The sequence below is a fragment of the Meriones unguiculatus genome, chromosome 10, assembly GCF_030254825.1.
Source record: "Meriones unguiculatus strain TT.TT164.6M chromosome 10, Bangor_MerUng_6.1, whole genome shotgun sequence".
Lineage (NCBI taxonomy): Eukaryota > Metazoa > Chordata > Mammalia > Rodentia > Muridae > Meriones > Meriones unguiculatus.
In genome coordinates, this window is record NC_083358.1 from 74,538,756 (window position 1) to 74,682,934 (window position 144,179).

The 144,179-nt window shown below is 43.3% G+C and overlaps 1 protein-coding gene across 3 annotated transcripts; it reads right to left on the reverse strand.

The window, feature by feature from the left end:
- Nucleotides 1-35,308: 35,308 nt before the first annotated feature.
- Papss1 (3'-phosphoadenosine 5'-phosphosulfate synthase 1) lies at nucleotides 35,309-117,509 on the reverse strand. Of its 3 annotated transcripts, none has more exons than XM_060392679.1 (12): nucleotides 117,333-117,509; nucleotides 104,642-104,756; nucleotides 102,737-102,972; nucleotides 102,035-102,173; nucleotides 100,134-100,252; nucleotides 85,855-85,968; nucleotides 83,561-83,672; nucleotides 81,405-81,610; nucleotides 79,842-79,977; nucleotides 67,995-68,263; nucleotides 61,031-61,260; nucleotides 35,309-35,887 (listed from the first exon to the last, which is right to left on the reverse strand). In XM_060392679.1, exons 1-12 carry the CDS (start codon nucleotides 117,390-117,392, stop codon nucleotides 35,785-35,787), a joined length of 1,839 nt encoding a protein of 612 aa, XP_060248662.1. In that variant the 5' UTR covers nucleotides 117,393-117,509; the 3' UTR covers nucleotides 35,309-35,784. The 3 variants fall into 3 exon arrangements, with proteins under 3 accessions (XP_060248662.1, XP_021519567.1, XP_060248663.1); XM_021663892.2 differs by lacking the exon at nucleotides 35,309-35,887 and adding an exon at nucleotides 47,632-48,379 and having other exon boundaries at nucleotides 117,333-117,503; XM_060392680.1 differs by lacking the exons at nucleotides 35,309-35,887; nucleotides 117,333-117,509 and adding exons at nucleotides 47,632-48,379; nucleotides 117,094-117,117.
- Between the last annotated feature and the right edge of the window lie 26,670 nt (nucleotides 117,510-144,179).

Genomic DNA, 144,179 nt, shown 5'->3' on the forward strand with positions numbered 1-144,179 from the left:
ACCATAATGCACAGTGCAGACCTCTACACTATAATCTCTCATCTTCCTCCTCCTCAGTCACTATTACTGAATTTTCCTGAAGGCTGGGCTACCACTTGATCCTACTATCTCACTAGGTGATATATCAGTATGAGAAATTAAATTGGCATGTCAAAGAGGTTATCGTACTCTATGCTCAATGTAGCACTACAACTCAAGTGACTGCTGAATGAAGAGATGTGCCACGTACAAACAACGGAATATTATTCAGCCCCAGGGATGAACTCCTAGCACTCAAACCAAATGGTTGAATTGGTGAATAATATGTAAACGAATATAAACAGAAACATAAAAGTAAAGAAAACCTCATTAACATGGAATTTCACAAAAGGGATCTCATAGAAGTTGAATGAGAATAGTGGTCACCAGAGATTAGGGAGAGTAGGAAGGAGAGGGATACGAAAAGGTTAGCCAGTAGCTACTAATTTACAATTACAGAGGAGAAATTTATTCCGGGATAATGTTGTATAAACTACAGACAATGTTGATTTATTACGTTTCAAAAGTGCTGGAAGAGGGCTGGAGAGATGGCTCCATGGTTAAGATTATTGGCTGTTCTTCCAGAGGACCTGGTTCAAGTCCCACATCCACCTGGTGGCTCATGACCATCAGCAGCTCCATTCCCAGGGAATCCAATGCCTTTTTCTGGCCTTTGTGGGCACTGCATACACAAGATGCACATACATACATACATACAGGCAAAGCACCAATACTCATAGAAAATAAGATTTTTAAATTATTTTTAAAGCTTTTTTAAATTATTATTATTATTTACAATTTATTCACTTTGTATCCTCATTGCACCCTCCTCCCTCATCTTCTCCCAGTCCTGCCCTGCCTCCTTCTTCCCCCCTATGCCCTTCCTCTAGTCCACTGATAGGGGAGGTCCCCCTCCCTTACTATCTGACCCTAGCCTATCAGTTCTCATCAGGACTGCCTGGATCCTCTTTCTCTGTGGTATGGCTAGGACACCCTGCCAGGGGAAAGTGATCAAAGAGCAGGCAATGCAGTTCGTGTCAGAAACTGCCCCTGCAGTCCTTACTAGGGAACCCACGTGGAGATTGAGCTGCTCATGGGCTACATCTGAGCAGGGGGTCTAAGTCCTCTCCATGCATGGACCTTGGTTGATTCATCAGTCTCTGCAGGCCCCCCCAGGCCCAGAGTTTTTGGCTTTGTTGGTCTCCTTGTGGAGCTCCCATCCTCTCGGTGTCTTTCTATCTCTCCCTTCTTCCATAAAATTACCTGCACTCTGCCCAAACTTTTGCTGTGAGTCTCGGCATCTGTTTTGATCCCCTGCTGGATGGAGTCTTTTAGAGGTCATCTATGGCATGTTCCTGTTCTGTTCCCTCTCTTCTACTGCTTCCGGTGTCTATCCCGTTTACCCTTCTAAATGAAAATTAAGCATCTTCCCTAGGATACTCCTTGTTGTTTAGCTTCTTCAGGTCTGCATATTTTAGTATGTTTATCCTATATTATATGGCTAACATCTGCTTATAAGTGAGTATATACCATGAATGTCTTTCTGTTCCTAGGTTACCTCACTCAAGATGATCTCTTCTAGTTCCAACCATTTGCCTGCAAATTTCATGATTTTCTTCTTTTTAATAGTTGAGTAGTATTTCATTGTGTAAACGTACTACAATTTCTGCATCCATTCCTTGGTTGAGGGATATTTAAGTTGTTTCCAAATTCTGGCTATTATGAATAAAACTGCTATGAATATAGTTGAGCAAATGTCTTTACTGTATGGTAAAACATCTTTCGAGTATATGCCCAAGAGTGATATAAACTGGGTTTTGAGGTAGTACTATTTCCAAGTTTCTGAGAAAGCACCAGATTGATTTCAACTTCATATGGAAAAAATAAATGGAATAGCTGAAACAGGTCTGTACAATTAAAAAAGAAAACTTCTTTTTTAAATCCTGTTACTATACATCTGTTGGATTTTTTAATTTATCCACCTATTTGTTTACTTATTTATTTAAAAAGAAGTTTCTCCATCCCTGGTCTCAAGCTGTACTATAGAGCAACAGGAATTTAAAAAAAAAAAAAAAGCATCGTACTGGCATAGAAACAGACTGGTGGATCAATGAAATCGAATAGAAGACCCAGAAATAAATCCACACACCTAAGGACACCTGATTTTTTACAAAGATGCCAAAACTATACAATGGAAAAAAAGACAGCATCTTCAACAAATCGTGCTGGTCTAAATGGATGTCTACATGTAGAAAATGAAAATAGATCCATATTTATCACCCTGCACCAAACTCAAGTCCAAGTGGATCAAACACCTCAACATAAAACCAGACACACTAAATCTATTAGAAGAAAAAGTGGGGAAGAGTCTTGAACTCATTGGCACAGGAGACAACTCGCTGAACAGAACACCAACAGCACAGGATCTAACATCAACAATCAATAAATGGGACCTCATGAAACTGAAAAGATTCTGTAAAGCAAAGGACACTGTCAACAGAACAAAACGACTGCCTACAGATTGGGAAAAGATCTTCACCAACCCTATATCTGACAGAGGGCTAATATCCCAGATTGAGAAAAGATCTTCATCAACCCTATATCTGACAGAGGGCTAATATCCAGAATATATAAAAAACTCAATAAATAAATACCAACAAACCAAGTAATTCTCAATAGAGGAATATCTAATGTCAGAGAAACACTTAAAGAAAAAAATACTCAATATCCTCAGTAATCAGGGAAATGTAAATCAAAATGACTCTGAGATTCCATCTTTCACCCATCAGAATGGCTAAGATCAAAAACTCAAGTGACAACACATGCTGGAGAGGTTGTGGAGAAAGGGGAATTCTCCTCTACTGCTGGTGGGAGTGTAAACTTGTACAACCACTTTGGAGATTAAAAAATGTTTTAATGTTTTTGCCACAGAAATATGATAAATATCAGAAAAAATATGTACACTGACTGAATATTATACTATATAAGCACATATCAAAACATCACACAAATATGAGTAATACAATTTAATCATAATTTTTTATTTTGTATTTTTATTTTTTATTTAAGGTAGAGCTAATCTATCACTATTTTCATCCCCTCTTCTGTTCTTTTTATTTATACAAAGATTGCCTTGTCCCATAATATGATAAAATAAAGAACCCCCCCCCCAATACTCAGCTTCCACACACCCTTCATAGGATGCAAGTATGAACAGGGCATAGTTCATTGGCCCAACATACTTGAATCTTAATGGTCCTTCCAATAAAAATCTCCAGTTCAATATTCCCTATTGCTGATTCAATGTGAAGTTAAATTGACAACACAGATTTCAGATCCTTTCTTAAGACCTTCTAGCACATCCATTATTAATAGCTAATTCCTCATATTGGTTAGTAATTATTATTAACTATTAAAAGTAGCTATTAACTAATATAAAAAATAAAAATTTAATGTAAAAAAATAAAAGTAGCTGTTAATCCTGATACTGTTGGGTTTTTTAATTTATCTACCTATTTCTTTATTTATATGCATGGGGGGGACCTGTACGGCACATGGGTTTCCACAAGGACAACTTGCTAAAATGGCTCCTCTTCTTCTTTCACGAGGGCCCAGGGATCAAGCATAGGTCAAGCAGCTTTCCAGCAGGCATCTCTCCCTGCTGAGGCACAGCACTCATCCCCATCCTGCTGTGTTAACACATTACAGTAATATTAACTAGCCCCGGAACATGTCTCTCCTCCAATGCATTGACATCTGAATTTCGTTGATACTATGTGGAACTTTCTATTTAAACTTGAGCTCAGAAATACCTGAAAGAATCCTGGGTACAAAGTGTAGAATGTCCAGCAGACTGGGGGGCTAATGGAATCTTAGTAGCAATAACATTTTGTCAATTTCTACTTAAAAAAAAAAAAAAGCTAAATTTTGTCAGGTGACTACTCCTTCACAAAAGGCCTTCACAATTTACTACCTTTGTATCCCAAAGATACCTGAATTTTTCTGAGAAATTTCTTCTCGAAATTAAAATTTGAAAGTTGGCTTTAAGTTTGCACAGTCCTCACAAGGCCTCGTTTTCTGGGCAATGTCTTCCTTTGTATTAAAAGCTATGTTTCCTGATCAATACCACAGGCCTCTCTGTTGCACACATTTTCAATTAAGTGCAAGCAGCGTGGACGGGAGGGTCCTCAGCAAATAGCAGATGATCACCAAATGAAAAGCCAGGGCTTCGTTCACACTAAGATTGCAGACATAATCTTTTTCTTTTTAAATGGAAAGTTCCATTGGAAACTCAAAGTTCTCTTTGCCAAATTGAGAGGGACAAAACAAGTTCAAAGAGAATTTCCAACGTTTGCAAAGGTTATTATGAACAATGGGAGTTTTTCAAATTATTTCTAGAATATTGTTGGCACTGCCCCTTGAAACAAGTTAAAAGGCAAAATGAGCTGAAATGTGAACCTTGTAACCAGTGTGCTCAGGCCGAGATCCCAGCAGATACAGTCTTGAGCCATAATTCTGTTGCCTTCCTCCCGCCTTTCAAGTCTGATGAATTTTCCTTTAACTCCCTTCCAGTGTGGGGCTCCACAGAGTGCTTGGAAATTGAGTCAACTAGGGTAGGCAGTTTCCTAGGGACCTTCAAGAAGAAACTGACAGATGAGCCCAATTTCTGGTTGTTTTCTTCTTCCAACACGCACTCAAAGAAAAAGCACCATTTTCAAGAGATTTTTTTTTTTAACTCTGAATTTTCTGTTCACATATACGATGACTAAATTTAACTCCAGACTCAAAACGTGGTGGACAATTAAGCCAGTCACTACTGTTATGGGAAACATACTACTACTATTTAAGCTGTCTATACGTACACCGAACTGGAGGCAAAGGGCCAGAGAAGATACATTGAGATGATTCCTTTTCTTCTCCCTTTTTTTTTTTTTTGTTTGTTTGTTTGAGCAACAACAAAGAAAACTCCATTCATGAGTACTGTGTCTACATTGCTCCCACTGGGGTAACACTCAGTGGACTCAGTAAGATGTATATGCGTGGGCCAGTGACTACAAAAGGCACCTGCAAGGCAGTTCAGGGGAGAAATCGCCCTCGTGAGGAAGCAGGTTCCCAGGTGACTCACCTCCTAAACCAAGAGTAAAGCTAACCATCAGGTTCCATAGTCTTGTTGTCTCACTGGCGCTCTCTTAAAGGTTAGGGAGGAACAGTGAAAATTTATTTCAAGAGCTACAGTAGGCATTGTGCTGCTAAAAGGACATAGAAGCAAGAGCTGTGATCTACAGGAAGCTGAGGAGGGAGCAAAATGGCTTCCTATGAAGGCCTTTTCTTTTCTTTTCTTTTACTTTTTATTGATTATTTGTGAATTTCACATGCACCCCAAACCCACTCAGCTCCCTGACCCTTCAGATCTACCTTCTGCCCTTGCAACCTCCCCAATAATCATCATCATCATCATCATCATCATCATCATCATCATCATCTTGGAAGTCAGTGTCACAGTATGTTACAAAGTATATCCTCTTGACCACACAATGTTACTCGCAAATGTTCATTGTATTGAGTCATTGATCTGGGCCTCTGGCTTCTGCTATGCTATCAATACCAGATCCTCACTGGGACTCCTCTTGGATATCCTGTTGTTGAGCAGGGTCATCAAGATCCTGAAGCTTTGGATCTGCAGGACAGGTCCCTTCCCACGCTCCAGCAGGACATAGATGGGGTAGACAGATGTTGGGGTGGGCCAACTCATCCCTGGATCTGAACCTGGGTGGTAGCTAAATTGGTCACCCTGTCAGCTCTCCTGAAACCACGCCATCAGAGCAAGCGCCCAGCAGTGCCCTGCCTACCTCACCCAATGCAGCAGCCAGGAAGGGGTTGGCCAGCTCCTCCTCTCTCACTGCTTACCCATACCCACATCCCATACCATCAGAGCTCTACTGTGCTACCCAGGCAAGTGATGGGCGCTGCTCTCCCGACTTGCAGCTGGTGAGGAAGAGAGCCAGCTCCCCCACTCTCACGAGCCGAGGGACAGCTCTTCTGCCTGCCCCACAGAGAGGCCTTTTCTAAGCCACCTTTACTTTCTAATACAGTGTTCAGCTCCACCAAATACTAAATAACTATCATTTATTGGGCACCATGCTAATGTTTGTCTTTTTTTTTTTTTTGTACTTTCTGTTACAGATGAGTGTTCTAGTGTTATTCTGTTGCTGTGGTAAAACACTTTCATCAAAAGAAACTTGGGAAAGAGTTTATTTGGCTTACACTTCCAAGTCTCAATCCTTCATTAAGAGACATTAGAGCAGGAACCATGGAGGAACACTGCTTGATGAGTTACAGGCCCCCCCCCCCCGTGATTAGCTGGCTTTTTACATAGCCCAATACACCGGCCTAGGGATGCTGCTACCACAGTGGGCTGGGTCGTCTTGTGTCAAAGAAGAAGGAAGAGGAGGAGGAGAGAATCCCTCATGGTTCATAGCAAAGCTGATAAAAACAATCACACAGTAAAGACTTTCTTCAGGTGGTTCCAAGTTTCACCAAGGTGACATTTCTAACTAAGACAATGAGGAGCACAGAAACCAATCTGTAGAGAAGTCAGCAACTTGCCAAGTTTTCTTGGTTGGTAGGTTGCAAAGTTAAAGTTTGGACCGTGATTTTTCTGGTTCCAAAGACACTTCTAATTACACTTATGTTGGACATGTAAAGGGATAGAAATCTAACATGACCTTGAAACACTGTACTTCATTTTAGTATGTACTTATAAAACCTTGATAGTCCATCATGAAAAAACTATTAATTAGAAAGAATATTTTTATTTATTATTTATTATAATTTATGTAGCCCCACTGTAGCCCCCCTCCCTCATCCTCTCCCTCGTCCCCTCCCAATCCCACCCTCCCTTCCTCTTCTCTTCCCATGCCCCTCCCCTAGTCCACTGGTAGGGGAGATCCTCCTCCCCTTCTATCTGACCCTAGCCTATCAGGTCTCATCAGGACTGGTTGCATTGTCTTCTCCTGTGGCCTGGCAAGGCTGCACTCCCTCCCCCAAGAGGGAAGTGATCAGAGAATCTGCCACTGAGTTCATGCCAGAGACAACCCCTGCTCCCCTTACTAGGGAACCTTGAAGACTGAATCTATGGGCTACATTTGAGCAGGGGTTTTAGGTCTTCTCCTTTCATGGTCCTTGATTGGGGTATCAGTCTCTGTAGGTCCCCCAGGTCCCAGTTTTGTTTTGTTTTGGTTTGGTTTGGTTTTTGGTTTTTGTTGTTGTTTTGTTTTGTTTTTTGGTTCTGTTGGTCTCCTTTTGAAGCACCTGTCCTCTCCTGGTCTTTCTATCTCCCCCTTCTTTCAAACAATTCCATGCCCTCTGCCCAAAGTTTGGCTATAAGTCTCAGCTTCTGCTTTGATACCTCAATCAGTAGAGTCTTTCAGACACTGTCTGTGGTGGGTTCCTGTCGTGTTCCCTGCCTTCTCCTGCTTCCGGTGTCTATCACATTTGCCCTTTTGAATGAGGACTGAGAATCTTCCCTAGGGTCTTCCTTGTTGTTTAGCTTCTTTAGGGCTATAGATTTTAGTGTGTTTATCCTATATTATATGGCTAATATCCACTTATAAGTGAGTATATATTATGTATGTCTTTCTGCTTCTGGGTTACCTCACTCAAGATGATCTTTTCTAGTTCCCACCATTTGCCTGCAAATTTCATGATTTCCTTGTTTTTAATAGCTGATTAGTATTCCATTGTGTAAATGTGCCACAATTTCTGTATCTGTTCTTTGGTTGAGGGACATCTAAGTTGTTTCCAGATTCTGGCTATTATGAATAGAGCTGCTATTTTTAAAGTTATCATGTGTATGTGGTGTGTGTGTGTGTGTGTGTGTGTGTGTGTGTGTGTGTGTGTGCACCGTCTCATCCTACAGCTTGTGTGAGTTCTTAGAGGAAAATTGTGGGGGTTGGTTCTCTCTTTCCACTTTGTTTATAAGGCAAACTCTCTCCTGTTGTACCTGCCATGCCACATGCTCCAAGCCAGCTGGCAAGTAAGTTTCCCCAATTCTCATACCTCTGCCTTTCATCCATCAGAACGATTGTGGGGTTAGAGCCTTGGAGCACAGCATCTTTTTTAAGTGGGTTCCAGGGACCAAACTCTGGACATCAGGCTTGCTCAGAAAGCACATTTACCCACTGATCCAGCAAAGTGCACTTTTTTTAATGTTTGAAATACTCAGAGTAAAATGGATAACATTAATAAGACATGAGTTATGAGTTCTAGTTTGACTGGCAGATGATTGTAACTCCTGGTCCAGCTATCAAATAATCTTCAAGGGTGTTTCTAACCATTAAGGAAAGAGATTCCACTCCAAGGGCAGCTTCAGGGCAGTGGGCAAACTGTTCCCTTTCAAGAAAGAAAAGAAACTTCTTTCATAGTGATGCCTGGGATTTCTCTGTGTATTAAAGGGAAATACAGCTATAAAAAAATAATAAGTTTTTAGCACATACTTGCTGGTATAAGAAAGTTTATATGTAGAGTGAAAAAACAAGACAAAAGAGTGAAATGGAGCTGTAGGACAGGAGTTCACATTCTTTGGGTCCACTAGAATTGCTGGGAAAACAGGTTGAAGATGTACGGCTTGGCTTGCTTACTGTGTTATGCTGACCATACACTTTGGCAAGCAGTGGGGCACCAAAACTTCCAAATAGTTCCTAGGTGCCTTTGCTGTTAATAACCCCAGCACCATACTTTTGAAAAATCAGGGAAAATGGAGGCAGAATGGGATACTAGATTCAGCTTGCCTGTAGGCGTAGCCTGAGCATCAGTTCCTCTGGGTGGTAGTCTGTCTTTCGTCCTGCTGAAATTGCACCATCAGCTCACCCAGGACTCCAAATTGCTGACAGCCCATAATAGACTTCCTTGGAATTGTCAGCCTCCATCATCATATGAGCCTGCTGGTTCTGTTTCTCTCAGGAATCTTAACCAATTTACATCAACATGAGGAGAAATGGACAGAGACATTATAGTTGAAAGGAGACGCGATGTTGAATTAACATGAGAATGAGGCAAAGTTCATATTCAAGACTAAATAGCAAAGTTTTATCTTCATGCACAGTTGGTATTTTCTTTTTACCCTTACTGTTTTTAAAGAAAATATTAAAATCTCTGAGAGTCCTAGCAGCCATATCCTATTTCTGCTACCCAAACCATCCACCCTGCACCCTGATTTCAGCATCTCCTTAAGATTTGGGGAACACGTTATCTGGACTTTAATTAGCCAATCGCCATAAGGGCTATGTGGCATTCCTTCACTGGCTTCACAGTGATTTCTCCACAAAAGTTCTAACATGATATTACATCTCCAAGCAAAACTTTTAATAATTTCTCTTACCTTGTGTTAATTCAGAAGCATGCCACACCCACAGAACAGCGAAATGTGGTCATTGTAAGTGACAGCTTAATAACTTAATAACTTAAAAGAAGAGTGTCAGAGTATACCTTAGGCCTCTGTAAACTGAGAACCACATCTTCATCCCAATAATAGCTTTTAGAGTACAAGCCAGAGCTCACAGACACGTAAGCTCCCCATCTTCAAGCCATCATGAACTTCTGGTACTTTGCTACAAATGTCTGTGGGATGAGTGAAATCTAAACTCAGGAAAATACGGCTTTTCCTGAAGTCTCTCAGTCGCTGGGACCTCGGGTCTCAACAGCAGCTATTCAAGAGTAGCTAAGTCAAATTTTAAATCATTTGAAAAGTACTATTTCCTTGTCTCAAAACACTTCACGCTTCACTGGGAGTTAAAAGGAGATAGAAGATGGCTCATTTAGCCAAGAATGGAAAGAGAGAGAGAGAGAGAGAAAGCACTCTGAAGCTTGGATTACTCTGACCATGAGTGTGGTTTGGTTGTACTGTGTTTATGCTTAGAAAGATGTGGCATCCCGTTTTTATTTCTCAAAGGGCTTTAAATGCTTATTAAAAAATGCTCTTTGAAATCAAATAGCTCTTTAAGGCTGTGTTTTGATGATTTGGCTGTAAATGAATGAAAAGCATATGGATTAAGTCACACATGGTTTTAAAGAATTACAGGCAAAAAGTGTCTAACAAGACACATTGAGAGTTTACCAAATTCAAATGCTTGAAAGAAACGTCATGGGCTAGAGAAAAACAAACTGGACTTTTAATTGAAACAAATGTAAAGACTTGTATGTGAAGACTTTGGTCATCAAGTCAGGCATATTCAGTTACCATTCTGGTCCAATATTTCCACCATACACTGTTCTGCATTAAGCTGACTCCCCAAATGTTCACAACAATTAGTATTTTGAAATAGAGTGTTTCAAGTAAGACAAATAACACTTTGCCCTCTAAGCAGGGCTGAGATACAAACACCCAAATGGCTATTGTTTTGTCAAGAATTATGTCATTTATGTGTGGAAACACTGCTGTTTCAGAATACTCTCAAATCACTAGTTGTGTTTCTTTGAGATTTCCCTTTCTGGCCTTACTCTAGAACAATGCTTTCCTGTGCAGAGTGAAGGGTGGTAAAAGAGGGATCTACTTGGTTTTGTGTTTAGAAGAACCAAGGAAACAGAAAAAAAGTTTGAAGCTAGAGGTTGGAGGAGAAAGGTTTCATCATGAGAGAAGGAAGTCATGCAATTAAAGGGGGCAGGGGGAGGCCAAGCTGAGACGGGGACCTGAAAGACACAGGAATTGAAAGGCAGAGCCCAGTACCAAAGCAGTCAAGGGAATCCACTGAGAGCATGCTGAACATGACCTTGTATCACAACTTCCAGGCCCATCAACTCCCAGGTGACATACCTGGGGGTGGGGGGAGGGCGTGTATGGAGTGCTTTTAAGATTTCTGTTTTATTCTTCCCCTTATTTTTCAAAGTTTTTTTTTCCCCCAGATCTTGTCTGGGTTACAGTTTTTCAAAGACCCAGATTTTATGCTTGATCCTGACTACTGGATTTTTGCTATGTTCTTGCTTGCCTTTCATGCTATTGTGGAGATTAATATTTATTTATTTATTTATCTTTATTTTTTATTTTTTTAATTAAATTTTTATTTTTTTAATATTAGTTACAGTTTATTAACTTTGTATCCCAGCTGTATGCTGCTCCCTCATTCCCTCCCTCATCTTCTCCCTACCCTTTCAGAGGAGGACCTCCTCCCCTTTCATCTGACCCTAGTTTATCATGTATCTTCAGGATTGGCTGCAAAGTCCTCCTTTGTGGCCTAGCAGGGCTGCTGCTCTCTCGGGGCCGGGGGAGGTCAAAGAGCCAGCCATTGAGTTCATGTCAGAAATAGTCCCTGTTCCCCTTACTAGGAAACCCACTTGGATACTGCATACTAAAATCTGTACACCTAAAGAAGATAAACAAGAAAGAGGACCCAGGGTAAGATGATCAATCCTCACTTAGAAAGACAAATGGGATGGACATTGGATGTAGGAGAAAACAAGTAACAGGACAGGAGCCTACCACAGAGGGCCTCTGAAAGACTCTGCCTAGCAGTGTATCAAAGCAGCTACTGAGACTCATAACCAAACCTTGGACAGAGTGCAGGGAATCATATGAAAGAAGGGAGAGTTAGTAAGACCTGGAGAGTACAGGAGCACCACAAGGACCAAATATATCTGGGCACAGGGATCTTTTATGAGACTGTATCTCCAACCAAGGACCATGTATGGATATAACCTAGAACCCCTGCTCGGATGTAGCCCATGGTAGCTCAGTATCCAAGTGAGATTAATATTTATATTAACTTGATGAGATCTAGAATCAATCACTCATGAAACAAGCCTTGGGCAAACCTATGACAGATTATCTAGGGGATGGTAGACCCTGGGCATGCCTGAGAACTTTCCAAATTAATTTAATGAAAATAGGAATGCCCACCCTAGATGTGGGCGACACACACAGACACACACACAACTTGCAGTCACCACTACATTTATCTGACCTTGGCTCAGGTGTAAGAAAGTCCAAAGGGAAAGCTTTTGCTTTTTCCCTTTCTGTTCTGGTGCCTTGCTGGTGAGTTGTGTTTGTCACCACTGTTGCTGTCATCCTTCCATGTTATCAGAACCCACTCTTCGGTCTTCAGATATGGTCTGAAGACCCAGCCGTTCTCCAGGAGTTCCCCAGGACTTCAGCACCAGGCTGGAACTGCTGGAGCATGCAGCTTCAAACATTGGTGCAGTGGGTAAAACTTGTTGGATGATGTCTGGATTTTTCCAGCTTATGGGTTAGAAATGCTTAGTGAAGTTTTGATTTTCTTTTTCTTTTTTTTTTATTTCAGTTTATTTACTTTATGTCCCAAGGGTGCCCCCTCTCTCCTCCCAGTTGCTTCTCCCCTCCTTCCCCCTTCCTCTCTCCCTTTCCCCCCAGAAAAGTGGAGCCCCCCCCCCCCATATCAAACTTCCCTAGCACATCAAGTCACATCAGGACTGAGAATATCCTCATCCCCTGAGGGCCAGGCAAGGCAGCTCTACTGGGGAGAAGTTATCCAAAAGTAGACAATAGAGTCCATGTTAGAACCCCCCTCTTCAGCAGGCACCCCATATGAAGACCAAACAGCCCATTAGCTATATGTGTTCAGGGGACCTAGGTCCAGATCATGCATGCTCCTTAGCTGATGTCTCAGTCTTTGAAAGCCCCCATTGGTCTGGGTTAGTTGTCTCTGTTGGTCTTCTTGTGAGGTTCCTGCCCCTCCAGGTCCTTCCATCTTTCCCCCAGCACTTTCACAAGACCCCCGGAGCTCCGCCTCATGCTTGGCTGCAAGTCCCAGCATCTGTCTTGATGATCCGATGATATACTGCTCCCTGGAGCTCCTAGATGACAGTTAAGTTAGGCTCCCGTCTGCAAGAATAGCAGAGCATCAATAATAGTGTCAGGGGCTGGCTCTCTACTGTGGGGTGGGTCTCAGGTTGGGCCAATTATTGGTTGGACATTCCCTCAATCTTTGTTCCCTCTTTATCACTGCACTTATTGTAGGAAGGGTAAATTTTAGGTCAAAGGTTTTGTCAGTGGACTGTTGTTCCCCTCCTTCCACTCATTCTTCCTGGCTAGGATGTGGTCACTTCAGTCTTTATGTCTCCCCTCCTACCCCCCACCCACCCCACCCCGTTAGGAGTCTCAGCTAGAGTCACACCCATGTCCTCCCAGGAGCCTACCCTGTGGCAGGCCTCCAGCTTGACAAAGAGATGCCCCTTTCTCGGTTTCCCTTGTTCCCAGCCCTCTCACCTCCCACCTCTATTCTCCCCACAGAAATTTTGATTTTCACTTTTGAGGTTTTTTTTTTTTTTTAACTTTTGAGGTTTTTTAAAAGACAAAAGCTGGAAGTGTTTTCATATGTATAAGAACCTGATAAGCTATGGTCAGATGGAAGGGGAGGAGGACTTCCCTATCAGTGGACTTAGAGAGGGACAGGAAGGAGATGAAGGAGGGAGGGTAGGATTGGGAGGGAATGAGGGAGGAGGCTACAGCTGGGATACAAAGTAAATAACCTGTAATTAATATAAAAAATAAAAATTAAAAAATTATTTAAAAAAGAACCTTTTTATCCCACCCCTGTGTGGGTAAGTCTCTTCTTGCCCATTATTCAATTGGATGTAATATTATTGTTTTATTCTTTTGTTTCCCAAGTGCACACATTCACAAATACACACACTGTAGACAAACTAAAAGCACATTAGAATTTTTATTATTTAAATTCTGATACATTTACACACTACCTCGAAGACAGGGACTGTGGCTATGAGCTTACATATAGTAATTAAAATAATTGTTTTCTTTGGGGGTGGATTTTTAAACTTTTATTTATTTTTTTTAAATTTCAGTTTATTTACATCTCAAGCTCCTGCCCTCTCCTCTCCTCCCAGTCCCTACCCTTTTCCCTTCTTCCCCCTTCCCCTCTCCCTTTCCCCCCAGAAAAGGGGAACCCCTTCCCCCTATCTTAACCCTCCCCAACACATCACACTGAGCATATCCTCATCCCCAGGGCCAGGCAAGGCATCCCTGCCAGGGGGAAGTGATCCAAAAGCAAGCAACAAAGTATTGCTAAAGGAGCAAATAAAAGCACACAGATATACAGCCTGTGTTAGAAATGTCAGCTGTAGAGCACATATTAGAAATGTCAACTGTGTAACGTACATTACAGGTGTCTGCACTGTCTCGTACATGTTGCAGATACTGTCACAAACTTTCCACTTTTTCCTGACTTTGAGAGTATTTTTCATGACAGCATTTTTTAATGCAGTCAAGACTGACCAATCTACTCCTTTAATGCATCAGGATTTTTAAGTATCGGGGACCCCATTCCTATTAGGATCTATAAAGGAATCTATTTTGATTTTCATATTCATACTTCTGATCAACTCCAAGCTCATTCTTGTATGTGGTTTGATGAACCGCTATAACATTTTTTTCAAAGAATTTACCCAGTTGTTCTAGTATCATTTTGTTATAGCTTTGTCCAGAAATTTCAGATACAAGCTTTATTCAGTGGTAAAATTTCTACACCTTCCTGGGTTTCAGTTGATTGTTCTGTTCTATTCTGTTCTATTCTGTTGGCCTGAGTATTCATGCCCCAATACCACCTAATTTTAATTAGCAAAAGGCTTACTTATCAAAACCCTTCTTAATACAAAACCGGTTTCGACCTCTCTAAATCCACCATTAGGTATTATACTTCAATTCCAATGCTTTCTTGTCTATTCTTCTGTCTTATTCCATATGGCCTTTATAGGCAACTTGACCTGCAGATAAATGTATGTTCATATATTTGCTGGGCTCCCTGGTATCGACAGTGTATTGACATGCACAGGGTCCTGCTTAGATGCTTAGATACATGAAACAAAATAAATGTTTTCCACTGTGTCTTTTAGGAGAACAGGTGATTCTCATGGGTTTGGAACATTTCTTACTTAACCTTGAGCAACTTATCAATATTTTCTGCCATTACAAATTAATTTTCTCTTCTATTGTAGTTCTTGAATGAAGTCACTTGCTTATTTGAAAATACTCATATGAGCCATTTGGTTTTGTGGAATTATTTCAATGCATGAGTTAGCTTTACCACTGACTCTAACTACCTTCCATGAAGAGCTGTTTGTCCTCTTCAGTTCTTTTATTTCTGTTTTCTTTTCCCTAAATCACACTGCCCAATACTTTAAAACCAAATAATATAGGAGATGGTATACTGACTCATGTTTTAGGTCCACATGGAAATTTTATTTGGGTATTTTAATAAATACTTATTATGTTAACTTTTAGTCCTATTTTTCCATAATGTTTTTATTAGACTGAAACTCTGTTAGTGGCTATTTTTTTAAGCTCAGCATTCATGAAAATACATTTTTTTCTTTTGAGGCTTTTTATAGATTAAGATTAATAAACTTTCTAATACGAGGTCATCCTTAAATTTTGATAATAATCACACTTGACCTAGCTTGTTATGTTTTGATGTGATAAAGTCAACTCAACCAAAGACCATGCACAGAAAGGAGCTAGACTTCCTGCTTAGATGTAGCCCATAGACAGCTCAGTCTCCATGTGTGTTCCCTAGTAAGGGGAGATGAGACAGTCTCTGACGAAAACACAGTTGCCTGCTCCTTGATCACTTCTCCCTGTTGGGGTGACCTCGCTAGCCCACAGAGGAAGAGGATCCAGGCAGTCCTGATGGGACCTGATAGGGGAAAAGGACTGTTCCAATCAGTGCACCAGGGGAGAGGGATAGGGAAAGAAGAAGGAGGGAGGGTGCTACAACCTGGGTGCAAAGTGAATAAATTGTGAAGAAGAAGAAGGACAAGGAGGAGAGAAGGAAAAATAGTTTATTGTAATTTTGCATCACTATTCCAGCGTGATGTACTTCCACAGTCTTTGTCAGGCTTAGCTGGCAAAACTTGACTCACGACTTTGAAAGATTTTGGAGCCGGGCATGGTAATACACACCTCTAATCCCAGCACTGGGAGAGGCAGAAACAGGTGTATCTCTGTGGATTCGAGGCCAGACTGATCTAAAAATAAATAAATAAATAAAATTGGACAATTAGCCTTATTTTCCTGATTTTCCATATCCCAATTTTAAGTTTTTTTGTTACATTTTTTCTTGTGAGTGATTCTAGGCCTTTTTTTTTTCTTTTTTTTTTTTTCTTTTCTTGTGTGCTCTTTCCCTGTGACACTATTTCCTCTAATAATAATGGCCTACTGGAACATCCAAATATTTCACTGAGACAAGTTTAGCAAATTTGATTTTAAGGTTATTTGTATGAATATATGCAAATTTGTTTTTTATTATATGAAGGTTTTCCTGTAACCAGTTATTTTCTCCCTATAATTTCTCATTTTGCATGCTATACTTTTTCTTCACTAACTTAGCAATTGGCTTCTGCATTTCAATAAATTTTCTAAGGAATTGGAATTACTATTTATTAATTTTACACACTGTTTCTTTGTTCTTTACTCATTAAATTCTCCTTGGAATTTACTCTGCCCTTCCACATGCTTTCTTTTTAGTTGGTTTTGTTGTCTGTTTCTGGATATGTTTAGTTAGGAATTATTTTATTTTTAGTCTTTTATTTGCACTTATTAAGACTTTAGAATCTATTCCTTTCTCCCTCTAGTCACTGAGTTAAACATTGCTCACAGATGTGGTTATGAAGGGTTCATTACTGTTTTCCAGAAATTCTATAACTTCTATTTGTATTTCCCTTTTCACACAAGATTTAACCTCATAAAATATTTTTTAATATCAGCATGTGAGAGGATTTTTTTGAGATTTAATTCATTTCAAGGTCACAGTTGTAACACGTTATGATCTGGGAATATTATATGTTTTTACTATATGAAATGCATCAATATATTCTGGATGTTCTAAAATATAATTTACTTTTATGAATGCAACATGCAAGTGTGAAAAAGAAATTCTCTCTTACCAGTGTGTAATATTCTATGTGTATTCAATCATTTGTGGCAGTTTTACCTTTTTCTTTGTCCTATTTATCTGTTTTATGTTTTAAGTGAAATTAAAATTTTTCATTGGCTGTGTGTTTCAGCATATTCTTCATCTTACATTTTCTAATTTCTATCTTGTAACACTAACAGTAGTGCTGTTTGACATGAAGACGCTCATAACTATTGTGTGTTGGTTGTAAGTTGTAGATCTGCTTTTCTTTTTCCTTGATTACTACAAAATCTGCTTTCTCTGGCAAGAGATTCAGGTCAAGCTGGTGTAAATTTGCTCCTCAATTTTTATCCTTTTCAGTTCTATTGCCTTAGCTACATCTGTCACAGTCAGCCTAAAGTTAAGGCCATTCCATGAGCCTCTTTTGTGTTTCAAAGGTAAGATAAGCTTACACCCATGCTTGACAATGTTAACCTACTCTGTCTTTTTATTTATCGCATAATTCCTTCTTCTCTTTCTCTTTCTCACCCTGTTTCATTCTTTCTCTTCCTCTCCTTTTTTCCATTCTTTCTAATACACACACTCACACACACGCATACACCCACCTATATATCTTTCGTTTGCTTTCCCCTCAGTATGCCATCAGCTTTGTTTAGTCTTGGGTTTTGCTTTGTTTGCCTTTGTTTGATATATAGAAAACTATAACCAAGTTTTCTAAATGTTATAAGTCAGTCCTCTTGCCGACATTTCTTTTTTATTTCTCAGTTAAGAGGGGCCCATGTAGATAAAGCTGCATTTCTTTTTTGAAAGGCCTATTGATGTTTATTTAGGTGTATGTGTGCATGTGTAAGAGGATGTTGTGTAGGTATCTGTCAAGTGCAGACGCCTACACTGGGTGATGGGACCTCAGCCCAGGTCCTCAGGAAGAAAGTAGTGAGCTCGTGTAACCACTGAGCCACCTCCCTAGCCTGACATTCCTTAAATGTCATTCGTGCCTAGTGAAATTAAATTCAGTATGACAAATCATTCTAACCAATTATTTGGAGGAAATGTTTACCACTTAAAATATTTGTGTTTGTGTTTCCTTTTTGTTTTTCGATATAGCACCTTCCTTAGAAAGTTCATGTCATACTACTGTTAGACAGTAGGCCTTCCAGTTTATCATCAGCCTGTTCTGTCAAAATAGTAGCGTCTAATTTCTTGAATGGATAGCTTCTTTGATTGTGGGTCTTTTTTTATTCCTCTATGAATATTAATTCCATCTTTTATCACCTCCTTTTCCCTCTCTACTATAGAGAAATATCTTTTTGTTTTCTATTTGTCTTCTTTTTCTCAGAAGCAAGGCTTTCATCTCCAGTTCTACTCACATTTGAAGTCTCAGGTCAATATTTAGCCCTCTGTATAAGCTTGGGTCTTGTTTTGCTTTTTGTTTGTCTGTTTTGGTTGGTTGTTGGTCATTTGTGATATCTTTAATCCAACCTGCACCGTGTCCTTCGGGCTATACTCTGGTAGCTAGGGCACCCACAAGCAGCAGACAGTAATAAATTGATTTCTGATAGAGTACCAAGGCAATGGCAGATTTTTGTGTTTCTGTCTGTGTCTTTCTTATAAAGTATTTAGTGTTCAGCTCCTGGAATCCCCCCTTTTTGATCTTATGAAATACTAACCACCTTCTCAAATCTCCATCTCTATACTCCATCATCACATTGCTTCCCCTTCTTAATACCTCACCCAAAATAATGATTAAATACCAATGTAATATGTTTTGGAGAAAACAAAATATAATCAAATTATATTTCTTATTGGGATTTTTTTCCTATAAGCTTTTTCAGAACAATATATGCATTCTAGCATCCGAGGGAACGTCTTCCTTTATTCTCTCTTTGGTTTTAGTGATAATAGCAGGAGGATAGAGGGAATGTCAGCCTCTGGAAAATGTTGATAGGACACATGTTGTGCTTCAGCTGTGAATCTAAGGCTGGCCACTTTCAGAAATCAGCCTGTAGCAAATGTGGCTCCCCTGTCAAGCACAAGAGAAGGTAAAGCTGGAGTTTGAAAGCCAAGACAAAACACTACCAGAACTGGACAAATGAGACATAAAAAGTTGTCTATCTCAGACTGAGACATAGATTCCCCAAGGAGTAACATCTAAGCCCAGGAGATCAGCTGAACAGGGTCCAGTTATCAAATCAATGTTTGGTTTCAAAATGAAGACCCCCCAAAAAAATTAAAATTTTAGGAGACTGCTATGCTTCAAAGAGTTTACAATTCATATTAAGAAATTGTGTTTTGTACATAGTATTTAGTCAGCTGCGACAGCGTACTATAAACTAAGTGAGCACATCTATAGTGGGAACTGATTAATTTCTCACAGTTCTGGGGGTGGTAACATTTGAGCTCGTGTTCAGTAGATCTCCCTGAGAGGCCTGCTTTGGGGGGGGAGAGGGAGAGGAGGTGCAAAGGAGGCCTTGATCTAGAGAAGGGAGGTAGGGGAAGGTCTGAGCTGGGTGGAGGGAGAGAAAACTGTGGTCAGGATATGATGTACGAGAGAACAAAGCTTCTCCTTTTTTTAATACCTATCTCTAGTTTTCATAACAATATCAATTTAGAGTCCACATAACCTTCAACGTGTTTCTTTGGATTTTTGGCATGTCTATGTGTTCAAACACCCCTTGATAGCTTATGATGGTAGTATCAATAAATCTGAAAGCATTTAAAGTACTCTTCACAGCCCCTAGTCAATGCCAAGATAGCTGTCCATCACTCCCACCTCTGAAAAGACATTTCCTGAAGAAGCACACAGGGCTTAGCTTGAAAGCTACAGTGGAATCTATACCGGGCTGGTCCTGGGGTTGTGTTGAGCCTTGTGTTTCCCCATTCCTTCTGAATGGTGGTATCTTAAAGCAGTATAACTTCCAAAGCAGAATAAAATAAACAGCTGCGGCATTATTATATTTTTCTCAACTATGCAAGAAGAACTATGCTAAAAAAACCTCCATGCTTTCATGACGTTGAGGCAAGATTTCAAGTTTAAGATCACCCTGGGCTACAGAGCAAGCTCAAGTCTAGCCTATGCTGGCTAGCAAAATTCTGTCTCAAAAGAAAAAAAAAATGGGTTCACAGCTTTTAAAGAATTTGTTTTATTTCTAAAATGTGAAAAAAAAATCTGACTAAAAAAAAAAAAACAACCTATGGAAACAAATGAGCATCAAATAAAAGAGAGGGAAAACAAAGAGGTGGAATAGGAAAATGAAAATAAGACACCGCCTCCAGTGTATTGCAGTGTAAGGACAGAGAAAATGTTATTTATTGTTGATCAAAGTCTTTTGCTGAAAATTCTCTTTTGTAAGCCTATTGTTCTGAGTCAGGCATGCTTCCTGATGAGATGGGAAGGACAGGGCTTTGGATGTAGCATGAGTCCTGGCTTGGTCTCAACAAGGTCAGCACGGCAACAAGATCAAACAAAAGTCTGATGGGATCATAATATAGAAGATAAAAAGAAGTTAGGGCAGCTAGGCATAGCACCGGCAAAGATACACAATATGACGAAGCGGAAGTCGAGGCTCTAAGAGAGATGTTAGCCTATTATCACGAGTCCTCGCTGGGACCTGCAGAATAATATGAAAAGTACCCAAAATGCCTGCATGTCACTTTAGTTCTACTTACTTGCGTGTTGAATGAACTATTGAAAGTGCTGAGTCCTCAATGGACTCAGGTGTGTGTGTGTGCGTGTGTGTGTGTGTGTGTGTGTGTGTGTGTGTGTGTGTGTAAAATGAGTCTCCGAAAATGCTATCACAGGAACTGGGTCTCAACATTATCAAAATTTTAATGAATGTAATAGGCCAGATAATATAATAAAAGATGGAAAATGTAAACAAACAACATTACAAAGCATTACACTGTTGCCTTTTCTTTTTCTTTTTTTTTTTTTTTGACAAGTCTATGTTTGTGCATCCTCCTAGTAGCTTCAATAAGGGACAATGTCTGAAGCCCTTGTTTGTTTTCTTTTGAGACAGTGTTTCTCTCCATAGCCTCGGCTGCCCTGGCCTTGCTGTGTAGACCAGGTTGTCCTCGAACTTACAGCAATCTGGCTGCCTCTGCCTCCCCGAGTGCTGGGACTAAAGGTGTACGCCACCAAGTGTTGGAGGTAGTGGTCCCATCTCATCTCCCAAGACCTCCATCAAGAGCAACAGAGTTAAGCCTGGCTAATCCGCCCAGCAATGCACTGCCTTCAGCAGTACCGGTGGCCAAACTTGCGTAAAATATGGAATCACACATTCCTGCTATCCCCATGTACTCTTGCCTGCTACTCTATTAGTCTCCTGGTTATAAACTGTTCTCTAGCAATAACATACTGGGACTTCACGGGCCGTCTTGTTCATGGATACCAGCTGTGCGGCAGTGCCTGGAGCTATCAGAAGAAACATGTGTGGATACTTTTACCATGTGTCTTATTAAAAGCCAGGGAAGCCCTTCATGGAAGCCAGGCTGAGCTAGGCATGAACTTGCAAAAAGCAATGCCCAGCAGTGTGATACGGGGGTCAAGGCCGCCCACAAAAGAGAAACTCTTTTGTCTTATGTCTTCAACATACAATTGTTTTTATACGTGTGTGCTATCTAAAAATACCTTGGGCACCGTCGTCACTGTAGATCTATAAATTCTTCCAATGATATTTTTATGGGTATCACTAAACTTCAAAAGGTAAAATAAATAACATTTATTTGTTGATGTCTGTAGCCCGAGTTACCACTAAAGGCCATGGTAATGACCATGGTCTGGGCTGCCACCTGAGACCATGTGGATATCTGATGCTGACATCCAGGCCCCTGCTGCTGCTGGGGGCCGTGTCTGGGTCCTTGGTCCTATTGCAACCAGGATCTATTTTGATGTCTAGGCCTGTGTTACTACCAAAGGCTACACGGATGTCCCTGCTCTGGGCCTCCACCTGAGGCCATGTTGATACCCAAGCATTGTGCTGAGCTGGCCCCACCCCTTGCCTGGGCAGCATGAGAAAGCTGGCTCTGGTGGCATGGTTCCAGAGAGCTGGCTCTCCCTACCCCACCCCTCTCCGACGTACAGCAGGCAAAGAGATGGCCCCAAGGTCACGAAAGTGGGAGAGCTGTCTCTGCCCCTCAAGGGCTGCAGTACTTGGGAGATCAAGTCCTACCACTTTTGGGCAGCACAATATAGGTAGCCCTGGTGGTGGGAGGGCAGTTAGGCCAGCCCTGAGGCCATGAGAGCAGGGCAGCTGGTCCGTGCTGGCAATAGCCCTTGGGTGAGTTAGTCAGGGCAGTGTGGGGAAAGCTGGCTCTGGTAGTGTAGGTGTGGGAGAGCTAGAGGGCTGACCAACTCAGCTACTGCGCAGGCCCAGATCCAGGGCTTGAGCTGGCCCACTCCAGCTTCTGTCTCATCTATGAACTATTGGCACACATGAAAGGGTCGATCCTGCAGGACAAAAGCAACATGACACAGGGCATCAACAGGATATCTGAGAGAAGTCCCAAGGAGATCCAGTATTGATAGGGTAGCAAAAACCGGAGGTCAGAGATACAACATCCACAATAAGACTGGATATTTTTTTTGGTAGGCGTGGGGTGGTTAAGTAGCAAGGACAAAGGGCAGATATGAAGGGAAGGGGAGAGAAGAGGGATTGGAGAACATGATGGGAAACTCACAAAGACTCAATAAAGACTTTAAAAAAAAAAGAGCTATAATAAATACTGTGAAATTCATGAGTCTGATAAAGAAAAGAGAAAAGTATCTCAGATAGGCGATCCTATCCTCGTCTGCAGAGCCCGAGGAAATTTCTGGAAATCAGTGATATTCAAATGAAACCCAAACAGGGAAACAAATGTTGGTGTTTGCTCTGAAGAGTAAAGAAGAGAGTCACCAGAAAAACAAAGAGATATTTGCCCAGACGCCCTAGGGAGCTAAGGGGAGGTGACGTCACTTGCTTACAGATTTTTAGGAGATGTATCCATGCATGAGGGCTAACAAGAGTTACTTCCCAGAAGCAGACAACGTTTCAGATTTCAGTGGCCGCTGAGGACATTGGAATTTCTGCAAATGGAAGTGAAAAGCAATGGGAAACAGGTTACAGGGGATGAGAGGAGAGACTTGATCGGGGAGCATTTTCATGGGGTCTCTTTGGTAGTAGGTAAAAACCGTCTTTTTTAAATTTTATTTTGTTTTTATTAATTACAGTTTATTCAGTTTGTATCCCAGGTGTAGCCCTCACCCCTATCCTTTCACAATCCCACCCTCCCTTCCTCTTCTTCTCCTATGCCCCTCCCCAAGTCAATGATAAGGGAGATCCTCCTTCCCTTCCATCTGGCCCTAACCTATCAGGTCACATCTGGACTGGCTGCATTGTCTTCCTCTGTGAACTAGTAAGGTTGTTCCCCACCTCAGGTGAAGGTGATCATAGAGCCAGACATTGAGTTCATGTCAGAGAAAGTCTCTGTTCCATTACTAGGGAACCCACTTGGATACTGAGCAGCCATGGGCTACATCTGTACAGAGGTTCTAGATTATCTCCATGCATGGTCCTTGGTTGGAGTATCAGTCTCAGAAAAGACCCCTGTGCCCAGATTTTTTTTGGTTCTGTTGCTCTCCTTGTGGAGCTCCTGTCCCTTCCAGGTCTTTCTTTCTCCCCCTTCTTTCATAAGATTCCTTGCACTCTGCCCAAAGTTTGGCTATGAGTTTCAGCATATGTTTTGATACCCTGCAGGGTAGACTCTCTCAGAGGTCCTCTGTGGTAGGCTCCTGTCCTGTTCCCTGTTTGCTCCCTCTTCTGATGTCAGTCGCATTTGCCTTTCTGAATGAAGATTGAGCATCTTCCTCAGGGTCCTCCTTTTTGCTTAGCTTCCTTAGATGTACAGATTTTATATGATTATCCTATATTATATGTCTAATATCCACTTATAAGTGAGTATATACCATGTGTGTCTTTCTGTTTCTGGGATACCTCACTCAGGAGGATCTTTTCTAGTTCCCACCATTTGCCTGCAAATTTCATGATTCCCTTGTTTTTAATTGCTGAGTAGTATTCCATTGTGTAAATGTACCACAATTTCTGCATCCATTCCTCAGTTGAGGGACATCTGGCTTGTTTCCAGCTTCTGGCTATTACAAATAAAGCTGCTGTGAACATGGTTGAGCAAATGTCCTTATTGTGTACTTGAGCCTCTTTTGGATATGTGCCTTGGAGTGGTATAGCGGGATCTTGAGGTAGCACTATTCCTAATTGTCTGAGAAAGTGCCAGATTGATGTCCAAAGTGGTTGTACAAGTTTACATTCCCACCAGCAATGGAGTAAAGTTCCTCTTTCTCCACATCCTCTCTTGAAGGAGAGAAAGAGTGGGTGAGTTGGTGATGGTCTGTCAAAGCTGGGAGACACAGTGCGTCCTCCTCAGGTATAGGATCTGTAGATAACATTTTAGCTTCCAGAGAAGGCTGCCTCCACCCTGGAAACATTCCTAGTTCCAAAACACATCTGTTAACCACTCCCTCCTCTCTCCCTACCTGGTGCCAGAAGGCACAGCTACTGGTCATAAAAAGAGAGCCGTAGCCTCAGCCACAGCTGCCAAAGCAGACCAATGTAGAGCAGACCCGGGAAAAACCTACGGGAACAGGGCGTGTGTGACTTACTGTGGGATCAGAATGGAGGTGACAGCAGGAGAAGAATCATCAGGATCCCAGTCACCCCTTAATCTGGCCCCTGAACCGTGACTAGAAGAGTATTCCTTTGATCAGTGAGCACCCATAAGCCCTACAAAGCCAGATTTCCTTCTGCAAGGAAGATCTTAAAGCTTTGTATTTGATTGCCAAAAAAAAAAAAAAAAAACCTCTCCACCGCAAAGATCTAAGAAACAAAGAGCAGAAATGCAAACCAAAGCATCTCGATACTGACTTCTGGGAGGCCTGTCACAGGGCAGCTGGGGTGGGGGCTAGTCCCAGGAAGAAGCCAAAATTTTTTCATTGGGGGCAAGTGCAAACCCAATCATGATGAGGGCACCTAGACGCTGGCCGTTCATGGTGTCCCATGAACAGTACTGATTGACACCAAATGGTCAGACAAAATTATTCCCAGCAGTCCCGGAAATGCAGGCTGTCTTCAAGGACAGAAGCCATGTTACCTGGACATAATTCTCCTGGATGACAGGTGGACGCTGGCTGCCAGCAGGCCAGCATGCAGATGTTTCAGAGCTGAAGAGAGCTGTTGCCAAAGCAAAACGTTCTGCACGCTGAATGAAACACGTATCAAGCGAGCAAACTTCTCCATGGAGCCACATGAAAAATCGAGAGCTCTGCCAAGCTTCCTCAGTGCCCACAGAGACTGGGGGATGTTTATTTACATGGGGTTACTAATCACTGTTTTAAAAGTCAGCCTGACACTAAACACAGCAGGACAAAAAAAAAAAAAAGTTTCATTAAATTAGTAATGCTGAAGCTGGCAGGTGGGGTAGTGCAGCGAGTAAGGGTGCTTGCCGCCATGCCTGATGAGAGCTCATGTGATTTCTGGGGCTCACGTCATGAAAGGAGAGAACTGACCCCTGGGAGTTATTCTCTGACCTCCACACAGACACCAGGGCACGTATGTATCAATAAATTAATAAGCATAACATGTTTGCAAATAAGGTAGATAGAGATAGAGGAGGATATGTGACAGTGTCCTCTGGGCCTCTACATACATCACAACACATATGTACACACACACACACACACACACACACACATACATGGTAGCCAAGGTAGCCCCATCGTGGTCAAGACAAACCAGTCTGGGAACCTGACATAAAGTGGCAAGTCGCCATTGCCATAGGTTCAAGGAGCACAGCAGAGGGAGCCACCCCGCTTGACATTTGATTGTTACACATCAGGAGCTTCAAGTGCAACCTGAGCACAGTCAAGCCACAGAATGCTAAGAAAGAGAAACAAAACCTTATTTACAGCCACTAGGTTTGGAGCAGTTTGTCAGTAGCAGCAGACGCTAAAAGTCATAACATTTTGCCAAAACTCCCTGCACAGTTTTGAAGATTTAAATTCTATACTCTTGATAAAATGGAGCGGTCCCTAGCCACACACCTATTTAAATTGGAGTTAATTACATTTAAGTTCTGTTTCGAAGTCAGGCCCTCGGTCATGTAGGACTCATTTCCCAGCCGAAGACCTGGTGGTCACGGCACACCCAACGGAGCAGGTTACAGAATGTTCCCAATCACCACAGAAAGCTCTAGCAGAGATCAGTTACAGGCAACCCGGAGCTCTGCCCACATTTCTCTGTAACACACTAAAGACGAAAGCAGACATCGACAATGTATTCTACCTTCTCAAGCGTAAAACTGATCAAGTCACAGCCCCTATCTAACTGGACTGAGGAAAGAAATGGTGGGCTAGGCTCCAGCTAGAAAGAAGGCGGGTGAGTCTGTCCAAGGAGACTTCAAGCCCAAGACTTGTGAAGAAAATCTCTTGCTGTTGTTGCTGCTAATGATGCCTCCCACCCCAACCAACAACTGATTCCGGTTTGTCACTGGATACGAGAGAGGGTCTAAGAGGCAATGTTACCCAGAACTGAGCCCCACATAGCTAAGGTAGATGGGGTGATCGCAAGAGACATCATGCAGAATTTGCAGAGGTTTTTGCTTGGCAGAGTCGTTAGGATACATCAGCTGTATTTAAAAAAAAAAAAAAAGCCACAGACAATGTTGCTTTTCATTACAAAATCCTCTTCCTTCCATGTGGAAAATTCTAAACCTACAGGGATTTATGTGTGTATGTGTACATGGGGGACCTGCAGGAAGAGAATAGACAGACACACAAGCCACTAACTCAGATACACACAAGGCTATGCCTTCAGGAGGACAGAAGTAATAAGTCATCTTTTAAAAAGCCCTAGGGCAAGCTGAGAGTTACTTTTTTTTTTTTTTTTTTTTTTGGTAAGTAAATACTAACCTACAAGATTTCAGAGGTGATGAGTTTTTAATGGCACATGATAAACATAAAGTTTAAATCAAGTGTGAGGTAAAGATTCATGACACAAGGAAATTGTAAGCTAGAGGGATGTCATTTTTCTTGTGTGGGTCCAGAGGAGATGAAGCTGTGGTTCTTTCCTCTGGTCCTTTTTGTCCTCAAAACCTCTGTCTCTTTTCATACAGCAGTAAGCAAAGCCCTTCCTGGGGCACATGTGCTTACTTTGTCCCTACGTAGGGGAGGGATGCACTTAAAGTTACACGTGTAGATAGACATCCAAGGACAATGCCAGAAGCTACAGGCCAGCTCAGAGACCTGTGTGGCCATATTGCTCCCCAACTAACACCAGAAGTATCTTTTTTCGATAAAAAGCACCGGGAAAGTTTATGATCACCCACATTCTATGGTGGCAAGATACTTCTATTTACTTTGCACCATTGCAGGAAGGAGAAAAGAGAAAGACATAGCAGAGGCCTGAGCTATGACGCAATGATTCATCACAATTACCAGCTGACTAGATGTATTTCAATGTCATGAGCATCTAATCTCTAAGGATCTTTATAGCCTCTGCTTCCAAGAAGACTAACTATGCAATGATGAAGGCACATCAGATCTCAGGTAGCCTGCTCCAGTTACTTTAGAAAATGAGCTCAATGCAGTGACCGGCTACATGGGTGCAGTGATTGTAGGTAAGAGTTACACAGATGTAGTGATTGCACGCATAGCCTACACGGGCCTTGGGGATCCATTTAAGGATACAAATGTCAGATGCTTAGACTCAAATACTTCCTTTTCATTCTTCTCTGGCCATAACTGAAACTAGAAGAGGTTTCTATGATAGGCCCAGTAATTGTCTTGAGACTTTAAAACTTAATATTTAAATAGCTTTGAGCTTAAATGAGGCATGGAAATTTTCAACCTAAAAAAACATAAAAATTAAATTTGGAGAAAGTCGCTAGCAGATGAGGAATACGCTGCTAATAGGAACCACATTGCAGACACTCTTACATGTGAGTCATTACTAAACGCACTGCGTTCTGTATGTGAATATGGTGAACTTTATAGAGTGTTCCACAAATGTACTGAGGTCAGATGTAAGCGCCATCTTGAAAATGTCTACTCATGTTTTCAAAGCACTTTAATCTTCATAAATGAAAGATCCTATCCTTCCTCATCAAAGACAGTCACTACAAATTTGTCACATTAAATTGAGTTTGGATTTTATTACTTTAGATTTAGGGATAGTCTTACCAGTACTATGAATAGGGTTGTCTGTTCCAACTACAAAGAAAAATCCCTTATCACCTTACATAGTGTCATCTAGATGTTAGATATGAAAGTCAGCACACTTAGGTTGAAGCCAATTCTTTTTAATTTTATGTCATTTGCGTAGAAATGCATGTTGCCGATAACAAGCAACAATGCTGCCAAAACAGAGTATTCTCCTACGTTCGGAGAACTGAGTCCTGCGATTTGTATGTTTCTCGGTTTAGACATCCCTCCCTCCTCCTCCGTAAGGAAAGGCACTGAGAGGAGATGTGAGAGAGTGATAAGAACAGGTTATGTCCAGTGTCTCATCTGACTGGACGTCGCCCAGGCACAATAATGAGAACTGTTTGCACCTGACATAGAGACCCTGTTAACATTAACCAGAAGCATGAGAACAGAGTGCATGCTTATTTACCATTATCCCTCAGCCGCCATAACAGCAGGCTTTTTAGAGTATTGATTGAATTTTCCCACGAACTGTTAACCACGCCAACATTGTCCTATCGTAAGAGTAGGGCTAGCGAGAGGGGTTCTGCGGTAGCACTGTGCTCGCCTCTGTGCAGTCTGGAAATAGTGAGTAACAATGGCCTTAAGGTCTGGGAGACGTGTGTTGATCCTTAAGTAACTAGCGAGACAGCAACAATAGCTCTGGCTGCCGAGAAAGCTTAACTAGTCAGAATCCACACCCGGAAGGACCCAGTCAAGGATACCAGCAATCCATGTCAGCTTCTCTTGGTAAGGTCCTAGGTTCAGAATGGGATGGAGGATCAAGGAGGAAGCAAAGGAGCAAACACTGGAAGGGGCCTCCAGGATTCAAGCTCCTGTTAAGTGGATTAATGGGTTGTGGGGACAATTTAAGGAAGTCAGAGGGGAGTGGGTGCTGTCAGGAGGTAGGTATGTCTATTGAAGAGTTTAAGTTAGCCTGGGTATGACTCCATTTCGAAATAAAGAGCCATCTTGACTGGGAGCTGAATTCAGGTACCAGGAAATATCACAGAATGTACACTTGGCAGACAACAAAGTTAACTCTCCTAGCAACAGCCTCCAGGAAATATCACAGAATAAAAGCTTCATAGAAAATAGAGACAAACTCCCTGGCAATAATCAATGAGAATCAGTTGAGAATCGGGTGGGAAAATTCTCCCCAATGTTTCAGATATGGTTTAGAAGAATAGCCATTGTGATTATATGCCTTAGCGATTGTGATTATGTGCCTCAGAGAAGGTCACCTCGCCCCTCTAACTTTTACCCAGTCCTGTAATGTCAAAGCTTGTGCCCCACTGCTTGCTGTCACGAAAACCCCCTGCTTACAGACTTTCCCTTTAAAAATCCTGCTCACTCAGAGCTCGAGGTCCCACTTCTCTACTGCTGAGCAGTGAGACTTGGGTCCCGAGTTTGATCGCTCTCGTAATAAAGCTCTCTTGCAGCGAATCGTCTCCTGGTGGTCTCTGAGGGTCCTGTGATCCTGACATTACCCTATGACTGCTATTATGGTTCTCATCTATCAGTGAGAATGGGATGAAGGCTAAACTGCATGATAAAGAGGTAGTTTCTCATAACACCTAGAGGACTGTCTTAGTGCTTCTATTGCTATGATGAAACACCATGACCAAAAGCAAGTTGGAGAGAAAAAGGGTTTATTTGGCTTACACTTCCACATCTTAGTTTATCACTGAAGAAAGCCAGGACAAGAACTCGAAAACAGGGTAGGAACTGGTGGCAGGAGAAGGAAGCTGATGCAGGGGCCATGGAGGGGTGCTGCTTACCAGTTTGCTCACCATGGCTTGCTTGCTCAGCCTGTTTTCTTTTTCTTTTTTTTTTAATTTATTACAATTCATTCATTTTGTATCCCAGCTGTAGCCCCCTCCCTCATCCTCTCCTTCATCCCCTCCCAATACTGCCCTCCCTTCCTCTTCTCCTCCCATCCCCCTCCCTGAATCCACTGATGGGGGAGCTCCTCCTCCCCTTCCATCTGAACCTAGCCTATCAGGTCTCATCAGGACTATCTGCAAAGTCTTCCTCTGTGGCCTGGTAAGACTGCCCCACCTCAGGGGGAGGTAATCATAGAGCCAGTCACTGAGTTCATGTCAGAGATAGCCCCTGTTCACCTTACTAGGAAATCCACTTGGAGACTAAGCTGTCATGGGCTACATCTGTGCAGGGGTTCTAGGTTATTTTCATGAATGGTCCTTGGTTGGAGTATCAGGAAAAGACCCCTGTGCCCAGATTATTTTTTCTCTCCTTGTGGAGCTCCTATCTCCTGCAGGTCTTTCTTTCTCCCTCTTCTTTCATAAGATTCCCTGCACTCTGCCCAAAGTCTAACCGTGAGTCTCAGCATATGTTTTGATACCCTGCAGGGTAGACTCTCTCAGAGGTCCTCCGTGGTAGGCTCCTGTCCTATTCCCTGTTTTCTCCCTCTTTTGAAGTCTATCCTGTTTGTCTTTCTGAATGAGGATTGAACATCTTACCCAGGGTCCTCCTTCTCAATTAGCTTCTTTAGATGTACAGATTTTAGTATGATTATCCTATATTATATGTCTAATATCTACTTATAAGGGAGTATTTAACAGATATGTATTTTTACTTCTGGGATACCTCACTCAGGGTGATCTTTTCTAGTTTCCACCATTTACCTGAAAATTTCATGGTTTCCTTGTTTTTAATTGCTGAGTAGTACTCCATTGTGGAAATGTACCACAATTTCTGTATCCATTCCTCAGTTGAGGGGCATCTTGGTTGTTTCCAGATGCTGGCTATTATTCATAATAGCTACGAACATAGTGGAGCAAATATTCTTGTTATATAGTTGAGCATATTTCAGATATTTGCCTAGCAGTGGTAGAGATGGATATTGAGGTAACACTGTTCCTAATTTTCTGAGAAAGCACCAGATTGATTTCCAAAGTGGTTGTACAAGTTTACATTCCCACCAGCAATGAAGGAAGGTTCCCCTTTCTCCACATTCTCTCCAGCATGTGTTGTCACTTGGGTTTTTGATCTTAGCCATTCTGATGGGTGTAAGGTGAAATCTCAGGGTCGATGTTATTTGCATCTCCCTGATGACTAAGGACATTGAGCATTTCCTTAAGTGTTTCTCTGACATTAGATATTCCTCTACTGAGAATTCTCTGTTTAACTCTGTACCCCATTTTTTAATTGGGCTACTTGGTTTGTTGCTCTTTAACTTCTTGAGTTCTTTACATATTCTGGATAAGAGCCTCTGTCAGATATAGGGTTGGTGAAGCTCCTTTCCCAGTCTGTAGGCTGTTGTTTTGTTCTGATGACAGTGTCCTTTGCTTCACAGAAGCTTTTCAGTTTCATGAGGTCCCATGTATTGATTGTTGATCTTAGAGTCTGTGCTGTCAATGTTCTGTTCAGGAAGTTGTCTCCTATGCCCATGAATTCAAGACTCTTCCCCACCTTTTCTTCTAAGAGGTGTTTAGTGTGTCTGGTTTTATGTTGAGGTCTTTGTGCAGGGTGGTAAATATGGATCTATTTGCATTTTCTACATGTAGACATCCTGTTTTCTTATAGCACCCAGGACCTCTAGCCCAGGGATGGTAACACCCACACTGAGCTGGGCTCTCCCCCATCAATAATTAATTAAGAAAGTGCCTTATAGGGTTGCTGATCTTATTAAAGCAGTTTCTTTTTTAAAAAGATGTATTTATTTTACATATGTGCTCTATCTGTAGGTCACTTACATGCCAGAAGAGGGCATCAGATCCCAATATGGATGGTTATGAGCCATCATGTGGGTGCTGGGTATTGAACTCAGAACCTCTGGAAGAGCAGACAGTCCTTCTAACTGCTAAGCCATCTCTCCAGGCCCCTAAAGCATTTTCTTAATTGAAGTTTCCTTCTCTCAGATGACTCTATTCTGTGTTAAGTTGACATAAAAGTATGCAGTACAAAGAAGGTATGTTTCTTCTTTGTCAGATTTAGAAAAGGTTCTTATGGTCAGACCAGAAAGTTTCTGTCTTTCTGCTCACAGCCACAAGCAGGCTTATCCTAGAGTTGCTCTGTGAAGTTGCCTGTGGTCCCTGAATGCCACTAAGTCAGCTTCTGGCTACTTGAAGCCCAAGCTGAAAGTCAGGACCCGTTAAATGACAAACACTTTCATAGTAATGACGCTGGAAAAAGTTATGATTTTTATCACAACCAAAGGCTGATGAGATATTTTAAAGGCCTGGATCTAATTACTATTCCTTATGTCTGAATATTCTACTCAGGAACCAGTGAGATCTATATAATTACTATGCTACTAGTTCTTTTTATGAAAGTTAAGACCTACTGACAATCATAATCTGAGCACTAAAAATTCAATTGTAGCCAGGTGGTGCTGGGAGAGGTAGGCAGATCTCTGAGAATTCAAGGACAGCCCAGTCTTCAGAGTACAGAGGCCAGGACAGCCATGGCTACAGAAAGAAATCCTGCCTCTAAAATTATGTATGTTTTTAAAAACTATTACATTCTCTAAGTGTCGATGTCAAAAAAAGCAAAATAAAAGCATCACTTAATATCCAAATAACAAATTAAAAAAATATCAAAGAAAAATTACATAAGTTTAAAAAATCAAATTGAATACCTTTTAAAAATATGGCTTGAGGACTGGAGAGATGGCTCAGCTGTTAAGAGCATTGTCTGCTCTTCCAGCGGTCCTGAGTTCAATTCCCAGCAACCACATGGTGGCTCACAACTATCTATACTGGAATCTAATGTCCTCTTCTGAGATGTAAGCATACATGCAGATAGTGCACTCATATACATAATTAAATAAAATCTTAACAACAAAAAAAAGAATGTTTATTTTTTAAAAAAAAATATGGCTTGAGTTGGATCCGATAAATGGCATGTGGCAATAATCCCAAGCTACTCTGGAGTCAGGCAGGAAAACCAAACCTCTTCTGCTCGAAAGCTCAAGACCAACTTAGACCACAAGGTAAGACACCATCTAAACATAAATGAATAGAAATTAAATAAGCACAAGTATGTCTTATAAATATATTGATAGAAAATAAAATGATTTATACCTACAATGTACAAGGCCCATCTAGTTGCTAATGTAATAGGATTACTGTCACCCTTGAGCAGAGCTACAGCTCAACTCATGTGCAGAAAATGTGATAGAAACTGTAACAGTGAGAATGGGGACCCATCCTCAGCAGTCATGCACAAACTGTCAGAGATGCACTGCTATGCTCATAAACTGCCCATGAGAACATGGGTTCTCAGAACTAATAGGAAATGATTCCTGACCCAAGAGACTATTGCCCCTACATCCTCTGAAAGGTGTGGTCTGATGACTTGATTAATTTGTCTTGTCTTACCTAAGCGCTTTGACTGTTTGGATTCTTCTGACATGCTGACCTAGTTTTCACCTCTACTGTTGGCAGCGGGACAGCCACATGGGCCACAGACAGAGGCATTTTTTGTTAGAGGATGGAGGCTGAGGCCTGTGGGAAGTAGTTCATTGATACGTGAACTGTGCTGGTCATGAGAGCAGGTATCTGTGGCCACAGGTAACATCCAGGAAGGAGGGGACGGGGCAACGGAAGTCCACCCTTTAATACGCTGATTTTGTATATCTGTGATAAGCCAGATTTCCACAATGTGGGGCTTCATGCAGGGCTCCCCATTGTTCAGACCGCAGGGACCGTCTTCTACCTTCTCCTTCAAAAATCACCAGGTTTGGGCTGAAGAGATGGCTCAGTGGTTAAGCCATTTGCTCTTCCAAACGACCCGGGTTCAGTTCCCAGCATCTAGCTCACAACTGTCTGTAATTTCAATTCTAAGGGATCTGATACCTTCACACTAATGCACATAAAATAAAATAAAATAAAGTAAAATTGTTAAAAAGAAATCACCAGGTTTAACTGGAGAAAAATACCCGTGGGTACCCAGTCAAAGGCAGGATCTTTGCAAAACACTGTAAGAATGAAAGAAGTTTTCCAGAAGAAAGCAAACAGGAGGATTTGGGTGCCAGAAATCAGAGGGCAGTCACAGGAAATAAATCAGGGAAGGGTGAAAGACAGACCACAGAGTCACTCTTCTGCTCCAGGCTGGCTGTGTATGGCTGTGCAGTACTGGCACTTGCTAAGTTGCAGGCACACTCTCCTCTTCACTGAATTGCTGCTTTTGAGGGACGGCTAGCTGCTTCTTGAATAAAGTAACTCTCTAGATTCACCTTATAGACTGACTTGATTGTTTGGTATGGAGAATTCAAAAGATATTTAGAAAAAGAAAAATCATGGCCCCACTCCATACTTGGTATCAAGAACAGGCATCGCCCCCAAGCAGGCAGGCTTGTCACTGGAAACCAGCCAGCAAGTGAATAATGGGGTAGACTAAATCCAGGTTGTGCCTTATCCTAAACTCCAGAGTGATCTAGCAAAGCACAGTGACAATTCATGACCTGGAATATTCCTGGGGGAAAATGTCCATGTCTAATGTCAAATGTCAATCAGCTTCTATAACTCCACCCTACACATTCATTCTTCCCCAACGCAGACAATTTTACGTTCTTGAACATTGTTCACATTTTGAAGAGGCACACTTGGGCTGAAAAGTAGCTCACTCCTCTGTAGATAAAATAGATGAAGGGTTCCCCTACCCCCTATAGTATTGTCTGGTAACTTCCGCTCCCTCTAGAGGCCTACAATCTCCCTTAATTACATTTCAAAATATGCAGGATATAGATTGATCAGGATCAGAGGCTGAAGTTGCAAAGGTAACATAACTATCTTTCCTCCCAGAGTTCACCAGCTGCTACCTCGAAATGCCTTTCTCTGTATATTAAAATTTTCCACTCTTAGTGGCTAGGACCCATACTGTCAGACCATCTAGTAACACTGTAGCCATCTTAGTTTCTGTAAGTTAACTCTTTGGTTTTTAAATAAGGTTAAACTTGCCTAATGCAGCATTCTGTAGACCTGTGTTTCCATCGTGGAATGATGCATTCTGTGCTCTCTGCTGAGAGGCTTGGATCATAATCCCCCAGTCACACTCATTACACAGAATCATAACGGATGAAGGATGTTAAGGTTCTGTGGGTTTTATTTTAAGAACTTCAAGAATCTCCTGGAGATTGCCTAGTCAAAACAAAGCAAAACAAAACAACAACAACAACAAAAAAAACAAGTTTCCAGAAATCAGCATGTTTTAATGTTTTATTTTTAAATCCTGGTACTTGGTTTCATGAGAATCACAATAGCCAAAAACCAAAAGATTTCTCCTTTGTCTTTTTGAGTCCGCAGACATTGTGTCAGTTCAATGGGCAAGAAAGCATCTGTCACATTGCCCAGATTCCCAAGGATGCCAATGGCTGTTGTAACAAATGCTGGCACAGCTACGGGCTGGCAGGAATTGGGAATTCTGTCACGATTCTGGTCTCTGCACATTTTTTCTGTGCTGGAGTTTCATTCCTGGTTTAAATACAGTAGTGAGCAGAAAGTCCCACCTCACCTTTCTTCAAAGTCTAAAGCGGACAGACAGTAACATGTTATGGATATAAACATGTTTTTGTTTTGGTCCAGGTGTAGGATGTGGGCCTGATTCAGATGATCCACAGCAGCAGACTATTCGCCTCATGTGGGCTCTGAGAGGAGTCCTTTGCCAGCTGCCGATAGTTTAAATCTGAGTACTCGAGAGAGAGAGAATAAATTCCAGATACCAGAAGGAGGTGGGAGAATGAATAATGCTGCTCCTGCTTTCCCCTTGCAGGTCCTGGTTGCTGTTGCAAGACAAGAAGACAGAGAGCTCATGAAACGAGGATTAGACTGGCTCCAAGGAACCGGATGACCCTAACCAGCAGGAAGCAGCTAAGAAAGAACTGCGCCCCCTTTCCCACTAACCCTTTCTCTTTCCTATCTGGTGTCGGGGTGCTAGAAGGGATTGGGTGGAGTAGGGAGAAAAAGAGATAAGAAACGTAAATAAAAGAATTAAAAAAAAAAAAAAACTAGTGTCAATATTAACGTGCTAAGGAAGCACTTAGAATGGAATGAATAGACCTATTTGCTGGGTCACCCCAGAAGTGGACAGAAAGTTACTGCCCTCATTTGGTGTCACTTATAATTGAGACTTTGATGCTGCTAAAGAAACATACAAACAGCAAGAATTACTCTTCAGAGGAGAGTGAGAGGAAAGACCCTGTGAAGTGAAGAAAGGTAAGTCTATTTAAAAAAAATTTTTTTAACTTTTTATTGATTGTGAATTTCACACCATGCACTCCAGTTCCACTCATTCCACTCCTGTCCCTTTGTACCCACCCTCTGCTGCTCTTGCAACCTCATCCCCAAATGGAGAAAAAAAAATATTATTCTGGGTGTGTCCCTTTTGTCCACACTTTTTTACTTGCTAATGTTTATTGCAATGAGTCTTTGGTCTGGTTCATGGCCTCTGGCTTCTGCTGCGCTATCAATACTGGAATCTCACTGGGATTCCTTAGATATCCTGTTGTTGCCCTGTGTTATGGAGACCCTGTAGTTTTGGATCAGTAGCACCAGCCCCTTCATACACTCCAGCAGTTCATATATGGGGTAGATATTGGGGTGGGTTAGCTCAAACCCCTGTATCTGGGCCTGGGAGATAGCTGAGCCAGCTCTCCCACCCCCCAGCTAACACTGCCTCAGCTAGCTCACCTAACACCATAGCCAGCAAGGGGCACAGACACCTTTCCTGCTCTTGTGCCCTCAGGGCCACCTCTGTTAATCTATTCTAAAACTATTCATAAAGATGAATCTGTCTAAGCCATTTGAAAAATAAGAAAGGTGCTTGCTTCAAACTCACTGTAAGAATGACTGCAAAGATTTATAGCATAGTTAGTTCCTACATGCCCTTTCCCTCATCCAGGAACCTAAATATACCAGCATGAGTCGCATCATAAGTCAGCAGCAATCTACTCTGAAAGACATTTCTTCCTTTTTCTCCATAATAAAAAGTTTTCATAGATATGTAAGCAAAACACACACACACACACACACACACACACACACACACATACATACACATACACAAACATGAACTTTTGTCTTCAAAATAAGGAATATGTAATCCAGGTGTAGTGGAGCACACCTTTAATCCCAGCACTTGAAAGGAAGAGACAGGCAGATTGCTGTGATTTTGAGGCCAGCCTGGTCTACATAGTGAGTTCTAGGACAGCCAAGGCTACAGAGTGATACCCTGTCTCAAAAAACAAAATAAAGAACATGTCTATGTAGCATGGATTATCTTCCTTGTGTTGTATGTTAGTTACTTTCCCTGCCATACACTCCACACATAAAAACTGAAGCACACATACAAAACATTTGTTTCTTCTTACACGTTCAAATTAATGGTGTCCAAATGAAAGTTGTGCTTTTTTATGGCCTCCTAAATAGAACAACCCCTTTAGGCATAACAGTAAGATGAGAGTGGGCCCGGGGTATAATGTCACCCACATTTGGAGACACCAAAAGCTTGCCAGCTACATGAAACATCAATGAATCTCACGACCATAAAATAAAACACTAAAAGTCAGACCAAAGTACACATGCCGTGTGACTGCATTTATATAAAGTTTTACAAGCAGGTGAAATTGAGCTAGTATTTGGGGGTGTATGCTTCAATGATAAAACTATAAATAAAAGCAATATGTGGTTTCCTCATTGAGGAATGAGGAGAAAACTGACTGGCAGGGGTGTGTAATGTGAGGCCACATCTCCAGCAATGGCAATATAAGTAAACTGGACCTTGCTCTGTTATTAGAAATTAAATGAAAAAGAAATAAGCTATGCTTGTGGCTATGTGTCATTTTCTACTTGTGTAGAAAGCTGACTACAGAATGTGAAAGTTAGAAAAATAATTTGCAAAACCAATTTTATGGTTTTTTTTTTAATAAGATGGGTTTATGCTCTCTGTTATACTGATTCTTCCTCTAGGAATTTACCTTACAGACACTTATGCTTCTTAAAAAGCTTAAATCTCACCCAGAAGAGGAAATAGAATAGACAGTGAAAGTAGTTAAAGAGAGGGAACAAGGGATGGGGGGCAGTCAGATAGAAATGAGGGTGGAGATCAGACCTGGGGAGAGCAGGGTCAGGAGGACAGAAGGCCTGTCAACAAAAGAGAAACCATGGGCGGGAACATCTCTGTGATGAGCTGAAGACCTACAACAGGGTAAGCTTCTGGGAGGATATGGGGATGACTCTAACTGAGACTCCTAGTAGCAGAGGTCATGGAGACTGAAGAGGACACCCTCTAACTAAAACAGGATTCCTAGTGGAGGGAAGGGAACACCAACCCACCCACAAAAACTTTCACCTGAAGTTTACTCTGCCTAGAAGTGTGCAGGGATAAAGATAGAGCAGCCATTGCGGGAATGACCAACCAATGCCTGGCCCAACCTGAGACCCACCCCATGTGAGAGAGCCAACCTCTCGAACTATTACCAATGCTCTGCTATGCTTGCAGACAGGAGCCTAGCATAGCTGTCCTCTGAGAGGCTCCACCCAGCAGCTGATCAAAACAGATACTGAGACTCACAGCCAAACATTAAGAGAATCATAGAGTCTTGTGAAAAAGTTGGGGGAAGGATCTGGATAGGGACAGGAACTCCATAAGAAGACAAACAGAGCCAATTAACCAGGGCCCAGAGGGACTTATGGAGACTCAAGCACCAAATAAGAACCATGAATGGACTAGGCCTACACCCCCTACACAGATGTAGCTAATGGGCAGCTTGGGCTTCATGTGGGTTCCTAGTAAGGGGAGCAGGGCTGTCTCTGATATGGACTCTGTTGCCTGTTTTTCTGTCATTTCCCCCGGCAGGACTGCCTCGGCAGGATCCAGGGGAAGAGGATGCACTCAGCCCTGTTGTGACTTGATGTGCTTGGATGGGTTGGTGGGGTGCTCCCCTTTTCTGAGGAGTAGGGGAGAGGGAGGAGAGGGAAGAAAGAGAGACAGTGACCTTGTGGAAAGGAGAAGGGGGCTACAATAGGGATATAAAATTAATTTAGTTAGTTAGTTAGTTAGATTTATCTTCAGCCAATCATCATGGCTTACACCTATAATTCTGGTATTCAAGATGCTCAAGCAGGAGGATTGCCTTAAGTTCAAGGACAGGTAAACTACAGTGGGAGACACTATCTCAGAAACAAAAGTCTTATCTCTAATGATCAACGGGACAAATCACAAGTGAACATAACCTAAAACCCAACAATAAGAAAAGAACTAAAATAAAGTATTTCACTGTTGTAACTAAAGAGAAATTACAATATAATCATCACTACATATTTTAAAAATCGATTCATGATAAGACTCGAAGGTATAAATCAGATATCAAATGCATTTGCAATGAGACTGTAACTGATTTCTTCTTGATTTAGTCGATTTCTCTCCTTTTCCATACTTAACACTTTCTAATTTAAAATCTACAGTACGCTGCCGTGTGCTTTCAACAGAACTTTTACATAAAACAGTGACTTGCCAAGGTCTGTTTGTAGTTCAGCATGGAGTTTGTATGCTGATCAAAAATTTAAAAATATTAAAAGATTCATTGAAATAGAAAATAAAGGCTAGGTGGGCACCTCCCTCAACCTTCCTGTGAACCCCAGAAGGAAGAAATTCTAGAGCAACCGAAGAAACAGAAGTGCAGCGTTTAAGTGATTTGGCCCAAGCCACATAATCATCAAAAATCTAAACCCTTTCTTGCCAATTCTGAATTCCAAAACTCACTGAATTCAACCATTCACCTGCATGGAGTTATATAAACAAGATCAATTACAATTAATAGTGGTGACCCTCTTCTAGAAATATGCATGCCCAATGTTGCAGTCCACTATTTCAAGGCTTAGCCATGCTATCCAGTGATTTCCAGCATTTTGAGAGGGGGGAGAACAATGCAGACACATGTGAGAATCTATTAAAATCCATAGGAAAATACACACACAAGTATGCATACAAATATATGAATAGGTTGGGTTTTTTAAAAATAATTTGAGTGGGGCATAAAATTCTTACAGCTTATTCACATACCCCAGGTTTAGAACTCTGGCCTGTATGGACACAAAAGCAGAAAACCATAGATTAGTGTTGAGTCTTAGAGGCTAGGAAAACACTGCTCTGGCATCCAAAGAGTAAGTAATGCAAACATCTTCCATCCTCAGATTTTCCTAAACCCCTATGATGCAGAGAGTAGAAGAGGCCATGTTGGCTGGCCTCCACAAACATTTCAAAGATGGCAGACTGTATTCCTTCCTTCTAGTTCCTACAAAAGAAGGCCTACAAAGAGCTCCTCAAGATCAATGGGTAAATCCTGACGGCCTTCCCCACTAGCTAAAGAGGAGGCTGACAGCTCTCTTTGAGGCTACTTCTTCCTTACACATACTCTGGACCCAGATGGATGAAAATAGAAATATAGGATAAAATACCCATGAGACAGCTCCAGGCACAAGACCAACCTTTCTTGCTCGGATCTTCCTTGGCCAGTGGATCTAGAGAACAAAGGACAGCCCCAAAACCCTGACATGCTCTTTGCCCAGGAGCTCCTAGTACCACTGGGGCCAGATCATCATTCATGATGCAGATTTATTTTTCCCTTCCAACTCTTTATCCCAAAATAGACTCTACGGATTATGACAATAAGCCGCCCACCCACAATCTTTATCTCTGTAAGACTCAAAGGCTGGCTTAAAGTTGGCAATATTTAGTGTTATAAATATACCTAGAATCCCACATGTTCAGAATAAGCCAACTACTTGGTGTTATAGCTCAGAGCTGGGAGACCAGCTGTCCCTCAGCTGATGTTCCTTCAGTATCCATAGTCTAGATCACCTTTTCCCACCACTGGACCACATGAGAGGGGGTCACAGGCTCTGACTTAGAAACACAGAACTACTATCACAGAATTCAATGACTACCACCTGACATCTCAGAAACTGTGAGTGAACTGTTTCCAGATATTTTATCTCACCAAACCCCAAATCTCTCATTAAAGGCAAGACAATTGAGAAATGGAGAGACTTTCACAAGAACAAATTTGGATTTGCCTCTTCTTAGGGAGCTAGAGCATCTAACTCGGGGTGTTGCTGATCTGAGCTTCCTGCTATAACTCACTCCATCTTAGTGAGCAAGGACACTGTCAGAGCTTAAAAGCAAGACCCCTCAGCAACACTCAGCTGGGCGATCGCTTTCAGATTGCTCTCGTGTGTCTTGAGGACCCATGCACTGTGACCGTGGTTGGTATGGCAGTCATAGTTGGGGTTTCTGTGCTTGTTTTATAGGAAATGGGAAAGCCACCATGAGCTCACACCGGTAAATGATATAGATGAGAGTAAACAGGAATTCTATTTTCAATGCCTAGTTTGGCCCAAGCATAGAAAAATTGATTTGCATCATTAAATTCTGAGCTGGCAGATGAAGAAACACAAAGTATTCAGTTGTATGGTACTAAAAATAAGTTTAAATTCATAGGATATAAAGAACAAATTCTCACTACCATTTTCATGTTGTCCCAATTTCTATATTTACATATTTTATCATTTCTTGTATGAACCTTTTGCCTTAGTTAGAGTTTTCTTGCTGAGAAAAAAAAAAAAAACCACCACAACCATGGCAACTCTTATAAAGAAAAACATTTAACTGGGGCTGGCTTACATTTTCTGAGGATTAGGCCATTACCGTAATTTAGGTGGGAAGCACCTAAGTGTCCAGGCTGACGTGCTGGAGAAGGAGCTGAGAGGGCTACATCTTGATTTGAAGGCATGAGAACAAGTTCCTCCAGCAAGGCCACACCTACCCCAACGAGGTCACACCTACCCCAACGAGGTCACACCTACCCCAACAAGGCCACACCTGCTCCAACAAGGCCACACCTACCCCAACAAGGCCACACCTACCCCAACAAGGCTGTATCTCCTAATAGTGCCATGCGCCAAGCATTCAAGCACAAGAGACTATGGGGGCCATACCTATTCAAACCAGCCTATGACCGACACTGGTAGTGTCACAAACCTTTAGTCCCAGCACTTGGGAGGCAGAAGCAGGCAGATCGCTATAAGTTTGAGGTCAGCCTGGTCTACAGAGTAATTTCCAGGACAGCCAAGGCTACACAGAGAAACCCAGTATCTGGGAGGAAAAAACAATGACTGAACGTTCACTGAACCCTGTAACTTTTCTTGAGAAGGGAGGAAAACCGTGTTTTATAGCCTTTCCCTGGAGCTAAGTTGGAGTCCTGTGACTGACAAGGCCTGGAGAAACACGTGGAACGTGACTCAGCCGCTCTCCGGTATGGCCATAAAGCCTCGAGTGAACGCTCCCATTGTCACATTCCCTCTTCAGCAACTGAGGAAGCCAAGACCTGGGAGGATTTCGTTGTTCTGCAAAACGCACTATGTCGTTTGTATAAAGCTAAGTACAGCTGTTCCCTAGACCATGGAAAGGGGGATGTGCTAGGATAAGATTCCAGAAAATGAAGGGATGAGGGATCTTTCTCAGGCCTATTGGCTTGTGGCGGTCCTGCCTAAGTGAAAAAAAAAAAAAAAAAGATTGCCACAAACCATCTTCCTCCTTCTTGCCTTTGCAATGTGACTGACTTTTATGTGGCTACTTGGTTCCTGCCATCAGCAGAGAGAGAGCATTTCCTCTTCCCTTGAATCCGCGGTGGCCTGTGTCTTATTTCAGCCAGTGAGTTGTGGCATCAGCACCATGGAACACATTTCAAGTTGGGGGTCCATCAGACTCTGCACGCATCTGCTTTGCTCTTGGGGAGCTAGTGGTGGCTTCTGAGAAACACAGATCCCTGCCCCCCCACCCCGAGCTTGGGAATCACTGGCTCAGGGACCCATACTCTTCTCTGCCATCAGCAGGAGTCTAGGAAAACACTGCATTCGGTATGACAGAGTTCCCTTGGCTCCAAACGTGAGAATCAGAAAATCAGTCTGGCTGAGGACTCACTCTGAGCATCTGAAGATGAACTGTCAACTTTCAGGACTCTGAGATGAATCTGGTCCTGACTGGCACTTTTTCCTGGTTTGGGGATCTAGAGTAATTACCCTAATCTTTCAGCACATGTGCACACACACTAGGAATAATAACGACGATGCTAACAATAATAATAATAGAGAAGGTGTGGTCCAGGGCTTCACATCTCTGATCTATTCGATGGCCACGCACGATTTCATTCCAGTGTCCTCTACAGGTGGACTCTCCACAAAGTTAAGTCTAATAAAGTCTAATTGATTCCTTTTGCTACAGCTCCAAACACAGTCTGTGTCTCGGGAGGGCATCCTGACACCTCCTTTTTGTTTCTCTGGAGCCTCTCTCTCTAGCTAGTCTATCAGCATTGCCATACTGGATCATCTCCCTGCTTGCGATAGGAACACACAGTGATGAGGTTGTGCACAGCATGCAGAGCAACAGAAGAAAGAAGAGAAATGCAGACTCAATAAGGTGAAAGGAGAAAACCCACCACTAAAATTGTCCCCTGACCTCCATAGGTGCTCACCTCTGTCTGAGGGCCCACTCACATGTGCTCATGTACAGTATGTAGGTAGGTAGACGATAGATACATAGATAGATAGACAGACAGACAGACAGACAGACAGACAGATAGATAGATGACTTCTTACTGCTACTCATATTGGTGGTTATCATTTTCATCTTTACAGATTATTTGGACCCTTAGGGCTTCACGTGAATTCAACAATTATGTTAAGTCATTTATCAAAACCCAGCTTCATTCCTGGATTTAGCTTAAAATACAGTTTACTTAAAACCTTTCTCAAAATGTCCAAAGAATCAAGGCTTTATTCTCTTTACTCTAAGCAGTAATTTCTCCCTAATTCTCACTTCTGTAGCTGAGAGTCAAGTCTAAGTAATTCCTGGGAGATGCAATTAAAGGGACCACTTCTCCTGGAATATGCAAACCTGCTCTGGAAAAGCAGTTGCTTAACTCTGTTGAAGTCAGTTGGAGGAGTTTGGCCCCAGGTGGCCCTGGAAGGCTCCTAAACCAGTAGTTCTCAACCTGTGGGTCTTAGCCCCCCTCTGAAGGTCACACATCAGATAGCCTGCAAATCACATGTGTACATTATGGTTCATAAAGGTAGCAAATTTAGTTACAAAGTAGCAACAAAAATAATTTCACAGTTTCTGGTCACCACAACGTGAGGAACTGTAATGTAAAAAGGGTGACATCATTGTGAAGGTTGAGAAGCACTGCTCTAGAGAATTATTCTTGCTAGTCCTTTTGGGGTTTTCCTTACTATGCTGGGGATACATTCCATTTCATAGTTTCCTAACTTCTTGGCTTTAAACACTGTTGCTCACTCCCAATGTATCTATCACTTAGTCTGATTGTGAAAGCCCTCTCTAGTTCCTACTTCAAATTATTTTTCTTAACCCTCAAAAGGAGTGCAGTTGTTTTGGGCCACATTAACGTACATCAGTGTTATCAGTGTGGAGAACAAGAATACGCCGCCCCAACGTACAACACTGTCACACAGGTCATTTTGAGCCGGGATACACGAAAACTAACGCACGCATAAGGAAGCCTTCCTACCGCTTCTCTTACACGGAAAAAACAAACATACCTGAGAAACAAGTGCTCTGATTCCCCTTTCGTTGATAGGCATGAAGAGGAAGGCGTGCCAGCTCGGAAGGCCTCGGCCAAGATTTCACTCTCACCCAATCTAGTCTCTAGTGCTCAGCTATGACTTACAAGCCCACATTCTACCTCCAATTACTCATCAGTTCTGGGTCCTAAATCCTGATGGACATTTCCCCCGAGAACCTAGGGAAGCAGAAAGTGAACTTGAGAGCACAAAGACAGAGTGTTCGGGAAGCTAGATTTCACTTCAGTCCAGGGAAAAATCTGAAGAGCTGGGTGGGCAGGATGGTCTTTGCAAGACTTATATAATTATGTTTAGAACAAGACTGCATGGAATCAGAAATGGCATCTAGCAGCAACACAAGCAAAGAGGCCTAGAGGCTCTCCAAGAAGTACACTCTACTTGTAAGGGCCCCAGTAGGCAAATACCTTCTTACCTTGTAAGCCAACCAATTCCTGGATACATATATGCTCATAAAGACAGACCATCTGTGGAAGCACAACTTCTGAATTTTCCTGATAAGGTATGTGAAGGCTGACTTCCAAGAGATAGGTATAATTGCTCCCCTCTTGGATAGGACTAAAACTCAAATATGTGGTCTTGATTATCACAGTGGAAGACAGAACTGACAGATTTAAGATGCTCTTGTTTCTGCCAAGACCATCACACTTTCTTTTCCTTCTTCGTTTAAAAAAGATTATTTTTCCATTCCCGTCTCCAGTTGATGAATAGATTAAAAGGCACTTAGATTTCTGAAACCACTTGGCAGGAGACATTCTTCAGAAGGGCTGGATGTTTTAAAGATCGGTTTGGTCTCTTTTTATAAACTCGGAAGGGGAAGAATAAAATTTCCACATCTATCAGCTTTAGAAACACATGCTAGTCTATGAACTTGTGGAAGCTATTGGTTGCTTTTATTGCTTCTATGTTTTTCTAAAACACACAAGGGTATCTAACCCCAAGGGGATGGAGTCATGTTTTCACCACATGCCTTTCTTGTGGGCAGGAGCCCAGGAAGACTACCTGATCAAATGCAAGGTGACTTTTTAGGTGATGATTCAACCCCGCTAGACTCATTTCTGCCATATTAGTTTAATTCTGTAAGAATTTTGGTCACAAATAGAAAGGGGTACTATGCAAACTCTCAGAATCAAAATGGACTGACTTGCTAAGCCCTAAGAAAATGGAATTAGTAAGCTGTGGAGGGGGACTGAGTGGGTGGTCCTTACACATTTGCCTGATATCAGGAAAGCTCATGAGGAGTTTGCCAAACCACAATTTGGCACAAAACTACTTCTACAAAGATGTTGGTCCAGTAACTGCCCTTTGGCCTTGGACTGTGTCCATTCCCAAAGACAATTATTTCAAAACAGTTTACATCATCTTTCCCATTTACACGTAAAAACTCTTGCTTCCCTTTGTCTTCCAGAATTTGCCCATAACCCACCAAGTCATCCCGTCCCAGGTTGTAACCTTGTCATCCCTAATTAAGATCAGTGATTTGGGAAATCAGTCTTTCTGTCCTTTCTTTAGGGTGAAAACACTGAAACTTTTTTCGGTCTGGGCAATCCCACACTGGAACTTGCTATATAAGCCAGGTTGGACTTGAACTCACAGTCTTGCAGAACCTAAGGTCTAGGATTACAGGTGTATACATACCCACACCCAAGGGCCAGTGCTGTTTCATGAACGGCATTTTTTAAACATCTTTCTTCCTGAACTTTAACTTTCAAATGTCCCTGACAGTAAACATTATTTTGAACTTTGAGAGTTCTGCTGATCTTTCTGTGGTGGAAGAAGTCTTTTCCCATCCCTCATTACATTTGAGTGGGGCTGTGAGCTCAGCTTTGCCCTGCTGCCTTAGCAGGGAACGCTGACCCTTACAAACCTGAATACGTCAGAGCCTGCGTGTGATATTCCTCGAGGCAAGGTCTTGCTTTGGATTTAGTGTTTACCTGCTAGTCTTGCAAACCTGTCTCAGCCTCCTAAATGTCTGGGACTACAGGCATGTAGCACCATACCTAGATGTCCACATTATTTATTTTTATGCTGTTTTCCTTTGAAACCTCTCACTGTCATAGACACACGAAGTGTTTGTGTGACCTTCTTTGAGACAAGGGAGTTTGTCTACCAAAGTGTAGGGAGGAGCTCCTCAAAGGACAGCCACTGTTAATTATCTTAGCATAAGCCAGATAGGCCATTTTGGTGGCTCTCAAATTACATCTCAAAAGGCTACGGAACCCCCTCGTTTTTGTTTTTTTTGTTTTTTGATCAGTAAGATTACAGGGTGGCTATGAAGGTGTCTTTGACAGTTCTAATCTTACAAGATAAAACCAGATACTAACTAGGCTTGTGCAAGGGGGTTGGTACATGTCCTTTCCCTAGAAACCAGTTTTCTGGTGAAATGCATAGAAAGCTGCACATTTGCCACTGGAAAGGGAAGGGTCTTCAGCAGTTGTCCAGTCCATTATGCAGGCATTCTTGCTTTCCAGCTGGCAAGAGGCTTTAGTCAGATTCCTGGGTGAAGGGCTCCTCTCTTCATGTTTCCTGTCCTTCCAGCCTGCCTCAGAACCACAGCCTGAATGATCGAAATAAGCAAAGCAAAGCATGTGGACAGAAAAGTGCAAAGCAGGAGCAAGCCTTATGAGTTCAAGCAGCCTCAGCTTTCAACACAGAGACTCTCATCCTGATCCCGGTGTTTAGGAATATTGGAGATGTATGTTGCAAAACTGAGATTTCAGATGGGGTGGGACTTCTTTACAATTTTCTCCCTTATAATTATGGATTTGGAGTTAGGAGCTAGCTACCAGACCACAGAAACTGAAGATGCTTTCATAGTGCCCTCTGCCAGGAATTTTTCAGAACGAAAAGCTATATGCACATAAAACATAAATAAGAAGCCAAAAATTAATTTTATTGAATCGAGGCATTCATTCAGCACTTAACACAGATTTCAAGAATACCTCAACATGTAGGGTTGTGAGGGAGAGAGGGAGCAGTTTACATTTTTAATGCTTAAAAAAAAAAAAAAAAACAAAAACCAACAAAACAAAAACAACAACAAAAAAAACCTAATTGCTACAGATAGTTTGTAAATTCCCCAAACAAGTTCTAGCCAACTTTTCTGTTCAGTGATTTTTTTTCCACCCTTTCTTAAAGAATGAAAAGCTATATGATGTGTGTATTACTGGTTATAACTAATAAATCAGCTTGGAAAATTGTAAGACAGAAGCATAAATACAATATAAAAAGGTGAGATTTTTAAAATCGTATTATAAGAATATTAACAATACGTGGAAAAGATACATTAAAACCAGAGCAGTATTACATTAGTTCAAAGCAGAACTCAAAGGCAGACCAAAACTGATGTACATGGAGGGAAGTGGCCTGTTTTTAGAAAGTGTGTCCTGACAGACACAACCACATAGAAATGCTGCCAGTGACTGCGTGGTCCCTCTGTTACTCAGCCATGCCTCCCAGGCAGAGAGCCCAGCTCAGCGGGTTATGCTTTCTCTAAGGACTTATAGTACTCCACCAACACAGTCCAGGCCTTGGGCGCCATAAAGCCCTCGGGAGGCTTCTGACCCTCTCGTGCCAGTTTGCGCATTCTTGTTCCTGAAATAAATTCGAAGTCTTCATGGCTGAAAGAGAAAAAGGCCAGTCACTTCGCTGTTTTACAATGCTGCTGTAAGATTTTTAAAGGGGCATTTGTTCCTTCCGTTCGTGTTAGGTTACTAAACTAGAGAGAAAAAGCATCACGCTGATGTCTCATCTATCACTGAGCTAAACCTCTGCACAGCTGAACAGTCCTCAGTTTTAGAGCTAGGACAAAAGAAAAATCAACTGAAATTATTAGTGAGATCAATTAGGGTTTTACAAAAATTATATGAAAAACATTTAACACAAATTCTGTGTTCCTGGTACCATGTCCATCCCAACAGGGATGTCCTGCCTAGTACAGCACACTGTTACAATGAGGCAACGGTACAGAAAGGAGCTGCCGTGACACTCAGGCCTGCTCAGCTGTCCTTCTGTCGTCTTTTCTCTGAGGGACTATTCAGCTCCAGATCAGCACTGCTCAGGTTCAGGGAACTGCCACTGCTAGGACACAGGGCCGTTCCCAGCCCCGCCTGGAACCTCTGGTTGCCATCTCCCGGCCATGCCCAACCTCCCTGTCTCAGTAACCTCATCCCCAGTCCCCGGGAAATGCTAATATAGATTATGTGTGGATTCCTGGGGATGTTTGCATGTACCACACACATGCTGTGCCTGCAGAGGCCAGAGGAAAGCATGGCATCTCCCTGAGCCGGAGCTACAGGCAGTTGATGGAGGTGCTGGGAAACAAACTCGGGTCCTCTGGAAGAACAGCAAGTGCTTTTACCACTAAGCCATCTCTCTCTCTTTTTTTCCCCCAAGCCATCTCTTTAGTCCTAGATTCATATATTTATCCTTAAGAAACATGAAGTTGAATCTGCCTAGCACAGATATAACACTTTAGAAAGCTTAATCTGGACGTCTAAAATGCCTCTGAGATACAGTACAACACAAACAGCAACCATCAACACTGTCCCTTAGATGGAGAACCAAAGGAAAAATACGCTTCCTTGTCTTTTAAGCATAAAAAAAACACACGAAAGCCTTTAGACCATGAGCACAGGGCATGTACAGCTGCGACACATCTCTTTACCTATAATTCGCCCACTCCCTTCAAACATGGAATCAACTTAGAAAGCTGATTAGACCCAGAAAGAGTCCCAGGTCTCTCCATCACCACCTCCTAAATAATCTAGTGCCAGCCCTGAGTAGAATATTACGGTAATCATCGTATAAAATTCTCAAGACGTCATCAACAGTTATAAGGGAAATCATCCGGACATTGCACATTATGAACCGTATTTCCACAGAATGAAGGTTTGTGTCCCCCAAGTTCACCCTGAAGGCCTCATTTCCAATGAGATGGTACTAGGAGATGGTGCTTTGGGGAGATGACAAGAGTTAGATGAGGTCATAGGAGCAAGATCCCAGGATGGGACTAATCCATTTCTAAACAAAGAGTCTTAGGATGCCCCATGGTCTTTCAAAGACAGCAAGAAGGGGGTTGTCTGTCTGCAAACAGCTCCGGGCCCTCAGGACCCCAGTCTTCTACACTTTGACCCTGGACTTCCCATCTTCAACACCTATGAGGAATAACTGTCATTTAAGCCACTGAGACTAGGGAAATTTGTTATATTGGCTCAAATTCAAACAGATGCTGTAATTCTGTCATAATACAGAGAAAGGAGGGGAATGTGAGGCAACTGACTCTGTTTCTATGAAATGACACTGCAGGCACTTTATGTTGTGCTCAATTTGCTTCCTACGTGGTTATCAACCACCATCAATATTATCACAATCAAATATCATCCAAATCCATCAACCGCCATCACATTATCACAACCAAATATCATCCAAATCCATCCACCACCATCAATATTATCATAATCAAATATACAAATCCATCAACATTATCACAACCAAATATCATACAAATCCATCAATTGCCATCAATCTTACCAAAATCAAATATCATGCAAAACTATCAGTAGTTAGAAAGTTTCCAGTGACAGAATGAAATGAGTTTTCTCAACAAGATAAAAAGCAACTGCTCATTCATCCCAGCATTCTGGAGGCTGAGGCGGGACTATTGTCATAAGTTCAAGGCCAGCCATGGCCAAAAAAGAGACCATTTCAAAGAAATAGATACATAATAAATTTTCAGTAACCATTTCTATAGTAGTCAAAACTTATTGTTAAAATTTCTAAAGTTACTTTAAATCATTTCAACTATGTAACCGTAAATTAACTGGAGGCCTCAATCTTCCCTGAGAGGCTGATCACCAGGGCGCCACTATATCACTCTGTCCCCACAATGTAACAACAGCCGTTGCCCACCCCTCTCCATCACTTCATGACAAACAAGAGCCAGAAAAAGTCTCTGGGGTCAGTGCCAGGGACACAGGGCACAGACAAGGAATGTTTACTGACTGGAACTCAAGTGCCTTCTTATCTTTCCACTGGAGGGGCTCAGTAAATACTGGGCAACAGGAAGCAGTGAAAAGGCGGTGCACATGTGCAGAAGTCTACCCAGTTCAGCACAGAACTCTTGCTGCCCTAAGACTTACAAACGTTAGGGCTTATCTGAGCTACATTCACATTTCCCTTTCCTTTAAATCTGGCTCGCTTACATGGAGGGGCCTTCACAATGATTTCTTCACAACCCCTTCGGACCTTGCTTGCCTCCTCTGTGGGGGGACCCGGCAGGCCATGTTCTTAGGCTCAGCCAATTTGTCTTTGCCACACACAAGTGCTCTAAGTTGTTCCCTCAGTGCAAAAGGTCTCCAGACAGGAAAGGCGAACCTTCTCATGGTCACACTGTGCCTGTGGCTGCTGCTCCTTTGCTGTGTGCTTGATGGCCAGACTGAAACAGGGAGTCTTGGTCACTGATCACAGGGTTCTTACCATGATCCGCTAAGCAGCAACTCCGCTTGGCAGGGACTACCTCCACTCCTCACCGTGACTGTCCATCCCTAAGACCACATGACCCTTGCTGACCCTCGGTCCTAGGTCTCGTTCTACCTCTTAGATGAGTGACACACCCCGACTCTACTCAGTGGCACTAAGAGCTCCACTCCCCTCTGGAACATGTCTGGGCTTGGGTCTGGCATGCTATACACATAGACTGTGCATATAAGCGATCTGACTCTCATAAGCATGCCGGGGAGACCAGTGTTGAGGCTTTACAGTTCTACTTCTTGAAGGCTCGGCCTCAGCCTGGGCTCCCAGTGTCCCATGTGTGCTTGTGTTTCCACAGCACTACTACAGAGACGCACACACATTGGACCCAATATTTTATGACCTCTCACCTTCTTAGGTAGAGAATTTGTTTAATGACTATAAAAAATGATCAAAGGTGATCTGTGACAAGGAAGCATGAGCCAAATGCTGCCTCAAAAACGAAACATTTAGTAGCTTAAACATGGGGTTTATCCCCTACTTCTTTGTGTGTTCAGTGTCTTAAAAGGAAAGGCAACTTGGGGGCCTAAAGAGATGGTTCAGTGGCTAAGAGCACTGGCTGCTCTTGACGGGAACCCAGGTTCAATTCCCAGCTCCCAGCACTAATGGCTCACAACCATTAGTGCTTGAAATGCTAGCTCCAAGGAAATCTGACACCATCTTCTGGCTCTGAGGGCACCAGGCATGTGGTACACTCATACCTACAAATAAAAACTTTAAAATAAATATTAAAAAATGGCAACTTGACCTTACGGTATTGGTCTCTAAACTGGTTGGCTACTGTGGCTAATATATAAAGTTTATCCTCCCTTTGTTATATAAATTAAAAAAAATACATTGTCAACATATTTGTATACTTCTAATATTAAGATGAAAAGTAAATTTGAAAAGATAAGTTTTCAAAGGAAGACTCAGCACTAAAAAAAACACTTGACAGAGGATTAGGGAGAAAACCAAGATGGCAGCCAGAGACAAGGACTCCGAAAATGTGAAAGCCTTGAGGGACCACGACCAAAGCAACCACCAAAAGCCACATTTGCAAGTCAGAGGAGTAATCCATGATGAAGGAAACAGGGAAACCACAGAAATGGCATACATGGAGTGAAGGTGTGATTTGCTCTAAAGGAGAGTGGGAAATCTTAGCAAGTATCTGGCAGAAGAAAATAAATATCAAGGAAAAGAAAAGAAAGGAGGGGAGCAAAAGCAGGAAAATGGAAGATGGAGAAGAGAATGGCGTGGGAGCTCCAGGACGTGGCTTTAGGGAGGAAGAGAAAGAGGTGAGGAATGCAGGAGACAGGGAAGAGCAAGGATTGGGAGCTGAAAATTACTGTCTTGACCCTCTCAAAGAGGTGCCAAGCCACCTGCCAAGGGCCACAAGCACCTATGTGGGAATGGATCTGTCAGCACAGTCGGCTGGGTCATCTTCAGGCCAGAGAATGCTTTCTGATGGTACCTAAGCCAGCTCACCACGTTCAGATGGAAAACTGTAGTGTAGCTGAGAATCAGGCAGCGAAGTATTGCCAGGGAGCAATACCTAAAGCTCCCTTTTCCCTAGAGCAAAGATGGCTCTAGAGCTTCTGCCTCTGTAAAACTGATGCTTTACTTCCAGGAATGAGAGCCCAAGTCATGCACAAGAATTGCTGGTTCTTGGTGGTGATAAATAAGTCATGCACAAGAATTGCTGGTTCTTGGTGGTGATAAATAAGTGGGCAAGCCGCTCCTGGAAGACTCTGCCTGAACTCTGTGATTAAAGGAAAAGGGCCAGACCAATTAAAGTCCTTTCCTCCTCCCAGAATGCTAAACTGTCTGAAATCCAGACTTGCTTGCATTCCTTTTGAAATTGCATTTCTAAGCCAACGTCCCCGGGCACCATTTCCTGAAGCCATTTCACAGCATCTGCCCTGCATGCTGAAGGCATCTCTTCAGTTCGTGAGATGGGAGTTCCTGATTCCACATGGTAGTCGCTCTCCACCCTGGCTACAGACAGCGCAACTGACCTGGCCTCATCCCTGCATGTCCATCTATCTCTGTTACGTAAGGATTTTGCTTTTTATCGGAGCCCAGGCTCAGGGACTTGACCCAAGAGCCACTGTCTGTAATTAAATTACAGTTTTGCAATAGGATGGTTTTACAGAAATAATCTCATATAATAGAATCTGAGCAATTTCTAGGATGATCTAAAGTCAGCTCTTAAAACTTTACCTATGAGTAATCAGGAATCTGCCAGAAACAAACATCCCTTCACTTTCACTACAAATCAGTTTTAATTCAGGTCATGCCAGAACACTAGCAAGCTAATCCTCTGTGGCAACCTGGAAAAAAACAAACCCCAAGAATGCTCGCCATTTTTTTTTCTCTTTTCAAAGCCACTGGGTCACATATTCATTATAATCTGCAGCAGACAGAGCACTAGCTCTTAAAAAACAAAGAGGAAGGGTTGGGCCTTCAGGGAGTGAGCAGGCAGCCCACGTGGGACCACGAACGCGCTGAGCACATGTGGCCAGCAGCTTGAAGGGCTCCAAGAATGGTGACTTCTGGCCACTTGCTGATGGCTGTAAATCTTCATAGCCATCTGCCATCCCTCAGTCCACACACGCAGCCTCCAGAGCTAGGAGGACAAGCTATTTGCCCGGACAAGAGTGGGGTCAACACGTGGCCTTCGCGCACATCTTTTGAGGTGGATATCCAGTCTCCGACTTTTTCAGGATGGGAACTAGATGATAAGCAAAGAAGAAGAAAAGGGAATTTCTCCCCTGACAGAAATGAAACTAAACTGGTGACTTGTAAGTGGATCTAATTATTTTTATTCTAATTAACGTTTTATCCAACTTGAAAGCGCATCATTTATAACACATCAAAACACTAAGAATTAGGATTATGATTTAAAATGATCTTTTCAAAACCTGACAAACAGTTATTTATGGCTATTTATTAACGCACTGGATAGCATCATATATGACAATTTTATTTATTATTTTTTTCTTATTATTTTCTTATTATTGTTTTTTTTTCTAATCAAAGGCTAAATGAAATACATGAAAAGCTTAATTGGGGGGCTGGACGGGGGCCAGTGGGTGAACTGCTTGCTGCACGAGTGTGAGGTCCTCATTGAGAACTCCACATGGTGGACCACATCTGGAATTCCAGTGCTCCTGTGGCAAGATGGGCAGCAGACAGGAGACTGCCTGGGCACTCCTGAGCCAGCTGGGCCACGCGGTGCCAACCTGAACAACAGCAGACTCTGTCTCAAACAAGGCTGAAAGGCAAGGACTGTGTGATGCCTACCATAGTCCTGCAACTTCTCCATGTGCAACTGTAGGTGTGTGCATCTGCACTCACGCCACAGCCAGCTAGACACACACACACAGACCATACACAGACACACACACACACACACACACACACACAGACTATACACAGATATACACATAAGCACAGGCACACAGACACACACACACACACACACGCAGACCATACACAGACATACACACACACACACACACAGACTATACACAGATATACACATATGCACAGACACACACACACACACACACACACACACACACACACACGCAGACCATACACAGACATACACACACAGACACAAGATATGCAGACATACGCACATGCACACAGATATGCACAGACACAGACACACTCACATACGCATACACAAACACACACAGGCACACACATGCACATACACACAGACCCTGATACACAGACATACACATACGCACATGCACACAGACACACACAGACACATATGCCCATGAACACAGACACACAGGCATACACACACACACACAAACATGAGTTTAAATTTAATTATTTTGAATGTAAATTTCTTTGTGAGGGGGTGGATGTTGAGACAGGGTCTCATCATGTAGCCCTGGCAGTCCCGGAACCCACTCTGTAGACCAGACTGGCCTCAGATTCACAGAGATTCACTGCCTTGGCCTTCCGAGTGCTAGGATCAAAGGTGCATGCCACTACGCCCTGCTTGAATCTAAACTTGAGGTTTTCCACCTAGCAGCTCACCCTTTTAATTGGCAATTCTTTATTTTGACTGTACTGAGGACTGAAGTCAGGATGCTGCTCACACCAGCCAAGTGCTCGCTCACCGAATCATATCCCAGCCAGCACCCAAGTTCATAAAATGTACAAAATGTGCTTCTTGATGTCTGCACTAATCCCAAGATGCTGGGAAACGTGGCACGTCCCAAGTACCCGGGGCCTAACCCCAGTCAAATCCTATCTTCACCCTAGGTCCTTAGCTTCCTGGAACCCAATGAGAGGTTGGCCTTGGCCATATTTACAGATCAGGGTTCATTCGTTCGTTCGTTTGTTTGTTTGTTTGTTTGTTTTAACTTTTAATCCGCTCTGTCATGTGATTTTTAGTTAATAGAATAGGGTCTGAGCCACATCTGCCTCTGTGAAGAGACATAATTTTCTGAACTACCAGGAAGATTCTAGTACTACTCTCTAACAGGAAGTTTTACATGTAGAAAGAAAGAAAAAAAAAAAAAAGACATACTGGTATTCTCTTTCTTAAGAGTTAACCCAAATGGGCCCGTCAATCACCTAGACAAGAAAATGCCCCCAAGAAAGCCATGTTCAAAAAACCCCGAGAAGTGGTAGAAAACCTCCCCGAGCATGTAGGCCTACACAATCATCTCTGGACACTGCCCCTCTCACTCCAGAGAGTGCTTTACAGTATCGTGCCGCCAGCTCCACCTGTCCTCCATGGCCTCCTTTTAGGCAGACCACAAAGACTAAGGAGCCGCAGGCAAGCAGAGCAAGCGCGAGGTCCTGGCAACAAACTCAGAAAGCTACAATCCAACTTAACAGGAACAACATCACCACCAATAAACACAAGGCATTTCAAGCATCACTGAAAAAGACGGCTCCCGGTATCCTCACGGGAGGGCTTGTGAAGAGCAAAGACTGTGGAACAAGAAAGGAAAAGGTTAAGCGTTCAAACGACACTTCAATCGTAAGGACAAGACGCGAAGGTGAAGAGCACAGTAAAACAAGAGGGAGCTCGGCGTTCTATGCTACAGTGCCTCCATTTCTTTTCCCTGCCACAAAAGACCCTGACCAGGTCAACTTAAAGGGGAAGGATTCCTTTTGGCTCATAATTCAAGGTACAGTCCATCAGGGATGGGAAGTCAAGGCAGCAAGAGCTTGAAGCAAGAGGTCATACTGCATTGACGGTGCTGCGCTGGACAGTTTTATGTCAATTTGACACAAGCTAAAGTCATCTGAGATGAGGAAACCAAAATTTAAAATGTGCCATCGCTGCTGGGCGTTGGTAGGGCATTGCTTTAGCCCCAGCGCTCAGGAGGATCTTTATGAGTTGAGGCTAGCCTGGTCTACAGAGTGAGTTCCAGGATAGCCAAGGATACACAAAGAAACCCTGTCTCAAAAAAAAAAAAAAAAAAAAAAAGCCATCATAAGATCATGCTATAGGTAAGCCTATAGCAATATAAACTTTTTAAACTAGCTACTGATTGCAGGGACAGGCAACTGTGGGCGGTGCCATCCCTGGGCTGGTGGTGGCTGAGCAAGTCACAGGGAGCAAGCCAGGAAGCAGCACCCCTCCATGGCCTCTGCATCCGGTCCTGCCCTCCAGGTTCCCGACCTGTTTGATTTCCTGTCCTGACTTCCTTCGAAGATAAAAGGCGATGTGGAAATGCAAGCCAAACAAACCCTTTCCTACCCAACTCGCCTTTTGGTCCCAGTGTTTTGTCACAGCAACAGAAACCCTGACTAAGAGAATCGGGAAACAGAGGTGCATACTTGCTACTTCTCAGCTCCCTTTCTCTACTTTCACAGCTCTGGGTCCCACCCAGGGAATGGTGCCTCAGTTAATGTACACCAGACACGCTCCAGAGGCGTGCTCCCAAGTAACAGGTAACGGTGGACATCACAACTGGGAAAAACAAGCAACTAATGAAATTTAGAATTTTGGATACATTATGAGAGTAATGTTGATTCTGGGCATCGTAATTTATATCGAGAAATGGAAGCAGAACTTGGCACAAGTATGGTAAACAGACTTTAAGGATGGCCCTGATGGCCTCTGCCTCACGATGTCACCATCACAGTATACTGCAGCATGCAGTAGGAATGCCCTAAGGGGAATTTTAAAGATGCATTGCAAATTGCTAATCAGTCGACCATAAAATTATCCAGGTAAATTTAAACACATAAGAATTTTCCCAGCTAGGAATGGGGGCAAGGGGAGGTGCGGGGGGAGAAAAAGAGAGACCTGAGGCAATGGAGAGATCCTGTGGAAGGGAGAAGGCCACATGGTGAGATGGAGATGCTGCAGAGAAGGGCTTAAGGCAGCTTCTAGGGGCAGGTGCGGTGCCAGCCAGTAGCTAGCAGGCAGAAGGCCCAGTCTTACATCTGCAAGGAAATGAATTCTGCTGGCCAGGATCACCATGGGAGGGGCCTCCAGAGACCTGGCCTGGCCAGAGGACAAGCAACCTGCTTTTCTGACCTAAGCAGCTACTCATGTTGTTGTGTCCTAAAATTTATTGTTTCAGCAATATAGAACTGATAGTTAGCAACAGAGGAACATAGGATTAAGTAAGAGTCACTACCCAGAAACTATCACACCACGTGGGCATGCCAGTGAAAGCACACAAAAGCAAAGAAACCTAAAAACACCTTGAAGGACGCAGAAAGATATCGTATCCAAAACCAAACTGTCTTCTGGATGGTAAGTGGGCGCCTTCTAGGTGGTAAAAGAGGCACCTTTAATTCTGGGTTCCCACTCTCTCTCTAACCATTAGACTATACTCTACCATTAAAAACAGGAAAGAAATCTGTTAGAACGTTGATGATGCTAGACCAGAAACACTGACCGTTCAATTGCTTCTTTTACTCAGCTCTTTGGGTTCTTTCCTCTCACATACTCTCCTATACTCTAAATAATTTTACATTTGTCCACCACAATACAAAGATTTACCCTTTAAAACAGAAAAAAAAAAAAAAAAAGACCAAAAACAGATACCCTAATAGTTGGTAATATCTGTAAGCGGACTGAAATCCTACAGCTCAACCACCCTGAGAAACGTCTAAAGCTAACACAGTTTTCTTGACTTCCTAAAATGTAAACAGACGACTTTTATCATCATTCCTATCAATAATTATCTCGCCTGATCTCTTCAGGAAATTTCCCTCCCTAAACCTTGTCTTACACTCGTATTCAGTCAAACCAAAAGCTACAGAATCATTAATTACATAAAAGCTGGCATTGAATAACATCCATTAATCAAACATGGGCAAGCTCATATGTGCATAATTAATAACTGTTTTCTCACTACATCAAAGACGATTGCCTTTTCACAAAATTGTAATCACTTTCCAACATGTTCCCATCAACTTAATTATATTTGAACACAAATACAGAAAAATTTAAAAACTAAGGCATTTTTAAAGCTTCCCAAGTTATAAGTTATTAAGATTTGGTAACTCAAAAAAAATAAATAACTAAAAATTCCAAGGAAATGAGCCACTCATGCGACTAACATGGAATTCATCTCTGGAAAGTCTTATGAGAACTGATATAATTATTTAGCTTTTAAATGATGAAAAGGGAGACTTACAGCAGCACTACACAGATTCAGCCAAACATCAAAGTTATCAGGGCCTTAGCAGCACATCAATCAGCTGCACACAGATGTGGTCTAACGTCCTGCGTGTGATTAAAGCAGTGACCACACAGGAGGACCACAGCGACAAAACACACCAGCCCGTGAGCTGAGGAAGAAACGAAGCTCTTTTATTCTGCTTGGTTTGCTTTGTGTGCATATGTGTGTGTGTGCGCGCCTGTGTGTGTGTCTGGGGGAGGAAGCACTCGCGTACATGTCGTTCTAAGTGCAGATGAATGTGGGTGTGTGTTCATGGATGCAGAGGCCAGACGTCGAGCTCAGATGTCATTCCTCAGGAGCCACCCATCTTGTCTGTTGAGATGAGGACTCTGGCTGGCCTGAGCCTGACTGGTTAGAAAAGGCTGAGCTGGTCAGAGAACCCAAGGGATCTGTGTCTGTCTCCCTAAAGCTAGGGTCACAAGCACACGCCACTGTGACAGTCTTTGTTTGTTTATGATGCAATTCTGCACATATAATATATATGCCCACATGCAAATGTGTACGTGCCCACACACACACAGAACAAGCCCACATGCTTAGGAAAACAATTCTGTGCCAAGAGTAAAGACATGGGTCAGCTGCAAATTCTTCCGAGGGTCTTAGAGCATCCTGGACTCTGCGTCACTTTTGACGTCTTCGGCAATCGCAGACAAGGACTTGCCTTCCACATGCAGGCCATTGGCAGCCATTAGAAGTCCTTCTATTCCTCCTTGCGCCTACAGTGAAAACCTTTTGCCCACATGCTCCATGGCCTGCTTGAATTTCAGCTACAGTTCAACACTCAAGCAAAGGCATTGTCTCTAGAACTGTCATGTCAGCACACGTGACCTTCCCCTCTCCAGTGGCAATGACAGTTTTTAACCCAAATAAATTACTTAACTCAGAGAAAATAATTTCTGTAAACCTTTAACTTATTTTTTTAATGACATTTATTTTTGTGTGTCTGTGTGCGGGTACACTCACGCCATGGCACACATGTGGAGGTCACGGGACAACCTGAAGGAGTCCTTTCTCTTGGTATTCTGTGGGTCCCAGGAATTGAACTCAGATCTGCCGACTTGGCAGCAGGCAACTTTCCCTGTCAGGCCGTTCGTCTCATTGGTCCACTTTCTACTTATTTTTAAACGCTAATTCATTTACTCTATTTACTTCTTATTTATTTTTAATTTTTTTTGAGATGGGTTTCACATAGCCCAGGCTGGTCTCCAATTCTCTACATAGCAAGGATGACCCTGAACCATCAACCCTCTGGTCTCTATCTTACAAGTGCTCGGATTGCAAGTGTGCGCTTATATGCCTTTTAGAAACAAGACAGTGTTGTTTTAACTTTTTCACAAGATTTCTTTTTCCTTTCCTGTCACCTCTGTGACAAAATAGGTGGCACTAAATGAGGACCCTGGGTCAGGGTCCACATTATTCTAAAGCCAATGTAAGGAGCCATGGAAAAAGGGGGCACTAACACTCAGAATGGATGTGTCAAGGCCAGTGTCAGTTTTCAGTTTAGTGGTATCAGTAGAGCCAAAACTGCTAAAACATAAATTAAAACTGATTGTATCCTACATCAATTACCTGTTTTACTTGTTGAATATGAATCGTAATGTACTAAAAAGCAGGTAATCTAAGAGTCAATCAACAATATGATTCCAGCATGTACACTGTATGCAAACATAAGGCTATGGTGCATGCCTTTAGTCCCAGCACTCCGGAGGTAGACACAGATGGACCCTGAGTTTGAGGCCAGCCTGATCTACACGGTACCAGGCCAGCTGGGCCCACATAGTGAGACCCTTTCTTAAGAAAATAACTTGGAGTTGCAGACCATTAGAAGAATTGGAAAGACTTGGGAGGGGTGTGCCTTGTCTCCCAAATGCTAGAGGAGAAGTGTGAGCACCACCATGTCCAGCTTAGATCCAATGTTTACTTTCACTTCTAACCCTAGACTAATGGGAACCTGCTTCCTTGACTGGAGATGGCTTTTCCTGAGGTGGTTCCAACAACGCAGTCCATCAGAAGGTATGTGCTGAGCCCTAGCTCGGACAACAAAGCTCCCTTTGGTTGAGGCAGTGTGAAACTTACTGCTCAGAGTCATAGTAGTCCATCCGCTTCTTTTCCTTGTTGTAGGCCGCAACTCGGAAGGGAACTATTTCCAAGGTGATGAGGCCAGGGGCCATCGTCAGCACTTTGGCACCGTGGGTTGGCTCGTAGAGGTCCTTCCCCGTCTCCGGATGAGGCATGCCAGCAGGGTCTCGTCCAACAATATAAAAATTGGCCCCTGCCACCATCCGCGCTCTGCAATGCCACTGGACCTAGAACAGATGTCTGTGTATTAGATAACTATGCTGTGATGACTGAGTAAACAGCAAATGGATAAAAAATGCACATGTGTCTGCGCTCAGCCGTCCCACTGAGCTGCACCCCCACCTATGTCTCAATCATTACTGCCTGACAGCAGCAAGTCCCAACAAACTTAGTGTATCTTCTTGGGAAGCTAGAATTAAAATCAGGCCCCCAAACCAAAATCATAAACGGTCATAAACGTATGTGTGTATATTTATGGATTATTTGCTTATGAGATATATCCATGTGTAAGATTTTTTACATACACATAAGAAGCCATTCACAGAAGCCATTCACAGAGCTCAAGCTTCAATCTGCAAGGCTAGAAGTCAAAATGGGGGTTGAGCCTTGGTCAGAAGTAAGGATGTGGGGGCCATTTGAAGGGGTCATAGGGCAGGTTCTCATCCCAGTGGATTCTGTACTGACTGCCAGATATTAGTGTAAAACATGACCTAAGTTAGGGAAATACACAAGAATCCATACAGCAGCGTGTTACGACTGCCCCTGTTTACCTGTCTCTGCTCACTTACATACAATCTGTTTCTAACAGTGTTATTTAACAACTGGAGAATAAATTTCCTGACACAGAGAAGTCTCCACCTCTAACTATTACACTCTCCCCTCCCCAAGGAAAAAAACATAAATGGTAATCCTCATTACAACATCATATGCTCAGAATATGGCTGTTAGCTGTATATTCTCAAATCCACCTTATTCTGGACCCATCTTAGCAAAATCATTCTTTAGGAAAGAGATCTAGTATTTAATGGAAAGAGAAAAAAATGGCCTTCAGTTTGCCATCTATTCATATAGATAAAACTGTATGTTCACAACACCATTTTAAGCATTAGAAAGTAAATTCTTCCCTGCATGGCTCCCACTCCATTGTTAGGCTGGAATTTCAGAACCAAGCCATTAAATCTTTATAGACTGGAAAATGAGGAGCATCCTGTTGATAACCACACAGCCTTAACAGCTGCCCACTGTTCTGAAGTGCAATTGTGCTAAGGAAACAAATCTGGTATCAATGCCTCCGAAATAGCCCAGAGAGCAATTAAAGGAGAACCACTGTGTTTTATTATGTCAATTTGACGAATATGTGTTGTTGGCAGGCTTGTTCCTGATGTCACTGGAAAAAAAATAGAAAAATGAGGGGGTTTTATTCTTATTATTATTATCATTATTAGAAATGCCTTTATTTAAAGGCTGTAAATAAGCCAAGCGTATAAGTGAGGCACCACAGAAAAAGGAATGCTGGAGCTAGGCATGGCAGCACTTTTAGAATCCTATCACTTGGGAGGCAGAGGATAGAGGACTGTACAACCTGGGCTACACAGTGAATTACAGAGTAGCCTCTGCTACAGAGAAACACCCTCTCTCAAAAAGAAAGGGGGGTGGGGAAGAAGAGAGCAAAAAAGAATGGGTAGTTTTTCATAAGCTGCTTAAATCATGCCAGGTCATAAACACTGAAATATTCAGTTACCTAAAGCGTTGAGACAACCGCTACAATGTCTAGCGTATTCATCAAAGGCTGAGAAGTTAAACTCTTCCCCTTCCTTAGGAAGGAAACTTGGAGCTCCCTGCCGCTGATCACTGTCCACACTCAGGCAGAGACCTGGGGGCGGACTCAGCTCCAAGGTGCCCGGAATATCAAGTGCTGACATGCAGCTCAGCACCTAACTTCTTTACCCTCCCTCCCACCATCAGGGAAAAGGCTACTGTGAGACCTCTGGCAGCAGTGTGCTCTTGTACAAAGGGCACGAAGCCCAAGAAGCAGGCCAAACAGTCTTACAGGCCCCAGAGTCAGCATCAACTGTATATCTTGCTGGATTTAAAGCTACACCTGCCTAGGTGGCTTCCCTGGAGCCTGCTAGCCTTGGTCTTCAGTGTCCAGGTGTATAGCAAAATTACCTGCTCCATGCCTGCTCAAATTCTTGATCTTCTAGCCATCCAATTGGCATCTGCCTATCCTGGCCACCTTAGGTCCATTAACCTCACTCACTCCTAATGCTTCTTCCCAGGAAGCTTCTGTCCACTGACCTGCACCATGCTCCTTGCCCATAAATTCCCACAAGCAAGCTTTATTCAGAGGTGAGCTCGGTTCCATACTGAGGCCCTTTTCGCTACTGCAATAGTTTCTGAGTACAACTTTACATCACTACCTTAGCCACTGTTCAGCTCTGATTTTCTCTGACACACCTCGGCTAAGTTACATGCTCTCTGGGCATCTGACGCCTCATTGGCAGGATGGGAATAAAAATCCATGGGTTACATAATACATGCAGAGCATCCGTTCAGTGTGTGAATCATACGCAGGCACTCGAAGAGTTATTTCTACTTTCTTTGTATTATTAGTGTATTATTAGACACTAAGAACATCCCAAATCAGGCCAAGGGCTGTGTTTAGACGTGAAGCCTACGGCCAGCAAGTCATCCCAGGCTCTCTGCCATATTCCAAGTTCTAGGATTTTTACACACACTTACGAAACAGCCCTATGAGATACAGGCAGTGCCTTTACGTGGAGTTGGGATAGGGACAGTGAAAACCTGCAGCAAAGAAATGACTCTTTTCCAGCCAGCCAATAATCTATACTTTAACATATTGTATCAGCCAGCCAGTGCCTGATTTAGTTACCCAATTTACTCCTCATAAAACCTATAATACAAACGCAGGAAAGCCAGGCATGGTGGCACACACCTTTAATCTCAGCACCGTGGAAGTGAAAACAGGAAGAGCTCTAAGTTCAAGGCTAGCCTGGATGACATAGCAACATGGGGAGTCCCAAGCTAAGCCAAAACTACATAGTGAGACCCTGTCAAAAAAGAAACAAAACCAACCCGACAGGCATCTATTACTGACAATATGAAGACGGCATCCCAATAACAGAGGGTAAGGACACAGACTATATAGAGAAGGCACAAACTACCCCTCTGGACTATGATGAACAGTTATCTAAACTATCCAAAAAGGAAACCCCGTCTGTATGGAACAGAGCCATGTCAACTCATTATTCTAGAGCTTCTCTGAAGGCACTTCCGGCCTGCTTTCAAAGCATGCACAGTTGCAGTTTTCAACCACGGTACTGTTAAGCATTACCAGAGACTGGAACCGCAGTGCACAGCTCTGGCATCAGACTGCGACGGTGCAGATTCCCTCTCCATCCCTTCTACCTGACCTCGAGCAGTTGCTTAACCTCTACCATGGGTCTCCTCTGCAAACAGTGACTAAGAACAGCACTGCCCCCTAGGGTGGCTATAGGTACTAAGTTAATATATGTAAATGGCAAATACAGTGGGAGATTTAAAAAAAAAATCTACCTGTGGCTAGAAAGAGAGAGAGATTGCTCAGTCTTAAGACTGAGCTGCTCTTCCAGAGGACCCAGGTTCTACTCCCAGCACCCACATGGTAACTCACAGTCACTGGAAACTCCAGTTCCAGAGGCTCTGATACCTTCTTCTGGCCTCCATGAACACCAAGCACACATGCGGTACACATATGTACATGTAGGCAAAGCACCCACACACATAACAAAAACGTTAGTGGGCTATGACATTTTATCTCTTAGTCACTACCTAGAACTACACTCGCGTATAATCAATCTCTATTATTTATTCCTTCTTCAGTGAAACTGATCCACGACGATTCTTAAGATGGGTTAAAAAACAGCCGTATTGTGGAGAATGTGGATAATGAGGAGGGAGCAGGGAGACAAACTTGTTAACCCGCCAGACAGTCCAGAGCTGGTGCTGACTCACAGTGCTGGACAGTGTGAATCGGCACATCTGCATCAGAAAGCACCGGAGACCTCTCCTAAGACCAAACAAATGCACATCCATATCCAGCCGTTCCCCTCAGCAATAACCAGCAGACAGTCCAGTAAGGCAGGTGCTGAAACCCACACCAGCACACTGTTCACAACAAAACCTGGAACACAGCCCTAATGCCCTCCACAGTGTCGCGTGAAGTCGCACAGGAGAATATCACAAACAGAGAATGAACGGTCTACCACAATGACTCCTGTTTTTACGCAGCTCAGGGCACCTCTGAAGCATCTCCCAGAACCTCCAGGGCACACGGGTTCCACACAGGTTCAGACACTGCCTCCACCATTTACTAATGTATGGTTCTGAGCAAGCTATGCAACCTTTCCACGCGGTTAAGCTCCTGAACCCTTGCTCTCTGCCTGCTATCCAGTGCACTGCATGTAACCTTCAGCGCGAGGGAGCTGGACCCTCTCTGGAAGTGAGGGCAGTGCCTACTGTGCTAAGTACAGGGTGGCTCAGCAGGAACAGGGACAAGAGCTTCTGGATGCTTGGTGGATAGTGACGTTTATTTCAGAAAATTTAGCTTAAATGAGCACCTAGAAAACGTGGTGTTTTTTTTTCCCTCATGTATAGTTAGTAAAATATGAAGTTAAAATAAGACAAATTAGAAAAGGTACAGAATAGAACATAAAATACTTAATCCTACCTGTACATCTTTTTACTTTTTTTTTTTTTTTGGCTTTTCAAGACAATGTTTCTCTCTGTAGCAATAGCTGCCTAGAACTTACTTTGTAGAAGATACTGACCTTGAACTCACAGAGATCTGCCTGCCTCTGCCTCCCAAGAGTGCTGGGATTAAAGGCCTACACCACCACCATCTGGTAACCTGTACATCCTTCAAACAAGCCCTCAGGTGCACGTAAACTTGGTTCAAAGCTGGTGCCAAACTGGCAAGGGCTCTGGCCGCGGCCCTGAGTATACTTCTGCATCATTATTATGTCCACTAGACTTGCTCGTGTGGGGAGTGAGAGGCCAGGGCAGGTCCTGGCAGAGCCGGCTCAGGACAGACCATTGCAAAGGCCATCTCAGCGCCCAAGAGTGCCAGAAGCAAGAAAGCTGCACTTTCCTCCTTCTTCCTCAAAAAACAAACAAACAAACAAACAAACAAAAAAACAAACAAACAAAAAATGTAAGTCCAGCTGACCTTCGCTAAAGTTGGCCATAAGGAAAGAAATGCTTCGTTAACAGAGGGGGACGGCAAAGAACATAAACATCAGGCTTTTCTAAGTCCCCAGGTTTATCACTGGCCAACTGTATCTCCTCCTTTCAGCCTGCTGCTTTGTTTTTCTGCTTTTCTTGCATAAGGAGGTAACAGAGGATTCAACCCCATAAACCAAGCGTCAATAAAGATTCTTAGGCTCCCATCCCAAACAGTCACGAGCCTTGGATTATCTTTTTAAATGTTTGAAGGAATTTATGTCACATTGCTTAGATCTTTTTAAAAATGGGTTTGCCTCTCAGATAAATCTAAGTGAGTTCATCTCCCTCTACAGAAGGGATGAAACGGAGCTGTAATAATGTGCATTCCGTTTTTATCTTGAAAACACAAAAAGCTGGCTGGGAATTTCCCACCCACCACTTCTGAGGTCACTCAACTGATCTATTAACTCATTTGGCAAATATGTTTTGAAAGCCTACTCTACTCTACCTTGAAACTAAAACCTAATTTTCATCTTCTTTACATATGGATATAAAAGGATCTCAAACATTCTATTTGATCACAGGCAGAATTCCAAAATCCTGCCTTCATATGAGGAAGCAAATTTTACTTCCTGACTCATTCATGCTCCAGATGAAAACTGTCTTCTGGGAGCTGGAGAGAAGCTCGAAGTTAAGGTCTAAAACTGTTCTTCCAGAAGTCTTAGAGGCCTAAGTTCAGTTTCCAGCACCTAGGCTGGGTGGCTCGCTACTACCTGTAATTCCAGCTCCAGGGGTGAGGTCTAACGGCCATGGCCTCTTCTACAGAAACCTGTACTCATGTGTACACACACAGCCTCGCATAGACCACACAGACATGGTTAAAAATAAAATACATCTTTTTTTTTTAAGAAAACTAACGTCTTGCTAAAAGCATTCAGATGGACACGCGCACATGAATGTCCTTGAGGCCAGGGGCAAAACAATTATTTGATTCTGCAAAGTTATCTATCCTAAAGGCACATGTGCTGGAAGTGTCCTATCTAGTTTGGAACTGCTGGGAGGTGGTGAGACCTTTAAGAGACAGGACTAAAGGAAAGTCATGGGGTCCTGTCCTTGCGGGAAATACTGGGACCCTGGCCCCTCCCTCTCTCTTTCCCTGTCAGGCCACAATGCAAACACTCTTCTGCCCATCATTCCCACCACCAGGTGCTATTTGACCACAGGCCCAGGAGCAACAAGACCAAACAGTTACACACTGAAGCACTCGGAATAAATGTTTTTTCTGTTTGTGAGTCGATTACTTCAGTTATCTGTGAAAACAGCTGGCTGATACCCTAAAGTCCCTTTAGCTCTTGAAAAATTTAGAAAAAGCAAAACCCACGCTTCATCAGTCCTCTGCCCTGGGACTCTAAAAAGAACAGTATCAGTGCTGTTACAACTGTCGGGACCTTAGCTGGTAGATACAAAACAGCTTTGTGCTGCTACATCATTCCATCTGTGTCTCCCTCATAGCTTTGATCAAGAACCACAAAAGGAGCCAAAGAAACCTCTCCCAATTTTCCTAACAATAGGATGCCCACAGGGTGCGAACCAGGGGACATTCCCACAGCAGGAGAGTACTCAGCAGTGCTGGATGTTTAGAACTACTGACCAGGGAAAGGTCAGTAGGTCAGCTGGTGACGCTATAGTGTTCACAGTGTGTCTTTAGCACTGCACTGATATGCTGGAAGCAGCCTACCTCGGTTGGCCCAGCATACATCATAGGAGATGGAAAGATGGCCACCACTGTCGTCTCAGGATTCAAGATGCCCTCCTCCAGCACTGCGGCATGCTGCTTCATACGCCACATCAGAGGAACATCATCATCCTTTGTCCAGCCACCGAGCGGATGGAGGAGGAGGACAGGGCGTCGGTATCCCCTCTCCAGAAGCTGCTTGTGGGTGTCCTGCATTAACAGGGCATGTCCATTGTGCACTGGGTTACGCAACTGAAATGCAAAGACAGCATCTGAAAAGAGAGTTTCCAGAGTTAGCACTTTCCGGCACCGCCTTACATGGGACAAGCCACTCTTTCCAGAATGATGCTTACAGGTAACAGATATGCAAGCTCGGAATCAGCAATGGGCAGAGTCATGGACTGCTGGCTGCTTATTCCAAGACAGCCAAAATTTGCGGCTGCTATTCAGTATTGACAGCCTTTGCTCACCTAAGGTCATATTATACAGGAGCCTTAGACTCAGGCCAGTTACTCCTTTCCACAGGGGAAATGACAGCAACTGCCAGACTTTCTTTCAGTCCTAATATTCAACTGCTTACAACAAATATAAATTCATGGCCTCTGTGTTAATGACGCATCCAGTCCGTCAAAGGCCCTATGTCCCGAGTTAGTAATCAAACTCAGGTCATTTTCAAGGGCTTTATAAAAGAAGAAAGAATATTAAGATAGTATGGTTTCCCTTTTACTTGCTACCCAAATTCATACAGATTGTTCCGATTGAGAACAAAGCCACTGCGTTGTCATCTGACATCTGGACTCAGGATTGCAATGTAGCAGCAACAATATCTCTTGATAATAATGAGAACCATTGTCATTATTCAAACGGTGAAAGCTACAAGAGTAATTGAATTGATTAGCCATTGTCTGCTTACAATCCTGGTTTCATTCCTCTATGCTTGCTACCAGGGGACCTCCATCAGAAGCCATGGTTCTTTGATACATAGAATGATGCTACAGAACAGAAAAACAATCTTGGCAAAAACAATCCTCTGTGCTTCCTGGTCTCTGAACACCTGACACATCACCCCACCATCACGACTGGACTCAGACTCCAAATTTTCTTACTCTTATTTATTTTTACACTGCCCCTTGCGCATAACCAGCTCTGAAGTACAGTGATGTACGACGGACGCCCTTGGACTGGTATGAGTTCCTACACTGGGAGCCTGCCATGAGGCTTCAGTATTTAAAGGCACACAAACTAGCTGATGTTTAGAGCCAGCAGGGCCATGGCTGGGAAGACAGAGTGTTTGGCTAGACAACTTCACATAAAAGAACACTGTGGTGATTTGAATAGGTATGGCCCCCACAAGTGTTTGAATGATTGGCTCCTGGGAAGAGGCACTATTGGGGGTGTGGCTTTGCTGGAGTGGGTGTGGCCTTATTGGAGGACGTGCGTCACTGCAGGTGCTGGCTTTGAGGTCCCCTATGCTCAACCCCAGTTTAGAACACTGTCACCTTCTGCTGCAATCGGATCAAGATGGAGAACTCTCTGCTTCTCCAGCACCATGTCTGCCTGCATGCTGCTGTGCTTCCCACCACGAACATAATGGAGTAAACCTCTGAAACTAAGCCAGCCCCAAATAAATGTTTTCCTTCATAAGAATTGCCTTGGTCATCGTGTCTCTTCACAGCAATGAAACCTAAGACATAAGCTGGTCCCAGGGCCTGGGTTATTGCTGTCATAAGCCTGGCCACGGTTTTGTTTGGAGGAATGTAGATTTTGGGATGTTGGATTAGGAAAGCAATGGAATGCTTTAGGCTCTGCTTAATGGACCATCCTAGCAGCAACATGGAAGACAATGGGGCTGAAGGTAATCTGAAATGTGGGGGCCTGGCTCAAGAGGTTTCAGAGGGAGAAGAATTTCAGAATGTTGCTTAGGGATTGTTCTTGTGATAGTTGGTCAAGAATATGGCTGCTTTTTGCCCTTATCTGAAGAGTCTGTCTGAGGCTAAGGTGAAGAGATTTAGATTAATTGCATTGGCAAACAAAATCTGGAAAGGCCTAGTATAGACTCTGTCCAGCGGTTCACTCTTATGAGGAAACTTCTGAGAAAATATGGCAAGCTTAGAAAGGAAAAACACAAAATGTATAGTTCAAGGGTTAAAAGGGCACCAAAAACATGAATGGAACCAATTTCTGTGTTCAAGGAGATAAACAGATTAAAGATAGAATGAAATTAAGGGAGTGGTGAACTCAGGGCAAGATTATCACCCAGCTAAGCCTTCATCTTGTGATAAGGAATTAAAGAAAAGCTTAGGTCCAGTTGAGGTGATACATTCCATTAATCCAAGCACTTGGGAGACAGAGGCATGCCGAGGCAGGTGGATCTCTGAGCTTAGGGCCAGCCTGGTCTACAGAAGAAGTTCTGGGACAGTCAAGCTTAGGCAGTGGAAAAAAAAACAAAACAAAACATGGAAAACAGAAAGCTGGTGAAAATGGAATTGAAAGGGGGGGGCTCATATTTTCAGCGCCAGCAAGTAGCAGAACTTGGTAGATTCGGCCATGTGGTTCTGGCTTTAGACTCAAGGATAAAAGAAAGGGTTTATGAAATCACCCTCCACAACTAAGGAAAGCTGCTGAAGTCAGGAGTGTGGCGGGGGGGGGGGAGTCCTTGCATGGGGGCTCAGAGAGGCCATTGTGTGAAGCTGTGAAGGTGAAGCCTGGATTGCGCTGGAGACCCCAAGAGGTTAGAGATGCCACAGCCCGGGGATACCTCCTGGGGAGAGCTGCTAACAGGGTGTAACCAGCCCAAGAGAAAGAAATGTGCTACAGCCAACAAAACTGAAAGGAGTTGGAATATTTTGACATCAGACATGGAGATGTGGAGTTTGGAGTTTGCCCAGCTGGTTTTCAGTCTTGATTCGATCCAGCATTTCCTCACTGTGCTCCCGTCCCTCTGTCTTGGAATGGTAATTTATATCCTATGCCATGATATGTTGGAAGTATGTGATCTGCTTTTTGACTTTTATTTTATAGGGGATTACAGTAAGAGAATGCATGAATCTCAGAAGAAACTTTGAACTTGGGACTTTTAAACACTGTTGGGACTGTGATAGAATACAGGGTATTTTTGAATTTGGAATAAATGCATTCTGCATTATGCTATGGCTATGGCTACAAGCCTAAGGGGGCCAGGGAGTGGAGTATGGTGGTTTGGATAGGTATGGCCCCCATTTGTGAATGCTTGGCCCATAAAGAGTGGCACTCTTAGCAGTTATGGCCTTGTTGGCATAGGTGTGGCCTTGTTGGAGCAAGTGTGTCACTGTAGGAGCAGGTTTTAAGGGTTCCTAGGCTCAAGCTTTTCCCAGTGTGATGTAAAGTACCCTTCTACTGCCTTTGGATCAAGATATAGAACTGTGTCTGCCTGCATGCTACCATACTTTCCACCATGATGATAATGGGCTAAACCTTTGAAACTGTAAGCTAGCCCCAATTAAAGAGGGTTGCCATGGCCCGTGGTGTCTGTTCCTAGCAATGAAACCCCGACAGACACCATACAAATAAGCTACCAAACTGGATAATGGAAAAGGGTTTTCACCATAGAATCAGGACCTAAGTACAGAATAGATAAAATAAGCTAAATAGATTATATGATGTGGACTAGAATTAAAAGTGTCAGTGTATCTTTATGCTTTCCAGCTATGGCAACACAGATACAGGAATACATATATAAGAGTGTATGAATGAGAGAGAGAGAGAGGGAGAAAGAGAGAGAGGAAGAACTGATTGCAAGGTGTTCTACGAGTACCAAGCCCCACTCTAGCTCCTTATATGCATAGCCCTCATATTTGTAGGTAGCACATGCAACATGCTTCTATATTCTTTGCAGTGTCTTCAGGTCACTCCCAATGGCTCACAAAATGTCAGTTCTATTGGCATACTGTATGCTATACAGTTAGGGAACAGTGATAGCAGAGCCGGCAAGTTCTCAGTAAAGACACAATTTTACTCCTGAATATTTTTTGATCCAGAGTGAGCTGGATCTGCAGAGCGGGGACCGGAGGATCAAGAATCTGAGCGCTGGCGTTTGGCACTATTTGCCGCAGGGTAGAACTAGCAGGGAGGTGGGTGTTGTTTAGCAGTACAGTGCTTGCCTGGCATAGCAAGGCCTTGGTCACAACTGCCAGCACAAAAAGAACTTTAAAGGGAAGGCCAGTTGAAAAGGCAGGAGTAGCTACAGATCTGAATGTCTCTACTCCACATACTTGTGAGGCAATAGTACGAAATAATTTAAGCTCACGTTAGGAAAGTGAGAAAGACTAATATTTTTAGTAAGTTAATGTCACTTACAATAGGTTTAGGTCAAAATTGTAAGCCACTTGCTAACAGTGCAAACCATACAGCTTGATTCCTGCAGCGCTCTTGACAGAAGTGAATGCAGTCATGAAGAGATGGATAATAAAGCGCGCTGAGGAATAACTGAAATGATGCGGCATGCACTCTACTGACATTTCCGGGCTGTGAAAGGCAAGTTGAACACTAACTGTTCAAAACTGAAGAAAACTAAGACACCTACCCTGGATTCTGGACCAGAAGAGACAGGAAGCTAGAGAACAAACTGGTGACATCACCGCAGTAAGAAAGGAGGCCGGTGGGGGTAGAAGGATACTGGAGAGACGGATGTGTGGCTAACGGCACTGGCAGGTCTCTCAGAGAACCAGGCTTCAATTCCCAGCACCCACGGGGTATTCGAAACCATCCTTAACTACAGTTTCAGGGGATTCAGGCCTTCTTCTGGACTCTACGGCTACCAGGCACACACATGGCACCCTTACATACGTGCAACGAAACACTCATCCAGAGAAAACCAAACAAGCTATTTTTTTAAGGACCCCACTAAGAAGGACAATTGCATGATTTGGGTGGAAATCAGACCCAGGAATACTGCATCAGTGGTGCTCTTCTGAGTTGATAAGCGCAAGGCAGGGAGGCAAAAGACTACCCTTACTTGTAGGAACTATGAGGGCTTTTGTCTCAAAGCCACTCTCAAAGACAAGACCATGGAAGAGCAGCAACTGTAGGGTGTAAGTAATTACGGAATCTTTGTTTAAAGGTACAGGAATTTTAGCCTTGGAATATTTCTGTAACATTTTAATCATTTTAAAATTTAAAAAAAGCAAAGCAGAAAACTAAGACAGGAAAGACATCAGCTAATCACAATTTTCAGCTTATTATGATTCAAATGAACTAAAAAAAGATTCACTTTTTTTTTCTCTCTTTTTTAAAATGAAAATACTGGAAACTTGGGCAATTAAACATTTGATAGTTTTAGAGCTAACTTAGGATGAGGCAAGGGTGTGATGCTTATGCTCTGGAAGGCCTCTGTTGAAGGGATACATACTGAAATATTTAGATGAAATGACATGGAAACCAAGACTTGACTCAGAATATGGCGAGAGCATTCAGAGAGGGCAAGTAGTGGCACAGATGAAAGGAGAATGATCCCAGCAGGCAGCACTGAGGCTGGCTCAGGAGCATGGGGGCTCATCAGACTGTTATCTCCGCATATGTTTTAAATTCCCCGTAACAACATGTTTTAAAAGAGAAGGCGCGTGTGGGGGATCCGAAGCAGAACTGCTTTTAAATTCCGTTATATAACCCTCACTTCTGCAAAGCTTTCTATGAGGCTGTTGACCACACATGAAAACAAACTTGACCCCTAAAAAGCCTTGAAGGCATTTGGGGCTTCGCAAGCCATGGGGCTCGGCTGCAACCACTCAAACCTTCTGCTACAGTGCAAAATCATCCAGGGACGGCACTTGAACCCATGAGCCTGGTTATCTACCAGGACATTGTGACTGCCACAGTTAGCTACAGTCTGTGGAATAAGATAGAATAGAAAGAAGGAAAATAAAAGAAAAAAGAAAAAAATGGTGTAGCAACATCCCTGCTGTCCAGAGGGGATGAGTTGTCCCAGAAACATAAAATCATTCATTTTGTCAAAGACAGATGGTACATGGCATAGGGCAACCACACTGTATTCTAAATGTACCTTAGAAAGGATGCCAGTACTGAATAAGGGCTGTGAGTGGAATGTGAAGGGACCTGTGACATTTTGTAGAAAATTAGCCCGACCAGACTATCCTGGACTGACCCAGGAGAGTACAGAAAGTAAGTGGGCAGAGACACTAGAGATCAAAGCACTGTGCATGTCTGCACATAGAACAGAACTCTGACAACTCTTCCACTTTCTCTATGCCCTTAATCAATGTGTCCTGCAGGGCCAATTCACCTGATAGACTATACCCTGAACACTCTGATGAGGTCACAAGAGCCAAGGGCAGAAGGCATGGCTCTGTGTTAGCGCCTTGCTAATTTCTATTAACTGAGCAAAACTTGGCCGCAGGTTCAAACCACCTCTCCACCTGCCTGCCAAGATTCAATTCCTGCCACCTTGTCCCCATCTCCAGTCCTGTTCCCTAGCCTTGGAGCACAGTCCCTAAACCCTGTGTCCAGAACTCTCCAGACCTCCTTTCTTCCCTCGGGCATGCTCAGACCCCCGTCACCTCACCACCAGTGTCCAGACTGACTGTTATCTCTCCCCAGTCTGACAGAGCAGCAGACAGGGATAGGGAAGGTCTGAACAGATGAAAAACTCAAGTTCAGACAAGCTAAGGCGACAGTGTCCTCGGGAGTCTGCAATTTAGTCAGAGAAGGAAAGAGCAAACATTTGGTAGAAGGAACCCAGGTCTTTCAACTCCAGCAGCTCTGTTTGCAGAGAAGGGTGCTGACAGTGTGGAGAGTATGTGACGGGAAAAAAAAAAAAAAGAGCATGGCTTCATTCTTCACCCACATTAAACTGCTAGACTGTAATCACCCAGCCGGCTTGTTGCTTCCTGCTCTGCCACACAGCGAGCATGAACCTCTTGCCAAATCCCAAAGGCACCACTGCTTTCTGTCTCTAGATGAACAGCTACCCACTATCTTCCTAGCCTTAACATCTGCTAAACAGGGCGCTGACCTTCTAACCTCATCTGCCTCTTCGCCTAACCCCTCTTTAAAATAAACAGCATGGGCCACGCAGGCTTTGAAGGGAAACTGTCTGTAAATAAGAGTATTTCAGTACCCCTGGCTTAGGGCTTAACGCTTGATTTTTGCCTAGTCTCCTAATTATTCTTTGTGCACATACTTTACACAGCCATAACCAAATAGATGTGAAATTTCAGACTCTGATGGGCCATCTGGGTCTGACCGCCCGCTTCTCTCTTTATACCTGGAGCAGCAGGGTTAAACGCTGGGCTGTGTAATGTTCCACTGACATACTCTTTCAGGAACTACACACACGACTCCCTACCGTCAGCTGTACTCAGTATATCAGCCATACCTCTATGCCCTGACTTCCCAGCTCATCAGGTATAGACACCCACGAAATTAGCTCAATATTTACTACATTCTGTCTTCCCACTTTTCGTACTACTGTCGCTACAAATTCCATGCAGTCTATTGTTCATCACTTTCCCAACCTCCTACACCATGCCTACGTAAAGGGACCAGCTCCCCCAACCTCCACGCCCTCCCCCTACACACACATACTGGACTCTTCTTCGCCAGGCGAAGAGGCAACACAGTGAGACATGAGTGAAGCTGGAGCCCTTCCTTTCCAGCAAGTGACTTATACTGGGTAAGTGGGAAAACAGGGAGGAATCAATAGAATAGTAACAGGGCACCTGGTAAACACAAGCATATCAATTAGCATTTTTCACCAGCTGGTACTCTCATATTCCAAATCATGATGACAACAAGCTGGTATTCTCAAGATGTGAGGTAGGAAGCTTTCATTGACTGGTCTCTGTGTGGTTTACTCTCCACACCCACCTCTATTTGTCTCCACTATCTGGCGGGGATAGACAGGGTTACTGAGGAAAGGTGCTGGGCTCCTCAGTGACAGATGGAAGGCTCCAGCAGGCAATCAGAGGATATATGAAGAAAAAACTGGAAGAACCTTGCCAACCTGTAATGCCTTCACATCATGTCCACAGCATCCTCCCACTGGGCCTTCTCAGAGGGCCATCTCACAGCCAAGCCCTCAGCACCACACCCAGAGAAGCTGCTCGCAGAACTATGATCTGTACAGCTCCTCATAGAGCACCCCACACACTCAGCTATGTCTCGTAGTGTCTCCCCAAGCACTGTCTGATGACCTGACATCAGAACACAAATCCATGCTGGGCCTAGGGCTCATACCTAGAATCTCAGTGCTCAGGAGGCTGAGGCAGGAGAATACCATGAGTTCAAAGCCTGCCTAACTATAGAGTGAAACTCTCGGAAGGAAGGAAGGAAGGAAGGAAGGAAGGAAGGAAGGAAGGAAGGAAGGAAGGAATTACTTCCTGCCTTACCTGATGTTACCAGCCCAATTCCCCAGAACTACAAGTTCCCATAACTGTGCCCATCTCTTCTTCTGTGCTCACTTAGTTAAACTTGAACCCTATCCAAAGATCTACCTTGCAGCTAGAATCTGCCAGACAGAACCTTCTCATCTAGTTTCCGGTTACAGCACCGCTAGCTCAAGGCTTTGCCATAAGAGAGCACCCTGACTTCGCAGACAACTCTGCTCCTGACTCACCAACCTCCTATACGGGCCCCAACTCGGCCTAAGATATCCATGTGCATCTCTACTCATTCTTTTAAAACAGTCTGTGATTCAACAACTTAACAAAGCCCTCACAGATTGACTCACATACTGAAAGAAAATATGTGAAGTTTTTTTCTTGTAACCAGCAGGACACCAACGTTTTGTGCAGAATGAGTACTAGCTGGCTCTAGTTCACTTGTTAAAATCCTTTCTCTCTAGACTACCAATCATCTGGATATTAAGAGCCTGCCATTACTAAATGGCTCACCTTCCAATTAGCAATGCAGGCAACAGAGAAATCTCAATCCTTGCTGGTCCAAAATGGCCTCCAATAGTCAAATTGCTACATCCATGTACATGGGATAATATTCTATACCATGAAGCCAAAATGCTTAAGATGAGGGGAGAAAAACAGAAACTGGCATGCACAAACAGTCAAAAACAAAAATGAGTGACTATTCCTGCTTTCTCTCTCTTGAGCACATCAGTAGACCGGTTGTTACTGGCTTCCTAACAAGTAAACAAGAACTACAAAGTAAACTCCCTCGGTCTGTTGCTTATTTGCCTTGGTCTAAAACGGAAAAGTAAACAAAATAACACCACAAATCTTTGTTGTTTGATGTAAGGCTAATAACTGGCTCTCAGCTACTTTAAACAAAGTCGCAATCACTCATTATGCAACAACTTCCCTAAATGACTTAAAATGTTTGGCTCACAAAGAGCACAAAACAGATGGAATAGTAAAGTCTCTAATTATGAACAATAATTCCACGATAAGATGTCTCAACAGGGATTGAGGGAGGGAATACATGAAATGAACTATCTGTTACTAATGATTATAAATAAAAGGCCCAACTAGAAGTGTCTTAAATAATTTAAATATGTAGTATCTCTTTAAATATGAAGTCTGGAGACAGATGACAGAAACTCAAGGCCGAATACATGTTTAGGATTCTCATGAGCACAGAATGGCTGCAAGAACTTGCAATTCTCTTTCCTCACTGACAGCACCCAGATGGGGGGAAAAGGAGAGGAATGACAGGCAAAACTGTTCCTTCATTTGTTTGTGTCTTGGCATACTCCAGTTTCTTGTCAAGAGGAACTTTGTTTTCTGGAAGTTGACTCTCTCCTTTATAGTTCAATGGCCAGAAGCAGTCTTCATGGATATAAGGGAACTGTGTGCCATTACTGCCTGATACCAGTCATCACTTGTCAAATGAGCCCCAGTATGTCTGAAAGCAGGAGATGAAGCTGTACTTCGGCTGCCATTATATGTAGCACTCAGAAATCATTGGATGTTAAACCAAGTGTGATGGATATTCTTGTTTGTCAACTTGACCTCTAGAATTAACTAAAACCGTTGTGGAACAAACAACTGCTGGGCTTTTGAGGCTTCCATTGGTAGACAGCCATTGTTGGGCTAGCTGGACCACAGCCCACATGCCATTCTGATAAATTCCCTTTAGATGAATAGATAGACAGATACACAGACAGACAGACAGAGACTGAGTGACTGACTGATTCATTCTATGATTTTATTCCTCTAGAGAACCCAGACCCAAGTATCCGCTTCAAATTCACAGAGAAGTAAAGTTCAAAAGACAAAGAGGGGTCCTACCGTGCAATTGAAGAAGCCAAGCAAGAAATGAGAGTCAGCAATGAACAAGGCAGGGTGAGCAGAAGCCACTGAGCAGTGTGGCCCATCAGAAGCCACTTAGGTCTACATCATCTTATGGTCATATGACTTCAAATTCCAGCCACGTTCAGCAGGCTCAGGAATAAACAGATAACCCTTCTCTAACCTTCATATAGGTTAACCCAATATATGCAGGCCAACTTCAGCTCATACAGAAACTCAGAAAACTTAACTCTCTTACTGTGTGCCAGATGCTATAAACAATGAGTTTACTCATCTGATCTCATTTCAATTTAAAACAAACAAACAAGCAAATAAACAAAAAAGCAAACTCTGTTGGGCATGGTGACGCACAGGAGGCAGAGGCAGGCAACTTTCTGTGAGTTTGAGACCAGCTTGATCTACATAGTGAGTTCCAGGCCAGCCAGAGCTACAATGAGACTCTGTTTCAAATAAATAAATAAATAAATCCCTATGCATTTGATTCCACAAGTGTTCTCATCAACGGTCAATGAGCCTTACAGAGGAAAACAAGAGATATGAAACTCCCAAACAGTATGGCAGGACACTGTGCACACTCAGGACTCCAAACAACCTGAAGCCAAGATGACTGCTGGGGTCATGCAGGGCTGTCCTGACCCACTGCTGGTATCATCTCCTGGGATAGAGGGTACAGGCTCTTAAGTATAGCTTAGTGGTCAGCTGTCTTCCAAATGGGCAACCACATCCATCCGACCCTTCCAGGCCACCTCCACACAGAGAGCAGTAAGGAGTGGTACTGAGGCTTAGGGCCTTGCTAAACCAAGTCAACTTGCCACCTCTGCTGATGGGTTGACCCTGAGCACACTAACAATGGCAGAACATTTGCGCTCTCAACAGTCTGGCCTGGTCTGCAGGGAATGCTTTCAACAAAGCCCTGTCAGTTTCTGGGCATGAGAAGAGGTATCTGGTGCACATGGCAGCACATCATTTACCAACGCCCGTGAGGTGGTGTGTTTGGTGAGAAAACCCTGTCCCAGAGCGCTTGTGAGAACATATCTTGGCCTTTGTGATCATATTGTTCCACTTCCTCCCAGACCCAAAATGATGAGAACACCACAGGACTGCTCCTAAGGCAATTTCTTCCAATTGATGCTTAACGTCTTCTTTACCCAGAAAGCCGCCTCTTGTGTTTATTTTGAAACCTCAGCACTTGGCATATGAGCAGGCAAGGATGTACAACAAATACAAATAATGGAATAGGCGTGGTAAGGTGGCTTTGCTCCAACATTTGTCCTGTGAGGGAACAGTTCCGATACATTCTCTTCCATAGTTCTACTCAGCTTTAACATGTGAGTTTTATAATAAACAGCCAGTTCGCTCTTAACATCCATCTTCCATACCATATGCAAAAATGTTAGATCAAATTCTAAGAATGTAGCAAAGTATAACAAGACTACAGAGGCCAGGCCTGGCTGTTGCTTTCCTTTATATATTCTATTGCCTCGGATACCTTTAGCTATCATCCTGTTATAGACATTTGAGATACATCTAAGAAAAAGTTCTGGAACTTTCTCTCTAAGCAGTCCCATACTAGATGAGTAGGCTTTCATCTTACCAGCATTCATATCTTTAAACTTCTGCTTGAGCTCAGTCGGGGTAAGACGATACTGATCAAGACCATCGTTCCAGTAAATTCGGTCAAGAACCTGAAGATCTCCTCCAATCAGCCAATCTCCTTGTTCCAGGACCATCTAACAGGAAGCAAGAGGAAATTATTTGCTACAATAGAGGCAAGAGCATTACTCTCACAGGAGCAAACCACATTTTCTGCAAGCTGGACTCCATCTTAAAGACTGAGCTATGATTATGAACACCACTAGAATTAAAGGCGCTGAAGAAAGAGAATGCCGTACTTCTTAAAGTACTTCTGACATGTGTTTGAATGAATTTCTGAAAAGGGACCAAAACCTAAATGAATGATTATTACTTTTTCAGTTTAAAAAAAGAATATTTTTTTCCTATCTTGTTTGTCTTCCAATCTCAAAGTTTTGACACTAATTATTGCTGACAATCAAGTGTATGCAAATTTGTCAGGCTCGCTGATGAACTCATGCACAATTCCTCAACTTTTACCTGCCTCCCTACCTCACCCTGCATCTGGAGGTGTGCACGCTCAGGACCCACACATACAGGATGCAGCTGACGTTCACCCTTCCCTGCACTGCACTGGCTGGTGCCTAAATGCACTTCACTTCTCCCAAAGCTCAGAGTCTACTTAAAACAACTGAGAGAGATTTGCCTTCAGTGCTGACATTTCCGCGCTCACTACACAAGTGAGGCACTTTGGGGAGAGGAATCTTGCGTCTCTGATTTTCCACAACAATACAATGTTAAGAGCCCAAAAGTAATCTGGGTGCTGTGGCGCATGCCTGTACTCCAAGCACTCGGGGAGGCAGGAGCAGGAGGATCTCTGTGAGTTCCAGGCCAGCCTGGTCTACAAAGCACATCCAGGACAGCCCAGGCTACATAAAGAAACCTTGTTTCAGAAAAACCTAAATAAATAAATAAATAGCCCCAAAATATTAAGCTACCCTGGTGCAAGTTCCCCTGTGGCCTGCCTTCACATCTTCTTTGTAGGAACATGATTAATATCTTTCCCTACCAGGCGGGCAGTGGTGGTGCATGTCGTTAATGTCAGTACTCAGGAGGCAGAGGTAGGTGATCTCCGTGAGCTTCAGACCAGCCCCGTCTACAAAGTTGAGTTCCATGATGGCCAGGGCTACACAGAAAAAAACAAAACAACAACAAAATACTTTCCCTACCACTAGATTCCAAGAGAACAAACCTTTGCCCAATCCATCCTGTACTCCAAGCCAGCACTGAGCTCAGAGCCTGGTGCCCGGCAGACACTTTAACTATGTGTTACAAACTGGGATAGAAACACAGGCTTCGCATGCTCGGGCTCCAGATTTAATGCCCAGAATCAATGATCTTTTAAAAAGCTAGAAAGGGTCACTGAATAAATATTTACACACACCAAAATGACAAGACCATCTGCCCGTTAAACTCAGCTAAGGTCCAGTCTCTATCCCGCAAAATTTCACAACCCAGAAGAACAATTAACACACAGCTGATGGCCGCATCTCAGCACAAATGTTAATACCACATGAGTCAAGACCTTAATGTAGGGGTGGTTCTTGCATGTTGTTCCCCACTGCCTGGCACAACGCTCCTCTTTCCGGTGCTCAAAAAATTCAGGATTCCGAAGGATAGCCACACGGCGGCCCTCATACATCAGAGCGAATGCTGTACAGCCATCCAGCCTCTCTTTCTCCTCATGTGTAGCTGTCAGAACTATAGGCACTGACAAGTTGATGACACCTCCTGCAGGACACACAAGCGCACAGCTTATTCAATGGTGATCTTTGTCTTCGGTGACACAATTCAAATAACAACAACAAATTTTTTTTTTTTTTAAAGTATCAGGCCAGTGACATGGCTCAGCACTTGCCACCAAACCCGACAGTTTAATCCCTGGAATCCACATGGTAGAAGGAATGAACTGACAGCCGCAAGCTGTCTTCTGTCCTCAACATGTGTGCTGCGGCATGAATGACTACAGATGCACACAGATGAGCATAGACATGCAACAGATTAACTATTAGATAATTAACGGGAAAGCAGTTTAAAGAACCAGCACACTGTCACTTGAGGACATGGCACAAAGTACCACAAAAGCAACGAATTTCTTCAGAAAGTTAAGAGAGAGAGAGAGGTGAAAGAAGAGCAAAGGAGTAGGTGGGGAAAGGGAAAGAAGGGAGGAAGGGATAGGGAAGAAAGGAAGAAGATGGAGGAAGAAAGGAGGGGGTGGGAGACAAGGGGATGGGAGAGGAGGAGAAAGAAAACAAAAAACAAAAAAAAGAACCAACACCACATCAGACACTAATTTTCACAAGTCATCCAATTGTCCTTGAGGAAAAAAAAAATTAGATAGAATTACAAAAGTAAAAGAAACCATTTACAAAGGAAGAATTGGGTGGTTGTCACCGTCAAAAATATATTGTGCATCCCATTTTATGAATGAGACCACTCTATTTCATGACCTTTCCAAGAAAAATTTAAATCTTTGTTAAAAAAAGAATGATACATTTCAAGTGGCAAACTGATTATGAATCCTTGAGTATATCTATATGATAAAGATAGTCTGAATTTTTTCTTTTTTCTTTATTTAATGTTAGTGTGTGTGTGTGTGTGTGTGTGTGTGTCGTATGTATGTATGTGAGCAGGTGCATGCACACGGAGTCTCTCAGTAGACTGACATTTCTAGAAGAAAGACCAGCCACCAAGCTCCCAGGATCTGCCTGTTTCCACTCGGTTCTGGGGGCACAGGTACACACAGCCATGCTCAGCTTTTACAAAACTGCCAGGCTGCACTCCAGGTTCCCCGGCTTTCGCAGCAAGTGCTCGTACCCACAGAACCATTTACCCAGCCCTCCCACTCTTTAATTACATTTTTAATATGGTCAGAATCAAATCACTGTCAGCTGTCACTGGCCAAGAAACAAAAGCACTAATCAGTGGCTCCAATTAATCTAAACAGTGTTCCCAGTGAGCCCAAGGCACAGTCAGTTCCCAGCCTATGACACTCCATAGGTTTTGTTTTGCTTTCTTTGTTTTTTGAGATTGGGTCTCTCTACACAGCCCTGGCTGTCCTAGAACTGGCTATTTAGGAAAGGTTAACTTCAAATTCACAGAGATCTACATTTCTCAGCTTGTGCTAGGATTAAAGGTATGTGATGTGCCACCATTCCAGCTCTGTGGGCACTCTTAAGTTCCTATCTGGATTTATATATTGAAGAAACTGTTCTGTGTAGAGAATCATGAACAAAAAAAATTTTGGATAAAAGCTGTCAGCCATCAATGAATCTGTATGCATTTCTGAGATTACAAGGAACAGGTTAAGATGAGAAACTGCTAAGCCAATCTGCACTAAATTCCAAGGAGGAAAAGCAAAATACAATATTTGATCTTAACAGAAAACACACATACGAGCAAAGCAGACCCTGAGAGGCCATGTGCCTTTATGTTCGGTTTCTGCCCTGGCTGCCCAGCTTTCCTTCTTCCTCCACAACGGATAACAGTTACAGGAAAGAAAAGGAAAGATGTGAAGATGACCCCATGGTTCACTTAGCCTGTTCAGAACCCAAACAGCTGAGCCTTCATGACCGCTCTATTGAGATGCCGTGACTGTCGTCATGAGAAGTAACAAATGCCGGAAGTCACGCCTTGCCTCCTTTACACACACACTGTAATTTTAGACGTAAACCGCCTTACCATCCAGAAGACAACCAAAATGAAGGCACTGCAAGTATTCCCTCTCTCTCATGAAGCCGTTTAGAGGAGTTGCCCAACCTTCTGCCAAAACCTGCACCCACTGCATATCCACCTAGAAATTAGACAGAAAGAAAACAAAAACAAAAACAAAAACAAAAACAAAAAAAAAAAAGCAAACGCACACTCATTTCAAGTATTTATGATCCCAGGCAGTAAAAACTGACATGCATTTAATTTTGAAAGTAATTGGAAACAGACATTTCAGTGATGGTTGTGGATCCTACAAATTGAAGAAAGAATAAGGAACTCCTGGAGAACAAGCTTTTCTTCTAGCATATCTGTAACACATCACCCTCCACACTTTCACCAGACAGTCTCACCGGTGGATCTCAAACATCAACGTGTACCAGACCACTTCTGGAAGGTGTGTTATAATACAGATGGCTGAATGGGTATGGGGGTATGGTGGTATAAAGTTTTAACCTTAGCAGAGGCAGAGGCAGAGGCGGGCAGATTTCTATGGGCTTAAATGCAGCGTGGAATACATAGCAAGTTTTGGGTCAGTTGGGCTACAGGGTGAGAGCCTGTCTCAATGCTAGCAAACAAACAAACAAATGCAGATTGCTTCGCATTCAATTTCCAAGGCAATGGAAATTTTATAATTCTGCCAAGTTCCCAGAACTGCAGACAGTGAAGATCTGGAAACTAGATGTTGATATTCACTAACCTAAATCAAAAGATACTTTAAACAAAGTATTTTCCAAAATGACTCCTCTCCAGACAGAGAGCCTTCATCTTACAAAGACCATTACTGCTTAAAGTTCTGGACTTGTGGTACATCCCATAAGCACAGAGAGGAGCCTGTAAACTGCATCTGTCACTCAGCAATGGATCTCAATGAGAAAGGGCTAAGCACATGGCCAATGGTGTGCAATAAAATGGAGTCTCCTACTTATTTCTCAAAGCACAATGCCCAGTTTGTGCAAGGAAACATGAGGAATTATACAGCCTCAATTCATGGAGAAACTCTTTATGGAGAATTTTTTTCCACCTTCTAGTTTTCCTTTTACTTAGTTTTCTTAAAGCCATGATAGTGGTTATTTCTTGTCTCAATTCTAGATGGCATCTGCTAGGAGCCTTAGTGACTAAATAGGACTTGTGATGAAGTATCGTAAGTGAGCAGACAGGCATTATGTCTTGTGTGTACCATAAACTGAACAGATTTGTGAGCTCCCAGACTGAAGAAAGGTCACATTAGGTGCCGTCCAAGACACCTACAGAAATATCTCTCTTTCCCTCTGTCTGTACAAACTTGGGGTCCTCCGCAATAGCCAGCTGGAATGGCTCTGCTTTGCACCCTCCCCCGCCACACACCCATTGTCTGAAACCCGACCACAACAAAGTCCATCAAGACCGACTCCGGCAAAGATCTGAACAGTATGGAAGGGTCTCTGTCAGTTTCCATCCACAGTACTGAATGGCGACACTTCCTTAAGTATCCGAGATTCTTGTTACTGCAAAAGTAGCCAACCGCTACTCCATATTCTTATTCCTTATCCTTTGTGGAGTTTTGTTTATTTTTTCTTATATATCTGTTTTAAAAATATGTATACATTATACAATTTAAAGTTAAAGTAACATTTGAGAATAACAGCTGGATATGGTGGTGCACACCTTTGATCCCAGCGCTCGGGGAGGCAGAGGCAGATAGATTGCTATGAGTTTGAGGCCAGCCTATTCTACAAAGTGAGTCCAGGACCGTCAAGGCTTCACAGAGAAACCCTGTCTTGAAAAAAATTTTTTGAGAATAAGTCAAAATTTCCACTCTCAGCCTGTCTAATTTAACTCAGCAGTTATTAATTGAGAAAAGCACCTAATGGTATCATTAGCCAGAGATATACAACAGATCTATTCTTAATGTGTCCATTTTTCTTAATATAAGGGAGAGTCAAATTGGGAAACATTGTTTAAAGGGGTAAAAAAATCATTTTAATTATTATGGATTAGCATTTCTTAATATTTTAGAAACAATCCTTTCTCTTCTGCCCCCAAATCTCACATAATTTTTGTCCTTTGATATTTCAAAATAAGCAAATGTGACCAAAAGCAAATCAAAGTCATATGAATGTGGGATTATTGTTCCCTGTCCTTGGGAACTGTGGGATACAGCACAATGCCCTGACCGTGCTGCTGCCACTCTGACTTCAAACACAGCCACTAAGCCCCCAATTTATCAAGCTAACGGTTGCACGTAAGGCTGTGTCACCCGGTTTGAAAAGCAACAGAGAACTTACTTTGTTGATTTTCAGTGCTGGTAGTGTTTCTGCATCGGTTTTTGCCAGATGAAGCTTATTCTCTGGCACGTACAGTTCCTTAACTTCATAGGAGGCATCCACAGGGACGATGTCCTTCACAGAACGAGAGGGCAGTTAGACATCTGATCCAACAATGCAGGCTTCCCCAGAAGGCATCTTAAGGAAAGAAAAAGTCAGCGTTTCTGCCAGAAAAGGGGGCTTCAGTGTCATGTTCCCTCATCGGTTTTCCTAATGTTAGTTGGTCTGCGCCCAAACAATATCCCACGCTCAAGAAGTCAGCATCATGTCCCATGATCTAGTGGAAAAGAGTAAATCTCTAGAACCTATTATGTGTCCGAAAAGGCAACTGCAAATAGAGCTGCTCTCAGATACACAGCAACAAAGATTCCGGACACAAGGCAAGCCACATAACTCCTCACTTTATACCATCTTCCCCCATGGGCCTTTATCCTGCGTGTCACTAAAGCCACCATTTTACTCACAGCATGTCAGCTGCCCTCCCACGACCTTTGACAACTAGTGCTTTCTGATCCCACATAAAATAATCTGGACTCAATTGTAGGCTTTTCATACATGTGTCCAGGCAATACTTTCTTTTTTGAAATAAAGCAATTCTCAAGAGAATGAAAAGATCTAGCTATCACCTAGGGGGGAAAAAACAAAATATACAAAATATACAAAGAGCCTTAAAACACAACAAGAAAAAAAAAATCCTGTATTCATGGGTTAGATGCCCATGGTACACGAAGCAATGTACAGATCCAATGCAGTCCTCACAGTGTTACCAACATCCTTTGCAGAGGTAGGACAAGAAAACCTAAAATACTCATAACCAAAACATCACCAACAGCCAGAGAGAAGACCTGGACGGACACCTCCCCGGAGACACAAAGATGGCATACAGGCCTGAGAAGATGCTCAGCATCACGCTGTCCCTGCCAGACTGACCAAAATCCACAGTGCGGGATGGAGCAATGCTGAGGATGGCAGAGCAGAAGTGAGAATATGAAAAGGGACAGTGGCAGAGACACGTTAGCACACATCAAGCCAGGACAAGGGATAGAGGAGGCACGCGTACAAATGACTGAAAGAAGCTGGTGTGCAAAGGCCTGATGCCCATCCCACAGAGACAAAGAATTCTATTAAAGAAGTATTTTTTTAAAAGCACAAAGCAACAGCGATCAAAGTAATTCAAACAAAAATATTAATGGAAGAACCAAATTCTCTTTGTGGGCTTATGTGTGTGCGTGTGTGTGTGTGTGTGTGTGTGTGTGTGTGTGTGTGTACATGCTCATGTGTGAGAGTACACATGGAAGCCAGAGACCAACATCAGATGTCTTCCTCGGTCACTTTGTATCATGCGTGTGTGTGTGTGTGCATGCGTGAGTGTGTGTGTGTGTGTGTGTGTGTGTGTGTGTGTGTGTGCACGTGCGTGTGTGCTCACCCATGAGTGTTCTGAAGTCTACACTGAGCCTCTTCTACCACTCCCGCCCTATTTTCTGAGATAGGGTCTCTCATTGAACGGGAAGCTCGCTCAGCACCTCAGCTAAAGGTGGACTGGGTGTATAGCCACAGTGCCATAAGCATCTGTAGCCTAGTGAGTCCGTAGCAGCGATGATGATTGCACAAAATCACTTCATAGTGCATTTCTCAGAACACGCCGCATCTGACACACAAGCTCAACATGCCGCCTGTCTTTATCTGGTCCTACAGCAAAAAAAAGAAACACTGACGGTGACAATAACAATAACCAGAGGCTAAATCACGTGTCTGCACCAAAAGGGACATGAAGACAGGAGGTAGCTGTTTAAGCCATCCCTGTGGGGTCTGGGGATCTAGGGGGTATCAGCGGCCTAGAGCTCTATCTTCTCAGATACTCGGCGGCTCCCACGGTGGTACAACAGAGGGAAACACAGCTCAGCACCATCTAAGCAGGCCACAGAACCTGGCTTCCCCCACGGTTACATTTAAGGCTTCTGACCTTCTCCAAAATATACATACTGGAAAAGAAATAACAAAATCAAAAACCACAGCCAGCTACAACAGCCAGCGTGGCCCTGCAACTGGCATGGAGCACAGCAGCATTTCCCGAGGCCTCTGTCCCTTGAGTGTCCCACTAACCAACGAGGGAAGTAGGAAGCATGTATAGGAGGCAAAACAGCCCAGCAGAAGACACTCCATAACCTCCCGGACCTTCCATACTTCATTCTATTTACTGAGGAGGAAAACTGTACAAAGTCATTAAAGAAGAAAGTGAGCCAAGGCAGCCCAGCTCATCCAGCTGCCTCCAGTCTGACTTGGAGGATTTCACATGCAACCATGGACTCATAAGGTGAGCTGCTGCTCCCATAAATGACCCCACACCAACGGGAGTACATGTCATCTTTGCAGGAAGCGGGGGGGGGGGGGAGGAGAAGAATGGGACAGACAGGTCAGGATTATATAGAATGTTCAACTTTATAAGTATGCATCAAAAAGGAAAAATCACATACAAAGGAAAAGAAAAGGATTCTTCTTTAAATTCCAGCCAGATAAGATAAGCTTAGTTGCTGCTCTCTGCATTTACTTTCAGTGTGAGGAGAGCAGTTGGTAGGACTTGGGAATGAGCACAGAAAAATGACCTATATCCTTCTATGTATGTGCCACAATCGCTTGCCCATTATCCTGCTTAGCTGCTCTCCGCCATGGGGGCAGTGCAGGGCAGACGGCCTTTCGGAAGTCTCTACCAAGCCTGTGATACTTCAACTGGGATGTGAAGGTCCAGAGATGCCTTTCCCCAAGGGACAGCAGGACACTCACAAAGCAGCTGCACAAACCCCACGTGTTGAGCTAGACACACAAGCTCCCAATGTCACACTAAGCCATACATGTTCTTGGCAGCTGCAAAATAAAGAACCAAAATCCTCTTTGGGAAATAAACACTAAAAGTAACAAATTACATAAGCGAACAGCTACTCATTAGGCTTCTGTAAGAATGACGACAGTAAAATTCACAGAAAGGACACGAAAGTCAGTGAGCTAGTCACAAAATTTAAGGGACACATTTTCAAACCCAAAGGAGATAGAAGGTAGCAGGAGCCCGTAGGTCAGTTATTCCTGATGTTCTTGCTGCTACTGTAGTGACGGAAGAAGAGAAGACATTTTGTAAATAAGAATGTGTGGTCTGTGCTGCAATTCTACATACGGCCTTCAGCGGGCTCCCTCGCCTCACAGCCGGGTGCCTCCTTTATTCCTCAACTACTTAAAAAAAAAAAATCCAGGATAAACATACTAAAATCTATAGGACTAAAGAAGCTAAACAACAAGGAGGATCCTAGGGAAGACACTTAATCCTCATTTAGAAGGGCAAACAGGATAGACATCAGAAGTAGGCGAAGAGCAGGCAGAGCCTTCCACAGGGAGCCTCTGAAAGACTCTACCCACCAGCATATTGAAGGAGATACTGAGACTTAGCCAAACTTTGGGCAGAGTGCCAGAATCCTTAAATGGAAGAAGAGGGAGATAGAAAGACGACCTGGAGGGCACAGGAACTCCACAAGGAGAACAACAGAACCAAAATACCTGGGCCCAGGGGGAGCCTGTAGAGAATGATACTCCAACTAAGGATCATGCATGAAGAGAACCTAGACCCCCTGTTCAAAGGAAGCCCGTTGTATCCTCAGTTTCCAAATGGGTTCCCTAGTAAAGGGTACAGGGCTTCCTCTGACATGAACTCAGTGGCTAGCTCTTTGATCACCTCCCCCTGGGTGGGGGTGGGGGAGGTCCAGCCTTGCCAGGCCACAGAGGAAGATGATGCAGCCAGCCTGATGAGACCTGATAAGCTAGGGTCAGATAGAGGGGAGAAGGTGATCCCCTATCAAGGGACTAGGGAAAGGACATAGGGGGAGAAGAGGAAGGGTGGGTAGAACTGGGAGGAAATGAGGGAGAGGGCTACAGCCAGGATACAAAGTGAAAAAACTGTAATAAGTAAATAGACAAATAAATGAAATTTAAAAAGAAAAAAGACGCAGATACACACTCTCCAGGGCTGGTGTGAGAAAGAAATGGCATGGTGTCTGAACCAGGGGGCTAACATTTCCAGGGATCCTCCCTGTTCCAAAGGCTTCACTTGTTCAATTGCCCTAATACCTGCCTGCCGAGGCTGAGGAAACTGCTGCTGTCTGGCCCTTCCACACGTAAGGGGCCTAAGGCCCGAGAGAGTAACGGGTCCTGCTGGACTGCTTCCGGTGCACGTTAGCACACTGGCAGTAAATGAGGACCATGATGGCACGCATACTTGCTCCACGCTGGAATCCACCCTCAGCTCCTGATGCCAGCACGTTAGCTCGCGGAATTCTCCCTGAGCTAAGGCAGGCACTCTTACTAACTCTCTTTCACATATGAAAGAAATGAGGCCAGGGACCAAGTTTTTTTTTTCCAAGGCCATAAAATTCGATCAACACAGGTGTTAAAATCAAAATGTCAACTCCAAAAAAATGTATCCTGTGGTCTTTTCCCCATCGAAGACTAAGTTATGAAACTCTGTCAAACGCCTTGTTATAATTTACCTTCAAAAATAAATTCTGTTAAACAGTTATAATTCTAAGGGGTTCCAGTCTGTGTGAGATCTTTCGGTACATTGATGATGCTCTTCATTAAAAAAAGATAGCCGACATTCCTATTTGGCCTGGAAAAGTTTTTCAAGGACTGGTGAACAGCTGTAAACCTACTTCTTCAAGCCCCGTTGCAGTAGACACCAGAGAAGCCCCCTCCACTGCCATCGCCTTGCAGCTCTTGGCGTTGTGAAGAGCAGAATACTCGATATGGGAACAAGTGGCATAAAATGTCCACAAAGCCAGTCTCAGCCCCACATTGGGAAGGGCCACTCCTGTTGCTTGCTTTACCCTGTCTTTGCTGTATTACACAGTCGGGGACGGAGGGGACACACCTTGTGGTTTTGGAACTGGAACTCTCCCACATTTCATGTTGATAACTGTCAACAAGCTGGAGACATCGGAAGCACCAGTGAACCTGATACAACAGGGTGCTTTTAATTTTTAGCTGGTTTCCTCGGCCAGCAACCCAAGGTGCAGCTCCCAAAAATCAATGCATCATAGCAGCTTCACCATGGCAATGCTCCAAGCACGTGGCTGGAGCTGGTGGAGCCGTGTTCTTTCCTCAAGTAGGAGCAAGCCTTCCTCAGAAACACAGCATGGAGGGTACTCATGGCCAGCTGACTCTGCCAGCCATGAACGCAGCAAGATCCTGCAAAGGAGCCAGTGCTTGTGCAAGTAATAGCCTCCTTCTGACCAGGTCACGTCAGCCCACAAATACACAAATGATTTGTGGGGAAAGCTGAGTGCCTCCAAGGTGAGTAGTGTGAGGAGACAGAGAGAAAACAACCAAGTTCAAACTATGCCTTAAAGGAACTCATTTGTATTGTAACTTAGCATATATGCACGCTTCATCAGGTCCCGCTTTTAAATATCAACATGGAGGCTACAATCAGTTTCCAAAATCAGGCCAAAATAGTTTCACAGTTTATTCTTAAGTCAGAATAATTTTTCATCACAAGCATTCAACAAAATTCTTCCCCTTGCAGGTTCATATCTAACAATCTCTGTGAAACGAATTCTAGCCTTACAACGTGGTGTACATTTCTTGTGGTGGATAACCAATGCTACATCAAGAGTTTGCTACTGTTCTTCTGAAAAGATAAAGTTCATATTTCTGGCACTAACACAAGCGCAATGTCAGGAGTCAAGGGGAAGACAGAAATCTGCTCAGTGGAAGTGAGCTCTGTGTGAATTCTTGTAGAAATAAGGCAACTAATCAACAGAAATACAAAAAGAACCTTAACAGTGCAGACACAGGGCTGGAGAGATGGCTCAGTGGTTAAGAGCACTGGCTACTTTTCCAGAGGATCTGGGTTCAATTCCCAGCACCCACATGGCGGCTCTCTCTGCTTTCAGAGGATCGAATGCCTTTTTCTGGTCTCTGCAGGCACAGGGCACACACATGGTACACAGACATGCTAATACAAAAAACACCCACACACATAAATAAATATATATATATTATATATATATATATATATATATACACATTATTTTAAATGTAGACACAGCCAGTTTCTAGAATCTTCTAATGTAAACCTCAGTCTCTAAAACCACCACTACATACCCAAAAGACTGATGCCACCTCAAAGTGAAACTGGATACCTAGACAGCAGAATGCAGAGTCCATGCCACATGAACTAACTGCTTTATCCAGTACAGACCGGCCTGGCAATGAGAAACACTGTGCCATTGTTATCATCCATATAATTCCTGTTATTTCTGCAAATTTTCTTTCAAACAAAAAACAGATCACAGCCAGGCCAGAGAAAGTCTTCACACGCCTCGACACCTCGCCTATCTGAGGCTCCCATGTTCTATAACGAAGGTAACAGGGGCTCAGACTGCTCAAGGGTCTGGAGCAGAGGTCAGTGAAGAAGTCACACGTGACCCATAATGAGAGCTGAGTTCCATCCCTCCAAGTACAGAACTATTGGATGTTATGAATTTTAAATATTCACAATTTAAAGATGGATACCCACACTTTTTCTTTAATTGACCAAACACTATCTAAAACTGATGTATGTAACATCTGCCTCCTTGGTTGGGCAGTTGTTTGCTTCTACTTGGAAACTGGTAAGCAAGTCACTCATTCACCCTCTAACACCACCAACTCTTGTCCTCTCATTTGCATCTTCCTGTAGAAGCCTGAGCGTGTTAATAAACAGTGATTCCACACTTTAAGTTTTTTTTTCCTCTATGTACTTGCTGCACTTTCTTCTGCAGCCAGATCTGCTCAACAGATTGAATGCTGGGGCTCATTCACATTTTCATGCAACTATTAAGTTTCTATTATCTCAACTACATGAATCCAAAGCATGAGCAAACGACATTCTGGCAACACTTTAAAACTGAGCTACAAAGTCTGGTTTTTATGTGCAGTATAAAACCCATTTGGAGCACTAACCCACCATTTTGTAAGAAGACAAACCTTTAAATAATTTATAGCACTAGTAAATCCAGAGTTCCTGGTAGATTTAAAAACAGCATTTAAAATATCACTTTAGATTAAAACCAGCGGCCAGAAGCCTACTCCCTCGTGTTCTAACAGGCCAAGTTAAAATGCGATGCTAGCAGGCCATCTAGTGATCACTTAAGGGCTAGTGGGGAAAAAAAAAGGCAAAGCCTCGAGCTTGCTTCTCTTCTACGTAATCAAATAAATGCATGCAAATGAAGCAAGTTAAAAAAACAAAGGGCCTTTGGGTAACTGCTGAGACATGTATTTTAATGTAAATGAATATATCACACATCCAGAGGGAAATTAGACTTGAAAGTACTCATATATCCAAAGGCCTCACAGCTGTAACACCCACTTTTCTTGAACATGCAAAATAAAAATTTATTTTCATTGATGCCAATAAGTTAAGAATTCCAGTTAGAGGGTGCTGGTGCCTGCCTTTAATCCCAGCCTTCGGGAAGCAGGGGCAGGCAGATCTCTGTTTGAGGCCAGCTTGGTCTAAAGTGCAAGTTCCAGGACAACTAGAGCTACACAGAGAAAGCCTGTCTCGAAAACCTAAATATAAATAAAATAAAATAAGGCAGGTAGAATTCATTTCAGAGCGTCTCCCCAGAAGAATGCTGACAAGAAAGTGCCACATGCCATAATTATTCCCGTGGGTGCAGCCTTCTCAGGCTTCTTCATGCTCTCAAAATTCCCAGACCGCATTAGCTTCCCGTCTCTACACAAAGCCACAGCACAGTGGGAAATGGATGCTATATTTGGTCTTTGTCCCCAGTACCTAGCACAGAACTACAAGATTTGAACCTCCTAAGTGATAATGTCTTCCATATGGAGAGACTGTTGGCTGATGTCTCCTGGACAGCTTCAGGACTGGGTTTTGCCGCGAGAGGGATTACCTTGGTTACAGGTTGGTAACTGTCGGCCTCACGTCACGCCTCCTTATTCAGTCATTGCCTACGGGAAGCCTCCAGAAGAACCCCCGAACAATGGGGTTCAGAGGTTCCTGGGCTGCTCTACATGTGGAGGTGCTAAGAGAGAGGCAGCCTAAAGAAGGCACAGAGACTTGGTTCCCTATACCCCACACTATCCTAGGCATCCCTTCCACCACGCTCTTCCTGAACTGCCGAAAAACCAGCAACCATCAAGACTTGAGTCATTCTGACCAATTTACAAAACCTAAAGAGAGGTACCCTGAGTTACAGAAACAGCTGGGCAGAAAAGCAGGTGACCTAGGCAACTGCCTTCATGACTCACGTACGAACAGGTGACCTGAGACTGAGCCCTTAACCCGTGAACTACACTGACTCCAGAAAGGATCAGAACTGGCTTGATCTCTTGGGATATGCCAATGACGTCAGAGGTGAGAGAACTGGCTGCTGTGAGAAAAAAAAAAAAAGAGCAAAAATCCTTTAAAGTAACTTTGAAGCAGAGAGAAATTTTCCTGCATTTATTTCAGAGATACGGTTTTCATTATAAGCAGCATTTTATTAGTGTCCCAAGCAAGGAGAGGGGCTCATGCCCATGAGATAATGAGCTGCCACAGGCAACTGCTGGAAGCCTGCACAGAAAACGCTGTACAGGTCCATCTGCCCACCTTGGACTGGGTGCCATCCACGTTAATGATGCTTACAGCCAAGGACGACCGTTTCAAACAAACGTCATTTAGCCCCCTCATTTAGCCTTCAAAAATCCCTGCCTCAGCCAGGTACGGCGGTCTTTAATCCCAGAAGGAGGCAGAGGCAGGCAGATCGCTGCAAGTTCAAGGCCAACCTGATCTACAGAGTGAGTCCAGGACAGCCAGGGCTATACAGAGAAACCCTGTCTCAAATAATAATAATAATAATAATAATAATAACAATAATAATAATCCTGCCTCCTTGCAGGGCATGGTGATATACACCTTTAATCCTAGCACTCAGAAGGCAGAGGCAGGCAGGTCTCTGAGTTCAAGGCCAACCTAATCTACATATAAAGTTTCAGGATACCCAGGGAGGCCTTATCTTAAATAATAATAACAATAATAATAAATTAATTAAAACTCACAGGGACATCTCTCAGTAGTTAATAACGCTTGCTGCTCTTTCACAAGACTCAAATTCAGTTCCTAACATCCATGCTGGGCAGCACATACACGCACACACACAACCACAAACAAACATGCACAAATAAATAAACCTTTAAACAAAAATAGCCTACCATGACCTTATTTCCCACCATGTAGAACGTTTCTCACTGCCTAGATTCAAACTTGGGAAGTTTCTGTCTCTGCCTAATAAACATCTTTTCCAAGACAGGCAGTATTGTCCTTGAGTTTCTCTAGAGTACTTTTGAAGTATTCTAAAAATATTCAGTCTCTGTAAGATCAAGGATTCCTTTCTCTCTATTTCTTAATCCCATCTACACTCAGAAATCACCTATCAAAGAATGTGAAAAAGGATCAGACAAAAGATTCATATTTTAGTAAAAAAAAAAAACTAAAAAAGGGAGTAATTTAGAATTTAGAAGTAATGGTCATTAGAAAGACCCAAGTGTGAGCTGCAGAATCTACCCTGTGACAATGCCAATCCCAGCTGATCAAACTATTCTGAGATTACATCACAAACCCAACCCTGCTTCCCATCAGTAACATGGTGATGTTATAGCTATCCTATACTGTATTTAGGCCTATACTGTAAACTGAGTAGGCCGACCTCCTTTGCTTAAGTCACCACTGCGCTCCACCCACTCATCGCCCTCACCCTCCAATCTATTTGAGATTCCACCACGTGCTCTCCCTTAACCACCTCGGGAAACCTCCCAAACATCTCTGCAATAATAATGGCGATGAACTGCATTTATTAGCCCTGGCTGGAGACTGCACAGACTGCATCATACCAAGTCTCCTATGGGAAAGCGCTCTGCATCCCACCAACTAAAACCTGTGATCTGTCAGCTAGTCACTGGCTTCTCCAGGTGCCCTAAGGCTTATTTGAGATTCAGCTTTGCCAGGAAACAATCAAAGAGAATTCATGTCAGAAGAGATGTGGTTTGTCTGTGTGTGCCTTCCTCCCATTGTTATTTTGAATTCTACATCATGCTACAAAAGAAGAAACAAACTAATTTGTACACGGCCATCCTGTCTATACACTATAGACTAAGTAGGAGTGGCAAGGACTGGACATGCAGATCCATAAAGCAACTGTACTATTTGTTTGGCCACCACATCCCAGTGTTTGCTGTAGTGCCTATCACATATGGCATTGAATGGTTCTCCAGTTATTGGGATTCATCAAGCACAGCAGAGCAGTACTCATATGCTGTCAGGGATGTCATTTGCTTAGGACAGCATATAAACTCAAATCCTTTTCCCCAAACAAGGTTGATACCAAGAGAACATAATTATAGGAACAAGGCCCTAGGATTTCTTCTCTCGTTACCCAGTGTAATGATAAAAAAAAAAAATCTTCATAAGATAGCTTCTCTGTTCTAAATCCATACAACCATATCACTTTCTAGACATAGATAGAATAATAGGAAGTTTTAAGTGTACTGAGAAGACTCCTAAAAAATAAGCACAGAGATACATAAAAATCATTCTGAAATCCCCAGACACAGAATCCAACACAGCTATAAGCAAACCTAATTTCTCTGAAATACTCCCAAGGTTTTGTGTGGGTGAAATGAGATGACACATACAGAGATCTGAGTGCAAAGATCTCTTATGAAGAGGCCACAAAAACGGGGCGGGGGGGAGTGTGGAGGGAGGCTCAATGGTTAAAAGCACTAGCTGTTTCTCCAGAGGACCTGGCAGCTAACAATTCTCTGTAATTCTAGTTACGGGGGATTCTCACTTCCAAGAGCATTGCACATATATGGCGCAGGCAGATGTGCAAGCAAAACACCCATACACATAAAACAAAAATAAGCAAATCCCTAATTTAAAACAAACATAAGGAAGAGAGCATTAAAAGATAAACTGGGAGGGAGAAATGGGCCACTGCCCCAGCTTCTAAAAGTCAAAAACTAAAAATTGTGAAAGACACGAAGTGCTACATGTATTACAATACTCAGCAAATGTCAGTCTTTTCTGCCTCTTTTTGAGACGTTAGGTAAAAGTGTCTAACCATCATGTTGTCTGGCAATTATAAGACATATAAACAGGATAATTGCTACAACCTCTAATTAAGAGGAAATGACTACAGAGATTAATATAGACACAGAAAGAGAAGGGAGGAGGAGGAGCAGGAGGAAGTATATGCTGTGGTAGAATACATAACGGCAATACACTTGAAGGTATGTATCTTAGAACCAAACTGTGAAGAATTCCCAAAACAAATCACCATGGTTCTGAGAAAAAAAAAATGGAAAATCAGGAAAGAAAAAGGAAATACTTAGATTAAACTTCAGAGAGATGATTCTGTGGATGAAATAAAAGGCACACAACAGAGGCATGGTCACAAATTCAGAGTAGCACTGACCCTGTTCTCTGACCAACGTAAACCGCATGCATTACAGGCACCACACAGGTCTGTGCCTTGCTTTTCAGAACTACAGTAAAAACCCAAGTAACTGGGACACGACGTATCACTTGTGCTCAATGTCGGATAAGAAAGGACATTTGTAAAAAACTTAACGTGACATAGTTAGTATTTCGCTGAAAGACGTGTGGGACTCTGTGCCATTCCTAGACTTAGAACTGCAGAATCTTCACAGAATAAACATGCAAGGAACATAAATCATCTTCCTCCTTGCATGACATATGTGCCTGGTACCCTAAGAGGCCAAGAGGGGGAATAAGATTCGCCTGGCACTGGAGTGCCAACCATGGGCCTCTATGTGCGTGCTGGGAGTCAAATCTAGTATCTCTGGAAGAGCAGCAGTATTCTTAACCACTGAGGCAACTCTCCAGTCCCAAAACTGTTTGTTCATGATTATTATGATTTAAAAACTCCTAGGCAATGCATGGTAATTGCATGCCTTTAATCCCAGCAGTCAAAAGGCAGACACATGTCTGGCAGTTTGACGCACGCCCCACCTACACAGGGAGCTCCAGGACAGCCAGGACTGTAAAGAGACCCTATCCCAGAAACCAAAACTAAACAAACAAAAAACACCTTATAAGCATGTTAGTATATTTGGTACAATAATTGAGAAACTTAAAAATAAATGAACTCAAACAATAAAAGCTAAAATATTAACTGGAAATAAGTGCGGCACCTGTGGACACGACCCTAGTGCTTGGCATATGGCTAACTGGAGTGCCTGATGGGAGAACAGGTGATGATGCAAAAGAAACGTTTAAAGAGAGAATGGCTAGACTGATGATTACGCACTGGACACACACCTACATGCGGGAGCCACAGCAGCTGTGCACACGGAAGCCACATCAGTTAAAACAATGACATGGCCATGAATTCTCAAAAACCGCTAAAGTGCTAAATAAGCAGGGTGGGACACGCCTACCTCTAATCTCAGCCTTGGGAAGGCAGAGGCAAGATGGAGGCTAGCCTGGTCTACACAGTGAGTTCTAGGCCAGCCAGGGCTACAGAGTAAGAGCCTGTCTCAGATAAATCAAACGACTGTGGAGGGAAATCTGTACAGGACTGCAAGAAAGAAATTCCGCCCAGCAAAAAATACCTTTCAAAGACCCAGCACAGAAAGACGCTCCAAAACAAGCAGAACGCTCCTCTGCCTCCGGACACACCAGGAGCCCCTGGGTAGCAGCTCCTAACGCATGTCCCGGGAGTTGTGTGCTACTGTTTCTTCTTCTTTGACCTACAATGCAAACCCCCAAGGATGGAGTCCTGCCTGGTGAACCTCTGCATTGCCAGTGCCTCGGTTAGTTTGTTAGTGCGGACATCAGTAGGGTGTTCATTCATGTCTGGTTGGCGGAAGATGAGGAACGACTGTTGGTACCACTTTGGAGAGAAGAAAGGGAGCGTGACAGCAGAGGACTAGACGAGAGCCCAGAGGTTATTAACAGGAAGCCTAGAAACTGAAGATGAAGGAAAAATCCTCCTAAGATGATGTCGCTGGCCTGAAGGTAGTGTTTAGGGCACCAGTGGCACACACATGCATATCTGTGCACATAAAAAGTCAGAGTGGTGCAGTGGCCATTTCCTATTGTTTCTATTTATTCAGAGAAAACATTTGAATAAAAAAATTAACTTGCCGGGAGGTGTTGACAGACACCTCTGATCCCAGGGCCGTTAATACCCAGGCAGAGGCAGGCAGATCTCTCAGCTTGAGGCTAGGCTGGTCTACAGAGTGAGTTTTAAGACATCCAGGGCTACACAGAGAAACCCTGTCTCAAAACCCCAAAGAACAAAAGCAAAACAAAAATTAGAAGGAAAGTCTTATGCTAGCTGCCTGAAATATATATTTTTAATACAGAACACTTCAAAGGTGAAACATATAGATTTAGGCAGAGATTGTGTGAGAGAGACTATAGAAGAAAAGGAACTCTGGTCAGAATTTTTTTGCATAAAAAAAGGGAAGTCCAAACAATAGGGCATGACACATCCCCACCCGCTTCCCCCACAGTGGAAGTGGTCAGCACAGGCACACATAACACACCTAACAAGATGGAACTCTGGAGGCCAAGTTCCATCACCCACACAGACGCCGGGCCCTCTCCAGCTAAAGCAAACTACAGCGGCAGTGGAGTGAAAGAACAGGTAATGGGTAGTTTTAGAGGAAAGAAAAACTACCTCTAAAACCAGAATGAAATCCAAGGGAACCACATGTCTGCTATCGGGCCATCGGGCCCGGTGCCTCGGATGCCTCCATATGCCCAGGAGCCACGGAGAGGCACTTCAATCCAGGAACCCTCCATCCATAAGACCCTTCTCTAAAATCTAGCCAGAAGTGTGTCACCAAGCCCAGACAGGTGTGTACTCCTCAGATACCTGAGGAGATGTAAAAACTCTGTGTGCCTCAAGGTAGGGTCTAACACCAAGCCATACAGCAGAATAATCCACTGTTCCTAGGCTGGTAAAATGAACGATCAAATAGGTTCTATGACTCGCAACCTCTCCTACATTTACAATACCTGGGATTTATGTGTTGCGCATGCCTCACAACGCTGACATGATAGCGTTCAGAAAGCTACTAGTTTTAGTAAAGAACTTGAAATACACGCTTCTCAGCCAGGTCATTTTTTGAGAGGCCAAGTTCTCAGCAGTTCTCGCCTCTGGTCCCTGCCTCTGCTCGCTCGCGCTCACCCGTTCCTGGAGAAGCTCCACCACTTGCTGCACGCAGTCATTGACGTCACAGGAATCCGTTTTCAGCACCAGCTCCGGGGCCTCTGGTTTCTCATACTCAGAATCGATCCCAGTGAAGCCTTTAAAGGACAGCAGACAACGGAGGGAGGCGGAAATGTAAAGGGTTAATTTCATCTGTACCCACCTGCCCTGAGGCTGAGGCCTACCACTAGCCTGTCATGCCATGTTATGTTATGGCGCTGACGCCTTCCTTGGGAGACTTCTAGTTAAACTTTATTTCTTCTTCACACATACAGTCAATTCTCACTACTCAGCGTAGTTTTATGTTCAACAAGGTTGTCACAAATGCTAAGTGGACATGGAAGTGAACATGTCTCCTCACGGAAACACAAGGTCAGGTTCCTGCCGCCGAGACCCGGCCTACTTGCTCTCAAAAACTACAGAACCAGGAAGACAGATCAGTGAGTAACGGGACTTGCCACCAAACCTAACAACCAGAGTTCATAAGGAACTTGGTAGAAGAAGACAGCAAACTCTATTTATCCTCTGACCTACACACCCATGCCTGATGATAAATAAGTTTAATACATAACAGAATTGCTATACAACATTTTCAGCATGGTTGGGGGGGGGAGAGTCACTTTAAACAACATTACTCAAAATAGAGAAGCATGAAAATGTAAAATAACAAATCTGCTTTCTTGCCCACCATCATCACTCACTCCAGGCAGGCAGCCTGTTCTTTCTGAGTCAAGAAGGTGCCAGTTTAATGGATGAAAGGGAGAACAGGAAGTAGCCTCATCAACGAGCTGGGTCCTGAGGTGGCAAGGTTTGGCATCAGCTTGACTCAAAACACTAGATATCACTGGGGCAGGTAGAATTGGCCTCAGCTGCTTATTCCCAGGCCCAAATACAAGAAAACTGTGCAGCAAACACTGTCCTCCCCAATTTCCTTTTCCCTTTCCTAAGCCAAAAATTAAATACCCAAATCTAGAGTTCAGAACTCCTGCAATGGTCCCGGGGTACTGTACCTTGTTGGGAAGACAAGCAAGTTACCTGCCTGAATCACCCCTAAAGAACGTTTACTGTATAATCTACCTTCAGGGTTTTATTAATGCCGGCATGCCCTGTGTCCATGAATGCTGACAGAATTAACACAACCGGAACCAAACACAACAGTGGAGACAGGCTCTAAATTCCCCTGTAATGCCTACTCTGTAGCACACTAACACTGGGGGCAGCCCATGAAACCTAAGCATGGCATCAGAAAAACGTTAGTTCAAACTCAAGAGTCTTAGAGAGGTTGAATAAGGAGCTATCTCAAGCACTGACATGAAAACAGGACATCCTCCTTACATCAAGATCCTTATTCAGGCATTTCTCCCAAGAGCTATTGACATCCTGCACTGTTACGGTGCAACAAGGACAGCAGACGTAATGGCATCCGGATACTGAATTCTAGACATCTAATTAAATGAAGTAGGTTTTCAGCACAACCTCTCAAAGTCCCAGCTCTGTCAACCAGCCCCAATTCACTTCTCACTCCCAATTTCTTAGACAAGAGTATCAGTCCTGAGGGCTGGAGAGACAAACCGGTGATTCAGAGCACATGATGTTCTTATAGAGGACCAGAGTTCAGTTCCCAGCACATACGTGAGGTGGCTCTCAACTGCCTGGAACTCTCACTCCAGAGGATCAAATACCTCTAGCCCTCACAGGCACCTTCACTGACAGGCACAGACACACACAGAGAATTAAAATTTAATTTAAAAGGGGGAAGGGAGCATCAGACACACACACAAGAGCATGAAATATCTAGACAAAGAGAAACTGAGAAAATGCTCCTTGCTGAGAAACTGAGAAAATGCTCCTTGCTGAGAAACTGAGAAAATGTTCCTTGCCTTTAATTTCTCCTGCTCGTGCTTTCTTGTAGAGTCCTTTGACATCCCTCTGCTCACACACATGCAGCGGAGCATCAACGAAAACTTCGAAGAAGGGTAAGCTTGCACCCTCGTGGATCTGCCTTGCATTGTTGCGATCCTTCAGAAACAAGAAAGACATCAATAAAAAGTGAACAATTAAAAGCTGGATTACTGACACCGAGAACTTTGAGCCTGAGTCTATTTATACATATTTGTATATGTATAAGCAAATGTGTGTGTGCACATGTGCTTGTGCATGCCCGTGTGTGTGTGTGTGTGTGTGTGTGTGTGTGTGTGTGTGTGCGTGTGTGTATTAAGCTTGAAATAATTCAGCCAGTGGCTTCATCTGAAGAACTTTGCTAGCCAGGCATGGTGGCACACACCTTTAATCTCTGCACTCAGGAAGGCAGAGGCAGGTGGATCTCTGTGAGTTAGAGGCCATTCTAGTCTACAAAGCGAGTCCAGGACAGCCAGGGGGTACAGAGAGAAACCCTGTATTGGGGGAAAAAAAATAGCAACTTTTACCCAAATTGGATTTACTCAGAAAAATCACAGCATATAATTTTTTATTTTAACTCCGGGGACATAAAAAAGTTGAGGTTAGCCTGAAAACACAGGTGCTTTGCCTGGCACCACACTCTAACTTCGCACGCAGCACCCAGGGTCCCAAGGGCTACGCACCTGCGTGTAAGGCGATATGAAGCTTGTGATGCACACCAAGCCGGCGTCGGCAAACAGCTTCGCCACCTCGGCGATGCGGCGGACGTTCTCTTCCCTGTCCTCGGGGCTGAAGCCGAGGTTTTTATTGAGACCCTGGCGGATGTTGTCGCCATCCAAAGTGTAGCACGGAATGCCATGGCACACCAGGTACTCCTCCAGAGCCATGCTCACGGTCGTCTTCCCTGCCCCGGACAACCCTGGCGGGGACAGTGCAAACAAATGCCACGTGTGAACTTAGAGCCCGGGCTCCCCTGACACGGTTAACTACTCACAGCACCTTACCCATGGCAGGAGATGGCACATCTAATCCCAGCACTCTGGGAGGCAGAGGCAGAAGGATTTCTGGGAGTTCCAGTCCAGCCTGATCTACAAAGCAAGTCTAGGACAGACAAGGCTACATAGAAAAACCCTGTCTCAAAAAAACAAAACAAACAAACGAAGATTGGCCTTTTATTTACTCAAAATATCTAGGGTTTCTTTATTGTGAGCATCTAGGGTTTTTTTTTATTTAGGGGTCTCTTGGGGTGTTCTTCTTCAGCACGCACACTGATAACTTGAATAACTCAGAACCCACTAATGAGCTCCGAAAACTATTAACAAAGTTTAGCGTCACGAGGGGGTAGTTATATTCACTTTGTCGGTGTTAACGCCAGTGAAAGCTACCTGCCACAATGCTATAGCCGAAATGACAAGTTCTATATAATAAGGGCAGAAAAAGGAAGGAGAAAAGAAAGCGCGGCCCTGCTCTGTGTGCTCTCTCCAGATTCAGGGTCAAGCCTCTCACGGCCCATGGAAATAGCTGCCTGGGAGGCATAACTCAGCTGGTAAACAAACCCTGTTTCCATTCGCCCTCCTGTCGAATCGTGCTTATTCACTCCGTGACTAGGAGGAAGAAAGAAAAGATTTATATGCTAACGCTCCACCACCTTGGAGACCGTAACTACAGATCAAAGGCAAGAGAACAAGAGGGCAGGTGAAGAATAAGGAAGTCTAACATGCCAATGATCTGGACCGAAATCGTGGCAGTACAGAAGGCTAACTGAGAAGAGAGGGCCGCGTCAGTGGGCCAGCCGCTTTAACTCAGCAAACCGTCTTTGACCAAAAACAGCTACGACAGCATAGCCTGCCCTACAAGTTCGAGTCTCTGAAGTGTCACCTGTCACTGTCCCCTCAACCCTAGCCATCTAATGTCACCCTCTTGGGTCTGGGCTGGCCGAGGGGGCCACTGGTAGACAAAACATACAGTGAGTGACACTGTACAGCCTTCCAAGGCTACACTAGAAATGGATCCGTAACTCGTCAGTGCTCACTTGTCAGAGCACCCCGGAACCACTCTGCCACAGAGATCACCAGCTTGTTCCAGTCGAGCCTGTCACCAGCTGAGCCCCCGGCTGACAGGGATGCCAGCCCAGCAGGGACTTCAGTACTGCAACTCACAAGACCTTGACGACAACCGAGTGAGAGCCAGGCAAAGACAGCTCCTGAAGCCCTTAAATTCTGGCTTGGCAGTGCTAAGTAACCAAAGAGGCTGCTGTTCTACCCTCGAGACTTTGAGTAATTCTGATGACCTTAGACTGGGACCTTAACTGAATACAGTCTTGGCTGGTTAGGGCGGGCCCTGAACTCAGTACCTGTTGTTCTTGTAAGCAGAGACTGAGCGATGTGACCATAAACCATGGAAGGGCAGTGCTTTCTAGAAGACTGAGGTTGTCTTCTAGTCTTCTTGCTACACAGCCCAGACTGATCCTGAGCTTACTCTGTAGCCCAGGCTGCCTTTCAAAGCAGAGGCAACGCCCACCCAGCCTCCCAAGAGCTGGGATTCCAGGCACACATCACCACGCCCACTCATTGCTCTCTTGACCGTACCTGTCAGCCAAACTGTGCAACCACGAAAGCCACCTCTGGTCCCCACCACCTGACCTCTCTTATTCCTGCTGACATGGTGGGCTTGATAGGTGACATTAGTTGCTCTCTGCATCCCCTAGGGAAAAAAGAAAAGAAAAAGAATTCCAGATCACACAAGTCCTTTAAAAGGTCAATATATATTCCTTGTAAACATACAGTTCGTACTCTGCAGAAGATGCTGAACGCAAAGCTAAAACAGCTGACTTTCTTTTCCTTTACCGTACTTCCATAATGTTCAGCATTTTACTCCTGCAGCCAACTTAATGCTCACAGCAACACAATGACATGTGTACTCTTACTACAGTAGTTTCATGGAAGCTGCGAGACCTGAGAAGAGTTATTAAATAATTTACCCAAGGTCTCATAATGAGTGGTAGAATCTAGAAGCTTCCACCACTTGTTTTCTCACACATTTATTTAGCCAATCATTCATTCAGCTGGTAATTACTGAGGTATCCAGTAGGCCAAGTAAATAATATTTCCATCCTCGATGAGCTTATATTTAACCGAAAATCAAACCAGTGAGATTACATTAGAAGAGAGTAGGACAATTCATGTTAAAAAAGGCCACAGAGTAGGAGAGGAGGGCAGAGGGCAGGACTGGTGCTTCCTTCAGCAGAGTGATAAAGACAGCAGCTTCTGAAGGGAGGGCCGCAGGTCTCACCTGCATGGGAATATCCGTTTTCCCAGCAGCACTACCTGAAAGGACTGCCTTTCCTGCACTAGGTATGCTTGGCACCTCTGTCAAAATTGATTGTGTGGGGGTTTAATTCTGGACCCCACTCTGCCCCTATGGCTTCTATATGTGTCTGGATCTCCACTTCTGAAGTAGGGCAGTGTGATCCTTCCTGCTTGGTTCTCTGCTGCTGAGACAGCTTTCGTTACCAGGGGCTTTCTGAAGTCCTTTACAAGTTTTCTGATTGGTTTTCCTAGTTCTGGAAAAAGGGGGTTAGTGGAATTTATTTCTCATGACAATTTTTAATATCACTAGCAATTGCAAGCATGCAAGTGGTGGATTTCCAGCACATCCTCCCTCTCCTAATATCTGCTTCAGCTTCTCACAACTGCCACCTCCCCATCTTCAAGGCATCTTCACACAAATGTGTAAGTGATCCTTGGTTCTCAGTCCCTCCCCAACTATCCTCCCACCACGCCCCTTCACCTAACTCCCTTTTATCCCCCTGTTAACATCATTTCTGCTTTCCTTTTCCCTGGAATCCATCATCCTCACTATTCCCTTCCTTCCTTAGAATCTCTTTTTTCTCTGTTATGATCCACTTTCTAGTTTTGTAAGCTATAAATAAATACACATATTTAAATACAAGCACACACATACAAACATGTTTACAATTTTGAATTTAGGTGCAAGAGAAAATATGCAGTATTTGTCTAAGGCTGGCTTATTCTACTTAAGATAACAATTATCAATTTCTTCTACTTTCCTGCAAATTTACTAGTTACATTTTTTTCTTTATGGCTGCATAAAATCCCACTGAATATATGGACCACTCTTTCTTCATCCATTCATCTGCTGATTAACCTCTAGGCTGGTTCCATTTCCTGATTATTATGAGTAATGCAACTATATATACGCTGCCCTTATGTATGTTGGTGTCTTGACTCGGGATCTGGAACTCTGTAACCAAGAGTGGTGTGTTGGCTAGCTTTGTGTCAACTTGACACAACCTAGTCATTTGAGGAGAGACTCTCAACGGAAAAACTGCCTCCCCCTAAGATCAGACGGTAGCCATGCCAGTAGAACATTTTCCTAATTAGTAGTTGAGGAAGGAGGTCAGCCCACAGTGGGTGGTACCACTGTGGGAGCTGAGGGAGGAGGTCAGCCCACAGTGGCTGGTACCACTGTGGGCTGGTGGTCCTGTGCAGCTGGGTGAGCACGCCAGTGCACAGCACTCCTTCATGGCTTCGGCATTAGCTCCTGCCTCTGGATTCCTACCTTGTTTGAGTTCAGGGATGACATGGAAACCCCTTCCTTCCCAGGCTGCTTCTGGTGTTTCATCATGGCAATAGAAACCCTAACTAAAACAAGCTGTACAGCAGTGCCACGAGGAAGTTCTATTTTCCGAATGCTGAGGAACCTCTGTCCTGAATGCCACAGCGGCCACGCGTGTTAACATTCTCACTGCATCCTCTTTATGCAGTCCCTGGCATCGTCGTTCTCGTGTGTTGTCTTTTGGTATTTGGAGGGTTTACTTGGGGCTCTTCTCTTTTTGAGACAGACAGGGTCTCACTATGTAAGCCCTGACTGGCCCAAAACTCACTAAATAGAACTGGTTGGTCTTGAATTCACAGAGAATTCACAGAGAATTCTGTCTCTGCCTCCCGAATGCTGGGATTAGAGGTGTGAGGCAGCAGCCTGTCAGATGTGTACCTGGCAAAGACTGTTCTGTAGGCTGTTTCTTCGCTCCAGTATGTTTCCTTCGCTATAGAGAACCTTTGTTTTTTTACATGTATGTACTTGTGTTTGGGGGTTGGGTGCACACACAGGACACAGTGCACATGTGGAAGTCAGAAGACGATTTGCAGAAAGTGCTTCTCTTCTTCCACTGTGTGGGTTCCAGGGATCGAACTCCGGTCATCAGGCTTGGCACCAAGTTCCTTTAGCCACTGAGCCATCTTGACAGCCCACAGAATCTTATTAATATAATCCAATTTGTCAGAATTTAAGATCATTCCTGTGCCACTAGAATTCAGGAAATGCTGGTTTGTACTTTATCTTGAAAGGTTTGTCTAAATTTCCTCTAGTAGTATCAAAGTTCCAGGACTTATATTAAGGTCTCTGATACACTTTGATTTTCCTTTTGTCAGAGAAGGGTCTAGTTTCAGCTGTTTTCATGTGAAATTCCAGTTTTCTGAAAATCATTCGTCAGAGCATAACTTTTTCTCTAATGTATAGTTTTCACTGTTTTGAAAAAAAAAAATAGGTTCTATAACAGGGTTTATCTCTGGATTTCCAATTCTATTCCACTGCTCTATAGGTCTGGTATTTGTGTCAGTGGATATATTGTTACTATGGTTCTGTAATATGAGATCAGGTAGATACATTGTTACTATGAGACCACATAGATACATTGTTACTATGGATCCAAACTATAAGATCGGGTAGATACATTGTTACTAAGGCTCTGTAATATAATATGAGATCAGGTATTGTGGTACCTTTCCCAAGCATTACTCTTTGCTCTAAGTATGATTGTAGCTAGTTCTGAGCCTTCTGTGCATTCCCGTGAATTTTATGATTGTTTTCTCTAGTTCTGAGATTTTGATAAGGACTCTACTAAATCCATACATTGCTTTCACTATAGCCATTTTCATTGTACTAATTCTGTCTATCCATGAGCAAGGGAGATATTCCACCTTCTAGTGTCTTCTTCAATTTCTTTCTTGAGTTTCCTTGATGAGGACTTTTATCACCTTAGTTATGTTGATTCCTACAGTTGTTTTGTGAAGCTATTGTGAATGGGGAGCTCCTCCCCACCCCATCCCGCATACCCTCTCCCCCAACTTCGCAGGGTATTTGTTCTTTGGCTTTTTGAGACAGCGTTTCTGCTGTCCTGGAACTCACTTTGTAGATCAGGCTGGCTTCAAACTCAGAGATCAACCTGCTTCTGCCTATAAACTGCTGGGATTAAAGGTGTGCATCACCACATCTGGCTACAGGTTCATTATAGATATACAAAAAGGCTACTGCTTTTTAATGTTGACTCAGCTGTTACTCTGCTGAAAACACTCAGCTGCTCTCTGTTTTCTGATGAACTTTTTTAGGGTCTGAAGGATTGTGTGATCTGCAACTAAGAACAATTTGACTTCTTCCTTATTTCTAGCCTTTTATTTATTTTTCTAGGCTTACTGCTCTAGCTAAGAAGATTGCAAGCAAAATACTAAGACTAGAGAGAGTGGGTACCTTTATCCCATTCCAGATTTTACAGGAAATGCCCTCAGTTTTTCTCCACTAAGCAAAATGTTGTCTACAGGTTTATTATATACTGTCTTTATAATCCTTCCATTCATATTTTAAGGTCGTTTACAATGAAAGGATGCTGAGCTTAGTGAAAAAGGCCTTTTCTGTACTGGGTGAGAGGACCACCTGGCTTGGGTTCTCACATCAATGTGCTGATTGCACTTACTGATTTATACAAGAACACTGCATCTCAAAAACGAAACCAAGCTGGTCACTGTTTATGAATGTCTTCGTATACTCTTCCATTGGGTTTGGTAAGAATCTCACTGAGAATTTGTTTCATCTGTTTATCAGATAAACTGGTCTATAATTTTTTTTTCTTGTTTATGTTCTTTGTGATTCAGGGTAACATGGGAGTCATAGAATGAGTATGGGAGTGCCCCTCCCCCTTCTGTTTTGTGGAACCCTTTTTGGGGTACTGGTTAGTGCTTTCTTGGAGATTCAGCAGGCACTCCATCTAGACCTAGTCTTCATTGGAGGGCTCTTGTATTACTTCTTTAAACTCACTGACTCTTAAGGAGCTGCGGGAGTTATTTATATCTTCTTGATCAGCCAGCAGAAATACCTACCTGGAGATGAGCATGGAGTGCTGAAATCACCCGCTATTATCCTATCAAGACCTATCTGATTCTGAGCCCAAATGTTTGGTGCATAGATAGTAACAAGAGTTGCTGAGGTGGCCTGATGTGGTGAGCTTGGAATTGAGGCTGCAGAAACCTACATGGCGAGATAGGGCAGGCTTGGAGCCCACCTACAGGTACCAACCTGGAGACTGAAGCTGCAGGAACTTGAGAGCTGGGTTTGAACTGCATGAGTTCAGTGTTAGTTTAGACTAAACCAGGTACTCACTCCCTGTCCTTGGCCCAAGCAGATGATAGCTCTCTCCAAGCTGTGCTCCCTCAGTCAGAGAGAGTGATGTACAAAACACACACCCTGCCTTACTGCATTCATCATTTATTATTTCTGCGCCATGCCCATGTGCTGTGATCCCTTACCTGGCTTCCGTGGTGCTTGAAGGTCATTTTGTGAACAGTGTTGTTAATCTTTTACCGGAGAGCAAGCGTTCAGGTCTCCTGCGGTCTTGCTGATGACCACCAAGAACTGTGTTCCTTATCTTGCTGAGACATAGTCTCAGGATGAGAAACCATGCGACCTCTGCCACCACTCCTGTGTGTGGGCTTGTCGGTGTGTTTGTTTATATGGGAGTGTATCTGTATATATACACGCCGTGTGTGCAGGTACCCACAGAGACAAGAAGACAGCATCAGATCCCCTGGCGCCGGACTTCCAGGCAGCTGTAACACCCAGCGAGGGTGGGGAGAACCAACCTGGGTCCTCTGGAAGGGAACTGAGCTCCCTTAAGCATCTGAGCCATCTCCCCAGCCTGAGACTATTTTTAAGGAACCGGATTTCCATCCAGATCTTCTACCTCCACACTCGTCCCCAGCTGCTCTGCTTGGAAAAGCGCCTGAGGGTAAGGCTTTCTGCCCACTTTCCCTTTCACAATCACGCACAGGAAAGGCAGCTTCTGCCCAACTGACTTTCATTGTGCATTGCCCTGAGGTACGAAACCTCCGGAGGTGAAAGGGACAAGTTGACAATTCTCTTAATATGCATACCACAGGGGTACACCCTCCTTCCGCTAATTTTATTAGTGGATTTATAATCCCAATAAAATCACAGTACATATGTTAGTATGCTATGTTATCCTACATAATAGTTACTGATGAAAATCTCTGTGGGAGACTGGACCCAGTTCTTAAGGAAACAACGCTCAGCGGCTACACATTTCAAACCTGAAAGGGTTCCAGACGCAGACCTCTCATGGCAAGCAGAGAGCCTCTCCAGCAGGAGGTCCCAGCCCCGCTGCACAGAAGGGAGCTAGGTGTCTGATGGAAAGCAAGGAAGAGAGTGCTAGAAAGTGAACTGCCTCTGGTAGCCAAACCTGTTCGACCTGCTCATTTTGTTTTGGGATGTTTCCAGGTCACTTCCCTAGTAGACAAGAAGAAACCTGTATCTGATGTGTTTTGATTTATTTTGTTCCTATGAAATGTTTCCTGCTTTTTCTTATTAAACTTAAGACCAACTGTATAAAAATTACCCAACACACTACAAATTGCACTGAAGTTATGGTTGAGAGAAAATACAAGACAGGTAGAGACTATCTCATTTAATCATTAAAAAAAGAATGTACCCTGACAGTTTCTTGCCTTCTATGCTGAAAACTATTCTGGCAGAAAACCGTGGGAACTAATGTGACATTTGGGATTAAATAAAGGGCAGGAGGTACATGTAAGCTAATAGGTCCTGGTCAAAATATGGTCCAGCCCATCACTAACCCACTACTGTCCTGGCTCCAGTCTCTCCTGCAATGTATTCTGGTATGGTGTTAGAACCTGACAGAATCTTCCTCTTACTGACACTAGGCTTGTTTTTCTGATTCCCCAGAATGCCTTGGTCAATTCCAACTCCTTGGGTGCACTGACTCAAGAGTCTGACAGCCAAAGGAAAGCAAGCACTAGCGTCCACAGAAAACCTTTGCTTCTGCTAGGAGCAAATGAGTGTTCCACCAACACGCCATCACATTCCTACAGGAGGCTGCAACCTCACTGACCCCGCTGTGCGCTTGTGACCCCAGAACCCAACCAAGGTCCTGTAGTTTCTTGTATCTAGAGGGGACAGGTGGCCCACAGCATGATATGCCACTGCTAAGACCTGAAGAACCAAGGATCTTGTACCCAGAGATCCAGGACCTGTGTACCTAGCCATAGTACATCACCAGTGCTCATCGCTGATGGGCTTAAAGACATGCTTCCTGCAGGCCATGTCCCTGGTGCCGTAATCCCCATTGCTGGAGATCCCAGATGCTAAAGGCATCTGTGAGGCCTGTGGACATAGTCCCCGCACTGTCCCTGACCACCAGAGACACAGGCTGCAATCAGCACGCAGCACTCAATATGCACAGCAACCTCCACCCACTACAAAACTGCGCTACCCCAGTAATTCTACAGACACCCATGGTCTCAGCCACTGAGACAGTCACAGACATTGGTAAGGCAGACTACAGACAAAGAATTCACATGAGATTGCAGCTCTGTACCTACTCAGAACCAAAGCTAAAGGACTCTGCCCAACAAATGTTTGATGACACATCCACAGAAAATTGTCTTTCCCTACCAAAAAAAAAGTTCATAAACTCAGAAGAGGCAAGTTTTATAACATAGACACTAAAATCAACATGTGGACTACGAGGACTCGTTTATATATAGGTCCGAGGGATCTATCCACAGCTCCTCATGCTTCCAGAATAAGTGTTCTTTCCCACATCCATCTCCCACACCAGGACTTTTTTATTTTCAGTAACTACTTTTGCATCTCGGATTTAAAATTCTTTTTTTTTTTCTTTTTCTTAGTCAAAGCAAAGAGCAGCACGTGGCTTCTCAACTTTAGCATCAATGACTTTTTAGAGCTAGTCAGTCTTGGTTTTTAAAAAGCTGCCTCATGCATGGTAAATGTTGAGTAGTAGCCTTGACCTTTAGCCAAAAAATACTAGAAGCATCATCCCCACCAATGCCACAAAAATAACAACCAAATACCTTCTGAACGGTGGCAAAAATCTCACCTGGCTGACAATCACTGAGAAGAGACTCTACCTCAAGATTCAGTGAGATAGAAATGGGTGGGACACATTGACACTTGAGAGGTGAAGATCCATGCTAAGAGGAGGAAGGCCAACACAGCTAGACTGACAGCCAAAGGAAAGCAAGCACCACTCTGCCCAAAAACAAAACTGCAGGGCAGTCACTGGCTCCAGAAATGCCTTGCCCTGGGAAGAAAGTAAAAATACATGAATATACAGATACGTTGAAAAGTACAAGAAAAAGAAAAGAAAAGAAAAGAAAAGAGGCAGTGATGTCAAGGCTAGACTTATACCTCCAACAGATGGAAAGTTAATGTGATCATTAACTAATCCTAACAGCACTAGCTATGTGCTCATTACAAGCGAGGAGCCGGGTTTATTTTACTTAATGAATTGCCATGTGTGGCTAGTGGCTACCATACTAGACAAAACCAGGCCCTTCCAGACCCTACTGCCGTCTTTTTGAACATTAGTCAGGTTTCCATTACTGTAACAAACTATCGGGATAGTCTCCTGGATTCGGGAGCTTCAGGCCATGGTCCATAGGCCCCACTGCTTTGGGCTGTTGTGAGGCAAAACCTTGTGATGGTGAGTGCCTGAGGAACAAGATGCTTGCCACATGGCAGCTGGGAAGTGACAGGAAGTGGGCAGGATTCCAACCGCCCTTTCAAGAATGCCCCCAAAGACCAGACTTCCTCCCACTGGAACCTTTTAAAGGTTCTATCACCTACCAACAGCGCACAAGTTGGCAACCAGCCTCTAACACGTGGGCCTTTGGAAGACATTTATGCAAACCACATTAGTCAGCAATAAAGGAATGCTTCTTGGTAGACTTTGAGCCTTCCCTTTCCTCTGGACACTTCCTGCAGCATCAGCTCCCACACTTGTAGGCTCAAGATGGCCAATGCCTGTCCCAGTCTCAATGGAAGACAATGTTTTACATGTCCTATCTCATCTTGAGTCTCTCTGTAGAATCTTAGTCTTCCCCCAACTCCAGAACGGGCTGCTGGCCTTCTATGAGAGGAAGCCGGGAGAAGAGACTGACGAGTGTAAAGCTGGTGAAAGGAAGAATCATCCCAAGTAGAAGGGAAAGGCCACCAGAGCAGAATTCCTTTTGGCCCTTCTTCCTCTGCCTTTGCACCCCAGATGAGGAACAAAGACAAATACAGAGAGGGTATTAAATATTTGATTAGTTATTAAATAGCAAGATGAGTGCCAGGGACCACAGAGCCTCAGCCTACTGAACCTCTGTGCCCTTGACATAGGCATAATTTAGCCTGCGGTGATGGCTGGTTTGTCCTTATTGCAGAGGAGTGCCAAAGCACAGATGGGTTAAGGGAACATGCCCACGACTGCGCGGATGGGTAAGCGACACCACTGCCATCCAAATCCAACCGTGAGTGCTGTTCACTCCCTTAAACAGACGAAGGATTTGTGCTTTCAAGAGCATCCGGGTTACTCTGCAGTCTATCCCTCTCCCCTTCCTGCCACATGGGAGCTCAGTGGATACAAAACATCTTTAATGTAGCATGTATACACATATAGAACAGGAGCAGCACATACAGAGCTGTACAAGCAATTCAACCCAGGGACAAGAAAGTATGGGGAAGGTCCACATGGTGACACACTTAGGGTCAAACAGCCCAAAGCTCTGAAGATCCCAGCCCTTATTAAAGAGTTGTAGGCAGCCCAGACAGCAGGAAAATACAAAATCCTAAGGATGTGTGTAAAGGAAGTTGTGCTGAGCTACAGGGACAAGGGGAGCGGTGGGGGAAGGAAACAGAAACCCCAGAATGAAACCCATCTGTGCTTCAGGATCTCGTGCTGGGTTTCAGACTGGTCTGTGGGAAGAAGAGTAACCAAAGCTAACAAGATGGCTGGCCTGTACAACCCAGGCCACCATAAAGCTGACATGAGTGGAGGGTTTGGCTGGATATGATTCTACAAAAGGGTGACACCTGAGTCTCAAACGAGTGGCCCCAAATATCCCATGGCCCAAGCGATACGTTACCAAAAGGCAGATGGAAACCGACCCTACGCAAGAACAAGTGAATCAGCTAGAGAATAACAGTCGTTATATTTCACACTGACAGCGAAGGGGGCTCCCGTGGACAGTGGACTCTGGGCTCTTCTTTGCAACATCCGCTGGTATATGGTGACATTGGAACAAAGTACTTCCTAGGGTCATGGAACTATATTCTCCTGTCTCATGCTTACTGACCTCCAGGCATCCATTTCTCTTGCGTGTTCCTTAGCAGAGGGCAGGCTGAAGCTTAGAACCTGCTCTCCGTAGGTTAAGTAACACCCTTCCCATGTCCCACTCAAATTAGCCGTCAGCTCTTTACCCCTCACCTAACCTAATTCAATACTTGTAGCAACAATGTGCACAGGTCCCAGACAGCAGGTGCAGAAACCCTACCCCGAGCTAAAATGTATGATAAATGCAAAACACCCTCTAGATTCCTCCGTACAAAAAAGGTGAAAGATCGGTAACTTTACATTCATTCATCACAAATAGTATTGGGCTTGTACGTGTAGTAAAAAATATAGTAAATGAAAATATTGAACTATATTAAGCTAATCAAATTATTGACATTTATTTTGTATTTTTTTCATTTATTTTGATGTGCTTTGTTTTGTTATACAGGTGGTTCAATTTTTCTTAGAAAGAATTTCTCAACCAAGGCTGGCCTTCAAATACAGGCTTAAAATTCCAGTTGTCACCTTTAACACATCTGTGCCTCAATTTCCTCATTAATAAAATGGAAATGCTAAGTGTGATAACTGAGTTCTGGGGTTTCGGATTATCCACCATCCTACAAACTCAGGGTCCTTGTTTTTAAACCCCACCCAAGGAAATGCCAGAAGAGCCTCAACAAGTTAACTTAGATACAACATTTCAACCTTCTTCACAACTTCTCAGATCAAAACCACAGGATCATTTTTTTTAATGTTCTTCACCTCGATCCAGTCAGGTCTCCCCTGTCCTTTCTTTGCTCCCTTCGGCCAGCTATTGAACTGCTCACACTGGATCAACCATCAACAAGAAGACCTTAAACAATGTTGCCATGTCAACCATGCTTCAGGCCTACTAACTCCCTTGGTCCTCACCATCAGTCAGTGCTTGCATCTTTTCTGCGAAACAGTCTCCCTGGATGACCCGTTTCATGAACTTGGACCATTAACCATGTGCAGCTTCTTTAGACACACCCTCATCAGCTGTCAGAAAGTTAAAAAGTCAAGCTCCATTCAAAGTCTCCTACGAAATCATCCTTTAGCCAAACATTTACAGCATATAGCCCTGCTCCACCCCATCTTTATCTCTGCTCCCCGACAAAAACCCCCTTTATTAGTCAAAGAATGCTCCACTCAAGGATGTAATGGCTCCCACCCACCTCAGAAATGTGAGGTGCTCCATAAACTCATAAAAACACCTGGGCACCAACTAACCTTGCCTCTGAGCTGCAATACAACTCCTGTCTTAGGCCACTCACTGCTGTCCATAAAAATATATCGGAGGGGATAAATGCCTCTTATAATCAGTTGCCATGGGCAACTGAAAACTAAACACTAGGGCCCCCCTTTTTATAATCGTGTCTAATATGGATCTCTACTTAGAATTTACACTAATTTAGTAAATAATGTAATGTATTAATGACTTGGGGCTGGAGAGCTGGCTCAGTAATTAAGAACACTTGCTCTTGCAGAGGATCTGGGTTCAATTCCCAGCACCCACATGGTGGTTCACCAAGCATCTGTAACCACAACCCGAGGGGAATCCTGAACACCCACTTCTGACCTCCTTGAACAGCAGGCCCCCACACACCGTGCATACGCATACATGCAGGCAAAACCCTCAGACACATAAAATAATAAAAATCAATTTTAAATAAATAAATAAATGACGTATAGACAGTGTTGCTAAAGTTACTTTTCAATTCTCCAATTTAGTCAACTTACTTCCCTACCCACAAAATACCTGTTGATGAGAATGACAGTATACTGAATCTGAGTTCCACGGCAGAGCTTTCATTGCTCTTCCAAGTCCATTATCTTCTCTACTCAGAAAAACAATCTTATGAAGGACATACTGTTACACCCTCAGTCATCTGAGATCCAAAGTAGAGACACTTTCCTCAAGTTCATCCAACTTACAAATGACAGGGACTAGGGCCCCTTCCAATAGCCTAATCTTCCTTTTATCTCCGTCCCTCCTCGCCTTAACTAAGAAGTTAAGGAAAAGAATGAAAGAAGACAGTGAGAATTCTTGATCCTGACAGCAGACGTGGTAAATTAATGACTTCAAATGAACATTTGCTTGAAACAGCTCTTTTTTTCCTTCCCCCTGACTCGCCAAGGGCAAGTGATGATTTGCAAGACTGAATTTAACCCTCATGATCCTGTCAGCTGCAGAATAAAAAATTCCATCTAAACCTAAAACCAGTGCCTTAGCAGCCTCCGAAGTTGAATGGTCTCCACTTTCGCTCTTACCGTCTTAGCTGCTGCCACCAATGAATAAGTACAGAAGGAAACAGCCTTCGGAAGGCACAGTACTTGGCCAACAAGGCCAACTGGCACTCGCCGCTCAGTGTTAGAAAACCATCAGTCTTCCCACACCTAACTGTCACCAGGAATCGAGTCTTTAAAAGTATGTCTGTGTCAGGCATTCCCATTTAAAACAGAAGCACAAAGAACCTCAGTCCAGAGCAGTCCCGATTCATGAATGGCCACATTGTTATTCTCCCGGCACTCTGCAACTCATAAATGCAAAAGACCGCGGAGAGCGACACAAACCTGGGACCAAGCACTCCGGAAGAGCCAAGAAAACCAAGAACGTGCAGAGGCGCCTTCCTCCGCCTCCGCCGCAGCACTGGGCCTCTCCAGCCGAGGGGACAGCTCCGGGCCGGGGCTGGGCTACGCGGGCCGCCGCCGCCCGGGTCCCCGCCCCCGGCTCCCGCAAGATGCAGCGGGGGGGCCCGAGGCTCCCACGGCCGCCCCCGCTCCTCGCGCTCCCTCCTGTGCCCTCCACTCACCCAGTTCTGCGCGTCGTTGCTCAGCTTGACTTTCTTGCACAGACTCCCAGGAATCTCCATGGCCGCGAAGCGCGGGTGTCCAGCTGCTGAGCGCCTGGGAGCGGAGCTGGAGGAGAGAGGCCGGGGGCGGGGCGGAGCAGGGAAAGGGGTGGAGCCTGCAGCCCCGGGCCACGGGCGCGCGCTGACGTCCTCCCAGACTACTGATCGCCTTTGGCAGAGCTGGGCGCGGAGGGCGTGGCGAAGCGAGAGGCGCGGGGTCGGAATCTCAACGTCCAATCACCGGAGGCGGTGCTTAAAGCTCCGCCTCGACCTAGAGGAGGGGCGTGGCCCGAGGGCTGCTGCGCAGGCGCAGGAAGCGAGCCCGAGCGCCGCCTGGGGAGGGGCGTGGGAGAAGAGCCTCCGAGCTGAGGCTTTTTGGGGAAGAAGCTGACGTGGAGTCCCGCAGCTCTCCAGCTTTTCTTCCGCTTTCCTAAACTAAGCCTTCCCCAGGCTCGATTTGTGTTCTTGTCAACCAGGCCGCCTTCCAGGAACGTTTCCCAGCCCTGCGAAAGGAAGAGGTCATTTAGCGAACCATTCCCATGTTGCTCCTCGCTTTAAAATTCTACCCAGGGCATGATGCTTTAGAAAGCAGTCCTCCATCTTTTCGACATCGATGGTTTCTCACCAAGAATTAGAAAGTATTTCTAAAGTGCCCATTTGGAGACCCCCACTTAATATGGGGAAATTTCTATGCAGTGTTTGTTGCACTGACTAGCCGCGAAGGAGCGTCTCTAGTCCTTGCTATTCAGAGAACTGAAATCCGGGTCCCCTGGTAAGCAAGACGGAACGCTCACCTATAAAGGGCCTTTTCAACCTCATATATTCCAAGACCAGTTCCAAAAAGAATGAGGCTGGTAGTGGGAAGCTTCCTACAGGAATTAAGCCCCTCTGCCCATCCCCATAACCTTAAGCTCCCTTTCCACAGTCTCACAAACTTAGCTGTTTGCTCAGCCACTGATAACTGCCCGCCATACACACACATTGCCCAACACACACACACACACACACACACACGACATACACTGCCCTTCACTTCTCTGCCATCCTTTCCATTCTCGATACTGTGTCAGACTGTTACTTCTAAAAAATAAATCCGATCTTGTTCCTCCACCAGTTAAAATGTCTTGGTGTTTGTGGATTGGTTTTGGTTTTTCCAGACAGGCTTTCTCTGGGTAGCCCTGGCTGTCCTGGAACTCACGCTGTAGACCAGGCTGGTGCCAACTCAAGAGATCCCCTGTCTCTGCTGGGATTAAAGTATACTCCATCCTTTAACTCTATATAGCGGATTGTTAATCTAAGGGTCTGTATGTAGCACAGAATTTCAATACAATTCTAAATTCTGCCAGTAGCAGGAATGAGACTAAAAGAGAATTCCAAAAAAAGGACAACAATAAACAAGAAAATGTAGGCAAAGGCCAATGGTATGTATTTATGAAAATATCGTAAAGAACCCTATTCTTTTGTATGCACCTAAAAAAAATAATTATTTTTCTTTTTAAAAGATTCCAAGGTCAGACTAAGGGGGAGGGGCTAGAGCGCTACCTGCAGCAGCTATTTCTCAGAGCATCTCCATTCCTACATGAGGGAAATGGTACTTAGATACTACTCAAACCGTGGGAGTACTCATTGATTGTAAACTCTGCTAAACTCTGCCGAAACATTCTCACATCAAAAATGCCACAATTAGAACACAAATGGGACAACTAAAAGAGAGAGGGACTTTCTGAGTGTGTTTAAGTCCCAGTGTTTATAAACATAATTTAAGAACTTTTTATCCTTGGGAGATGCTGTTGAGTTTTTATTTTTATGTGTATGAGTGTTTCTCCAGCAGGTAAGATTGTGCACTCTATGGGTGTCCATAAACCAAGAGACAGATAGAAAATGCATCCAAGCCTCCCACATGGTAGGAGCGTGCCCACTGAAGTGGGATATATCTTCAAGCCTCGTTTAATGTGTAAACCGCTCCCCTAGTCATTTTCATTTCTCTACAGACTCACTAAAAAGCGGGGTGGGAGTGGGGGTGGGGCATTTCCCACCTAAACTCTCGTGGAAATGAATGGAATCTGTGAGATTAAAGACAGGTGGGAGCTTGTTGTGGTGGCTCATGGCTTTAATCTCGGCCTGCAGGAGACAGGCAGGTGAATATCCGTGAAAAACCATTAAGAAGCAAAACAAGGGGGCTGAGAGATGGCTCAAAGGTTAAGAGCACTGGCAGTTCTCCCAAAAGTCCTGCATTTCAATTCCCAGCAACCACACGGTGGCTCATAACCACCTATAATGACATCTGGTGCCCTCTTCTGGTGTGTAGGCATACATGCAGGCAGAATACTATATAAATAATAAATAAATCTTAAAAAAATAAAAATAAAAAGAAACAAAATTAAGAAAGAAGGGACTGAGTGATAAAGTCATTCACCACAGGAGTACCAACTAACAATTCTCATGTCATGATATTTGCATGACAGAATTGAAAAAGTCAATAGATGGATGGCCCTGGTGGAAAGTGAAACTTAGGCAAGGTAAGAGGAAGCTAAAATATTGTATGCACGGGTGCATTGAGTTGAAGGCATTAGCAGAAACTCATATTTAAATATAAATATATCTAGAAATATCTGTGTACATTATGAATATATGTAAACAGTATATGTGTCTTGATGTGTTTCTTATTGCTGTGATAAAACACTGCAGCAAGCAATATCCCAGGTTACAGTCCGTTAACAGAAGCCAAGGCAGAAACCTGGAGGCAGGAACTGAAGCAGAGGCCATGGAGGATTGCTGCTTACTCAGCCTGTTTTCTTATACAATCTAGAACCACCTGCCCCATGGTGACACCTCCCACAGTGAGCAAAACCCTTTCACATTAATCATTAGTCAAGAAAATGCTACCCAGAGACTTGACTACAGGGCAATCTGATGCAGGCAATTCCTCAGCAGAGATTCCCTCTTCCCAGATGTGTCTAGGTTTTTGTCAAAAGCTGACAAAAACCAGTCAGGACAATATGCAAATGGACTGCTTTGTCTGTCAACTGAGGGGGCCTCAGAAGAAGTGACATCCAGAACAAGTACCTAATGCCCAGACATTGGATTTCCAGTGCTATAGTGGTTAGTGCTGTGGTTCAGGAATAGCCACTCAGACACCAATCTCAGTCAGACATGGATGGTTTATTGATCGCACACCCCAAGACTGATCGATCATGGATGCAGCCCAGACTCAGGAGCTGAGATGCAACCTTGAATGCTTTTCAGAGTCAACTTATAAAGGAAAAAAAAAAATGCAATTAGCTCATACATGGGGAGGGGGTGGACAGTGTAACAGGGTAGTCAGCTGTGACTCAAGTTATTTTTGCTATCTAGACAAAGCAGTTCTAGCTGACCTTGGTCCTAAGTGGGGCTGACAGTTAGGGCCAGCTGCATCCAGCTGTATTTACAGTTGGGGAATTTCCGGGGATAACAAGGTCACAGAGTATGCCGAACATAAACGTAGTTTTAGATTTTGGTCAACCTGGCCCTGCACAGAAATTATTTTATGTCAGCAACAAGCTGAGATGATGTGGCTGATAGGCCTGAAACAAAAATGGCTACCGTTATGCTAAAGGACTAGGCCTACACAGGAGGGAAAGCACGCCTTAACAGTTACAAACAAGAAGATGCTTCTAATATAATTTCCAATAAAAAGATCCAGAGTTCCCAGCACTCGGGGAGGCAGAGGCAGGTGGATCTCTGTGAGTTTGAGGCCAGTCAGGTCTGCAAAGAAAGTCCAGGACAGCCAAGGCTACACAGAGAAACCCTGTCCTGAAAGGGGGGAAAAAATCCCACAGAAGGTGCAGTTCTCTGGCCCTTATTATGTCCATGCTTCCCTCCAAAGAGCACATTATAGAAAAAGAGCAGGAAAGAGCAAGTTGATTATAGCGAAAGCGACAGAATCTACCGGAGCCAGGCCAAGTGAACAATGAGGTTCCTAGTATGTAGCCTTCCTACAGTAGAGGAAAATGATGCTTAGCCTCTGTGATCTTCATTGCTATCAAATCACTTCTTGAGAATTATAATAAATACTATTAATATAATCATAATAAATCAGATGCCAATAGTGGGATTTGATACAAAATCCCTAACAAATAGTCCTCAGAATTCACAAAGTCATCAAAAGCACTGGAAAACTCAGAAGTTAGCACGCTCAGGAGAAGGGTGAGAAGACAAAAAAAAAAAAAAAGGAAAAGAAAAAAAAAAGAAAGTAATGAAATAATGACCTAGATAGGATCCTGGAATACAGTAAGAAATCACCACTGGACTGAAGAGAAATCACCACTGAGCTCTGCAGTTAACAGCCCTCAATGCTTCTCCACAGGCCTCAAGTTCTTAGCATCATCAGGCAGCTAACAACCATATGTAGCTAACTTCACCAGAGGACCCAGAGCCCTCTTCTGCACATGCCCACACCAGCACATACATATACACACAATTTAAAATAATAAAAATAAATCTGTTTGGGGTTGTTTTAATTATTTCTTTTATTATCTTGAGACTATGATATAATTATATATCATGCCCCCTTCTTTTTTTCTTTCTCCAAACTCTCCCATCTATCCCTCCTAGGTCTCTTTCAAATTCATGGTCTCTTTTTTCATTAATTATTGGTGTGTGTGTGTGTGTGTGTGTGTGTGTGTGTGTGCGCGCGCGCGCGCGCACTCGCGTGTTCCAAAATAAATAAATACAACCTGCTCAGTGTGTAGAATGTTGTATGTAAACTGTCCATTATGGTGCTCACCTGTAATCCCAGCACTAAGGGAGGCAGAGGCAGGCAGATCTCTGTTGAGTTCGAGGCCAGCCTAGACTACAAAGCGAGTCCAAGACAGCCAAGGCTACACACAGAAACCCTGTCTCAAAAAACAAAAACAAAAACAGAAACAAAAAAAAAAGTTGTATGTATGTTTTCAGTACTGACCATTTTGTATTGCATAACCAATTGGTATGCTCTTCCCTGGGGAAGACTATGTCTAGTCAACTCAGCATTCCTCAGTTGTCTGTAATTCTTTGTGTAGAGTTGAGGCCTCCTGATGTCATCCATCTGTAGTTCATGTTTAGGCAACCATGTTAATAAGACTTTATGGGTGTATGGGTGTATCTTCTGATGTGATGTTCCTAGGAGACACAATCTTACAGCAAACGCCCTGTTCCTCTGGTTCTTGCAAACTTTCTCAGTCTCTCCTACAGTGATCCCTGAGCCCTAGGTGCAGGAGTTGGGTTATGGATGTATCCATTGTGACTGAGCTCCACAGCTCTGTGTTTTTGGTTGCTCGCGGTTTTCTATAATTGTCTGCTGTAAAGAGGAGTCTCCTTGATGAGAGGTGAGAGATACTTTTATCTGTGAGCGTAAGGACAAATATTCAGAACATAGTTAGGATTATGCTGTTTTAGTGAAGTGGTAGTCGCCGGTTCTCCAAAATTCATGAATTCTCTAGCTCTGGGTGGTTGGTAAAGTTTCCACTATCGGGCATGATTTCCTATTTGTTAAGCAGGTCTTAAATCCAATTAAACAGCAGTTATGTACCAAGATATGTATGTGACTACTGTACCCTTAAGAGCTATGGTGCCATGCCTATGGTTGATGTGGTTCATAGGTGTCATAGCTGGCTAAAACTATTGGTTGCTTCTTTCCTTCTGTAGCATGCATGCTGCCTTCTGGTATTGTGAGAGCTAGTCCTCAGGGAGGAGGCATTTTGGTCAGTTCCAGCTCAGGGGCCTCTGGACCTTGTGTGTGAAGTTCAAGGAAATTCAGCTAAAGAAATCACAACCAACAAGCTTTAATTAATAACAATACAGAGCTGGAGAGATGACTCAGCCCATAAGGTTGCTTACTGCTTTTCTGGGTGACCACAGTTTGGCTTCCAGCACCCACTTCAGGCTTCTTACAAGCTCCTGTAGCACCGTTTTCTGAACCCCATGGGCACTGAACTGACATGTACAAACAAACACACACCTACATACACACACACATACACACACACCTTAAAATACATTTTATTTTTAATCTTAAAAGAAAAAAAAAAAAAGAAGGAAAGGCGTTAGACATGGTGTGGCTGTCCTTAGCTCAAGGTAATAAAGCTCATTCACAAATGATTAAAAAGGTGACAGACATGCTCAGCAACTGTCCCAAAGGACAGGACACTTTGAAGATACATTCATAAAAAGTTTGCCCCTAAAATATTTATATATATGCTAATGGAGAAACTTCAGACAATTATCCAAGTAAGTATTATCAAGTGGTATTACTATTAATTCTTTTGATCTGATTGATTATTACTCTTAGTATCATATATGTAAAGCAAAGGATACCGTCATCAAAACAAAACGACTGCTTACAGATTGGGAAAGAATCTTCACTAACCCTTTATCTGACAGAGGACTAATATCCATTATATACAAAGAACTAAAGAAGCTGAAAAGCAGCAATCCAAGTAATCCAATTAAAAAATGGGGAACAGAGCTAAACAGAGAATTCTCGACAGAGGAATATCGAATGGCAGAAAAACACTTAAAGAAATGCTCATCCTCATTAACCATCAGGGAAATGCAAATCAAAATGACCCTGAGATATCACCTTACACCCATCAGAATGGCCAAGATGAAACACTCAAGCGATAATACATGCTGGAGAGGTTGTGGAGAAAGGGGAACCCTCCTCCACTGCTGGTGGGAATGTAAACTCTGGAAAGCTATCTGGCGCTTTCTAAGACAAATAGGAACAGTGCTTCCTCCAGACCCAGCTATACCACTGCTAGGTATATACCCAAAGTTTGTTCAAGTACACAAAAAGGACACTTGCTCAATCATGTTTATAGCAGCTCTATTTGTAATAGCCAGAACCTGGAAACAACCCAGATGTCCATCAACGGTGGAATGGGTACAGAAATTGTGGTATTTTTATACAATGGAATACTACTCAGCAATCAAAAAGGAGGAAATCATGAAATTTGCAGGCAAATGGTGGGATCTAGAAAAGATCATTCTGAGTGAAATATCCCAGAAGGAGAAAGACAAACATGGGATATACTCACTTATATAGACCTATAAGATATGATAAACATAATGAAATCTATACACCTAAAAAAGATAATCAATTGAGCGGACATGGGGTAAGATGATCAATCCTCATTTAGAAAGACAGATGGGATGTGCATTGAATGTATGACAGGAGTCTACTGAGCGCATCTGAAAGACTCTAACTAGCAGTGTTTTCAAAGCAAAGACTCATGACCAAACCTTTGGCAGAGTACAGGGAATCAAAAGAAAGAAGGGGAGTTAGTCTGATGGGGAAAGGATAGGAGCTCCACAAGGACCAAATATATCTGGGCACAGGGTCTTTTCTGAGACTGACATTCAACCAAGGACCATGTATGGATATAACCTAGAACCTCCACTCAGATGTAGCCTGTGGTAGCTCAGTAACCAATTGGTTTCCCAAAGTGAGGGGAACAGGGACTATTTCTAACAGGAACTCAATGACTGGCTCTTTGGTCTCCCCACCCCCGAAGGGAGGAGCAGTCCTGTTAGGCCACAGAGGAGGGCTTTGCAGCCAGTCCTGAAGATACCTGATAAAACAGGATCAGATGAATGGGGAGGAGGTCCCCCCTATCAGTGGACTTGGAAAGGGGCACGGTGGAGATGAGGGAGGGAGGGAGGGACTGGGAGGGAATGAGGGATCGGGACACGGTTGGGATACAGAGTTAATAAAATGTAACTGATAAAAAATAAATAAAAAAGAAAAAAAAAAAGAAGGAAAGGCGTTAGACATGGTGTGGCTGTCCTTAGCTCAAGGTAATAAAGCTCATTCACAAATGATTAAAAAGGTGACAGACATGCTCAGCAACTGTCCCAAAGGACAGGACACTTTGAAGATACATTCATAAAAAGTTTGCCCCTAAAATATTTATATATATGCTAATGGAGAAACTTCAGACAATTATCCAAGTAAGTACTATCAAGTGGTATTACTATTAATTCTTTTGATCTGATTGATTATTACTCTTAGTATCAGGATCTGAAAAACATCTACCAGTTGTTTGTCTTTCTCTTTGACCTGCATTCTCTGCAGAAGCGAGCACAGGTTTGCTCTGGGCATCCTCACTACATGTCCCAACACCACACCAGCCACCTCCTCCGCACAGGGTGAGCATCGGCCTCTTCAGCTCTTACCCCTGTGATCACTACCGATGCCACGGTCACGCTCACTGCTAGCTGCTAAGAGGGGTGAGCACTTTCATGTGTAAGCTCACTGAACGCTCAACAAATGGTGGCAAGGGGTCAGTAAACAAGCAAATTCTTTAAAAGGGATGAACGTCAAATGGAGTGTTTGTTGTTGTTGTTGTTTTCCTCACTCAAAACACTTAACTAACAAAAGCCACTATTTTTGCATCATTTTAAAGGCGTGATTCCTGGGGCCGGAGAAATGAATATCAGTACAGTGCTTGCCACATAGCTATGAAGACCTGAGTTCAAATCTCAACTACCCAGTTAAAGGCTGAGTGCAGCTCTGTGTATCTGTAACCTCTGTGCTGGGGAAGCAGAGACAGGAGAGTCCCTTGAGCTTGCTGACCAGCAATAATGAGCTCCAAGTTCACTTAAGACCCAACCTCAAAAGATAAGGTGGACGGTGACTAAGGAAGACGTTGATGACGTCAGCCTCTGTCCCCCACAGCCACATTGCACATGCACACCAACATACACACCAACATGAACACATGCCCACACACACATACATATAAAACACACACAAGTTAAAAATAAAAGATTGAGTCCTCCAGTTACTTGTTCCTCCTCAGGTGAAAAGAACATTTTACCTTGTCTCTATGTCCTCCTACATATTAGAAATAGTTATCTGCTCTTTTCTCTCCTCCCTTTAAAATATTGCTCCGATACCTTGCTGGTTTCTCTCTTTTTTTTTTTTCAATAATATCATCTTTATTTATAAAGAATGATAACTGTACGAATTAATGTAGTTTCTAGGGTTATTAGGCTTCAGTAAGAAGACTTATATCACCCAAATTTAGCACTACCATTCTATTCAATAAAACTTAGAAAATGATATTAAGTTACAATTGTGTCTTAATTACACCTCTTAAGCTAAGCTTGGTGCTGCGTGCCTCTAATCTTAATGCCTGTAAGAATGGGGCAGGGATATCACAGCTTGAGGCCAGTCTGGTCAACACAATGAGGCCCTTCTCCAGGAAGGTAGGAGGGGAGGAAAAGGGAGAGTAGGAGAGAAAATTGTGAATAAAGGAGAGAAAAGAGGGAAGGGGAAGGAAGGAGGAGGGAGAAGTGAGGGAACAGAGAGAGAAGGGGAAGAAAAGAGGAAAGAAATTCTTTTTAATAAATTTTTATTTTTTATATTAATTACAGTTTACTTTGTATCTCAGCTGTAGCCCCCTCTCTCATTCCCTCCCAATCCTACCCTCCCTCCCTCATCTCCTCCCTGCCCCTCTCTAAGTCCACTGATGGGAGAGGTCCTCCTCCCCTTCCATCTGATCCTAGCTTATCAGGTCTCTTCAGGACTGGCTACAATGTCCTCCTCTGTGGCCTAGCAAGGCTGCTCTTCCCTCGGGGGGGGGGGGTCAAAGATCCAGCCATTGGGTTCATGTCAGAGATAGTTCCTGTTCCCCTAACTAGGGAACCCACTTGGATACTGAGCTACGATGAGCTACATCGAGCTCCTGTCCTCTCCAGGTCATACTAACTCCCCCTTCTTTCATATGATTCCCTGCCCTCTGCCCAAGGTTTGGTTATGAGTCTCAGCATCTGTTTTGATACACTGCCAAGTAGAGTCTTTCAGGAGCCCTCTGTGGTAGGCTCTTGTCCTGTTATTTGTTTTCTCCTACTTTCAATGTCCATCCCATTTGTCTTTCTAAGTAAAGATTGACCATCTTACCCCAGGTCCTCTTTCTTGTTTATCTTCCTTAGGTGCCCCAGCTCTGTGGATCTACCAGGGAAAGAAATTCTTGATCTCTGGTTTTGACTTCAATTTTTAGTGAAAATTCTATCTACATTTTGAAATAATCAGTTTGGATTACAGGAATTTTAGGGGGTGAATTCTAAAGTTAGACGCTAGATGGCAATGTCTGTAAACCATGCTCTTGCCTGGGACTTGATGTCTGATCATGGCAAATGCTGACTCTGTTAAGGTTTCCTGTGGGGACGGCTTGTTTGTGGTTTGTTTGGGTTCCAATGGGGTATTAAAAAGGTGTGATTTTTTAGAATGTTAAACTTTTATGTTGTTTTTTAAAAAATCAAATAATTTTTTGAGACAAAGTTTTTCTGTCTGTGGGTAGCACAGGTTAGTTTAGAGTTCACTATATAACCCAGGTTGTCCCTGAACTCACAACCATCCTCCTACCTCAGACTCCCAGATGCAAGGATTACAAGTGCAAGCCACTAAACCTAGAAAAAATTCAAATGTGTTTTTGCTTAGCCTACAAAGGAGCTTTATGGTGCTTCAGTCTTAAAAGTGGTAGATTCTTTTTATATGTTGTATGATCAATTAATTTTCATGTTTAAATATCTCTGACTTTTTTTCTAAAATGAACGTAATTCATGGCACTTTAAATAAATTTATTTCTTTGAAAGAACTAAGCCTTTTTATTTAAAATCACAGAGGTGCAAAGTGAGATCATATGATATACAAAAAAGAAAGACATGCTTTCCCTAATTTAATACATCTATATTAAGAGAGTTTGAACACAGGTACTAGAAAATAAGATGGGATATTTCTTTGAAACACAGTTATTTTAAGCACACACACCTTTAATTCCTGCCCTCCAGAGGCTAAAACGGAAGAATACCAGAGCAAGGCCAGCCTGGGCTAGACAGTAAGACCATGTATTAACAAATAAAGCCACTGCTCTGTGAGTCTTCTGTCTACTTGTCTTAGGGAATTAAACCGTCAACTGGCATTTACTGCACAGTAAACATGCAACCAATTAAAGAAAGTATATTTTATAATAGTTAAAGCAAAGAGTTTCTGATAGGAAAAGTCTTATAGAGTTCTTAGACAGATATGCCAAACCCAACTCAGACATTGACCTTAAGTCCTTGGTCAGATTTTTTTTTTTTTTTTTTTTTTGCCTTTTCTTTAACATCTGAAATCTGTAATATCTGAAATCATGTTGTCTTTGTCTTGTGCTGGTGTTGTAGATAGAAGTTTTGGTTTTTGATATGTAAACATGTTTCTGTTTTAATCTCAGGTGTGGGAGATGGGACTGGTTCAGACTGTCCACAGCAGCAAACTATTTGCCTCATGCGGGCTCTGAGAGGGACTCCTTCCCAGCTGAAGATTGTTTAAATATGAGGACTCTGGAGAGGGAATAAGTACCACCTCCCAGAGAGTGATGAGGGGGCCCCAGGGAAGAAGAAGGCTGCTGGTGCTTCCCCGCTGCTGCTCCTGGTTGATGTTGATGCAGTGTGCCGAGAAGAAGGTGGAGAAATCCTGAAAAAAGGATTGGACTTGCCCAAGGAATCTGACAACCCTTACCAGCAGGAAGTACCCAGTGAGCTCTATACCCACCTTCTTTCTCTCCTGCCTGGTGTTGGGGTGTTGGAAGAAATTGGATGGAGCTGGGAGGAAGAGATATTAGAAACCAAAATAAAAATAGATTTTAAAAGTATGCCAGCATGCTGGTATAATGAAATATCCCCCAAAAGGGCATTTTGGCTTATCACTTTGAAGATCCAAGACACAGTGGCTTCTCATGAAGACCTCATAGCTCACAGCAACATAGCCTGTATGGGGGGTTAAAGACACTGAAGATAGGAGAAGGGAAACACAAGTAAAGTTCTTAAGAATACTCAACGATTTCACCTTACACCCACCAGAATGGTTAAGTTCAAAAACTCAAGTGAGAACATATGCCGGAGAGGTTGTGGAGAAAGGGGAACCCTCCTCCATTGCTGGTGGGAATGTAAACTTGTACAACCACTCTGGAAATCAATCTGGCGCTTTCTTAGACAATTAGGAATAGTGCTACCTCAAGATCCAGCTATACCACTCCAAGGCATATATCCAAAATATGTTCAACTATACAACAAGGACATTTGCTCAACCATGTTCATAGCAGCTTTTTTCATAATAGCCAGAAACTGGAAACAACCGAAGAATGGATACAGAAACTATGGAACATTTACACAATGGAATACTACTCAGCAATTAAAAACAAGGAAAACATGAAATTTGCAGGCAAATGGTGGGAACTAAAAAATATTATCTTAAGTGAGGTATCCCACAAGCAGAAAAACACACAGGGCATATAGTCACTTATAAGTGGATATTAGACACATAATATAGGATAAACATACTAAAATCTGTAAACCTAAAGAAGCTAATCAAGAAGAACCCTGGGTGAGATGCTCAATTGTCATTCAGAAAGGCAAATGCAACTGACATCGGAAGAGGGAAAAAACAGGGAACAGGACAGAAGCCTACCATAGAGGGACTCTGAAAGACTCTACCCTGCAGGGTATCAAAGCAGAGGCTGAGACTCATAGCCAAACTTTGGGCAGAGTACAGGGAATCTTATGAAAGAAGGGGGAGAAAGAAAGACCTGCAGGGGACAGGAGCTCCACAAGGAGAGAAAAAAATCTGGGCACAGGTGTCTTTTCTGAGACTGATATTCTAACCAAGGATCATTCATGGAGATAACCTAGAACCTCTGCACAGATGTGGCCCATGATAGCTCAGTCTGCAAGTGGGTCTCCTAGTAATGGGAACCGGGACTTTCTCTGACATAAACTCAGTGGCTGGCTCTTTGATCACCTCCCCCTGAAGGGGGGGGGGTGCAGACTTACGAGGCCACAGAGGAAGACTGGTGCAGCCAGTCCGGATGAGACCTGATAGGCTAGGATCAGAAGAAAGGAGAGGAGGACCTCCCCTATCAGTAGACTTGGGGAGGGGCATGCGTGGAGAAGAGGGAGGGAGGGTAGGATTGAGAGGGGATGAGGGAGGGGGCCTACAGCTGGGATACAAAGTGACTAAACCGTAATTAATAAAAAAATAAATTAATTAAAAAAGAATACTCATCGAAGGGATAATATGTGAGGTATACAGGTTAAATAAAACACACTGTTGTGTATTTTAAAGAATAACACATATGTGTTTACACACACGGTTGCTATATATGTAGCAGTCACATTAACACTTTATGAATGTTACCTTTCCAATGTGACCCATCTAACATTTTTGGCAGAATGAAGGACGGAGTAGGAATCACAGAATTATAAAGATAAGCAGATAAAAGTCTAACAGAAAAAAAAAACGGTCTGAAAAACAGAGAAAGGGCTTTCTAGATATGAAATGTCTTAAGTTGTTTGTTCTGAGACAGGACCTCACTGGATAGCCTTGGGTAACCTGGAGCTCACTGTGTAGACCAGCCTGGGCTCAAACTCACAGAAAGATAACTGCTTCTGCCTCCTCAAGTCATGTGCCACCACTCAGAGCTTGTAAGCTGGTTTTCACTTTTTAAGCAAGCAAGCTAAATGTGTATTAAAGATGTTTATCAATAAATCAGAAGGCAATAATTATAGACAAAAATGAACTACGCTCATCAGGTAAGTGCTCAATTGTCCAACTATATCATATTAAATCCATATAAATAGTGTGTATCGGTGGAAACACAGCCAAAAGAAAACTTGATGCATAGGAACATTAAAGCAATTTTATGGCCCCAGACAAAAACAGACTACCCTGAAACCTTATTAAGAGGCCTGAGTTCATTGAGAAGCTTTGTAAATTGGGTGTGGTGGTGCATGTCCATAATCCCAGCACTCAATTGGCAGAGGCAGGAAGACCACAAGCTCAGGGTAATCCTCAGCTACACAGAGAGTTTGAGGCCAACCTGGGCTACCTAAGCTCCTGATTCAGACAAAACAAAACAGAAGCAAAAAGCTATAATGTTTTAAATTTTGTATCTTTCTGATGAAAGAATTCAAAATTATAAGATTGCCTGATAACATTACAGGAGAAATTGGCAAATAGAATTTCTAATATCTACTTCAGTATCACTCATTTCCCTCAATATCTGAATGTCTCCCTACTAGGAATCATCATTACTGGTAATGTAACTGTGGATTAAATGACTAAAATCCTCAACTCTTCAAAGATTAAGTTATAATGAAGAGAGAAGGCTTGGATAACTCAAATGAAAAGGCTCCTGACTCTGAATCTGAGATTGTAGTGAAGAGTAAGAAATAAGCACAGATACAAAAAGATGCAGCAAAGCCTTGCTAAATACACCCAGGATATCATGCATTCTGATACAGAAGATATGGTTTCCTCCTGTCAGCCACAAACCCCCATATCTTTGCTCAATTGTCCCAAACTGAGCCAATAAAATGTGTTATGTACCAAGAAATTCCCAAAAATCATTGATAGGTTCCTGAAATGCATTTAGAGAACAGCCACCACCAGATGGCGCCAAACCATACTCAAATCAAATTATAAGCATAATTGATGTTTTTACTAATAGATTCTTAAATTTCCCTGACCTAGTAATAGCTGAGATAATTGTGATAGTTGGCTTTTTATTGCTTTGACAGAATACCTGGGATAAATAACTTTGGGTGTTTTTTTTTAAGATTTATTTATTTATTCTATGTATATGCGTGCCAGAAGAGGGTACCAGATCACATCATACGTGGATACGTGCCATCATGTGGTTGCTGGGAGTTGAACTCAGGACCTTAGGAAGAGCATACAGTGCTCTTAAACACTGAGCCATCTCTCCAGCCCCCAGATAAATAACTCTGAATGAAGTTCTTTATTGTGACTCACTGTTTTAGAGGATTCAGTCCGTGTCACTTAGCTGTACCCTGCAGCCAGAAGCAGGTCTGAGATTGTGGTGCAAGTACAAAACAGAGTAAAGCTGTTAACTTTGAGGCTACAAGAGTAAGAACAAGGGGCTGTGAATGAAACGCCCCAAATACCCGAACCTCTCAAGCCAGATCCTCCACACCCGAAGTTTTCATCACCTCTCAGAAATACCCTAGTCAGGGACCAAGCTTCCACTCCCCCAAACTACAATAATACTCTCCAGTTCCTCTTTAGCTAGGCATGGTATCTCCCAGCAATAATCCCAGCCCTCGGAGGGGTGAAACAGGGATGTTGCTATCAAGAGCTGGATAACCAAATCTCATCATCCCCCCCCAAAAAAAGACTTGGCCAGTCAACATTGAAACTAATGATTAGGCTATAATAAGTAAGATAAGATTTTTGAGCAGAAAAAAAAAAAAAAAAGCCAATATAGGAAAGATACCAGAAAGGTTGAAGAGCATATAATATGCCATATAAGAGGACTAGTAATGCCAGCCAGGGAGGAAAAGTCACACTGACATTGAATAGATGGGTTTCTGATTTATAGTAAATTCATAATGAATTGGGAAACGAGATATTCCTTTCACACAGAGGGAATGGTAGACGTAGAAAGTCACCAACATAAAAAAAAAAAAATGGACTGGAACAAAATTGCCAACTGATGCCAAAACTATTGGGTTAAAATTTGAAGACCAGGATAGTCCAATAGTCTCCAGAGATCTCTCTACTGATTAATTTACCAAAAGGAAAACAGAACCACGAGAGATCTGGAAAACAACCACACAAGCAAAGTTGACATCGCTCAAAATGGAAAAATCTGCCAGGCAGTGGTGGCGAATGCACTCGGGAGGCCGAGGCAGGTGAATCTCTGTGAGTTCAAGGCTGGCCTGGTCTACAAAGGGACAACCAGGACAGCCAAGGCCACACAGAGAAACCCTGTCTAGAAGAAAACAAAAAGAAAGAGACAGAGACAGAGAATGGATATTTTATGGTTCTTGGAATGTTATACTCAAAAGGACACAGTCTTTTGTTAATGTTCTTGCCAAGTATGAGTCACCCCGATAGTATGGAGGAGATTAATATCTCATGAAGAAAAACTATATTGGGAGACATTTCACAAAACATTTCACCCAGACTGTTTTTAAAAATGTCAAGTGTCCTGGCAGGAGGCCAAGGAACTACTCCACATCAAAGGAAACAAAAGGGTCAGGACAACTAAATCTAACACCCAAGCCCAGACTTGGCCCTGTTCTAGGTCAGGGAGGGGTGTGAAAAAGTGGAAATGAAGGATCATAAAGGACATTTAATTGGGACAAATGATGAAAATTTAAAGTTTACCGTTGATCAGGTATAGTAAGATATATGAGTGTTAACTTTTCTGGTTTTGATAACTGAATATCTTAAAATATATATGCTCAAGGATTAAAGCAAATTTATACCATAACTCAAATGATTCAGAAATAGTAACATACAAAGCAGAGAAAATGAGATAGCAGTGTGGCAAAATGACAATTGAATTGGTGAAGGACATACAAGAGTGCTTTGTAATGTAATTTAAACCCTTTTGATGCCTTAAGTTGTTTTGAAATTAAATGGTAAAATCAGAAAAGGAGTAAATGGGAATAAACACAAAAACAAAAACCATTTGCTTACAAAATTTTCTCCGTAGTTTTTCTTTTTTTATATATACTAAAGAGCTAAACAAATTGAAAAACTTCAACCAAAGGCAAAAAGACAGCAGGGGAAAGCCGGCATGTGACGCATGCCTATAATCCCAGCACTCAGAGAGGCAGAGGCAGATTGGATCTCTGTGAGTTTGAGGCCAGCCTGGTCTACAAAGAGGTCCAGGAAGCCAAGGCAAGAGAAACCCTTTTTCAAAAACAAAACAAAGGCGGGGAAAGAGAGAAAAACATATGTAGATGCACCAGTAGAAATGTCTACTTCCTGATGTGGAATTATGCACATTTACTGCATTATTTTATTATACATACCTAGTTGTGTTCAGAATGGATATTGTCTCTGAGGAGAGAAAGGGAAATGAGATAGTCCAACTACTAGAGTCTGTACCTCAGGAGCTGTGCACCCCTGAGGCATCTGGCCTTGAATATGTTTATCTCTCTGTACTTGAGATTTCCCAGCTGGAAAATGGGGAACAAAATGGCCCACCGTGTAGTTTTGTTGGAACATGCTTGGCAACAAGAGCTCCTTAAGTGGTAGCTGTTGTTACGTATTTTCTCTGGGAAGGCAGTTTTCCAAAGACATAAAGAAACATCTATGACTATTCACCACAGTCAAAGCAAGACAGAAAAAGAAAAGACTGTATCTGAGAGTGGCTTGGTGAACCAAGGTGTTTATTGGAGCTTATAGGAGCACGGATGACTCAAAGGCAGCTAGTTACGCGATGGAAGAGTCCTCCCCACAGCCAACATCATGACTCACCAAAAGTACCCTGAGGAACTGAGGTCGCTGCATTAGGAAAGAGTCCCCAGCAGCAAAGATGACTAGTGAAAATGCTGTAACTGCCCTTATCCCGAGGGCAAGTCTCAGGCACCTACACTTCTCAAGAATTCTGCTCCAACTCTTTACCTCCTATACAAGCAGGGATGAGGAAGGACTGCAAGGTCCTTCAGAAAGTTCTAGAGCCCCTTGTCCAACTACCCCAGGAGTCCTGTGAGCATCTGCCCTCCTTCCACAAGAGAACATTAATAGGCCTGATCTCTTGAGGGTCGTCTGTAGAGATCATTGTTACTCCGATCCAAGATGGCAACGGTTACGTCCAGCCCTCAGAAAACAGCTATGGCGTCCAGCCACAAAGATAGAGCCTGATGAAAGTGATAAGGGTTTAATTAAAATAATCCTTACAATTGACTGGTAGAAAAAATTATCTAGAAATAAAAATTAGTGTAACGTTTGAAATTATCCAATAGGCATGGCACCAAGAAGCTATACATATCATTTCCCAGCTTACCCCGTGGTCTAGAAATAAGTGACTTGGAAAAAAAATAGACATTTCCATGAAAAGGTAGAGGAACATTCCACAGAAAGAGCATCATGAAGGACGTGGGAGAGACAGATGTAACAAGTCGGGGGATGGTGTCAAGGGAGGAGTGTTCCCTGTAAATTTTGGGGGGAAAGAGACATTTCTGAGGGGAAATAAAAGACATCAAGTGAGGTGCTGATCCCCCACATTAACTAGAGGAGTGTCTCAAAGCATGCCTGAAAGGGTCATTTTCTACCATAGAGTAAGTGAATCAATTTCCAATTTTGGCTTGAAAGGACAAATTAATCCTATATAGCATGTACCCACCTTACTTTAACAATTGCCCTATATTTTACCTTAGGTTTTTATATAAGGGAAACCCAAATAAATAAAAATCACTCATATATGGAGAGAGAAAGAGACGGAGCCACCACTTCATTCAAGGATAGCTTTCTGTTGAGGATGTAGCAGAACTGAGTGAACTTTTCAGAATCAATGGCCTTATGAAAATGGACGGGCACAGACAGCTAACTTAAGTTGGCTGAACACATGACCGTGGGAACAGAGAACAAACGTGACGAAAAGGAATGTAATACCAGTTGATTAGCGTTACAGACCCCAAGCATTTTCCCCAGAGCATGGAGGGGAGACCAGTCTAAACAGCAGAAATAATTGCTGTGAACCTCTACGCTACCTAGCAGTGTGTGGGAAATACTGGTGGTCACCTGTTTCAGTCTTTAATTTCTTAAGTATTAGCAATGTGTATTCGGTATCAATTGCACACCATCTTGTTTCAGTGATATGTATCACTGTGATGCATATCAACTAACAGTGCCACCCCTCATCTGCCTTTTGTTTCTTTCCATAAACTAGGTAGAGGCATTTCCAGAGGTGACGGCTAATCCTGACGTGAGAGGCTTATAAAGAAATTCAGTGCAAAATCCTTAGAGTTACATGTGTAAGAACTAAAAGCCCAGTTATTGGCCTGCAGTACTCTGAGAGCTTTGCTGCAGGCCTCATGCTCTGCAGATGCTGGGCTCTTCAGTCCATTCACAGGAACTAGAACAGTGTCCCGAGAGAGGTAATTATAGATGGGTCACAGGTAGCGTGGAGGCCGATGCTCACGGAGCCTTGAATGCTGCATTTGAAGCCATAGAACAGGCTGCTGAGGAGGACACATTAGTAACAGCAGGGAGTTTTCGAGGAAAGGATAAAAAGTCACTTGTGGGGCTGGAGAGATGGCTCAGAGGTTAAGAGCACAAACTGCACTTGTGTAGGACCCAAGGTCATTTCTCAGCATCCACAGCAGGTGCTTAACAATTCTCTGTAATTCTAGATCCAAGAGCTCTGACACCTGTCCCTTTCCTCGGGCACTGCACTCACGTGCGCATCCCCCTACACATGGACGGACATAATTAAAAATGAAGTTCTTAAAAGCCACTTGTGTCCAGATGGTGGTGAGGCACGCCTTTAATCCCAGCACTCTGGAGGCAGAGGCAGGCAGATCTCTGAGTTCAAGGTCAGCCTGGTCTACAAAGTGAGTTCCATGACAGAAAGGCCTACACTGAAAAACCTTGTCTCAAAAGCCAAAAAAGTCACTTGTTATCAACTACAAAGATCACATGTTCTAAAATAGCTCAAAAAAAAAAAATGAAAATTCACTATTCTGTTTTCTGTAATAGGAAAACAGAGAGAAAATAGAACAGGCTGCTGTTCCAGAGGTGACGGCTAATACTGATGTGAGAGGCTTATAAAGAAATTCAGTGCAAAATCCTTAGAGTTACATGTGTAAGAACTAAAAGCCCAGTTCACTATGTCTCAGTTCACTGTTATCTTTAAGAAACAAATGTAACAGTACCAGACAAAGGAAGATGATAATGCATCGCCACCACAGGACTGTCAGTGCTTGAAGTGGGGACTCCTGCTTCGCATGGTGAACTGAACGGAGGGATTGCTTCCGCTCTCTCTTAAATGCTCACCAAGGTCCCACGCATATGTCGTAGGGCTGTGCAGCTTGCTCTTTGTGTGCGACTCTTAACTGTGGGAACAGGGGTTATCTCTGACTCTTTTGCCTGCTTTCGGGGACATTTTCTTCCTATTTGTTTACCTTAATCTTGCAAGTTGATGTCCCTGTGAGGCCTGCCCTTTTCAGAAGGGAAACAGAGGAGTAGTGGGCCTTGGGTAAGAGGTTGGACTGGGAGGAGATGGAAATTGCAGTCATGACATAATCTATGAGAAAGCAACACACAAACAAATAAAATGATTTCCGTTATTAAACTCTAGATACTGAGAGTTGAATAATGCTTTCATGTAAAGGTATGCCTCTAAATTCTAAGCCACAGACGCCAGAGGTAGCTCTCCATCCCATTATGACCACCAGAAGATATCTTCTGGCATTGCCTAATGAATCTTGAAGAACAAAAGGGACCCCTGTTGGGAGCAGATTGTAATGGAATAATAGTCAGGTGCCAAAAATAATGGATTATTTCTACATGTGTTTATAAAACAATTTCCAAGGTAAAACAGCAAGTAAACAATGGAAGATGCAAAATCGCATGCACATTACTATATGCTGATACTGTGATGTTAAAAAGCCTGGGCTTTGGAGCCGAGTCAGCTGGAAAAGAAATTCTTGGCTTTTTTTCTTTAACCAGTTAGTCAGGTTTTTAAACAGTTACTAGGTTCCTTTATTTTAAAGAGGCCTATGATTAAGGACATTGTCTAAATCAGGTGTGAGGATTGAGCTAGATGACTTGGGTGCCTAGCATAGATGTTCTAGTGTGTGACCATCATTCTTACCATCAAATGTGAAAACGCAGCATTCATAGACTATCTCTGGAAAGACGTATGACAACTATAGCCAGGCAACGGAATGGCTGAGAACAGGGCACATGTATTCTCTATTGGTACTCTTTGGTGCAGTGGAAGTTTTTCTAGTACTGACTATTCAAACAACTTTAAAAAGATAATTCAGCTTAAAGATGTATAAGCCTACATTCGTTTTAAAAGCACCGTGAACCTTGTGGGTAGCTAATCTCCCTCTTACTAGCATAATACACAGCCCCCTATTGGTACGGAACAAGTAATAGCCAACTGCGGTTCATTCCCAGTCACTAATAACCTCATGAATGAATATTTTATCTTAGACTAAACTCAATGCTCACAGAAACAGGAAGACAAACTGCCAAAAGAACGCATGGCCTTACGAAGTGGACTGTTCGCTTCATTTGAAGATGAGTGTGTCTCACCATCTAAATATCTCCACTGACATAATTCTAACAGTTGCTGAAACTGAGTTTAATAAGTCATGGTAGTGGTCTATAAGAACACCCCGGCTTAAGACATAGAGGCATCTATTTGACTGTGTTTATAACTACCAGAGCACTCTCAGGAGTTACAAGAGGAAAACAGACTATAAAAAGAACACGGAGCCTCCTTAAGCACACTTGCCAGTTAAGTCCTATGCCGTCTCACAGAATGAAAGCTAATGGGGAGATCTGGGTCTCTGGTCCTGGATGTAAGAAGTTTAGTGGCTGCTACTCTGTCCTCACCACAATTTCAAGAAGAAAAATACAAGCTGAGCAAGCGGAAAAAAATCAACAACTCTCCTTGTATCCATGGAGCAAGTAAGATCAGAGATAAAACACTGCCCCTATGATTGGAGGTACAGACAGATACAGAAAAACACAGAGCTCAATAGAGACCTCTTGTGAAACTAGTACGGGGATGACATGATCTGTACAGATAAACCAAAAGACTCAGCAAAACTGTACCTGGACCTAAGAAACAATATGGTGAAGAAGGAGGAGGAGGAAAAGGAGAAGGAGAAGCAACAGCAGCAATATGGCAAGCATTCAGATTGCAATAGGCAATCGCTTTTAGATACCAGCAATGAGTTAATAATTGCTGAGGCTAGAAACACACACACACACACACACACACACACACACACAACCACATTGTCATTTATAATAGCACCTCCAAATTAAGATATTTAGGTATAAGTGTAACAAAATTTACATACTGGTATAAGGGAGAAAATGGTATCAAAGAAAAATTAAGTGGAAAGATGTTCTATGGTCATAAAAAATTCAGCGTTTTCTAAGTTTTCAGCTTTTCCCAACTTGATCTATAGATTCTGCTTAATCCCAGTCAGGATCTCAGCATGCTATTCTGTGGGTATGAGCAAACTGATTCAAAAGTTCAAATGCAAAGACAGGAAGCTCAGAGAAGCCAGCTAACTACTAAAGAACAAAGCCAGAGGAGCAGCACAACATAACCCCGAGACTTATTGGAAGTCACAGCAATAAAGACATGTCTTTCTAAATGATTTTATGGGCCTTGTAAGAAGATCACCCCGTGCACTACAGTTCCAGTGTCCTTCCTTCCAAATGGCAATGGGTCACTGCTTACACACAGGCCTGCAGGTACCACAGGAAGGGCCTTTCACAAGATTCTCCCTCCCGTCTGTCCAGTGATGCTCCTCTACCCCAGTCTCTGTTATCAGAGTCCTCATAGCCCTTCCACCATGGAGGAGAGATGTATGTGCGGACAGCCTCCTTGAATACTAAATACTATAGAACCAAAAGACTAGCTCTGTCAGTGAGAGGGACAGCATGAATTGGAAATTCCAGGCAAGAACGGCCCAGCAAGTGTTTTTGGTTGAACAGCTACTCCACATGCCCCACCTGCATCAGACCCATGGCACTGGGGTCCTCCTACCCTTAAAGAAAATGTTGGTGTGTCACTGACCTTTTACCGAGTCTCATTTTTATCCTACAGCTTTGTGTAGCGTAAGTCCTGGCTCATACCACCAAGTAAACAGTAACTTCATGATCATGTTCTCTGCTGTCGTTGTCATACTATGATGCCACTTCGTTTACTTTTAAAATTTACAACTAAGCCTCAAGTTACTAAGTTGCTGTTATAGGGGAGCTTAGATCTCTCTTACTCAGAGCTAGTACAGCGTTGGTACACAGCCTAGGGGTGTTTTTCTGACAGGAAAGTCATGGCATGGTACACGTAGAGACACACCCACACACAAACACACAAACATGCAGAGTCACTGAAGTGCCCAGCTTTAGAGTCTGAAACATGTACATTTAGATGGGACTTTGCATGCAGAAGGCACATCAATTCCCAAGCTGGGCGATTATCTCTTTAAAAATATCTCTAAAAATGGCCATGGGAAATGCCAGTTGTGCAATATAACCACCTCGTCCTAAGGGAACGTTCTGCGAGGACTTAGACATGAAATTTATCTTCACTAGTCACAGATCCTTTGCCAAACCCATTTGAGAGCCATTCATTTGGAAGGGTTTTTTTAATCAATCTAGTTTGCAGCCAGCTCACCTTCCTGTCCTGTAATCAAACTTCAGAGTACAGAGCAAGGAGAACTGGATCTCAGGCATGAAAGACAAAGAGGAACCAACCCTTGGGCGGGGGGGAACCCACTGATTATAGCACAGTACAAATGAAAACACCCTCTGAGATTCTAAATTATGTTTATACCAAATATACAGAAAACTATTTTTATTTCCCAAGCCAAACAAGCGATTGAATGGTGCCTTCTCTGCAACCGAAGAATTTCTCCAGTGTACAGAGCGACTCTGAGAGTTTGCAGCGTCTGGAACCAGACTCCCTGCCTTTGAATTCCACTTCTGACTCCTTCCAACTCTGCACCCCTGGCCACAGACTTCTTCAGGCCTTAGTCACACTCGTAAGTGAAGGAATGCTACAACCCTAGTTTAATGGGGAGGTTGTGAGTATAAATAAGATAATGCAGGGAAAATGTTATTCACGTGTCTGGCACATAAAATACCCGTGCTGAGAGCACTATTAATAGAACCAATATAATACAGTGCTAGTTCTGCATTGTCATTATTGTCTTAAGAAAAAGTCTCAGTATGTGGCCCTGGCTGGCCTGGAACTTACTATGCTGACAGTAAGTCTCTGTGGCCTTGAGTTCACAGAGATCAGCCTACTTCTGCCCCATAATAGAGTCATGTGCCACCATTCCAAGCCTTATAGTAGTTTTATAGTACAATAATAATAAAGTAATTTATAGTTATTAATATTATTGTAATTCATGATAAAATAATAAAGTAACAGTTCTTCCTATTGTAGTTAAAAATAGAACAGTAAGGTAATTAATAGTTCTTAATACTATTGTAATTCGTAGTATTATAAATCTTCATTCAGTTTTCTAACTTTCCAGCTGAGATTCCCAACTTAGAATAGAAAGGTATCATTAAAGAGGAAATTCGGGACTGTCTCTGACATGAATTCAATGGCTGGATCTTTGACCTCCCCACCCCCGAGGGAGGAGCAGCCTTGCTAGGCCACAGAAAAGGACATTGCAGCCAGTCCTGAAGATAAGTGATAAGTTAAGGTCAGATGGAAGGGGAGGAGGACCGCCCCTAGCAGTGGACTTAGAGAGGGGCAGGGAAAACATGAGGGAGGGAGGGTGGGATTGGGAGGGAATGAGGGAGGGGGCTACAGCTGGGATACAAAGTAAATAAACTGTAATTAATATATAAAAAATAAAAATTTAATAAAAAAATACATGCCAAAAAAAAAAGAGGAAATTAGGTCATACTCACTTGTGCTTCCACAGCTAAGAATGTTCGGTGCACAGGTCAGATGTACCACAGAAGGAAGAGAGGAAGGGAAAGCAATAGAGGGAGGAAAGGGGGATGGGGTGGGGGAGAAAGGGGAGCAAAGGAGAGGAGGGGAGGGGAGGGGAGGGGAGGGGAGGGGAGGGGAGGGGAGGGGAGGGGAGGGGAGGAGAGGGGAAAAGTAACAGAAAATTTCCATTCAGGCCTAGAAAACTCATGGTCACCTGCCATGATTTCCTGGGTGGAACAGAGCAGAGCAACACTGTCCCAGGTGGTTGACTGCTCCTTTTCTAAATTTCCCCTTAGCTGGCATAATTGTACAGTTCCGACCCTTTGAGCATCGCAGCTATGCTTTGCAGCTCATTCTCACAACGTTTCCGAAGGTTCATTGACTTCATACACTGATGCTGAACAGTCTGAGGGAAAACAGAGAAGGAAGCTCCCCTCCCCTCCTCACACAACCTGACTCAGGCCAGAGCTTTTAGTTCCGAAGGCCACAGACTCTCCAAATGTAGGTCCTGACCAAACATTCTTGTAGACGAATTGTTTTGGTTGTTAGTTTGGTTTGGTTTTGGTTTTGTTGTTGTTGTTTTAGACAGAGTTTCTCTATACAGCCTTGGCTGTCCTGGTTACTTTGTAGACCAGACTGGCCTTGAACTCACAGAGGTTCGCCTGCCTCTGCCTCCTTGAGCTCCGGGATGACAGGCGCACACCACTGTACCCTGCAGAGAAGATGAATTGTTGATGAGACGTTTCAAGCCAGGCAGGGTGCTGCCTGCCTTTGATCCCATCACTCAGGAGGCAGAGCCACAAGAATCTCTGTGAGTTGGGTTCTAGGCCAGTCAGAGCTTTGCAGAGACCTTGTCCTTTAAAAAGTTTATTTGGGGGGTGGAGTGGGGTGAGGGATGCGCTAGAGAGACGGAGTTAAGAGGGTTTCTTGTTCCTGCAAACCATACTAGTTTGGTTCCCATCACCCAAACAACTACCTGTAACCCAGCTCCAAGAGATGCAATGCCCTCATTCAGCTTCCTAAGGTACATTCAGGGGTGAGCTCGTACCCACCTAACACCCCAGACCTACAAGCATAGCTATACATTTTTAAATTAAAAAAAAAAAAAAAAACAAACCAAACACTCAAAAGTCAAGTTTTGGGTTTGTTTATAATTTGAAGGGACATATTTTGCATGCTATTTTAGCAATGCTCATTCCTATGAAATAAATACCACCTCTGACTTTCATGCTATGGTAGAAGAATATTTTTATGCACTAAGCACTTTGCCTTTTATATTCTTTTACATCACTTCCTAATTATCCATCTATCTATCTTACAATAGGGACTGTTTGTTTGTGTGTTTGTCTCATTTACAATGGGATGGGTACCAGTGTTTTACAACAAAAGGACACAGAAAGCCCTTTAATTATGGTGGCTCCTACCTTTGGGTTATAAAAACAGGTTAGAATCATGAGAAATAAAGATTAGAAGACCGGTCTATAATTGTAAACACAACTATCCCCCAAACCAGCTACAAAAATAAGACTTTTTGAAAACATCGCACTAAAAACTGGGATTTAAACCCCTTAATTTAACTTTGCTTTGCCTTTGAAGGACAAAACCTCCTTGAACTTTAAATAGCTTCAATTTTAACTCTACTCTTTCATTGACTTTCCCAGGTCGGCGAACCGCTCTTTGACTATAGGGAGCATGTGAAAGATAGGCTCCTCACTAATCTTGCTCATGTACCAACTTGCCAGCTACTGTTTCAGAGCTAATTGCTGCTCCAGACCAAAAGGCTCCAGGAGAGGAGCAAAGGCTAGGCCGGCAAGCTGCAGCCTCCCTGGTCACTGCCTCGACTTCCTAAATTCTCCCGTGTAGTAAAAACAGAGGAAGGGAGTGAAAGAGAGAAGGGCTGTTTCATTTTCCAACCCGAATACTTGGGAAAGGTCATTTCTGCCCCAATCCTAGTCTATTAGCTATTGTAACCATCGCAAATGAGAAAATGTAAACAGGTAAACATTAAAATAAAGTTCAAAACAGTTTTGCCTGTGTCCGTGGTTCTTGGTTTCTGGGCCCTGTTACCTGAGATCCTGTCCTAACTGTTCTCCATCTGCATTTGTAACCTAGCAAGATGACTTTCATACACAGCCATATCTGAGGCCCGCAAGTTGACTGTTTCTAAATGAATCTTTGATAGACTTGAAGCCAAAGAAACCAATTGCTGTAGCACCAACCGACGTCCACTAGATGTGGTTAAACGTTTGTTGTGCTGGGCTCTAAGCATACACAAACATTTGAAAACTGAAGACTGTATAACATACCCGTTATTCAAATTTCTACAAAGGCAATGCTTTTTAAAGAAAAA

Bases quoted from the DNA above. Each gene is read 5' to 3' on its own strand.
- Papss1 (XM_021663892.2), bottom strand. From the start codon at position 117,392: ATGGAGATTCCTGGGAGTCTGTGCAAGAAAGTCAAGCTGAGCAACGAC. The intron at 68,264-79,841 runs GTAAGATGAAAG...CTCTCTTTTCAG, and splicing joins GTTTAAAGATATGAATGCTG to ATGCTGTCTTTGCATTTCAG. The intron at 48,380-61,030 runs GTAAGTTTCACA...TTTCTCTTTCAG, and splicing joins GACTACTATGACTCTGAGCA to CCATGAAGACTTCGAATTTA.